This window comes from Cervus canadensis, chromosome 9 (assembly GCF_019320065.1).
Source record: "Cervus canadensis isolate Bull #8, Minnesota chromosome 9, ASM1932006v1, whole genome shotgun sequence".
NCBI lineage: Eukaryota > Metazoa > Chordata > Mammalia > Artiodactyla > Cervidae > Cervus > Cervus canadensis.
The window spans coordinates 25,186,841-25,331,019 of record NC_057394.1 but is presented as its reverse complement, the minus strand read 5'-3'; the positions used below and the strand labels follow the sequence as shown (position 1 = coordinate 25,331,019).

General features: G+C 37.1%; 1 pseudogene; it reads right to left on the bottom strand.

The window, feature by feature from the left end:
- Positions 1-53,604: 53,604 nt before the first annotated feature.
- On the bottom strand, positions 53,605-122,171 carry LOC122447248 (annotated as a pseudogene).
- Positions 122,172-144,179: the final 22,008 nt, after the last annotated feature.

The following is a 144,179-nucleotide window of genomic DNA, read 5'->3' as shown; positions in this document are numbered from 1 at the left end:
TTTTCTTCCAAGGGGCAAGCAACTTTTAATTTCATGGCCAAAGTCACCATCTGCAGTGATTTTGGAGCTCCAAAAAATAAAGTCTCTCACTGTTTCCACTGTTTCCCCGTCTATTTGCCATGAAGTGATGGGATCAGATGCCATGACCTTAGTTTTCTGAATGTTGAGCTTTAAGCCAACTTTTTCACTCTCCTTTTTCACTTTCATCAAGAGGTTCTTTAGTTCCTCTTTGTTTTCTGCCATAAGGGTGGTATCATCTGCATATCTGAGTTTATTGATATTTCTCCTGGCAATCTTGATTCCAGCTTGTGCTTCATCCAGCCCAGCATTTCACATGATGTACTTTGCATGTAAGTTAAATAAGCAGGGTGACAATATACAGCCTTGACATACTCCTTTCCATATTTGGAACCAATCCATTGTTCCATGTCTGGTTCTAATTGTTGCTTCTTTACCTGCATACAGATTTATCAGGAGGCAGGTAAGGTGGTCTGGAATTCCCATCTCTTTAAGGATTTTCCACAGTTTGTGGGATCCACACAGTCGAAGGCTTTGGCATAGTCAATAAAGCAGAAATAGAACTCTCTTGCTTTTTCAATGATCTAATGGATGTTGGCAATTTGATTTCTGGTCCGTCTGCCTTTTCTAAATCCAGCTTGAACACATGGAAATTCACGGTTCACATACTATTGGAGCCTGGCTTGGAGAATTTTGAGCATTACTTTACTGGTATGTGAGATGAGTGCATGTCTGCAGTAGTTTGAACATTCTTTGATGTTGCCTTTCTTTGGGCTAGGAATGAAAACTGACCTTTTTAAGTCCTGTGGCCACTACTGCATTTTCCAAATTTGCTGGCATATTGAGTGCAGCACTTTCACAGCATCATCTTTCAGGATTTGAAATAGTTCAACTGGAATTCCATCAGTTCCACTAGCTTTGTTCATAGCAATGCTTCCTAAGGCATATTTGACTTCTCATTCCAGGATGTCTGGCTCTAGGTAGTGATCACACCATTGTGGTCATCAGGGTTATTATGATCTATTTTGTATAGTTCTTCTGTGTATTCTTGCCAACTATTCCTAATATCTTCTGCTCTGTTAGCCCATTGTTAAGATATACCACAATCAACTTAATGTTAATTTATTATGCAATGAAAAACTTAATAATTTTTAATAATAATAGAATACATAAATCAAATCCCTATGATTATACAGTGGAACTGAGAAAAAATTCAAGGGATTAGATTTTTTTTTTTTTAAGGGATTAGATTTTATAGACAGAGTACTTGAAGAACTATAGAAGGAAGTCCATAACATTGTATAGGAGGCAGTGATAAAAACTATCCCCAAGAAAAAGAAATGCAAAAAGGCAACATGGTTGTCTGATGAGGGCTTACAAATAGCTGAGAAAGAAAGAGAACCAAAAGGGCTCCTCTGTCCATGGGATTTTCCAGGCAAGAATACTGGAGTGGGTGACTGCCAGACTTCTTGGCTTCAAGCCTCCTTCCTTTCCCTGTAAAACCAGCAATAGTGGGTCCAAGTTCTTCTCACATCACATATTGCTGACTCACTCTTCTGTCCTCCTCTTTCAGGGACTCGTTTGATTAGACTGAGCCCACCCAGGTAATGCAGCATCATAAGGCTAAGGACAACATCTTCTCCCTCAGTGTTCTTAATCTTAATCCCATGTATAAATCCTTCTACTACATTACATAGCATAAGTCTGGAGATCAGGGCATGGGCATCTTTGGAGGTGAGTGAGCAAGCATTATTCTGCCTACCACAAAAGCAGTAGGTAGGTTCCTTTTAAGAAAAAGGTGTATATCTATGTGTTTATATATACATATATATATATACACACACACACACACACACACTATATAGTCAGACAATAAGAGTCTGTGTACATGTGTGCATAGACTCTAATAGACTGAAAAGTACAAAAACTAAAATGGTCAGACTATATATATATATAATATATATGTGTATTTGTTAGTCACTGACTCTTTGCGATCCTATGGACTGTGGCCTGCCAGGATCCTATGTCCATGGGATCCTCCAGGCAGGAATACTGGAGTGGGTTGCCATTTCCTTCTTCAATTATATATATAGTCTGACTATATAGAATATATATATGCATGTGTGTGCATGTATATATATGCACATGACTATATGTTTCACAACCAAGTGTATATTTATAGGGCAAAATGCTCCTTTATATGAAAATAATTTAAAAGTATAACTCTTTTATTATTGTCAAACTTTTAATTTTGTATAAATATACACATACATTATTCTGTACCTATTCTAATTTTCCTGTTTGGACTCTTATCTATATATTGTGCCTGGGGAAGAAAAGTTAGTTTAGCAGAACATTTACAGGAGAGGTCTGTGATTCAGAAAAACAGAAATGATAGTTCTGAACAAGTGCCTTCAGTTCAGCAAACACTGTAGATGTCATGAAATGCTGAAGAGATGATTAGGAGAATGAAGAGCTTCCTATGTTATGCTTGAGCATTTGAGTTTTATTGTGAATATAGTAGAAAATCATGGAATCATTTTACAAAATAAAGCTGCAGCATATGTTCATTTTTTTTATAAATTACTGACAGCAGTCTGGATCGGAATTGCAGGGGAGGGTCAAAGCTGAAGGCATGGAGAACAGTTAGGAAGATAATGCAGTAAATGAGAGGGGAAATGTCACTGATCAGAGGCAGTGACAGTAATGACCTTGAAGAGGGTGGATTCTAATGACATCCAGGAAGTATAAGTAAGAGAACCTGACAACAAATTGAATGTGGGGAATAAGGTTAATGGGGGAGAAAGAATGATTTCAGGAATTCTAGCTTCGGAAGCTGGGGCCGGGAGATGAAAGTGTCAACTCATGTTCCTTTAAATGTATGCCTGAGGAACTGTAGCAAGCAAGCTTAGAAAGGCTGATTTATTCTGTGATATACTGGGCTTGGCTGCTCCACATTGAAACTTTAGTCAGAACTGAGAGTCTGGAAAGAATATAAAGATGTAGCTCAGTTCTTATAAAACCTTTACCTTTGCTGCTATTGCTAATACCATTCATCTATGAAGCCAAACTGACATAAATATAAATTTCTAATTGACACAGAAATGCAGTGCATTAAGAGTTTAACCACCTGAAGTTTAAAGGAAACTGAGGGCATACTATCAAGGCATGAGAAGATATTTGGTGTCTAGGAAGCCTCACACTGTAAGAAAGGTAAATGATAACACTTAGTTATATATGTCACTTACAGAAAGAAATATTTTTTTAAACTCCATCATTTCTAAAAGTACTTTAACAGAATAACTGCACTTTAGGGAAATTTCTCATAATATCCCTAAGAAGTAATTCAGATGTCATTTTTAACTTCTGTCACTGGGCTGGGTCGTGCTCATTCACTCAATCGTGTCTGACTCTTTGTGACAATGTGGACTGTCGCCCGCCAGGCTTCTCTCTCCATAGGATTCTCCAGGCAAGACTACTGGAGTGGGTTGCCATGCCCTCCTCCAGGGGACCTTCCCAACCCAGGGATTGAACCCAGGTCTCCTGCATTGCAGGTGGATTCTTTACCATCTATGCCACCAGGGAAGCCCCTAGTCCCTACTAAATTAACTAGGGTTCTTTGGAGGAACCTTGATTTCACCGCTTTAAGCAAGAAAAAGAAATAGGCTTGGTGTGAACTCTGTGTGAACATTTAGGATACTTTCAAGGTTTTTAGAGGTACTGAAGTCATTTAAAGGGGCTCTCTCTGGCCATGTTGCAATATTTAAAGAGAAGATGAAATATTAAAGTCATTATGGTAATTCGGATTAATCTGAATTTATAAAAATCCATGAGTCCAAAAGAAAAAAGTAGTATAGAATACAGAATAAAATATGTACTAATACAAAATTTTAAAAATGATAATTACACAAGTTGAAAATTTAAATTATTTTCATATATAGGGGTATTTTATACTATAAGTATGTACTTAGTTATGAAACATGGAGACATGCATATATGTACCCACACACATATACACATAAACTTTTAAAAAGTACAAACACTAAAGTAGTAAAAAAAAAAAGTCCTCAAAAAATGAAGACATGTCCCAAGAACAAGAAGGTTAGAAGTATACCCAAATATTGATGTTCATTAGAGGTCATAAAAAGGACTATATAAAAAAAGGCAGAGAGTCATTATTTCAAAAATATAAATTAGTCAAATGTTTAAAAAAATGGACTTGTAAGAATTTGCCTTACAAATTTTGAAGAAATATTGTTAAGCTATATATGTTTCCAATTGCACAGATAAATCATTTTATGTTATTATAATAGGGCCATTCATTGTTAGGTCCTATGACAGAACATATAATTAATACATCAGTTTTAGAAAAGGTACTGAATTTCAAAACCTAACATTTACACCAAAGACATAAACCTCATGATTTAAATAGTAAAACTTGGTTAGAAAAAAAAAGACTCAGGTTACTGTTGAATACTCTACTCTGAAACAATTTCTTTGGAATAAGCACCTATATCTTGAGTCCTACCCAAGAATTAATGATCCAGCAATCATAAATTTATAACTCTGGTATGGTATTCTTTTTATCATGTTTTGAAAGAGACCTATAGTAAATATAAAAATAATATACAGTGGTGTACTAGTGGTAAAGAATTCACCTTCCAGTGCAAGAGATGCAAGAGACACAAGTTCAATCCCTGGGTCTGGAAGATACCCTTCCTGGAGAAGGAAATGGCACCCACTCCATTATTTCTGCCTGGAAAATTCCATGGACAGAGGAGCCTGGCGGGCTAAGTCTATGGGGCCGCAAAGAATTGGACATGACTGAGCACACACACACATAAATAATGAAATCTTAAAAATATGAAAAAAATGGCAATTAAATGAAGTGATGAAGATTAAATGTAAACTAGTTTGTGTTACAGGCTCTTTGTAATTTTGAACATTCATCTCTGTTTCCTTATTTGGTGAGACTGTGCTCTGCTCAGAAGGTCTTCGTACACTGGCAGTTTTGGAAGGGCCTTTAGGTTTGTCCGTGTTCTAATGTCCAAAAAGTGATCTAGTCTCAATTACTCTATCACATCTAATGCCAGACTTCTCTCCAATACAATTGTGCAAAATTATCTCACAGTTTCAGTGCATAGTCTTATGTCCCCCGAGCAGGAGCATTTTTCTGTCTGGGTTATGTCCTAACTTAGCTTTATTACAAAAATTTTGCCATGGGTCTTGAGGAACTCTCATTCATACATGAAGTATGGTCCCAGATAAAGTCAATTCAGTTGTTTTACACAATGGAAATCTTGCTCTTTGTTCATTTACATCCCTTTTCTCTACCTTTGCACATTGGAAGACACTTCTCTAAGAATGTCCTCCATTTCTGCACATCTTATGAGCAGAGACACTTATTGCCTATGTTCTATACTATGTTTTCAAGGATGTTTGTATAGAACACAGATTTGGAAGACAAAGAATCTCCCTGCAGAGCATAACTGCCCATTACCACCCATTATAAAGGCTCCCTCCATTATAAAATATTTGGGTTTCCTAAGAAAAATGTTCCTTGCCTATAATTTAATCCACTGTGTGTGCAGATGTCACCTGTCTTTCTTTGTATCACTCTTTAGAAATAGGGGTTTATAGAAGAGATGCAATAAGAATCTGATACTCTGACTACTACTACTGAAGTGATTGATTCTTTTGTCTTTGTCCTAGGAAGGCCATGTCTTCTGACAGCATCCATGAAATGTAAGGGGCTAATTTTTACCGTGCATATAGGGTAAGATCTTAGAACCTCCACAATTCTTGACAGTTTTTGGCAATATGAATAGGATATTGATAGAAACAATTTTCTGGGAGATGAAAGATGAAACCTGGTGAGCCAATTAATAGAACCCAAGGGAAGTCCATGGGAATGAATACAGAAAACATTGCCCACGTTATATGGATATTCAGGCAATAACTAGTCCTTTACATAGCTGCCTGTTAATGAGGAGGAATTAGTAGGGTAGTCACAGGCCAAGTACCGGAAGATAGATTCAAAGGCAGCTGCCCAAATTTTATCCTGGCTTGGTGCTAACCAAGGCATCCAGGCAAGTAAATTTTGTCACAATTGTGACAGTCAGCTTTTAGGTCCTCCTAGGTGGGTGGAAGTTTCAGAGCTCTTTCAGATAAAAGTTACAGCGATATGTACCTATACTAAGCATGACAAGGTGAAATTTGTAACCACTATGTGCAAAACCAGGTGAATCATTAGAACTCTGGATAGTTCATTTAAGATGAAATGGTCATGCAATACTTGTTAAAGAAAAACTGCATCACTTAGAAAACTTTATGGCCCAGCTTCTATGTATATCAGGCTAATCACAGTTCCTTTGGAGCTCAGAAAATATCTCAGAGTTTTTGCAGTGGGCTCTGGTACTTGTCAGACTGTTATTTGGCCCTGCTAGGGAGATTTGCCTGGGATAGAAAAATTCATTTAAGAAACAACTATTAAGACACTGACTAGTGTTCATGGTAAGGGCTTGTTGTCTGATGAGACCAATTGTAATCAAGTCTACACCTCAAAAACTCCCACTGTTGGTGAGTGGATCCCTCTCCAAATCACATGGAAACAATCTACTAAAAAGATTGCATGTAAATAAAAGACTGTGTCATTCTGATGCAGAGTCTACCTCTGCATGTAAGGTTTATGACTCTTATCAGAAGCTGATCCATTTGTATTGAAGTGAGAGGGGCAGAATCAAATGAGACTTCACTTCACTTCACTTCACTTCACTTCACTTGGGCTTCTTTGGTGGCTCAGACCGTAAAGATTCAGCCTGCAATGTGGGAGACCTGGGTTAGATCCCTGAGTTGGGAAGATCTCCTGGAGGAGGGCATGGCAACCCACTCCAGTATTCTTGCCTGGAGAATCTCCACAGAAATAGGAGCCTGGCAGGCTACAGTACATGGGGTCTCAAAGAGTTGGACATGACTGAGTGACTAAGCACAGCATATGGTATTATTCTACTCATTTTTATACCTCTAAATATACAATAAGTTCCTTGAAGTCTGACGCTACCTTTGCAAAGCACCAACACACCAACTTCAAACTCAATGTAAATAATAAATGCTTGCTAAATGAATTAACAGATGAACGTATTCCACACCACTAATTCAATTACTTAAAAATGTATTATGATACGGTCAAGTGAAGAGAAACTGAAAATAAAAAACAGCTTAATACAGTCATTTTGGGTGAAGATAATGTAGTTTTTATTTTATACTACTATTGCTTTAATATTTTTATATGAAAAGTTACTTTTAGAAACATAGCTTTACCCTTTTATGAGCATATGAATAATGAACACTGCTTTTACACATCATTAGCAATTAGGTTTTCAGATAAGTTAGCTGTCATATTGAAAAGAGCACAGATATCAGATTATGGGATGCTAAGCAGATAAGAATAAATCTTGGGCACATCTTCACAAGACATTCAATGGGTTGTCCTGGAAACATAAGGAGCAACAGAGTGAAAGAGGAAGTAAGCAAGTCTAGCCAATAGGCATCTACCGAGTAGCACACAGAACTCTGCTCAATATTTTGCCACAACCAAAATGGGAAAAGAACTTGAAAAAGAATAAATAATGTATACGTATACCTGAATCACATTGCTCTACACCTGAAACTAAGGCAACATTGGTACTCAACTATACTCCATTATACAATTGTAGAGAGTTGTGTATAATTAAAGAGAGAAATCTGAAAAAAAGTTTTTAAAAATTAAAGTTATATAGAATGTGCTTTTAACAACTTAAAGTAATACATTATATATCACTAAAATACCAACAGAGTAGTAATAATATTGGGATAGATTTTTAAAAAAATAACATGGGTGTACCTATGATAAACTATAATAATCACTCTGAAAATGCAAAAGGCAATTTTTTCCTGTTTTATCATTTTACTTACTTTTCAGACTCATTCCTTTGTTATACTCTATTTTTCACATTGAAAAAGCATGCTTTTGTTCTCTTTATCTATGAGCCTGCCTCTTTTTTGTTATATTCATTATTTTTTTTGTATATTAAACCAGCAGTAGTTGCCAGTGGGGAGAGGGGAGGGGGCAGGGGCAACATAGGAATAGGGGAGTAAGAGGTATAAAATATTAGGTATAAAATAAACTACAAGGATATATTGCACAACACAGAATATATAGCCAATATTTTATAAAACTATAAATCGAATATAACCTTTACAGTTGTGAATCACTAAACTGTATACTTGTAACATACAATATTGTACAAAAACTATACCTCATTTTTTGTCTTTCCTCAATAATAACATAAATGTGAAGGCTTTTGTTTTGCTACACTGGGTTTCATAAAACAATGAACACAGTATATTGGAAGTTTTCACTAACATTATTTTACCTAATAACTCTTTTCTAAGAATTATAATTTAAAATTATGCCAAAGTAGAATAGGTAAAAAAGTACAAACCCAACCTGACTTTTTTGGCAATGACTCTAAAATCTGTCAATTTCAATGCTTATAAATTATAAAATGTCTCTTTCAAATTCTAGTTCCAACAGTATAAACTGAATAATCCTAGTGACTATCTACCAGAAGAGCAACTTCAAAGAGGAAGTTTCTCTGTTTCTGCTATGCTGCTATGCTAGTTGACTATATTGTTTACTAAATCAATCATTCTGAAAGCTAAATTCCTTCTATATTTAAATTTCATAATTTTCTCTTTTATTTATTAGTAAAAGAATATGCATTTATGCCCTCTCCACTGAGTGTCTAGAATTTTCACCTTTATCTTCCTCAAAATCTTCCACTTGTTCATTTTGTTAAAAGGAAATAGGGTTAATCAAAGGAGATTGCCTAACACTATACATATATACATATATACACATACATACACACACACACATATGCTTACACATATACTTTTCCCATTGATATCCACTTACTTTACCTTCAAAAAACAACAAAAAACACAGCAAGTGAATATAGTGTAAAATTTAGATATATTAATAATTGTATATTGATTCTACTTCAGTTTAGCTGTCATTCATTTATTCATTCAAAAAACACTTGTCAAACATTTCTCTTATGTCTGGCACTGAGTTAGTCGCTGCAGTGTGCCCGTGAGAACGACAGGTGTGACGGACATCTGGACAGTGGATATGGATGAGTGACAAGGGCCCATGGGAGGGTCAAAAAAGGCAGTTCATTGACCTAGGGATCTGAAAATTCTAAAAAAATTAAAAATTCTAAAAACGGGCCTCCCAGGTGGCTCAGATGGTAAAGAATCCACCTATAATGTGGGAAACGTGGGTTCAATCCCTAGGTTGGGAAGAAACCCTGGAGAAGGAAATGGCAACCCACTCCAGTATTCTTGCCTGGAGAATCCCCATGAACAGAAGAGCCTGGCAGGATACAGTCCATGGGGGTCACAAAGTCGGACATGACTGAGTGACTAAACACACAGCACAAATAGCTTATGAGTAGTTGTTGGATAGGCAAAATGGGGCAAGAGGAAGGAGACAAGTATTTAAACCACAGAGAACACGTTTGAAAGTAAAAGTGAGATGAAAAGTATAATCAAAGATCAGTGCTGTATTTCTGGTAAGGAAACACTGAGAAAATGGAAAATCTGGTTAGCTAAGATTATATAATAAATAGTGTATAGGCTTTGTTGAAGCATTTGGACATTCTTCCTAAATTTAATGTGAAGCCAGTTGAGGGGGGCTGATGACAACGTATGTTTTGGAAAACTAACCTATGCCGCTTTCAGGGAAATGACTGAGAACTGTCACTTACCCAAACGGGAGTTAACAATTGCCTGTTCTTGTATATATAACAAAAATAAGGATGGTTGGGAGAAGTAGAAGAGTTGAGCATATTTAAAGATGGAATCAATCGAATTTGGTGATTGATAATGATAGACAAATGAATGGCTATGCCTGATTTCTGACTTCTTGGCAATTAGATTTATGGTGCTGCCAATCACTGGGAAAGAAATCTTAGGTAAGGAGATAAGTTTGCTAAGTTACAGTACTCAAATTATAAGAAAAAGATAGTTTACTGGTATTTAAAATTTTCAAACTGAATTAAAAAATTTGGCAATAGTGTCAGTCTAAAATATGTAATTAACTTTTTCAGATTTCTTCATAGCACTTATACAAAGAGGAGAGAAAATCTCTAGAAGACATGATGTAAGTGGTGAGAATTCTGGTTAATTATACTTTAGGGACATAGACTGTCTAACTCGGCATTAAAACATGGATAATTTAAATTTCTGCACCTTGTATAGCCTATAAAAATATAAAGCCAAAAAAGTACATACCAGATCTCCATGAGTAAATATTTAAGTCATATATAATTTCTGTAGGATCTGATTCCTAAAATGTCAATTTTGTGTTGGCTCTAAGTACATAATTCTTGGACACACTTTGATCTATTAGTGTTATGAATGAACACAGAGAAAATAAAAATTAGTGGATTAACTGTCCTTGACCCTTTCCTAAGAGGAAATAAAATTTTGACACTGTTATGTTTTCTATCAGCATAATCTTAACAAATGACAGAATTTTTTTCCATTGGGATTAGCACGCTTATATTCTTTCTTAATGTTATGTCTGTATATAATAAATGTGTTTCTGTACCATAAATACGTTTGCTTGATGATAATTTTAAGAAAAAAATAGCTGCAGGGTCCTTTATTATAAACAAACAAAACAGGGAAAATCTTCCAGTAAATTCATTATAGCCAAACTCCATTATCTCAAGAGTACAAAATTAGAAATTAGCCCTGACAAGGATGAATATTTTTCCAAAGTATTCTAGCACAAAATGCATTGACACTATTTGCTCTGCTGCAAGGAGATTAAAAATTCAATACTCAGATTCTACTATTTACAGACAGGGCTTCTACAGATTAACATGTTAAAGAAAAAAAAGGGTGTTTAGTGACACACACCTGTGGCTTGATTCTCATACAGTCCAAAGGTATCTTACAAGTATTTGCTGGTCCTTCAGTTAAAATAGCTTATTACTTAATAACTATAAGAAAGAAATTTTGGATACTGTACATCATTCTTTTCAAGAAGGAGAGTATGGCACATTTTAAATATGGACGGACAAACTTCTAGCAAACAGTTATTTTAGAAGAATCATCTTTTAAAATTAAAATTCTTATCAAAATTAAAATTCTTCCTTTGCATATTTTTTCCACCAAGTCACATGGGAAAATTAACCCTTCAATTCTCATGTAACCAGTGAGGAGGATATACTCAGAACAACGTGCATATTTTTTAAAACTTTCTAAATTAAGTCACATTCAAATATTTCCATTTACATGTTTACAGCAGTGTTCAAGGTGACTGCCAGATAGAGCAGGTTCACAGATAAATTAGTCTCAAATTAACTGTATACAATAAACATTTGGAGCTGTTGATACTTTTCCTTTTACATTTTGCAAAATAAAGCAGTGCAGTTTAACTATCATGCTTACAATTCTTATCTTTTTAAGACAGTAGAAAACCAAGGCACTTTCAGACTGATACAAAATTTGAAATTTATATTGATCCATATGAAGTAACCTTTCTCCCTTTCTACTATCGATCTGTCTATCCATCCATCCATCCATTTACCTATCATAGGGCATTTTCTACAATGGTCCCACAGGTCTGGCCCCTCTACCTGCAGTCCACAACCCTGTATAATTTTGAGTGTGGGCAGCACCTGGTCACTAGGAGTCTGGCAAAAGCAGCTCTGGAAAGAACTGTTCTGACAGTTTTCAAAATGGAACTGAACCAAGGATCCCCAGCAAGAGGCATAAAAAACAGAACACTCTTCAGTCATCCCAACCACAAATTTTGCAGCAGCTTCAGATTAAAAAAAATAGTGACTTGAATAGGACCATAAGGATCTGTACCCCTATTCTCTCCTTACTTTTAAATCTCTAATTCTATTTTGCCTTAGGGAGTTATCTGATCTTCAGATTTTTCCTAATGTGCATCAACTGAATAAAAACTTCTACCTCTGTTTGAGTTACTTTTGTTTTCACTGATAGGATCTATATAACTAATTCTTTTTTTTTTTTTTTTCATTTATTTTTATTAGTTGGAGGCTAATTACTTTACAATATTGTAGTGGGTTTTGTCATACATTGACATGAATCAGCCATGGATTTACATGTGTTCCCCATCCCGATCCCCCCTCCCACCTCCCTCTCTACCCAATCCCTCTGGGTCTTCCCAGTGCACCAGGCCCGAGCATTGTCTCATGCATCCCCCCCCTGGGCTGGTGATCTGTTTCACCCTAGATAATATACATGTTTTGATGCTATTCTCTCGAAACATCCCACCCTCGCCTTCTCCCACAGAGTCCAAAAGTCTGTTCTGTACATCTGTGTCTCTTTTTCTGTTTTGCATATAGGGTTATCATTACCATCTTTCTAAATTCCATATATATGTGTTAGTATACTGTAATGGTCTTTATCTTTCTGGCTTACTTCACTCTGTATAATAGGCTCCAGTTTCATCCAACTCATTAGAACTGATTCAAATGAATTCTTTTTAATGGCTGAGTAATATTCCATGGTGTATATGTACCACAGCTTCCTTATCCATTCGTCTGCTGATGGGCATCTAGGTTGCTTCCCATGTCCTGGCTATTATAAACAGTGCCGCGATGAACATTGGGGTGCACATGTCTAATTCTTATATTGAACAGTATAAAATGTAGGTTTGTGTATGGACAGAAAACAAAATCTTAAGAGTAGCAGGAAGAGGGTTTACAACTGAGAAATTCCAGACTACTTTTTCCTAATGTTCCATGGTGTTTTCTCGGGTTATGTTTGGGTTTTGTATTGTTCATAGATCCTCAGTGAAGAAAGAATGGAAAGGCAATATTCCCAAGTCATTGAGAAATTCTAAGTAATTTCTTCCTATTACCTATGTTTCCCAGAGCTGTTAACATCATGACAAGTCACACTAAGTGTTTCTCTTAAGTAGGTGTCAGATAAGTGCCTTGGTTACCATTATGGAAATAAGGGCCTAGTTCATGATTTTGTCTACAGTTTAAGTTTTATGAAAGTAGGGAGTTTCTGTATGCTTAGTAAATATAACAGGAGTCAGCACACAAAAGATATTCAATACATGACTGTAGGATAATAAACACACAAACATATTACACACCCATATACACACTGCCATTTTTTACAGAACTCCGCATTATCACTAGATGGTGGTTTAGCATAAAACTGTAAGAACATAAATTCTAGATTTCTTTCTACAGAGGGTTAAAAATAAATGCATTATAGATAATGAGTCCTATTACTGGCTCATTAAGTAGAGGATTTCAGTTCAGTCGCTCACTCGTCTCCGACTCTTTGTGACCCCCATGAACCGCAGGACACCAGGCCTCCCTGTCCATCATCAGCTCCCGGAGTCTACCCAAACCCATGTCCATTGAGTCCGTGATGCCATCCAACCTTCTCATCCTCTGTCATCCCCTTCTCCTCCTGCCCTCAAATTTTCCCAGCATCAGGGTCTTTTCAAATGAGTCAGCTCTTCTCATCAGGTGACCAAAATATTGGAGTTTCAGCTTCAGCAACAGTCCTACCAATTAACAACCAGGACTGATCTCCTTTAGGATGGACTGGTTGGATCTCCTTGCAGTCCAAGGGACTCTCAAGAGTCTTCTCCAACACCACAGCTCAAAAGCATCAATTTTTCAGCACTCAACTTTCTTTAGAGTCAAACTCTCACATCCATACATGAATACTGGAAAAACCATAGCCTTGACTAGACCGATGTTTGTTGGCAAAGTAATGTCTCTGCTTTTTAACATGCTGTCTAGGTTGGCCATAACTTTCCACCCAAGGAGTAAGTGTATTTTCATTTCATGGCTGCAGTCACCATCTGCAGTGATTTTGGAGCCCAGAAAAATAAAGTCAGCCCTATTTCCACTGTTTCCCCATCTATTTCCCATGAAGTGATGGGACCAGATGCCATGATCTTAGTTTTCTGAATGTTGAGCTTTAAGCCAATTTTTTCACTCTCCTCTTTCACTTTCATCAAGAGGCTCTTTAGTTCTTCTTCACTTTCTGCCATAAGAGTGGTGTCATCTGCATATCTGAGGTCATTGATATTTCTCCTGGCAATGCTGATTCCAGCTTGTGCTTCCTCCAGCCCAGCATTTCTCATGATGTACTCTGCTATAAGTTAAATAAGCAGGGTGACAATATACAGCCTTGACGTACTCCTTTTTCCTATTTAGAACCAGTCTGTTGTTCCTTGTCCAGTTCTAACTATTGCTTCCTGACCTGCATACAGGTTTCTTAAGAGGCAGGTCAGGTGGTCTGGTATTCCCATCTCTTTCAGAATTTTCCACAGTTTATTGTAATCCACACAAAGGCTTTGGCATAGTCAATAAAGCAGAAATAGATGTGTTTTTTTTTTTTTTTTTCTGGAACTCTCTTGCTTTTTCGATGATCCAGTGGATGTTGGCAATTTGATCTCTGGTTCCTCTGTCTTTTCTAAAACCAGCTTGAACATCTGGAAGTTCACAGTTCATGTACTGCTGAAGCCTGGCATGGACAATTTTGAGCATTACTTTCCTAGCGCGTGAGATGAGTGCAATTGTGCGGTAGTGAGCATTCTTTGGCATTGCCTTTCTTTGGGACTGGAATGAAAACTGACCTTGATTTAATCAACTTGGAAAATAATCATAATTATTTTTTACACTGATTGAAGATTTAAGAAAAAATAATCTTACTTGGTTTCCAAGGAATAGATTTTCCCTTTACAATAAATTTTAGTTCTAAAGTCATTCCATATTAGAAAGTTCAAAAACATTTTCTTGTATTTATGAGGGATGACCGAAAATGAATTACCTCTTCTTCCAGTGAAGCAATGCTAAAGGAAATTTTATGCACACACATACACACACCAGCTCGAAGAAAAAGAGGAAAGAGAAGAGACATGTGGAGGACAGACATTAGGGGAAGATAAAGTAGATGAGTATATATAATATATAAACCACAGCAAGAAAAACAGAACAAAAAGCAGTATACAGAACCACAGCCATTCTTTCTTTGGTACACTAAGAATATCCAGTCTTGGCAATTCAAAGATAGGGTAGCAAGGGAAACAAAAGTTAGGTTGATTGTTTCAAGGAATGTTTATAGTTTTTAAAGGCAGTATCCTACTTTTATGTGACAAGTGAAAGTTTAGCCCAATGAAAACAAAGAAGAAATTCAAAATATCCTAAAAGGTGGGAAAAAGCCTAACTATAATAAAATTATGTTGAAAATCAAGGCTGCTTGTTACAAATATTTACTTGACATTAGAAAAACAATTGAGAAATACCTTTAAACTGTGGAAGGTAAAATCTTTTTCAACATGATTTTATTTTCAGTAAAACTATCAAATTAGGTTTGAAAGCAAAACTAAGAACTGACTGAAATTTTTTGAAATGACTGCTTGACTATATTCTCCTTGCATGCCCACAAAAAATATATTAATATATAATATCTACTGGACTTCCCAGGTGGCACAGTGGTAAAATATCTGCCTGCCAATTCAGGAGACACAGAGACATGGGTTCAATTCCTTGGTTCAGGAAGATGCCTTGGAGAAGGGAATGGCAATACATTCCAGCATTTCTTGCCTGGAAATCCCATGGACAGAGGAGCCTGGAAGGCCACAGTCCCTGGGGTTGGGTTGGAGGAACTGTCGCTGAAGTTCAAATACTTTGGCCACCTGATGTGAAGAGCTAACTCATTGGAAAAGACTCTGAGGCTGGGATAGACCGAATGCAAAAGGAGAAGGGTGTGGCAGAGGATAAGATGGTTAGATAGGATCACTGACTCAATGGACATGAATGTGAGTGAGCAAATTCCCAGAGACAGTGAAGGACAGGGGAGCCTGGTGTGCTGCAGTCCATGGAGTTGCAAAGAGTTGGACACAACTTAGCCACTGTTCAACAACAACAAAGCTATTAAAAATATATTTAATTCCATAATAATATAAAAGATTCCAACAGAATATCCAATGTTGATGCTTAATAAATCCTGGATTGTAATAAAAATGCTTAATACACATTAGTTCTCATAAGAATAATTTTATATTTCAGAAAACATGATTTTAATTTGCCCAAGGTCGAATTCATAAAACTGATATATTCAAATCTCTCACAAAATTCTTCCATAGTCCATATTCCTAAATAATTATTAAAAGATAATTAAATAGCTCTTCTAAATATAAGAGCCATTTAAAATATGGCTGCTATTTCTTAGAACTATATTGATATGAAGCTATGCAAAAAATAGGATAGCTGTTTTATTAGAAATATGAGCCCATCATTTTCCTCACTCGATTTGTCCTATACATTTACCCATCAAAATTTTTTCATTTGTACAAAAGCATGAACTCATTGGATAAGTTGGATGCATGTAAAGACTCTGGAGTCTTTCTTCATATGTAAATTATGTGGAAATTCTTCTAGCTATCACTTATATGGAACAATATGAACAGAAATTAAGAAAGATCAGACAGAAATTTTACTTCCTGAACTATTTCTGCAATATCAAGAGAATTCAGAGAAGCAGTGTTAACAGAACTCCACAAGTAAGTTCTGAGAAGGAGAAAAATTACTCCACTCAGCAGCTAAGAGCTCAACCCGCAGCAGGTTTGGTTTGGTCTGGTGTGATTTCATGCTGACAACCAGCAGCATCCATCAGGGCTGCACGTGGCAATGATTCCCTTGACACAGACAGTTTCTCTACACCTCCTCATTCCTGTGAAAGTGGAAAACCACTGAAATTTGGGACATCAGTTCAGTTCAGTTCAGTCACTCAGTCATGTCCGACTCTTTACGACCCCATGGAATGCAGCACGCTAGTCCTCCCTGTCCATCACCAACTCCCGGAGTTCCTCAAACTCATGTCCATTAGTCAGTGATGCCATCCTACCATCTCATCCTCTGTCATCTCCTTTTCCTCCTGCCTTCAACCTTTCCCAGCATCAGGGTCTTTTCAAATGAGTCAGCTCTTCTCATCAGGTGGCCAAAGTATTGGAGTTTCAGCTTCAACATCAGTCCTTCCAATGAAGATTCAGGACTGATCTCCTTTAGGATGGACCGGTTGGATCTCCTTGCAGCCCAAGGGACTCTCAAGAGTCTTCTCCAACACCACAGTTCAAAAGCATCAATTCTTCAGTGCTCAGCTTTCTTCACAGTCTAACTCTCACATCATACATGACCACTGGAAAAACCACAGCCTTGACTAGACAGACCTTTGTTGGCAAAGTAACATCTCGGCTTTTTAATATGCTGTCTAGGTTGGTCATAACTTTTCTCCCACAGAGTAAGTGTCTTTTAATTTCATGGCTGCAATCACCATCTGCAGTGATTTTGGAGCCCCAAAATTTGGGACATAATTGAATGTAAATATCAAATTGGATAAATAATCTATATTGGCATTTAATGCAATTCAAAAGTTTAACTAACTGAATATTAGTACATTTAATTTAAGTGAAAATAAATGGGACTCTATTTTTATTTTCTAAGTGTTCACATTTACCTTGCCTTTTGGTCATTATCGAAATACTGATTTTTGGCTTTTGACTTGTTTATTTCTGTCTGTCTGTCTATGCTCACACATGGAATGAACAGAGAAAAAAGTGAAATAAGATGGTAGAGAGGGAAAGGACACAAAGAGAAGGAAAACTTGTCATGAGGTGAGTTTAGATCTATGAAGTGAGTTGGGGACTAGAAACTAGCTATAAATAATGCTCAGATAATGAACATTTTTAAAGTGGTGTTAACAGAAATGTGCCAGGCACAGTTATGGGATGGCACATGTGCAGTCCTTATTTAGTGGAGGACCGGGGCCATATAGACAGACATATGCAGCTTTTTCTTATCTCTGTGGTTCTAGGGAACGGGTTGATGCCAGGGTGGAAGGGTAAAAGGAGAGACAAGACAGAAAACAATTTAATTTCTGCACTGAAATACATGTGGAGTGTGAGGGAAAAGAACAGTAAACACATGGCAATTTTACATTTATCTAAATATCTGTGCTTACTGAAAAGATGTGGGAGGCTGAGAAAGGGAAACAAACATTTATGATATTTAAATCAAATGGTTTATAACTGAGGAAAGCTCATAAGCTTTACATATTGTGTACTTCTTTTATATATTTTATTTGCATAAAATTGAGCTAATGCTACAGAAACTAAACTGAATATGTTTTAAATAAGAAATTTACTACCTTCTAAAAATAATCCTGATAGTTCATAATTTTCTTTTTCCAAGAGTGTGCGTGCCTACATGCTAAGTCACTTCAGTGATGCATTTTTTGTGACCCCATGGACCATAGCCCCACAGGCTCCTCTGTCCATGGGATTCTCCAGAAAGAATACTACAGTGGGTTGCCATACCCTCCTCTCCAGTAGTGTATTTTTCCTAATTAAATTTTTTTTCAGAAAATTTATAGCACATATGATATCTTAAGATCTATATACATGATCTCCTAGATCCTCTGAATACACATTCAAAGCCAAATGTTAAAAAGGTAACAGATATTATCACACAGCTGGATTAGGACTTTTTGGAAACCCACTAGTGTTTCCAAGTCTGAAATACTAGTAGGCTCAGTTGTATGATACAAAGCTAAAAAGAATACCTACCACAAGAAGAGTGTTTTGCAAACTGGAACTGCTAATGAAAGAATAGTTCACATAGGTATTATATTAATAATACCATTTCTTTTCAGCTTGAAATCCACCATGCGTTGCTCATATTCTTTGATACATAGGTTTGAGTTCCAACAACTAGGTCTCTCTCATCCCTTTGAGATAGTTAAATTGAATAACAGGCAGTTGTCTCAGTGGGTGTCTTCAAATGAGACCTTAATAACTCAGGACCTGCATTTTGACCATAAAAGTAGGATTCAGATTTATACACTACATGAAGCATGCCACTATGTTGAGATTTGTATAATACCAAATGAAATTTAACAGTGATCTTTTTTCCCCCTGTAGTGTCAGAATTACCAAAGGGGCATTGTGATACTGTATGAGCATTATCTTGAATACCTGCCTCAATCACTTGCACAGCATACTCAATATGCTTATAAATAAAAAATAGATGTTAGCTTTGCTCCATTTTATAATCATATACTAATCAAAAACAATTTATTTATTTGACTCTACTCTGTAGGAATTATAACCTAATGGGCAAATTCTCATAAAGCTAGAATATTTTTACTGAAGCAAAGGGTATTCATAAAACACCAGGTAATGAGGAAAATAAATTATGCTTTTCTGCTCCCCTAACAATGCTAGGATGCTAGGAATTCAGTAAAGTCACACAGATAAATTAGAGGGTCGGTAATAGAATTAAAGATGGAGGAAAGAGTTTTGCTTCTTCAAGAGCAAAACAAAACTAATTTAGAAGAAAGCAGATAATAATGCATTTATAAACATTTCAGTTCTTCTCGAGTGTTTGAAAATGACTCGCATAATTATCTTTAATAACATAAACTAAAAAACAAAACTAATAGAATGTGAATAAAACATGCCAAAGAATATAATACTGTACCAGATGCAAATAAGTAGCATACATTTGCTAGTCAAGTTGAGCTTGGGGTTTATATGTAAATAAAAAATCTCATATTTTAACTGAACAAATTAACATTTATTTTCATTTGAAATGAAATATAAACTATTCATGATATCTATTATAAAATAATAAACTATTTATTATTTCCTAATATGAGAATGTTATACAATTACCCAAATTTGGGGATGATAGATGGATGCCGGATATGGGTAGCGAAAAAAGAGGACCAAAGATCTCACTCTCTCTCTTATGGAAGTAAATAATTCTTGCATGTAAGTCTTAATGTGCCAATCATCAAGTAGTTATTACTAATAAATCCTTTCAATTGTTGTTTTTTGCATTATAAATCAAAACTACTGACTGACATATTTTTGAACCAGTGTGAGTAATTTTCCTTATTCCACATCACTTTGTTCTATTGTGGCCAAAGGGATATATCTGCAAGGTGAAGAGCCGATTATGAGACGCCATCTGTTACGTTACATAATATTCTTTTTGTTTGATGTGCTGTGTAAGGATCACACCCTCATAGCTGACCTCATCAGCATCATGATCTAGATAATGGATCTAGTTAGCACCAATAACTCATTCATATTCTATTGCTGAACACACTGCAGTCTCAACTCATATTTGATTAAATTTCCATTAATCATTATTAAAGATTCCTCTGTGCAAATGAAATGGCATTTAGTTCATTTAACATGTAATTGACTTCTAATTGAGCAGCAACTGTTTCATAGAATTGTTAAGTACTTTGAATGTAAAATAATACAGGTACCAATTTTGTCAGTAAAGTGTTACGTACCACTCATTCTGTTTGCTCATTATCTTCCATTTCTAGAGACTGGACCAATAGTCATTGGCTTATAATTATTAATATTCTCCTTGTCATTAAACTCATTCTTCATCCAGTTATGGGGTGTCAAGCATTGAGGAAAATAAATTACACCTTTGGATATCTTTTTAAAATCACATATTTTCAGTTCTGTATGGAGAGATGAATATCCTTATTTATTGTAAAATAAAAGTAGACACAGGCTTTTCTGTCAGGGAAAATTCTTTTTCTTAGAAGATGTTATCTCTGACTTGTGAGACTGTGAGACATGTCTTCAAACAGAAGAAGAAGACTTTTATTTAACTTGCTCAAAATCATAAATCAAATGTTTCCTGCTCAAGTTTTTACTATCCATTCCCAGTTTGAAAATGGAAATGCCCTTACAAACAAGGTTGGGTTTTTGTTTTCCTATTTTTGTTTTTACATTTATATTCTGTAGATTTAAGACTCAATTTCATTTTCCTTAATTTTGGTAATCAACTAACCCTCTTGGGAAACCTATATGCAGGTCAGGAAGCAACAGTTAGAACTGGACATGGAACAACAGACTGGTTCCAAATAGGAAAAGGAGTACGTCAAGGCTGTATATTGTCACCCTGCTTATTTAACTTATATGCAGGGTACATCATGAGAAACGCTGGGCTGGAAGAAGCACAAGCTGGAATCAAGATTGCTGGGAGGAATATCAATAACCTCAGATATGCAGATGATACCACCCTCATGGCAGAAAGTGAAGAGGAACTAAAAACCCTCTTGATGAAAGTGAAAGCGGAGAGTAAAAAAGTTGGCTTAAAGCTTAACATTCAGAAAACTAAGATCATGGCATCTGGTTCCATCACCTCATGGGAAATAGATGGGGAGACAGTGGAAACAGTGTCAGACTTTATTTTTTTGGGCTCCAAAATCACTGCAGATGGTGACTGCAGCCATGAAATTAAAAAATGCTAATTCCTTGGAAGGAAAGTTATGACCAACCTAGATAGCATATCAAAAAGCAGAGACATTACTTTGCCAACTAAGGTCCGTCTGGTCAAGGCTATGGTTTTTCCAGTGGTCATGTATCAATGTGAGAGTTGGACTGTGAAGAAAGCTGAGCACTGAAAAATTGATGCTTTTGAACTGTGGTGTTGGAGAAGACTCCTCAGAGTCCCTTGGACTGCAAGGAGATCCAACCAGTCCCTCCTAAAGGAGATCAGTCCTGGGTGTTCATTGGAAGGACTGATGCTGAAGCTGAAACTCCAGTACTTTGGCCACCTCATGAGAAGAGTTGACTCATTGGAAAAGACTCTGATGCTGGGAGGGATTGGGGGCAGGAGGAGAAGGGGACAACAGAGGATGAGATGGCTGGATGGCATCACCGACTCGATGGGCATGAGTTTGAGTAAACTCCGTGAGTTGGTGATGGACAGGGAGGCCTGGCGTGCTGCGATTCATGGGGTCGCAAGGAGTTGGACACGACTGAGTGAACTGAACTGAGCGACATTCACTTTCACTTTTCATGTTTAAACCAGTTTCAGTGCTCCCTATGTCAATCTCATTCCCTGACTGCTCACTATAAGAGCATAATAGCTTGTATATGGCCCTAACATTCTCTTCTTTTCTACTTCTCAGTTATTCTCAGATGTGTCTTGTACATTATATGACATTCCAGTTCACTGCCTACAGGTTGCAGAAGAGGTGGGTGAACCTGGAAAGAACTCTGTTGTCTTGCTGAATTGTGGAAATGAGGGTACAAGTTTCAGGAAGGCAAAGGTGACTAGAATTGTTGGGCAGAGTACCTGACAAGCGGAAGTTATCTAGGGAAAATAATGGCTCTCGGTGAGTCCCGAGGTGTGTCTAGGTGTGTCCTGCCCGTTAAGTTCTGTCTGCACACAGAGTTGCACACAGAAAACTGATCTGCATCTGTGTGAGCAGAGACCCCCCAAGACAAGGGAAAGACACACCATGAGGCACCAAAGACCAGCAATTCCTAGCGCTTTCACATGGCTGGGAATAGTTTTGCGTGTCCATTAGCTAGAGTGAAGAGACCTTGCACTTTACAAGACATTGAGAAGAGTTCTGGGAGAGTCGTCTCTTAGTGGTGGGGTGGACGAGTACCAAATAAGACAAGGATGTTCTGGATATGCTAAGCAAAAGGTTGGGGGAAAAAAAAAATCATGGCAAGACAAAGCAAAAGTAATCTGAAGTAACAGACTGAAGCATATTTCTGGGGATAAAGAGAGACATTGCAAAATAAAAAAGGGATAAATTCATTAAGAGGACATGTGTGTTAGTTGCTTAGTCGTGTCTGACTCTTTGCAACCCTATAGACTGTAGCCCACCAGGCCCCTCCGCCCATGGGATTCTCCAGGCAAGAACACTGGAGTGGGTTGCCATTTCCTTCTCCAAAAGGAACTACAGAAAGAAAGAAAGTGAAGTCACTCAGTCCTGTCTGACTCTCTGCGACCCCATGGACTGTAGCCTACCAGGCTCCTCCATCCATGGTATTCTCCAGGCAAGAGTACCGGAGTGGGGTGCCATTTCCTTCTCTATAAGAGGGCATAATAATTCTAAATTGCATGTATCTAATAACAGACCATTGGAGAAGGAAATGGCAACCCACTCCAGTGTTCTTGCCTGGAGAATCCCAGGGACGGCGGAGCCTGGTGGGCTACAGTCTATGGGGTCGCACAGAGTCGGACACGACTGAAGCGACTTAGCAGCAGCAGCAGCAATAACAGACCATAGACAAATATGAAGTAAATACTCATAGAAATAAAAGGAAAAGTGGACCCCATTTATTACAATTAACTTAACTGTAAATTATATTATGCATAATTTTTATTACCTCTTTTCCTCTCAATTTAAAATAAGCATTCTGAGTGCAGATATTTTGTTTGTTTTGTTCTCAATACATATTTATGAATAAAAGGAAATAGAATAGTATTCAATATTTTGAAGCAAAGTTTCCTCTCCAAATTTACCATTTCATTTTTGTTCTATTCTTAAAACCTTACTTAGAATTTTTCCATATTTTTCTCATTGTATATATTTATTATTATTCTAAACTATTTCCACATTTTCAAGAATACTTTCAAACTTCCTAAACTCTTTTCCCCAAGTATCTATCTCAGAATTATTTTGTTATTGAAGTACAGTTGATATACAGTAATGTTATATAAGCTACAATTATATAATATAATGATTCACAATTTTAAATATTCTACTCCATTTACAGTTATTATAAGATACTGGCTATATTTCCCATGCTGTGCAATATGTACTTGTAGCTTATTTTATATAGTGACTTGCTTTGGCTCAGATGGTAAAGTGTCTGCCTGCAATGTGGGAGACCCTGGTTTGATCCCTGGGTCGGGAAGATCCCCTGGAGAAGGAAATGGCAACCCACTCCAGCACTCTTGCCTGGAAAATTCCATGGACAGAGGAGCCTGGTAGGCTACAGTCCATGGGGTGGCAAAGAGTTATATATAATAGTTTATACCTCTCCATCCATACCTTTCTACTGTTGCTCCCTCTACCTCTGGTAGAGGGTAGTTTGCTCTCTATACATGTGAGTCTACTTCTTTTTTGCTATATTCACTAATTTGTTATATTTCTGGATTCCACACATAAGTGATATCATACAGCATTTGTCTTTCTCTGTCTGACTTACTTCACTTAGCATAATGCCCTCTAAGTTCATTTATGTTGTTGCAAATGGCAAAATTTCATTATTTTTTTATGGTTGATTAGTATTCTGTACCATCATCTTCTTTATCCTTTCATCTACTGATGGACACTCAGGTTGCTTCCATATCTTGGCAGTTGTAAATAACGCTGCTATGAATACTGGAGAGCATGTATCTTTATGAACTAGCATTCAGAACCTGGGTGTTTCGAGTGTCTGACACACAGAATGGGTTCCTTCTCACATGTTACAACTAACAGAAGAAAGTCAAGCTGAGGCTTCCTTTTGCCTAAATTATCAGTTCCACTTTTGCATCCACTTTCCATCTTCCAAAATGTATTATTATCTCTTATTTCTTGATTACCCTATTTTTGTGCATGTGATTGGTTTAGACCTTCAGGATCATACATTTAACACAGTATCTTAAAAAGGAAGAGTTAATGTATGTGGTGAGGCAGCTAACAGAATTAGGAACCTTGCAAATGTGAATATATTTTCTATGCGTCAACATTCATTTCACATTTGAAAGGAAAATACAGAGTATTTTGTTGGAAATCAACTTTGAGCAACAATTTCAAAATTTAACAAATGGGTCTCTCCTTTTCTTAACTTTTTCTGTTTTTAAGTAATTATATATTCAAAGGACACTGTAAAAATAGCACACCAGGCACCATGTACTCTTCCTCAACTGAAGGGGGTAAAAGCCCTGTCTTCCCAGGCAGAGGGAAGCAGAGGGGCGCTCATTAGTGCCGGGTGGTAGGGGTCCAGACACCTCTTGTGCCCCTGCTGGGAGGGGTGAGGGTGGAGCGGTGGAGGGCCGGGTTGCACTGCTGAGTGCTGGTGAAAGCTCTGGCTTTCCCTCAGTGTATTCTTACACCACCCCTCTCGGGAGTGGAAGATGGAAGTCTCTGCTTCACAAACAGCCTTTGTGAAAGTGTGTATAGGTGGACACAGGTCTTTCCCAAGGTTGGAGTAGGGAAATCATATCCAACAGCTTTCTGTTCTGCCTGGCTTCCCCTTTCCTGGTTGTCTGGTTGGAGAAAAAAGGGTTTTTCTTGGGGCTTTTATTTTTTGGTCTGATCTTGATGTTTTTAGGCTGTGGGCTTCCTCAGGACACAATCCAGGATAAAGAAGGCAAAAAGAAAACCCTGTGAACTCACTGCCTTGTCATTCCTCAGTTATAAAGTCTCTAGCTGGTCTGCCTTCTTCTTGTCAGCACAGTCTTAAGTGTATCTTTTTTTTCCTTCATAATTTTAGCAGTACTCAGCAGGAAGAATACTGAGGAGTTTGGCTATTCTGTCTTGTTGAGGACTTGAAGTAGTCTGTTTCTCTTTAAGTAGTTTTAGCACATGAAAATTAACTTTTAGAAATGATAGGTTATAAATATTTACTTAATAATAAAATTGTTCACCTTGCAAAATATTTCACTTTGGAATTACAGTAACACCACTCCTAAATAAATTTAATGTGTGATACACTTTCACTGAATGAAAAAATACACATGGCTTTTCAGAAATACATCATTCTGTAAAATGATGCATATTTGAATTGAAAAGTCTAAGGATGGCACTAGGATGATAGTTTTAGACATTACTTTCTTAATTTTCTTAAAGAGAAAAACCACAGGTCCCAAATGGCATCACTTGTGTTAAAGTTCATGATACTGTTAGGAAGTTAGGCAAGAGCAAGGGGTGGCCTAGCAAAAAGGATGTAAACTGATTTCTAAATCCCACCCCAGACATGGGCCCAGGTGAGCTCACAAATATGCTACAAAACTAACCACAGGGGCTCCTCCAATTTCTGCAAATGAACACTTGATGCAAAGCTGTGTCCTCAAGTAACCTTAGGCTGCTAGGAGTCCATTAAGGGTTTGTAAATACTCTATACATACATATATAGGATTATAACAGACTGAATTATGGGAAAGACATGCACACTAGAGTCTGTTGCTAGGTAACTTGTAACTGTCAGTTGGCCTGAGTATATACCCATTCGCATTCTCTTTCTTTATTAACAGCAGGTACAAGCCCTATTTTGCACAGTGCAGAACCAAGAGGAGGAGACAGGAAGTATAAAATGGGAAGCCAAGAGGAATCATGGCCACTCTTCTGGGGTTGGCCTGCTCCCATGTCTCGGGAGTGTACTATCTCCTATCTGTTTAGTAAAACATCTGTCTGAGCTGTGACTGTAAACAGTCCCTTGCCTTGAATTATTGGTGTGATGAGACAGGAGCTGTGAAATCCTGCCTGCCTAAGCTGCAGTCAGTCCATCACTCCAAATCTTTGTTAGCATGAGACAGGAACTGAGGGAGAGAACTAAACCAACCTGACGATGCCAAACTTAGATGTAACACCTAACCTGACTGTAATCCCAACCTTCACCAGAAATGCAGTTCTAGTCAACCCGTCCAAAATTGTCTAGTTAGCCACAGTGAGGTAATCTATCTCCATGCCTCAGAGGAAGATATCCTGTCCTAAAAATAATCTCTCTGGTTTTTTTGCTAATAGTTCCCGTGCCTGCTTCCTTCTTCCTATTAAAACCTTTCATTCTGTGCAACCCCTCTGAGTGCCCTTCTGGTTACTATATGGAAGCCTGTCTAATTCATGAATTGCAAAATTAGAATAAATTCATGAATAAAGCAAATTAAATGTTCAAATTTACTCAGTTGAAATCTGTTTTTTGACAAATTGGTGGCAACAGTAGGATCTGAAGCGAACTTTAAATGGCATCAGGAGATAACAAGGAATACAGGTGTGGAACCCTGGGAACATTTTTGAGTTCACTATTTTTCTTACCATTTCCAAGGGTCATTGTGAGTTCCTCTTGGTTAGGTTCCACTTTTTCTGTTAAAGCCCTTGATCTACTTGGCTTTCCTTTATGGCAGCAGATCAGGTTGAGCTGGCAGATGATTCTCCCCAGATTTCAGACAGCAACTCCACAGTCGAAAACCCCAGCCCTAAGCTCTGTCCCTGGATCCCCTGTTGGGACCTGCCGATAGTTTAGTCTGTGCTTCTCCACTGGTCTGGAGTCTTCCTCTGCCTTCTGTGGTGGTTCCGTCAGCGGCAACTGCAGCTCTTCATTTGTGTGGAATTGGACCACAGTCTCATTCTTTGGGGATTATTGGTTCAATGGTTCAACTGTTTCTCCCAGTCAAATCTGGACTGGGCCTGATTTAAGAACTGGACTGGGTCCTGGATAAGACTGAGTCCAATTTGAGCTGGACAGGGCCCAGTGGGAAGCTTCAGACTGATATTAAATAAAGGCTAGTTGCTAATGAGAATTTCAGAAGTCCCCAGAAATTGCTAAGTGTGCCCCTGAGAAATCCAAAGTCCTATCTAAAAGAAGAGAATCTTTATGTCTAAAGAGTTGAGTATGTCACTTTCTGGCGCACCTGCTAATGTTATGTTTAAGAACCTTGGTCCTGGAAGCTGCAGATATTGAGCAAAATTGCAAAGTTTTATCAACAGTCTTGAATTACAATGGCCATTATTGGGAATATTCCAAACAGATTTAAAAGAAAGAAAGAGCACATAAAAGGATTATGCAGAAACCTTCAGAGATTCTGAGATTTCAAAATAGCTTCATTGAAAAATTTATTACAAAAGAGTAATAAAAAATTAAAGAGATAAGAATGTGCCTAAAACAGAAGACTATAAGACTGACCTACAAGACTGAGGTGACTTCTACTGCTCCCTCCTATCCTCCTTTATCTGGCTAGTATTCATTTTAAAATTAGACCACCCAAGGCTACAGGCAACACTCTTCAGATATCTTTCACTCCTAAGTCAAAGGCCAACATATGGGTCATAGTTAAAGAATTTCTTAAACCTGAGGAGAATATTCAAGTTTATGTAAATGAATTACCTCTCGAGATAAGTGGGTTAAAAAGGTGGAAAATAAAATAGAGGCCACCAGTCTGACTGAACTCCTATCCTAACTGATATCCAAAGCCTGGCAGGAATTTTCTCAGATCTTCTCTCCTAAAATAAATATACCCAGAGGGAAAGAAACACTTAACAAATGGGTAGATGCGTGAGTTGGTCCTTTTTATCAATCCAAAAACCTCCTCTATTTTCTCAAAATACTTGTAGATATTAAGACCTTACAAACAGAGTTGTCCTGAGCATATGTACCATCCCTCAAAATTCCATCTTGGAGAAATCATGGATCCCTTAGTGAGGTAGGTGTTCCACCACCATCTTTTCTAGAACAAAAATCCATTGCTTGAAATGCAAATGCTTTTCATCAGGAGAAAAGGGAGGGACAGGCTATTTGGAAATCTGGCTAATTAAGAAATCTTACAAATCTTCTCCACATATATTAGTAATTTTAAGGTTTCTGTGTCTTGTCTGTACAACACACATATATGTTGAGGATGTGTTATATCTTTTTACTTTCAGATGGCATTACCTAAACTTAATCTGTAAATTGAGCTCTCTTAATTAAAGAGGGCTGAGGGCCAAGCACCTCTGAAGACTGGCTATTCTTAATCTCATCAGAAACAGAGAAGCTAATCCAAATGATTCTTTCAAGTTCATGGGATCTTTAATAAATAAATAAATCTTTAATAAATAAAAGGTAGTTTGCTTTCTGGTTTAATTAAAACAGACGTGTGTTTAGAGTGTGTGTGCTTAGTCGCTCAGTCATGTCTAACTCTTTGAGACACCAGGGACTCTGGCCCACCACGCTCCACTGTCCATGGGGATTTTCCAGGCAAGAATACTGGAGTGGGTTGTCATGCCCTCCTCCAGAGGATCTTCACAACCCAGAGATCGAAATGAGGTCTCCCCTGCATTGCAGGTGGACTCTTTATCAGCTGAGCTACCAGGGAAACCCCATTTTTAGAGTTATCAGCATTAACTGCAATACTTATATTCTGCCTAGTTTCTTACAATTTGTCAGCATAAAAAGTAACTGGATATGAAGAAGCTTTCTTAGGTAATCTAAACCTAATTGTTGGGAGCAAATAACTTAAATAGATGTAGCTGTTTTAAGAATTTATAAACTTTTTTAGTAACAATTATATTTTATGGTTTACACACTTAAAAATATCTTTCCAATTATTTTTGGTACCTTGAAACCTTAGTGTTTTGCTCAGTCAAGTTAAACAATGGAAATTTACAGAATAGCTACAGTACTTCAAAATAAGAATAAAAGTACTGAGACATCAATGAATGTAGGTTTATCTACTTTTGGTTTCTTATTATATAGAAAGTAAGATGTTCAATGTCATGCTAAGAAATTTTCCATGAGAAAACATGTTTCTAGAAGTTATAAGTGATTATAAACTTGTCAACCTAAAGAACATTAATGTAAGAGACAGTTTATGATTGTTTAGCTTCTAAAGAAATTACAGTTTCTAAGAGTTAAGGATTCTAATGTAACTAAAGCTACTAAAATCATGAAAGGAAACATTTTTGTATGCAAGAAAAGCAGAATGTGTTTTTGTCTAAGACAAGGTATGAGGAGTGAAGATGCATTTTGTTAAGGAAAATTAGAGTAATTTTATCTAACTTAGAACTTCAGGTGCTAAAGGACAAACTCAAAGTATACAAAAGGTTGAAAAGAAAAACGATTTTACCTTGTACAATCAAGCTGGCTAAAACTGAATTGTTATCATAAAGATTATTAAAATTAAGCTTTACTATCAAAAGTGCAGTTATGTAAAACAGGAACTTAATTTTCTTTCATATGCTAAATAGACAAATATCATTTCACATGGAGTTGTGATCCCATTTAGTCATGTCCAAATCTTTTGATATCTTTGACAATTTCCCCAAAATAAAATTCTAAATATAAAGTATTTTTGTTTTCAACTTGGAAGAAACTTTAGGATTTTTCCAGAGGGCCCCTGAAACATTCTAAAAGATTTGTTAAACTAATTAGACTTACTTGATACATTAACCTACATGGGAAGCATTGTCAAGTAAGAAGTAACATAAACTTTCCTTGGAGAAGACTCTTGAGAGTGCCATGGACTGCAAGGAGATCCAACCAGTCCATGCTAAAGGAAATCAGTCCTGGGTGTTCATTGGAAGGACTGATGTTGAAGCTGAAACTCCAATACGTTGGCCACCTGATGTGAAGAACTGACTCATCTGAAAAGACCCTGATGTTGCAAAAGATTGAAGGCAGGAGGAGAAGGGGATGACAGAGGATGAGATGGTTGGATGGCATCACCGACTCAATGTACATGAGTTTGGGTAGGATCCGTGAGTTGGTGATGGACAGGGAGGCCTGGTATGCTGTGATTCATGGGGCTGCAAAGAGTCGGACACGACTATGCGACTGAACTGAACTGAACCTTACGTCTCTATAGGTATGTGTCATAATATTCCAGAAACTTGTGTAAAATTCTTTGACATCTGATGTGTCTTGGCATAAAATTATGTCTGTCATCATAGCTGAAGCTGAAGAATTGATGCTTTCGAACTGTGGTGTTGGCAAAGATTCTTGAGAGTCCCTTGGACGGCAAAATCAAACCAGTCAATCCTAAAGGAAATCAATCCTGAATATTCATTGGAAGGATTGTTGCTGAAGCTTCAGTAATTTGGCCACCTGATATGAAGAGCTGACTCACTGGAAAATACCCTGATACTGGGAAAGATAGAATGCAGGAAGAGAAGGAGATGACGAGATGGTTGGATGGCATCACTGACTCAATGGACATGAGTTTGAACAAGCTCTGGGAGACTGTGAAGGACAGGGAAGCCTGGCGTGCTGCAATCCATGGGGTTGCAAAGAGTCGGACATGACTGAGCAACTGAAGAACAGCAGTAACTGAAGCTCCCTTTAAAAGGACTGAACCTGAGGATCAAGGAAGTGCCCTATCTGACTTTCATACAAAGGCAGTGATGACAGACTCTATAAAGATTGTGGCACATGTGGTGTGAAGTCCAATGAGTGAAGTCCATGTGCTTCTGCAAAAATGACCCCCTTACTGCCAGACTTTCGCCATTCTGATAACCCATGATGGCCTCTTGGTTCTTCTCAGCTACCTGTCAAATCCTGCTTATCTCTTTTTATATTCTTTCAGCCCCTTCAGTGCAAATTTTATTTTTGTTCTTTGGGGCCTAGACCTCCTTCCTCTGGACTCCTGACATCTGCAACTGGACTTTCTTCAACTGCCACTTAGTATGGTTTATTGGTAATATTGGTGATGGTTTAGTTGCTAAGTCATGTCTGACTCTTTCAAACCCATGGACAGCCCCCCACCAGGTTCCTGTGTCCAAGGGATTTCCCAAGCAAGAATACTGGAGTGGGTAGCCATTTCCTTTTCCTGGGGATCTTCTGATCCAGGGTTCGAACCCACGTTTCACGCATTCTAGGAACATTCTTTACTGATGAGCAACCAGGAAAAAAAAAAAAAAAGCAACGAGTCTGAATGAATTTTTTGGCCAACCCGATGTAGTCTTGCTGCTGTATGTTTCCCATAGGGATTGAAGCCTTCCTCTGTTCCCTGAGGCATTCTCCTTACTTCTTCTCTGATGTTCCAGCCTTAGTCAGCAAGTTGACTTGTAGCAAGTCATCCTAAATTTCAGAGCTTAGCTTCCCACCTTCCCCGCACCCCTTTTAGCAATGGTCTGGGACATACAGAAGTGGTGTGCTCTCTTTCTACACTCATACCAGACTGAAAGTAAGACAAGGAACAAAGGGTCTCATGTTTAGATACAGTAGGAAGTCCACTCGGTGCTGTCTGCCTGACTTTGCGGGCTATGTCAGAGTCTGTTTTTCCATCACCTCCCTCTATCTTCTCTACTTTAGTCTTTATCTCCCAGAGTCCTAAACCCTATACTCTTGAGATCTTGGTCGCTTTTCAGGCTCGTATACAGCTATTATTCTGCTTCATTTTGGAGAGCATCATCATTTTGGCTTCACCTCAGAAGACTGGCAGTAGTTTTTTTACTAGTCCCACTGTGTTACTGCAACTTCCAGATTCTTTAAAACACACACACACACACACACACACACACCCCATCCTCCTTATAATGTTGAGCACGTTGACAACAGAACTTGACTGAACCATGCTCATGGAGTTTGTTCTTTACTCCTGCCCAGATCAAACAGAAACACGGAAAGACGTTGAGGTAGAACGAAAATCTTGTTTTGCCATATGTGGTTTAAAATTTTTAAATTTACTTCTTAAATTTACTTCTATCAAAAATGGCCAAGAAGATTAGAAACAGGATCTGTAAAGTCAGCAGAAATTAAACGTGTGTACAGTATATCTACTAATTACTTTTGTATATGAAAACACATAAATACAAATATTTGACATAATACATATTTATATTAAATATAATTCAATCAAATAAAAATCAAGCAAAAGGGCTTCTCCTGAGAAATCAATGTCTTAAATAGAAAATATCCTTTATGAGTGACTTCTTTTATCAGGATCATAAGGAAGTTGTGAGGGATCACAGCATAATGTCCTCTTTGGTGGGAGGATTACTTTAGGCTGGTTCTTCTTAAGAAATACAAGACTTATGGAGGTCTTTCTTTTTGTTTGTTGTTGTTCAGTCACTAAGTCATGTCCAACTCTTTGTATGGACTGCAGCATGCCAGGCTTCACTGTCCTTCACTACCTCTTAGAGTTTGCTCAAACGTATGTCCATTGAGTTGGTGATGCCATCCAAGCATCCTCTGTCCCCTTTTCCTCCTTCCCTCAATCTTTCCCAGTGTCAGTGTCTTTTCCATAAGTCAGCTCTTAGTATCAGGTTGCCAAAATATTGGCACTTCAGCTTCAACATCAATTCTTCCAAATAATATTCAGGGTTGATTTCATTTAGGATTGACTGCTTTGATTTCCTGGTCTTTCTTTTTAACTTCCCCTTAGTTGCCTAAGAATTTAGATAAAGGGGCTGTCCTTGAAAATAGCTATTAACAGAGACATCTGCAAGTTATAAGATTTATATTTGTTGAAGGTGGGGTGGGGTGGGGGGCGTGGGGGACTCTGAAAAGCCTAAAGAGCAGAGTCTACTCTGTGTCTTGCTGTCTCCTTATGGCCCAGTAAATTCTTGTTTGCCAAACAATTGTTTCTGCAGCTCCTGGTGAATTGCCTTCTTCCCCTCTGAAGTCCTAAGCCACTACCCCGGCATCCTCTTTTGTCTTTATCAAGAGGCGTTATTTAACACAAGGGTATCAATTATTTTGGTGAGTTACTCAGTTTTCCTGGGTCCCTCCCACATATAAATGTTGTTAAACTTTTAGTTTAATTTTCTCTGGTTAATCTGTCATTATATTAATTTAACTCTTAAGCCAGCTAGAAGAACCTAGAAATGTAGAGGAAGATTTTTTTCCCTCTGACAAAGTCCATAATGAGGCCTACTGTTGTACTTTATACTGCACATTAAGGAAGATGTGGGGAGGGGAGCTGATAGGCAGTAGACACCTACAGATGGGAAAAGTATAGTTTTGTCACCCAGAGGAAGTGTAGCCATTTGCCTACTCTTATCCGTATTTCCTTGTTTTGTGTGTTATTTTTCAATTGACTAAGTGGACAAGGGTTGAAGACAGTTACGTAGATCCAGCAATCCATTATCTACTTCTTTCAGGTAAAACTGAATATATGAGTTCAAAGGTCTATATTTTACTACAGGAGATAGGTCAGTATTTTGGACTGTAAGACTAAGCATCACATTTGCTAAGCTTGCTTTACCTTTGGCCTAAAAATTTGCTCTTTCTTTCTGTATAATTTTCTTTGGGAGACATCCCATTTGGCACATAAATCCCAAACTGTAGTAATCCTTAGTAATCGGTATAAAATACAGAGCAAAACTCCAGGACTGATGGTAGTGATACTCAGCAAGAACAAATTCACAACGTGTATATATTTTCATTAAAGGGCATCCCAGGTGAAAGAAAAGTGAAAGTCTTGGTCACTCAGTGGTATCTGACTCTTTTGCCAGGCTCCTCTTTTCACGGAATTTTCTAGGCATGAATATTGGAGAGAGTTTCCATTCCCTTCTCCAAGAGATCTTCCCAACCCAGGGATCAAACCCAGGTCTCCTGCAAATGCAGAAGACCCAGGAGATGCAAGTTCGATCCCTGGGTTGGGACGATCTCCTGGAGTAGGAAAATGGCAACCCACTCCAGTATTCTTGCCTGGAGAATCCCATGGATAATAGTACTCAACAAGTACAAATTAAGAATGTGTATATTTAGTATCACAAATGCTAGTATTGAGGTTGATGTTCTAGATAGAAAAACTGATTGAAACCCAAGTTTCTAACTTGTTTCAGTGAATTACATTTCAGAGAATAGCTGGACACTTGAACTGGGGAGACACAAATTTCTCATGATTAAACTTTGCAGCTTAAACATAATCAAACTATAAGGGTAAGATATAGAGTGGATAGAAACCTATGTTTTATAATTTTATAAAATTTTAAAAAATATAAAATTTCAGGAAAGGAACAGGTATAATTCTTTGTATTATTTTTCCTACCTTTCATAAGTGTTGATTTGAGATATATTTTAAATAATCCTACTCCAAATTAAGAATAAAGCACTGTCACAAGAAAAAACAAATGTTACTCAATATTTATCAGTGTGTATGTGTAAGTGCAGGAAGTGAAAATTCTAAAAATCATTGCTCTTGACCTATGGTCTTCCAATTTTACTAGAGAAAAGAAAGAAGATAGGAGGCAGAAGAGAGAAGAGTGTTCAACGAAAGTGATGTAGAAGTGGAAGAAAACACAAGACAAAAATGCATAACAAGGAAGACATAGCATAGTGATGAGAAAGAAAAGCAAAGAAGCCAACTGATGGACACTGACAAGAGGATACTACAAAGGAAGGATAAATAAATGCAACAGGAAGGCAGACAAGAATAACACAGAAAGCATCAGAGGCAAATGAGACTGAAGAGTAGGACCAAAGGGAACAAGAATACAACTAAATGTTCTTGTATCTGTTGTAATTAATTCAGTGAAGTAGATAACATGTGCTTTTACTCTGATATCTTCAAGTCAGTAGTAACTAACTTGAAATTAAGATATGTAATTTTGAGATTTCTTTTCAAAACGTTAAATTGGTTGCACTGATTAATAAATGCCCACTAGGTAAAACAGTAATGATCAGAATTTAGAAAATAAATACTTGACAGAAACCTGCTGTAATAGCGATTGCTATCTTATATAACAAATACAAAACTCCTATTAGCTCCAATTTAAATCAAACTGACAGTTCTCACTAGGAATTTGCTATGAACACTATTTTTGTAAAATTATGTAAGAAATAAAGCTTCCATTACAAAATAGAAAACATACAAATGAAATAAAACATAGATGCTAGTTACCTTCGGCATTAGGGGTTTATAATCAGCCATAACATATGTATATTTATATACATATCTGTAATAATGCAATTTGTTCCAAGGGGCGCTCTCTTTCTCTCACTCTCTCACACACATGTCTTCTATCTGGATGATTTTCATCGCTCTTGACACTCTTTTTAAGTGTCGTTATGATCCTCATTTACTTTTCTCTGTGACTAATTGCTCCCCACTATTAGAATATAATGAGATCTAATAATAAAGACAAAAGACATCCACTGTTTTCTCTCTGCTATTCTCTACATCCCTTGCCAACATTCATCCGCAGCTCTTTTATACTAAGGGAGAAAAAAAAACAAACCTGATTAGAGACAGCCTCTGTCTCCTGACTGTAACAATATATATTCACCATCATCGCACCCTAAACAATATGAGATTGGAGCAGACACCGGCATTGCTTATTTGTACAGCCCACGCCTCCAGCACTGGGTATGAACTAGCTCCAGGTATGATCTTGCCCTGGGTGGATCTAAGCACATCTACTATACTTTCAGAAATTCTAAAATCTAAAATTGACTAGTGAGAATAAAACACATACAATCTGGTCATTACCTTTAGTAGATTGTTATTTCAGAATATGCTAAAGAGTGTGGAATGAGTGTTCATTAATATGTGGGATTGACAATGTCTGGAAATGTGCCTGGAAATCAAAATCTAACCTAATGCCATTATAGAAATGAGAATGAGGAAATAATTGCTACTGTGTTGATAAAAAGTAAATGTTGCTTATTATCACTTGTTAAATCTTCATCTGAAATATTTTATTACTGTACAATGACTGACATGGAAATAATTCTCATCACTGTGGGATAAAAAGACAATTAAATTACATGATTATGATTTGAATAAAGACAATGGACTAAGCCAGAAAGTATTCATAAATAAATAATTTGAGAAAAGCGTAATTTTTGGTTCCTGAAGATTTAATTGAGTTTCCTAAACAGCCAGTGTATTATTTTAGATTGGGAAGGAGGAAGAATCCAGGAGGGTTTCACCAAGTGGCAACCCATATGAGTATCCTATTTCACATAAATATGTACACCGTATGTGGGTTAACCATTGCCGTAGATTTAGAATGTAATGTTAAGAAGAATCATTAAAAGCATGCTTCTATGCTTAAAAATTAACCTTTCTCTGATATTTCGGCTCTACTACAACATGATAAAAATACTTCTCTGCATTTTCTCCCTATTGTGCTCCTCTGTTACCTGGGTTGTGTTAAATCGCTCAGTTGTGCCTGACTCTTTGCGACCCCATAGACTGTAGCCTGCCAGGCTCTTCTGTCCATGGGATTCCCCAGGCAAGAATACTGGAGTAGGCTGCCATTTCCTTCTCACCGCATCTTCTGACCCAGGGATGAAATCTGCGTCTCTTATGTCTCCTGCACTGGCAGGCAGTTTCCTTTCCACTAGCGCCACCTGGGAAGTCCTTCTGTCACCTACTGTTTTCAAATAAACTACTCTGTCTCCTGAGTATGCCACAACTTTCTACCACTTTTACCATGGAGTTCCAGAACCCTTAGACTCACTCATCAGTTTCCATGATATCTGGAAACTTCTTACTTCTCCAAACTCCTCAGCATTGCTTGAGTCATTTTCAAAAACTCCACTTGCTTAAAATCTTTATAGATTAAATCATACATTCCCAAAGGGGTGATATTTCCCCCCAAGGGTATAAAATCGCTCTGAGTAGACAAAATATTCTTAGCCATCACATTTGTTGTGAGTCGCTGAAGCTTAAATGTATGCATCCAAATTGTCATTCTTACTGTTTAATTTCATGGGGTGGGGAGGTTATTAAGAAAAAAGTTGTTAAAAATCTCCTTCTGGGGAGAGGAGTGTTAATAAAAAGAAGATTGAGGAAACACTGGACTAGACTATCCAAAATCCCCATGTATTTGTAAAGCTCTGCGTCAATATTCACGTTGATTTCTCTATCTGAAACAACTTTAATTGCCACTTGGTTAGCTCTCCTTAGGAAATCATTCCATTTTTCTAGATACAGCTCAAATGATAACAGCTTTCATGTGTACTCTCATTCATTTCACCTTTTCTAGGAAGAATTTTTTTTTCACTTATGTTCTTACAACATTTTACAGTTATCTTTGCATCACTATATATATAAATATTTATTTATATGTTGCTTTTCTCTCATGACAATATAAGTACATTAATCTTAGGGGTCGTATGTTTTCATTTTTGGAAATTCTAGCTCTAAAGATCACATCTGATACTTAGCATGAATTTAACAACTGATAATAGTACTGTTTTCCTACATCCAAATAGGACATTAGCTTAGTGTTTATACATATAAGTGATGAACAAATACATATATATTTAATTTAAAAACGCATGATAATTGGATAAAATACCTCTTTCTTCCATAATTTCTCCTTGTCAATCTGTAATTCACCTTTCAGCTGTTTCCAAAGTAAAGTGCTCAATTCAGTGTTTTTCACATTTTCTTTTACTGCATTTAGATGTCATACATACAACATCAAATATATACATAACTATTTTATCTTGTTTAATACAGCTTTGCATATCTTTCTCATGAGTTTTGATACACAGAATTTTTAAGCATTGTGTCACACCCACATCATTTACTCTCCCTCAACACAAAATGCATTGGAGGTTCATTATTTATGATATCACATTTAATGTGTTATATTACATAAAGATTAAAACAGACCAGCTTGTTATAAATGAATAAAAGCATGTAGAAACACTTACCTTTTGAAAATGGAATGATAGCTCTTTAAACAAGCATGTAGATACCACATTTGTGGAAAGGAGTTTTGCTTTTATAGAGAAGAGCTTATGAGAAGGCATGTATGTGAGTCAGAAAGAAGTAAACAGGTATACCAAGGATATTTTTTAGCACAGTAGACAATATGGGAGAAAAAATTATGAAAAGAGGGTAGTTTTAATAGAAAAATACGAACTGAAATTTGATGATTTTGATATGAGGAACAGGTAAATATATAGGTTTGCTTAACTCTAGATAAATTATAGCCCATTCTGCTCACCAAGTATGACAAAAAAGAGTATCAAACTTACATTTCCAGAACAGAGAGGTAAGCTGATTATGTGCTTTACAAACCATATTGGCATCCTAGTGCTCTATATAATGAGCGTAACTATGAGACTGTGTAGATGACAATACAAAGTCTTACAGGAAAGAAAAACATGTAACATACATGTATATACATCTGTATCTGTCTATGTATATCTCTATCAGTTGATCAATAAATATAAATTAACTGTGTATCTATAGTGTATATATTATACTTATTATATATTTACACAGTATATATTTATATGTATATATTTAATAATGAATATAAATCATTATGATAGTTATATATTTATTAAAATATGTCTTCTAAGAATAGAATAAATTTGACTTAAAGTAAATATTTCTTTATTTTCAAGTGTTAATGAAAACATGAAGTGAACATATTAGTAATGAAGGTCAGATTATAAATATAGTCTTTCTGTCAGCTAACTTATAAATGGAATTTTAAAGAAAAATCACATATATTAACTAGATCATTGAGGGTAGTCAAAGGGAAAGTTTAAGATACCAACAAAAAAGAAAAACTTTGCATATTTACTTAAATCACAAAGATAGACAAATGTAATTACAAAAGCCAATGGAGAAATTTAGTAACAGAACAAAATAATGCAAAAGATTAAAAGTAATTAAAATCCCAACTGAATGCTAGAGAAATGTAGGAACTTTATAAACACCTTCATATTGGCTTATTTTTCAGACTGGAAGAGATTATAAAACTACAAGGAACCAATATCTGTGAAGAAAACAAGAAATAATGAAAAGAAAAGATTGCAATTAAGATTTGTATCTGATCCCATGGTATTGAACATTTCTAGAGATGGTAGTGTAAATCCTTGTATATTTCAAAATGTTCTTCAATGTATGTGCTGTGCTATATAGCATAAGTATAAATAACCTTCACACTTCTTAAATAACAAAATTATAAAATATATCTTTATTTAGTTGAAAGAAATATAAATGCCCCTTCTAGGCTGAAATAAAAGAAGTCCACTGCACACATTAGCAGAATGGGATTCTAAGTAAATTGGGGTTAGAGATCAAATAAATATACTTAGAACAGTTAGTTCAATCAGCATTCTCAGTAGGTTGCAGACTTCCTTGTTGAATAAAAATTGGAAAGATCACCTCCAATCTTTTCATTTGTTAAGAACTTCACTTATCACATACACAAAATGTTCTCCTATCTTGGTAATTAACACATTTCTTGGTAGAAGCCCAGTAAGTAGAAACAGTTTCCTCCTCTACTGTGCAGTGGACTTAATCTCAACAGGACGCCCCTCTCTGCCCACCCTAATTAAGAAAACTGGCATATGAAACTTTCTGCAGATGGATTAACAGCAGGGGCTGCATAGATTTCCTTCATAGGCTTAATAGGTCTATCAGCAGTCCACGTCAATTTAAAACTTGGAGTTCTGTCTACACTCTAGAGGCTTTCTTGAACCCCATAGCTTCCTGCCCATGCTTCCTCTACAATGACTATTGAAATTCTTCTCAGGTTCTCCAGAATACTCTTCTACATGTCACTTTTATTCTGGCACCATTCTATCTTTATTTTCTTTTCCCTTGGCTCCCACACACTGGTGTTGATCTGGTCAAGAGATGCTTCTGCCATCTTAATAGTCATACTTCAGAAGTACAAGCCACTGGTTTGGGGAAGATAATGAGCAAAATGGAGTAACTTTTAGCTAAAAAAGTTCACTTGGTTAATTTTATTTTTTTAATCTTGGAGAGCAACTAGAATAACTAGAATGTGTCTCTCTCTGTGTTTTATATATATAGTTTTTTTTTTTTTTTTTTGCAAGTTTCATCTATAGAAGCAGTTATCCTGGCTTAGTTCTACCCAGTTTATGTTTGTCTCCTATGGACAAACAGCAAAACAAAAAACAAGTATCATCATTTCACCCCAGCTTCTCACATAGGATATCTCATCCACTTTCCTTTTTGTGAAACATGATTAGCACAGACCCACTCTAGGTCTCTTACCTCCTCCTAGTGCTGGTCAAAGATGGAGCTTGCTGTAGACTGAGTAGAACTGACAGGGGCGGCGTGCTTTGACCAAGCTCTCATCATCTCCGTGGCGCCTAGTCTTCACTTATAAACTCTGATATAAAGAGAGACAGAGAGAAACTGACATGTACAGGCTGATTTTTGTTATTCTTATCAGCAACATTTGGAAAATCTTGATAAGACTTCTGCATGTATGATGAGACATTTTAATTTTCAATCAAGTCAACACTGGGGAAATGCCTCATGTAAGAGTTTAGAATAATTAAAGAAATAAATGTTTTATCAGTCAGAATTACTTGCAGAAAGCATACCTATTTTATTTACTAAAGTAAAAGGTTTGTAATTAAGCTTGTTAATGTTCACAACCTCCAGGAGGACCAGAAAGCTGGGTTTGGAGTTTACACAGCCAAGAAAGATATCCAAACCATACAGGTGTAGATGGTACCATGGTGCATTGCTCAGATAACCCCTCCTCTGGCCAAGAGGCCAGCACTGTTGGATGCTGAAGGCTCAAAGATGAGTCTGTCTCAGGGCAACACCCTACTCCTTAGGGTGTACCTAAGATTGTACCCCACCTTAGGACTAACCTAACTCCAATGAATGATTTTTAAGGATATAAAACCTGCCCCATCCCTTCATCACCCTCATTCGGAAAAATCTTAGGGGTACCTAAGATTGTACCCCACCTTAGGACTAACCTAACTCCAATGACCAATTTTTAAGGATATAAAACCTGCCCCATCCCTTCACCACCCTCATTCGGAAAAACTCTAAATTGCTATTTTGGCTGTGGAGTGTCCTGTGGAACAGGCTGAGGGCTCTGATTCACCTTCGTGGCAGTTCTCTTTCTCTCCACTTTTCTGTATCCTTCACTCTTTTAAAACTATGGTACTTGAAAGCACTCAGTACTAATCTTTGACTGGATTATCTTGTATCATAATTTGTTTCTCAGGGAATTCTACCTAAGACATGGAAAGATTTCATCCCAACCTGACCTCACAGATAATGCCCAGGTCACAGACTGGCACCACTTCAGTCAGCAATGAATTCCAGAAATTGCCACTGGCATATAAGAAAGCCACAATCCTGAATACCAAATGTACTTGCATGTCACCTGCATCCTCAGATTGCTAACTTCCAAGTGAAAGTATTAAAATTTTAGAGATTGTTCAGTCAATTTCCTTGCATAGGCTTTATTAGCTGCCATGCCTCATGATGGGTCAGTATTTTTAATTACACTTCCTTTATGAAGAAAACGACTAGAGTACAAGTTCTTCTTCAAAGTATAGGCAAAGAACTTCATATCCCAACCTCCTTTGCTGCAAAATGCACAGAATTACAATCTCTGCAACACTGATTACCTATGTTCAAAGGGACCTTTCTTCTTTTTTTTTTTGACCTTTCTTCTAAGGGAAAAAATAGTGAAAGTTCTAAACTCCCAACATCTAAATTTTTTTTCTATCTCATTCATAAGTTGAAGTTTTCACATTTTCTATCTTGTGTTATATTACTAATAATTTTGATAAAATAATATCTAATCATTATGTGGAATTCTATATTCAGTGAATCCTAAATAAGGAAATCTCTACCAGTGTTTCATTCTTTAATGAAATTATTATAGAAGTGAAAGTCATACAGAAGCAAGGAAGGGAAAATGGCGTTGCTGGGGGCTCTGATTCAGTTTAACTTTTGAGTTTCATCTCCCTTGCTAAGGTGATGTAAATGTCAAATTTCTGCTAATTTTAGAGTTGAACAGATAGTCTTAATTTAGCCAATTTTACCAATACTTTAGCTTTTGTTTCATTTTTATTGTGGTTGAGTAACAATATCATATTCATTTCAGGTGTACAACACAGTAATTTGGTATTTTTACAGATTATACTCCATATAAAGTTACTATATTGGCTATATTCTGTTTTGTACATAATATTCTCATAGCTTCTTTATTTAACACCTAGTAGTTTGTACATCTTAGTTCCCTTCACCTATCTGTCCCTTTCCTTCCCCCTTTCCCCAATGGTTATCACTAGTTTGTTCTCTCCTTGAGCGTGCTTCCATCTTTGTTATGGTTGTTCATTTATTTTTTAGATTCCACATGTAAGTAAAACATACAGAATTTGTCTTTCTCTGTCTGATAATACCTTCCAGGTTCAACCAGATTATTGCAAATGGCAAAATTTCACTCTTTTTAGTGACTGAGTAATATCCACTGTATACATATCACATCTTCTTTGCCCATTATCTGTTGTTGGGTGCGGAGGTGGTTTCCATATATTTCCTATTTTTTTCCATTTATTTTTATTAGTTGGAGGCTAATTACTTTACAATATTGTAGTGGTTTTTGCCATACATTGACATGAATCAGTCATGGATTTACATGTGTTCCCCATCCTGATCCCCCCTCCCGCCTCCGGAAATATTTCTTATTCTAAATAATACTGCTATCAACACTGGGGTGCTTGCATCTTTTCAAATTCATACTTTTGTTTTCTTTGAATATGTACCCAGAAGTATGACTGCTCAATGATATGGTAGCTCTAACTTTAGGTTTTCTGAGGGACCTCCATACTGTTTTCATAGTGGCTACACCCATTTACATTCCCACTAAGACTGTGCTAGGTTCTATCTTCTCCACATCTTTACCAACCTGGTTATTTCTTGTCTTTTTGAGGACAGCTATTCTGACAGGTATGAGGTGATATCTCATGGTGGTTGCAATCTGCATTTCCTTGATGATTAGTGATGTCAAGCATATTTCCATGTGCCTGTGGGCCATCTGTGTGTCTTCTACAGAAAACCTTTTATTTTCTGAATAAAAAGTATTGTCAAAACCACACATATGTCTTACAGGCACTCCTCCCATGTATTAATTATTTTATGATTTAATATAAGATACACATTAAGACATTAGATTTGAGTGAAAGATTCTACATAAGCTGTTAACCAACTACAAGTAAGTAAAATAAAGATCCTTTTTTTTTTCATATAATGCAAATATTTCATTGCATGATGTCTGCGGATATTTCTGTTTCTAATATGCCACCATTCTGTGATTCCAGATAATGCTGTTGAAATTAATTATGATAAACTTCAGCTGGAGTACCGATGTAAGTAAGTCTTCAATTTGGCAGCCAACATTAGATATGGTTCTTTCAAGACAGTAGGAGAAACCAGCACTCTTTACAGGATAAATGTTGATGAATTTATTAAGTAACAAGACTGGCTGGAGGCAACGTTAGAAGACTGCAACATCTGTGTGTGGCTTGTCTCCAATTGTTCAGTTTTCTCTCATCAGCTCCAGCCATCTTGGTCAAAAGAATCTTTCTAGCTTTAGGCTTAATTGTGTTCATGTTTCTGAGTACATTCCGACTGTAGGGAACCATAATTTTATCCAAGAAACTCTTATGACTTTGCATCTTGTCCAAATGCCCAGACCTAAGATTTGTTATCCACTATGGGTTCCTGGATTCCAACATTGTTTCTTTATTGCCATAAACCAAAAGTGATAACTGTGCCCCAATTTTATCCTATAACTCAGTACCCCTTCTCTTCAAGTTATCTCATGTCTCAAAAATGGGCTTCTGTGTATATTCCCTTATTTCCCTTGCTCTTGCTTTCCCCACCACAAACAGATAATTAATGCTTTATTATTTTGTTCCCAAGTAATTATTCTCTATTGAGAAAAATTAGTGAGTACTTAAAATACAGTATACATAAAATCATCACTTTGGTAGCCCAAATGGCAAAGCATATGCCTGCAATATGCAGGATTTGATCTCTGGGTTGGGAAGAGCCCCTGGAGAAGGGCATGGAAACCCACTCCAGTATTCTTGCCTAGAGAATTTCATGGACAGAGGAACTTGGTGAGCTACAGTCCATGGGGTTGGAAAGAGTCATACATGACTGACTGACTAGCGCACACACACACAACTCTGCTATGATGTATGAATTTTGTTCTCATAGACAGAGGAAAAAAGTATCTTCAGAGAAGCCAAATAAGGCTATACTGCTTAATAATGTTGGGAGTTTGGATTTTAAATGTATATTTTATTCTGCAATTCACTCTTGAAACATCCAGTTGTGGGACAATTACTTACTCTTATCTTTCTCTTCCACTGAGATAATCTGCTTTGATTTTGACTGAGGTTACTAAGTGACTCTGATGGGTAACTACCATATATCTAGCTATTCAATCTGCTCCCTCACTAATTCTGCCACTTAAATTTTGGTGGGCTTCAGCATTCTTCCATCAAAACTCAGAGCAAAGTTCCTATTAATCAGTATTAAAAATAAGCTACCATTTAATCCCAATCTATTTCATTTCATTCATCAGCCCCTACACCAGTGTTGTTACCTAGAGTCTTCAGACAACATTAGAGTCACACGTTTTTGTCAGCCACTCCAAACCCATGTCATTTAACGTTTCCTTCTGCAAGATGAGGGGCTTCCCTGGTGGCTCAGCTGGTAAAGAATCCACCTGAAATGCGAGAGACCTGGGTTTGATCCCTGGGATGGGAAGATCCCCTGGAGAAGGGAACAGCTACCCACTCCAGTATTCTGGCCTGGAGATTCCATGAACTATTTAGTCTATGGGGTCGCAAAGAGTCGGACACGACGAGGCAACCTTCACTTCCCTTCAGCAAGATGATATACTTTCTCTTGCTAATCCTCGTCTCTCTTATCAGTAAAGAAATAAACAATTGCTTTACATTAACTTTTAGTGAGGGCTTCCCTGGTGGCCCAGTGGTAAAGAATCCACTTGCAATGCAAGAGACGCAGGTTCGATCCCTGAGTCAGGAAGATCCCTGGAGAGGAAATGGCAAGCCACCTCAGTATTCTTGCTGGGGAAGTCCCCTGGACAGAGAAGCCTGGCTATCTACAATCCATGGGGTCGCAAGAGTCAGACGTGACTGAGTAACTAAATACCACATCACAACTCTGAGTGAAATGTTCCTTCACAAAGGATTAAGTTGCATTTAAAGCAAATTTAAAGATTTTTAAAAATTGTACTCTGGAAATTTTAAAGCATATGAAGTAGTTAAAAAAATAGTATAGTAGCTCTAATCTACCAAGCAGCCAGCTTCAAAAGTTAATTCATTAGCACTATGGTTCTATCTTTACCTCCTTGGAGTATATGGAAGCAAGTGTCCAAAAATTATTTAATTCATCTACAAATAATTCAACACATATTTCTAAATTATTAGATTAAAAAATATAATGTCATTCATCACATCATCACATTAATAATAATGTCTTCACTCTGTGAAGTAAGCCAGAAAGATAAAGAACATTACAGCATACTAACACATATATATGGAATTTAGAAAGATGGTAACGATAACCCTATATGCAAAACAGAAAAAGAGACAAAGAAATACAAAACAGACTTTTGAACTCTGTGGGAGAAGGTGAGGGTGGGATATTTCAAAAGATCAGCATGTATACTATCTATGGTGAAACAGCTCACCAGCCCAGGTGGGATGCATGAGACAAGTGCTCGGGCCTGGTGCACTGGGAAGACCCAGAGGAATCGGGTGGAGAGGGGGGTGGGAGGGGGGATCGGGATGGGGAATACGTGTAAATCTATGGCTGATTCATATCAATGTATGACAAAACCCACTGAAATGTTGTGAAGTAATTAGCCTCCAACTAATAAAAAAAAAATAAATAATAATGTCTTAACACCATAATCCTCTAGTCAGTATTCACATTGCCCTATTCTTTGTTTCTTTCCTTTTTTAAGTTGGTTGGTTTACATGAGTACCCAAACAAGTCCACATAATGCATTATATTGACATGTTTCTGAATACTATTTTAATATACAGGCCTTCTGTATATTACACTGTCTTCTTTTATTTTTCTTGCAATAAAAAAATTTTTTTTCTGAAAAAACTAGGTAATTTTCCTGTACATGTCTCATATTCTGAATTTTGCATCCCTTGGTATCACTTAATCTTTCCTTTCATTTCCTGTGTTTCAAATAAACTGATATTTTTGGTTTGATCCAACTCAGATTTTGTATTTTGGACTACAAGTGTCATAGGTAGTATTCAGTATGTCCTGTCACAGAAATTTTGCATGCAGTCTTCTTTCTTTCTCTTTTTCTGTTAATATTAATCAGTCAGTTCAAGTGTAGTTATCTTAATCCTCTTGAGCCTCTTTCCTAATAACTGGGCAGTCATTGATAATAATTTTCTATGTCAATAACTTCATTAGCTATTGCAATATGATGATATTCCAATTCCCACATACTCTACCCTTTATTAACTGGAATGCTCAATGTAAAAATTAACTTCAATTAGCTACTTTTAGTTTGTTCAAAAATGTTTGAATGATTGCTTGAATGTTTCCCTTTATTTCTCAGCTTTCAGAACATTCTGGTTTCCTAGAATCCACCAAATGTGACTGAATTTCTCATTAGGTAACATTATCAATTAATTAACTTATATTTTATTATTAATTTCAATCATTTTATTTATTTGGTTCCACTTGCTTCACTGATCAAACTGTGTCATCCCATTAATAGAAGACTCTTTAAATTGAACCATGAATCATTTTGATATGCTCCTAGCTTTTGATAGATTCTTTGATTTGGGGGACGTTTAATGAAATTTTTACATTTCTTTGCACTATATCCTGACTTAGACATTTCTTGGAAGATTTTTGATTCATTTCAATGAGAAAGCACAGTCTGTTTGCCAAGGTGCACATTGCTACTGGGTTGGCCATTGTTTCTAGGCTGTGAGCTTGGAAATGTGTATGTATATAAAGGAAAAAATGTGTGTGTGTTATTACTACTGAAAATAATTTTCCATTGCTAAATCTAAACTAATAAAATGTCATAATCAACATAAATATTCTAGTGATTGAAATATTAATATGTGGGTGTGGGCTATTCTGTTTCATTTTGAACTAAGCACTTTCACACCAGCTTCTTACAAGTCAGTCTTTCGGATCTTAGCCCCTTCATTTGTAAAATGTAAAAGTTATATTTCTTTTTGTCTATATGACAGGATTATGATGACATATTTATAAAACTGTGGATGTGCCAAAAATAAAAATGCCGCAGTCAGCTTTCAATCATCCGTATGCAGCTTGCTCTTTGGTACAGCTTAGCTTTCACGATCATTGACAAGAAATGGCTAAATGATTTATTTTATTGGCAAAATTTTCTGAAAATGACCCAGAGATTAAAAAAAAAGAATAAACCACAGCTGTAAAACTAGTTAATAGCCAAGCAGTGTGGTTATAATAATCAGAGAGGACACTATCACTGACACGCTGTTTGCCCAAGTGTAAAGGTAATAATTAAGGTACCTAATGAATTCCATTGCAAAAGGCAGGATGCTCTTTTGTGCATCAGACTGCAGCATAAGACTCAGTACCTATAAAGATGGTTTTGAACAATGGGAACATCTGTAGAGGAGTGTTTGATGACATTTTTGAAGCATCTGTGATGAGACGGGTCACTCACCCAGACTTCAACTATCTCACCCTCACTGGGGTTCGGTGGAAGAACTTTGAAGCAACCCAATGAATAGCAGCTATTGACATTTTCTAAAAATAAGACGTGAGAAAGAAAAGTTTCAACAAACTTCTTCAATTCATTTCAACTCGATAAACATTTTTGAAGGCTCACTAATGTGCACTGTCTTTCCTGCTCTTTGCATCTTTCGTGTCTATTAAAGGGTCTCCGTGCTTCAGATCCCTGTCGGATCCATCCTTCATGCTGCTGACATAATAATCTTTTTCAAACATACCCCTGATAGGGTCACTTCCCCATCTCAAATCCCCAGGATAAAATCCAATACCTTTACAAGACACAAAATGTCATTAATGATTCATCTCCTCCATCTCCTCTTAAATCTCTTATCCCCATGCCCTTGACATGCAAAGCTATTTATATGTCTTCTGGTGTTATGCTCTTTTGAGTCTTTGGTACACTCCGTATGCTATATCCTCTTCCTGAAATGGTCATCCATCTTCACAGGACTATATACTAATTGGCCTTGAGATAACCACATGTTGTCTTTTACATAGAGTCTTACATGGTTTTTCAACTTTGCTTAAATATTTGAGCATTCTCTTCATTGGAATATGAGCAATTATAATGTAGGATGCTGGGTAATGTTTCTTTTTATAAAGAACCTTCTTCAGCAGTACCAGTAAAAAGTATTTTTCAGATGGTGATTAAATTATTTAACCAGTCCTACAATATATTAAAACAGTTGCTCTTCCATCAGAGAAGTCCTTGGTATCTCAAAGACTTATACAGAATCTCTATTTCATGGGGATTTGAGAGAGAAAGTTTCTTAGTAGAAAGCTCTATAACTGACTGAAAAGCAAACCATGAATGTGAAGCACGAAATACATTATACAGAGAAGTTTTATACTTGTCAGGAAGGAGATTGATTAGCTTTCCGAATCTTCAGAGTGGCAGTTCATTATTTTATTGGTTTCTAGCATAAAGGAGACACCCAAATTTAAATCCAAGTAACAAAAGGATTCCATAAGCAGATACAAGTTGCATTTGCATTGATAGACATCACTGCTTCACTGTCTCTGAAGGGTGCCAAGACATTGTCCAGGCTATCTTGCTGCTCATGTCACTGAAAAAGCAGAATACTTGGGGATTAGGTGACTTCAAATATTTGGATAGTGGGAGGAACTGAGACATGCCTCAGATTCTTAAGTCTTAACGCACTGCACATTTTAACATAATGAAAAAGATCACATTATAAAGGATATGTATCAATGTAAATCACTTACATTAGGCATTATTAGCTCCAAAGTTAAAAAAAATCATTATTGACTAGCTTTTAGTTTTAGATTCAAAAATTAATAAACATTACTGTTATACCTTTTTCTGTTTTACATATATATTTAAAATCCTCCTCTTATATGTTGTTTTTTTTTTCTCAAATTGATTTCTGTTGTAGACCTTTATATAAGCAGCTTTACAGACCTTTACAAGAGGTAGTATGTCTAACATACACATGAAAGAAATGCAGTCCGTAGGTTCGCAAAGAGTTGGACACAACTGAGCGACTAACACACACGTAAGAGTGCTGAATAAGAGTAATATGTTACAAAATCAATGACTGGAAAATAGAGCAACCAACTTTCTATATAAGAAGGCAGACATTATTTGAAGGGAAGTAAATGAAACATCAAGAAGCAAGAATATCAGAAGAAAAAAAAACTTGCAAAAGGTAAAAGTAAACAGAAACAAATGAGGCATTATAATGTCTAATACTGTAAATAAATATCAAGTAGAGGGTATAGAAATAAAGGTAATACTGATATAAGAAAATATTTTTATATCTGAAGGCACAGTAAAAAGGAATAATTCAGTGATATGTCAATGCTGACAGTTTCAAACAATATCAAATAACACTAAATGTTATCACTGTGTACAAGAAGTGGTTGTAGAATCTCTGAAGGATTTTAATAAATTTTAGATTAACACTTATCGCTTGAAAAGGAGAGATTTAAAGTCAGTTGCTGGAAGCAGACAAAACTGAAAAATCCTTCAAAAATACTTTTTACTATGCAGGCACAGGGGTTTTCTCTGGTGGATCAGACGGTAAAGAAGCTGCCTGCCAATGCAGGGGACAAGGGTTTGATCCCTAGGTCAGGAAGATCTCCTGTAGGAGGACATGGCAACCCACTCCAGTATTCTCGCCTGGGGAATTCCATGGACAGAGGAGGCTGGCAGGCTACAGTCGGACATAACAGAGCGCTGCATACACATGCAGGCACAGCTTGAGGAAAGAAGGCAGTGTGATAGGATAGGATAGGATAGTATATAGTATAGTATAGAATAGAATAGAATAGTATAGTAGAGTATAGTATAATATAATAAGTATTGTTGTTTAGTCACTAAGTCACGTCCGACTCCTTTGTGACCCCACAGACTGTAACGTGCCAGGCTCCTTTGTCCATGGAATTCTCCAGGCAAGAATACTGGAGTGAACAGTGCTGCAAGGAACGTTGGGGGAACATGTGTCTCTTTCATTTCTGGTTTCCTCGGTGTGTATGCCCAGCAGCGGGATTGCTGAGTCATATAGCAGTTCTATGTCCAGTTTTAGCAATCTCACTGCTGGTCAAACGCACTGAAGAAACCAGAATTGAAAGGGACACATGTACTCCAATGCTCATCGCAGCACTGTTTACAATAACTAGGACAAGGAAGCAGTCTAGATGTCCATCAACAGACGGATGGATAAGGAAGTTGTGGTACATATACACAATGGAATGTTACTCAGCTATAAAAAAAGAACACATTTGAGTCAGTTCTAATGAGGTGGATGAAACTGGAGCCTATTATACAGAGTGAAGTAATTCAGAAGGAGAAACATCAATACAGTATATTGACGTATATATATAGAATTTAGAAAGACAGTAATGATGATCCTATATGCAAGGCAACAAAAGAGACACAGGTGTAAAGAACAGACTTTTGGACTCCCTGGGAGAAGGCAAGGGTGGAATGATTTGAGGAAATAGCATTGAAACATGTATATTGCCATATGTAAAATAGATGACTAGTGCAAGTTTGATGCCTGAAGCAGAGTACTCGAAGCCAGTGCTCTGGGACAACCTACAGGGATGGGGTGAGGAGGAAGGTAATTTCAGGATGCAGGGACACACGTGCACCTGTGGCTGATTCATGTTGATGTATGGCAAAAACCATCACAATATTGTAAAGTAATTAGCCTCCAATTAAAATAAACAATTTTTTTTTTAAAAAAAAGAGAAAAGAATACTGGAGTAGCCATTCCGTTCTTCAGGGGATCTGCCCGACCCACAAATCAAACCATGTTTCCTGCATTGGCAGGCTGATTCTTTACCACTGAGATACCAAAGAAGACTAATACACTATGTGCTCATTCACTCAGTCGTGTCTGATTCTTTGTAACCCCATGCACTGAAGCCTGACAGGTTTCTCTGTCCATGGAATTTTCCAGCAAGAATGCTGGGGTGGGTTGCCATTTCCTACTCCAGGGGATCTTCATGACACGGGGACTGAACCCATGTCTCTTGCACCTCCTGCATTGTCAGGTGGATTCTTTCCCATTGCGCCATCTGGGAAGCCCATGATATAATATATAATAAACATAATGTAGTGAAAGTGATTGTTCAAATTTATACAGTACATACTTGGTGATATAGATAATTTAATATGACACAAGGAAAAAGCAAACAAATAACATGCCCTGAGGATGTCTGTAAATGTTAGTGCTCTCTTTTTTTAAATTAGTTAACATGTATATATTTATGGTTTTTTTTCTCTGTATATATGCTACATTTACCTTTTAATTCTATCATGAAAATGGCCTGTAAAATTAATATATTGGATATTGTTTCCCACTTAGGATATTACTCTTATGACTCTCCTGTTCCTTGACCCTACAAAATAGTAAACTTAAAATCAATGTATTCCATCATAGAATTTTCCCCATCTGGAAGCACCCATACAAAGTCTTAAAGTACCAATTCTCCTCCCAAGATTTCAGTGACTGCTGGTTTGTTACAGAGGCTGCTAATTTATCTTTGCTTTCTTCCACTGATGTTTAATAATATCACTTATGGGAAGCAATTTCTTCTAATAATAAAATGTTTTACTCACTGTACTCCACTACTGGGGAATATTAAAAATCTTATTCACTTGAACTAATAATTTCTCTTTCTTTAATATATGTTGGAAAATTAATGGGAACTAGATTTTTAAATTTAGAGTCAATGTCATATATCTCAGAATAAATTTCCCCAAATTCAATGCGTATTATATTGAGAATTTCAGGTATACTTTAGTTTTCTAAATTTCTCTTCACAATATTAGCTTCACTTTTAAGACAGGTTTATAGGCTTAGCAGACATACATATCCGAATCTTCAAATGTTTAAGGTAAACTATGCAGTCTATATAAAAATAAGCTTGCATTAGACTTTTTTAAAGCAACACAAAGTGCTAAATTTTTTTTCCATATAGACACAAAAGTTACTCTATTTTTTGAGAGCAGGATCCAGTATTAGTTGTATAATTAAATTATTTTTATTTTTTCTTATACTTACTTATCTTTATTTAAATTAATGAATAAATTACATATAATACATCTACCAAGTCCCTTATAAGAAATTAGATCTTTTTGGAGAGAGATGTTTATCACTTTCACTGGAACTGGAATACAAATTGACTTGTCTGCAAGGTGGTAAACACCTACAGTTTTTCCAAAATATGAATATAATAGAGATTTATAAACAAGATGCACTTATAATACATATTATAAATGAGATGCAATTATAAATGCATTTTAGTATAAATAAGATAAACTAATACAAAATCTGAACAAACTCATGAAGGATAGCTAAGAAAAATTTTCCACTTTTTTTTAAATTGGATTTAAGGGGATGACAGAGGATGAGATAGTTGGATGGCATCACTGACTCAATGGACATGACTTTGAGCAAGCTCTGGGGATGGTGATAGATGGGGAAGCCTGGTATGCTGCAGTCCATGGGGTCGCAAAGAGTTGGACACAGCTGAGCAACTGAACAACAACACTTTCTTATTTTATCAAGAGATTGTTTCAGAAGCATATTGAAATCTCACTGGATATGCAAACACCTCTCAGATATACTGCAAACTCTGGCATCTGCTCTATCAGGACAGGGGTTTAGGACAGATTCATTCACTGCCATTATCACCAGCCACAGAAGCATACCTAGCACCTTATGGGGACTCAATGCGTATTTGTAGAATGAATTTAAATGTCAATAAGTAGATACTGATTCATAAGAAAATTAAGTGCTACATAGAATTCAATTTTTAAAATTGCATTTTCCTGTGATAAGAACATGTGATGACTGCCCTCAAAGACATTACCTTACACTATGGAATAAGCTCTAAAATCTTAAAATCCACAAGCGTGCATACACATGACCCTGATTTCACTAATAGTTAGCAACAGTCAGTTGAAAGGTCTAATCAAAAGATGAAGTGACACGCATCCAGGCCATGGAATATAAACAATTACAGTTCAGATGTCCTCCACATCCAAGGCCGCATTTAACAGAACCTTAAAGCAAGGCCACAACGCTCTTAGTTTGAGTCTCCACTCTGCAGGGTACTTATTTCAATAGAGATGATCTATCTAGCTTGACAAGTTATTCTAGTTTCCTCTCACAATTATTTAATCACCATTTTAACGACTGTACTTAAGTCTGTTACCAAAATGAAGTTCTCATAATTTGTTACCTTGTGAAACTCTATCTACCACATAAAAAGCAATAAATCTGAAAAACAAATCTGTCAAACTTAAAACTATGGGTCAACATGTATTTACTGAGATCAGTGAGATATACTTAGGTTCTGCTATATGAAAGTTTAAACTCTAATTTGAAAAACAGTTACAATAATAAGATGTACCATTGTGTGTTGGACTACCTTTCAACTGCCACACATATGTCCTACTTGGGGAGAAACTCTTTTTTTTGAGTCTTAGTGGGAGGCAAGGAGGTTAGATCTCTCTCCTCAGCCCCTTGCTGGCGACAGTGGCTTGAGCTCTTGGCAGGGATTCCCTGGGTACTTCCATCCAGAACTTTGACACTGAACACCTCCTAAGAACTCACAGAGTGCTTGAAGAGTCAGGCACTGACCCCTGCACAAGCACCATTAACGCAGAGCAGAGAACTGTTCATTGCCAAAGTGGTGACACAGGAACTGTGACCTGAATGCAGAGCAGATTCCAAAAAAGTCTTTGGTGGAATGAATGGTTAAACAAATATTCTTCCCTTGGTTTGGGCATGTTCTGATGGACTTCTGCCTGCTAAGTCTGAACTTGTCTTAAAAAAAAAGTCCATTCTTCTGGTGTCAAAGATCACAGGTGATTTTCTCAAACTGATAACAATTATTTTTGTTTCCCTTTGTCAGACTTTATTTTTTGGGGCTCCAAAATCCCTGCAGATGGTGACTGCAGCCATGAAATTAAAAGACGCTTACTCCTTGGAAGGAAAGTTATGACCAATCTAGACAGCATATTAAAAAGCAGAGACATTACTTTGCCAACAAAGGTCCGTCTGGTCAAGGCTATGGTTTTTCCAGTAGTCATGTATGGATGTGAGAGTTGGACTGTGAAGAAAGCTGAGTGCCGAAGAATTGGTGTTTTTGAATTGTGGTGTTGGAGAAGACTCTTGAGAGTCCCTTGGACTGCAAGGAGATCCAACCAGTCCATCCTAAAGGAAATCAGTCCTTGGTGTTCATTGGAAGGACTGATGCTGAAGCTGAAACTCCAGTACTTTGGCCACCTCATGTGAAGAGCTGACTCATTGGAAAAGACCCTGATGCTGGGAGGGATTGGGGGCAGGAGGAGAAGGGGACGGCAGAGGATGAGATGCCTGGATGGCATCACCGACTCGATGGGCATGGGTTTGAGTGAACTCCAGGGGTTGGTGATGGACAGGGAGGCCTGGTGTGCTGCAATTCGTGGGGTCACAAAGATTCGGACACGACAGAGCGACTGAACTGACTGACTGACTAATGCATTTCAAAGCATTATTCACTTTCTTAAAGACTTCTTACAGAGTGTCATTTTGCTTTTTTGACATCACTCACTACCGAGACAGAGCCAACATCATGTGGACCTTCACTTCAGCAACATTCGCTCTCTCCTCCGTATATTTAGGATTCCTATTTTTATTCTTAACATTTATTTTGTAGGAGACACTTGTTTTTCCTGGATAAGCCTTAATAGTGCTTAATGGATTTTATTACTAATTTCAAAGAACCAACTTTTGGCTTTGCTAATCCTTTTCATGTGCCTGTTTTCCATTTGATTCATTTATTTTCCTTATAATCACTAGAGTTTTTGTGTTTTTCTAAGCTCATTAGAGCTGAAGTGCTTTTCTAAAGTATGCACTTAAAGCTACACATTTTCCTTCATATTAAAAACTTGTTGCATCTCTCAAGTTTTGATAGTTACTGTTTTATTATCTTCTGGTGCTAAGAAGTTTGTATATTTTCATTATACAGGGCTATCCAATATATATTGTACTAAGATGGTAGTATATAATCAGTACAGCCCAATATGTTAGTCACTAGCCATATGCGATTATTGAACACTTGAATGAATGTGTCCAGTGCAACTGAGAAATTGAATTCTCACTGTATTTTATTTATGTAATTCAAAAGGTAACACCCACCTCATTGGACAGCTTGGCCTTAAGAGAGATATTGGCATTAGATGGCAGAGGATGGTTATATAACAAAAGTTTTAAAACACACATTCTTTCATAAGGGTTACAGGTTTATAGGCTGATGTAAATAATTAAGTATAGAGGCAAATCTTGATGATCCAAAAGAGGGCAAGTCACACAAGTGATGTCCTAAGAACCAACTGTGAATGAGTATATAATAGACAATGGGAAGATTGTGCATCAGATACACTTCTAACATACTTTTCAATCTTTATAAAGATCCTAAATTTTCACCCAAAGTAGTGGAGATGAAGTGAAATGTGCAGTACACATGCAGATGTGATGATGGAAGTATTCAGTCTCTTCTATACCCAACCTCCCTTTATTATTGAATAACCCTTGTATTACAGAAGTTGTACAATATTTCCAGTTGAAATGCCATAGCCACCCTTGTAATAGCTTCGGCCAGTGAGAATAAGTGTGATTCACTCTCTGTGATCAATGAAATAAGCAATTTCTCCCTGACCCCTTTTCTGTCTTCTTCTCTACAATGAGGAAGAAACTCCATCAGGAATCTCCTATAGGCATACCTTGGAGATAATGTGGCTTTGGTCCCAGACCACCACAATAAAGCATACATCACAATAAAGTGAGTCACACAAAAATTTTCCCCAGTCCATACAAAAGTTATGTTTATACTATTCTGTAGTGTACTAGTGTACAATACTATTCAAACGTATAATAATAGCATTATGTCTAAAAAACAAAGTGCATACCTTAATGGAAAAAATTATTTTTTTTTTTTATTTTTAGCTAAAATAATGCTAACCATCAACTGAGCCTTCACTGAGTTGTATCTCTTTGTTGGTGGAGGGTACTCTCTTGATATTGATGAGTGCTGACTGAGCATAGTGGAAGATACTGATTCAATTTCTTAAAATAAGGCAACAATGAATTTTGCCACACTGATTGATTAATTTCTTTTATGAGCAATTTCTCTGCAATATGCAATGCTGCTGTTTGATAGCATTTTAGCCACAGTAGAACCTTCAACATTGGAAATTCTATTCAAACTCATTGATGCTTTGTCAACTAAGTCCAAGCAATATTTTAAATTGCTGGTTGTCATTTCAATGATCTTCACAGCATCTTCACCTGGGTAGATTCCATCTCAAGAAACTGCTTTCTTTGCTCATTTATAAGAAGAAACTCCTCATTCGTGAAAGTTTTACCATGAGACTGGAGCATTTCAGTCACATTTTTAGGCTCCACTTCTAATTCTAGTTTTCGCAATTTTCACCACATCTGCAATTACTTCCTCCACTGAAATCTTGGGCTCCACAAAATAATCCATGAAAGCTGGAATCAGCTTCTTCCGAACTCCTGTTAAGGTTGATATTTTGACCTCTTCCCATGAATCACGAATGTTCTTCATGGCATCTAGAATGTTGAATCCTTTCCAGAAAATTTTCAATTTACTTTTTCCCAGATCCACCAGAGAAATCATTATCTGTGGCAGTTATAGCCTTAGGAAATGTATTTCTTAGAAAAGATGACTTGAAATTTGAAATTACTCCTTGATTCATGGGTTGCATAACAGATGTTGTGTTAGCAGGCATGAAAACAATATTAATCTTATACATCTCAATCAGACTCTTGGGTGACCAGGTGCATTGTTGATGAGCAGTAATGTTTTGAAAGGAATATTTTTCTGAGCAATGGATATCAACAGTGGTGTTAATGGGTATCAACAGTGGCATTAATGGGTATCAAGAGTGGCCTTAAAATATTCAGTAAGCCATGTTCTGGACAGATGTGCTATTTGTTATCCAGGCTTCATTGCTCCATTTACAGACCATAGACAGAGTACACTTAGCATAATTCTTAAAGACCCTGGGATTTTGGGAATGGTAAATAAGCTTTGGCTTCAACTTACAAGTCACCAGCTGCACTAGTCCCTAACAGGAGAGTAAGCCTGTCTTTTCAAATTTTGAAGCTATCATTGACTCCTCCTCTTTAGCTATGAAACTTCTAGATGGCATCTTCTTCCAATGCCAGGCTGCTTTGTCTTCATTGTAAATCTGTACTTCTGTGATATGGAGATAGCATTTTCCCTCAAATCTCATGAGCCAACCTCTGCTAGCTCATTCAAACTCTTCTTCTGCAGCTTTCTCCCCTCTCCCAGCCTTTACAGAACTGGATAGAGTTACTTTGTTCTGGATTAGGCTTTGGCTTAAGGGAATGTTGTGGATGGTTGGATCTTCTATCCAACCACTAAAAGTCTGAATCAGTTACAAGGCTCTATAATATCCAACAATTCATGTGTTCACTGGAATAGCACCTTTAATTTCCTTCAAGAACTTTGCCTTTTCATTCACAGTTGGGCTGTTTGGTGCAAGTCAGTTTTTGTCCTGTCCTGGCTTCTGACATGCCTTCCTAGCTAAGCTTAATCATTTCTAACTTTTGATTTAATATGTTCCCTTCACTTGAACAGTTACAGGTCATTAGAGGGTTAGTAATTGGTCTAAGTTCAACATTGTTGTTTCTCAGGACATAGTAAGGTCCTAGGAGAGGGAAAGAGACCAGGGACCAGCCATTCAGTGGAGCAGTCAGAACACACATAATATTTACTAAATTCACCATCTTAGGATCAGTTTGTGGCACCCCAAAATAATTAAAATAGTGGTGTCAAATGTCACTGATCACAGATCACTGTAACAAATATACTAATGATGAAAAATTTTGAAATACTGCAAGAATAACCAAAATGTCACAAAGAGGTAGGAAATGAGGACATGCTTTGGAAAAAAGGCTCTACTAGACTTTCTAGAGTCAGAGTTGCCACAAATCTTCAATTTGTGAAAAAAATGTAGCATCTGTGAAGTGCAATAAAGTGAAGTACTGTAAAAGGAGGTCTGCCTGTATCTCTGATGTACTGAAAATGGAAGATGCTCATTGCGTGCATGATCAGTTGTGTCCAGCTCTTTGAGATCCCATGGAAGGTAGCCCGCTAGACTTCCCTGTCCTTGGAATTTTCCAGGTAAGCGTACTGGAGTGGGTTGCCATTTCCTACTACAAAGACACTCATTACCAGTCTCTAATAAGTATAAAGCCACCACAAGAAGACATGCGCTGTCTTACTCCATATATATTTTACCTAAAGGAAAAATAAGTCTCTAACTTGCTTACACCTTTTAAAAATATTTACTAAACATGTTTCTTGAAATAGATATAATTTGGAAGTGTTGGTTGTAATACAACCTAAAATGTGGCCGAACAAAAGTGATGAGGAGATATTGCATGAGTTTCATATGGTTCAAAATAGAGTTGGTATTAAAATAATACTAATACACATTTGACCTAATGAGGTAGATGAACCTAGAGCCTATTAAACAGAGTGCAGTAGGTGAGAAAGAGAAAGCCAAATGTATATTAAGGCATACATATGGAATCTAGTAAGATGGTACTGATGGACCTATTTTCAGGGCAGCAGTGGAGACACAGACATAGAGAACAGACTTGTGGACACAGTGGGGAAGGAGAGGATGGGGTGGATTGAGAGAATAGTACAGAAACATATACATTACCATATGTAAAACAGATAGTAAATGGGATATGCTGTGTGCCACAGGGAGCTCACCTTGTTTCTCCGTGACAACCTAGTGGGGTAGGATAGGATATGGTGGGGGGTGGGAGGGAGGTTCAAGAGGGAGGCGATACATGTATACTTGTGACTGATTCATGTTGTACGGCAGAAGCCAACACAGTATTGTAAAGCAATTATCCTCCAACTAAAAAAAAAAAAAAAGGAAAAATAAATAGACATTTGGTCAAACCATTACTTGATGTATTTTTGAGAACAGACTACACACTTACCGAGATGGTAAAACCAAAGAAAATGGTAGGGAATGTTTAGGATATTCCATGCGATGACTCCTTCTTGCTGTTTTTAGCAAAGTTCATGAAGAAAAATATGAATTAAGGACAAAGTTATCATAGCTGTAAGCAAGAATCAAAGGAAATGCCATTACGACAGTGGGGGTGCTCTCTGCCCGTGCAGACATCACCGAGAGGGCCATAATTCAGAGCCCTGCACAAGGGGAAAAGCCAAGTGTCGCTACTCTGCAGCCCAAATGGAAATTCTTAAAGCAGTTATTGCAGGCAGGTAATCTTAGCAGGAGTGTCACTGCTGTATCTACCAGACTTCCTTTGCTTTATTTTTTGTTTTATTAATATTGTTAGCTTTATTCTTACATATTACTCTTTAAAAATTTATTTAGTTATTTTAATTGGAATTCTCCAATTACTTTCCAATATTGTGAAGCTTTTTGCCATATATTAGTATGAATCGGCCATAGGTATATGTCCCCTCTGTCCTCAATGCCCCCCACTTTTCCACCAGACTTTTTAAAAACATCTTCCACTGATAATCCCTGACATGTATTGACATTAGTGCACTGATGATGACCATATTAAAAATGTCATCTTCTTAATTATACTTTTCTTTGGTTGCATGGTAACTACCAATTTCAGGCTTGGGAAGACAAATGGAACACAGTAGGTAAAACACAAGAATCTTCTAGTGCTTGAAAATTACAACCAGACAATTTCTTGGTTATAATGAGTCATCCAAGGAACTTCGCAGAAGTAAAGAAATAGGCAACTTCACAGGGACTTAAAAGTGTTAACTACATTAACAACAGAAACCTGGGTAGCCATACATACACTCACACATGTGACTATACAGCTCTTTGAAAAATCCTACATACCACCCACCCCCAGCTATACTAGTCTGTGTTCTGTGGAACCTCTTTTTCCTCAGTGCTCACCTCAGAATGAGTCACAGACATGATGAAGAAACACTTGAATTATGGAGAGACACAGGGAAGGAGGAGAACCAGAAAGTGGAGGCCTCATTTTACTGCCAGGATAAGTAGTGTCAGGGAGTGCTCAGGAGTACGCTTTGATAACTGTTCTGAGCCAGTGCCTGGGGCATGTTTTCTCTTCTTTTCTGTTTGGGAAGAGTGTGTGTGTGTGTGTGTGTCTGTCTGGGTGTACACGTATGGGAGCGAGAGATTTGACTCTACATTCTCCACTATGGTACATTGGGCATGATGGGGCCCAGTGTATTGTGCTGCATATTATATATTCCTTCTCCTCAGAAAAAAAAAATCCAGAATGCCAATTTACTTTTCTCACTGGTGGAATGTAGTTATCATCTGAGAACTTCTACTTTAGTGTAACAATGAATAAACTCTTCAGCTGAGAGTGAGCAGGATATTGAAGGGATGGGGGGTTTGAAAAGAGGGAAGATGTGAAACAGAATTTTGGGATAATGAGAGAACAGACTAATTCATATGTCCCTATTATTTTTATTTAATATTAATTATTAAATACTACATGCATGTAGTAGAAATATCAGGCAGCACTAAAAACCATCTAAGTCATGAATTTAAAATGAAACTAGATATTAAATTTGTGTGTTTTATACCTGCCACCATTTCTAGAGTAAACAGAGAGCTGGATTAACCTCTTATGGCTTTGCCAGGGAGAAAGAGGCAAAATTAGCACTTACTACTAATTGTCCACATTCTATATGAACCAACTTCAAACATTATAAGAGGGGATAATCGTTGGATAGTCACTGCTACTGCTGAAGAACAAAGCTACCATGCAGCTCTCTTAAAAGCTTGCTTTGCCTCATGATCTGGCCTTTCCAAGTCCAAATTACTTTGCTTAGAGTAATAAAGTAACAATGAATATTGGTTTATGTATTTACTCCCAAAAGGAAAGTACATATGGAAGGTTCTTGTGGCATAATCACAATCTAGCTATTCAAGCATATATTATGTCCTATAAAATGCAGAAGTAGCAACTATACTTATTGATTGAAACTGGTATTTAAGCTATCTTTACTAGAGCAATAAGAACTAGTTTTATTGAAATTTAATTTAGAAATAATAAAAGCTTTCAGTGAAAGCTTTGCCTTGTTTGGTAGGGAGCTTTTACCTTATACATTCAAAATTACGTAAGTTCTAACTTGCATTTTGCTCATCAATTCTCATATCAAAATTAGCTTCATATTGTTGAAATTAAAAGAATATGTTTAAGTTCTCCTATAAGGAAAAAAATAAAAAGTTTTCTTTAGTTCAGAGTAAAGCAGAATTGTACTTTTTAAGAAAGACATATTAGCCCATTCTGATTACAGCATTTAACTAGATTGAAGATATTTTTAAAAAATAACAAAAAAATTTATGTATTTTTATTGAACGAGTAAGTGAATGTTACTATATAGCAATCTTGATTACTATAGTTCATAAGTTGCTGAAACATAAACAGGAAAACAGACCAATGAAACTGTACCAGGAAAAAGAAGTAACATACTGCATATACATTTTGGTCATATATATTTTTAATCATGTGACCAACATTCAAAATTTATTAATAAAAGTATAGCGAATATTTTTATTTTTTAAAGGTATAATAAAAGAATGCTGCTCAGACGTTCAGACATGTTTGACTCTTTGAAACCCCATGAACTGTAGACCACCAGGTTCCTCTGTTCATGGGATTCTCTCAGCAAGAATAATACAGTGAGGTGCCATTTCCTCCCCCAGGGGATCTTTGCAACCCAGGAATAAAACCTGCATCTCTTACTACTTCTATATTGACAGGCAGATTCTTTACCACCAGCGCCACCTTTCTAACATAAACAGGAGTTCTGAAAATAATCCTCAAAAATCAGGTTTTGAAAAATATCCTAAAATTATTGATCACCTTTTAAAATAGCTCTCCAAAGGAGAATCTACATTTTTATGTACTTAATTGAGAATGTTTTCTGAATAGATGACTGAAAATAATAAAAAAAAAGATCAAAATGTGATTTAATTTTACTGACACTAGCTAATAAGCTAATAAGGCTATAAGAATATCTGACTCTCTGCAGATTATATGAATGAAGTATTATCTATAAATAGTAGGATATTTTTGGTTAAAAACTCCTTTAAGTGAGCAACAGGGAATTAAATTAATATCTGAGATGGTATTCATTAGCAATAATTATTTTAACTATCATTGTTCCTTATTACTTAAAATTTAAGATGACTGAAAATTAATGAGATCATCAATTTAAATATGTTCCAGATTTTGATAGGATTTGACTTATTAGATAAATATTACGCATGAAAGTATACATCACAAGCATAGTAAGGCTAAGTCAAATGCTTACATATTATTTTAGTGAAGAGGAGAGAGAAAAGCAAACTTAGTAATAGCTCAGTTAGGCTTATGTTAACTGAATGAATCTTAGATATCTGTAGAATAGAAGATAATCCTTAGAATTCAGAGTTTTGTAAATTAGAAAATAAACTGAGGCTCAAGTTTAAAGTTGGCAACATTTTATTTTGTCATTAAAATAAGCTATTATATACACAAAAGGCAACATGTTAAAATACAGGACACTTCTGAAAACATGTACCTTTACTTTATAAAACTTCTCTTCTGTTTGCTTTTCTCTCTATACTGTGGTTATGTAAAATCATACAGTCAGGTGCTGGTCAAAGATTAGCACCGAGATCCACTGGTAAAGTGAATAGAATTTAGGACTGAGTCAGAAGACCAAATTTTAGTTAAGCCTCTACTGATATCCATGTTAGTGCAGTTACATAAAGCCATCATTTCCTTTTCTTTTTTGTTAGAGAAAAACAAGCAAAAAAATCAGAAAAAAATTTTCCTTACTCAAAAATAGGTGTGAAATAAAACGTCCTTGTGAAAGCATATTTTGAATAGTATAGTAGAAAATATTACTTATTAATTTTCCCTAAATAGTATTTATAAAGGATGATCGCTAAACTAGAAGAAACTCTCTAGGGTTAAAGTATCATAGGGTGCTACATTTGACTTGGAGTATAAATAGCACTGTTATTAGAAATGACATTGTTTTAAATTAATGTTAATAACATGGATTCTGAATCTGGAAAACAGTTTTCTCAACAGGTTTACATAGGTTCTGTAAAGCTCCTAAAATTGGGCAAAAACTATAAATCTTCTGTGCATGTGGATACACTTTTTAGAAGTATTAAGGGCCACATATTTATAAATAATATTTTTAAGAGCAGAAACTAAAACAAATAACTTAGATGTTCAGAATACACATTCTTTTCAAGCTCATATGGAATGTTCTCCAGGATAGATCACAGACTAGGCCACAAAACACATCTCAAAATATACAAGCAACTGAGAAGGAAAAGGCAACCCACTCCAGTACTCTTGCCTGGAAAATCCCATGGACGGAGGAGCCTGGTAGGCTACAGTCCATTGGGTCGCAAAGAGTCAGACATGACTGAGTGACTTCACTTTCACTTTCATGCAGCTCAACTCCAGAAAAATAAATGACCCAATCAAAAGAATTAAACAGACATTTCTCCAAAGAAGACATACAGATGGCTAACAAACACATTAAAAGATGCTCAACATCACTCATTATCAGAGAAATGCAAATTAAAATCACAATGAGGCACCATCTCAAGCCGGTCAGAATGGCTGCTATCAAAAAAGTCTGCAAACAATAAGTGCTGGAGAGGGTGTGGAGAAAAGGGAACCCTCTTACACCGTTGGTGGGAATGCAAACTAGTACAGCCACTATGGAGAACAGTGTGGAGATTCCTTAAAAAACTGGAAATAGAACCGCCATATGACCCAGCAATCCCACTGCTGGGCATACACACCAAGGAAACCAGAATTGAAAGACACATGTATACCCCAATGATTATTGCAGCACTGTTTACAATAGCTACGACATGGAAGCAACTCAGATGTCCATCAGCAGATGAATGGATAAGAAAGTTGTGGTACATATACATAATGGAATATTACTCAGCTATTATAAAGAATGAATTTGAATCAGTTCTAATGAGGTGGATGAAACTGGAGCCTATTATACAGAGTGAAGTAAGTCAGAAAGAAAAACACCAATACAGTATATTAACACATACATATGGAATTTAGAAAGATGGTAATGATGACCCTATATGCGAGACAACAAATGAGACACAGATGTAAAGAACAGACTTTTGGACTCTGTGGGAGAAGGCGAGGGTGGGATGATATGGGAGAATAGCATTGAAGCATCTCAGGGCTGGTACACTGGGATGACCCAGAGGGATGGAATGGGGAGGGAGGTTCAGGATGGGGAACACATGTACACCCATGGCTGATTCATGTCAATATGTGGCAAACACCACTACAATACTGTAATAGCCTCCAATTAAAATAAATAAATTAATTAAAAAATAAAATTTATAAGGTCTTGGAATTAAAAAAAATATTTAAGAGGATAAAAGAAAATATATCAAGCATTTTTTTTTCTGACAACAGAAATAAGAAACCAGAAATCAACTGCAGGAAGAAAAATGGGAAAAGCACAAACACATGGAGACTAAACAACATGCTACCCCCAAACAAATGGGACAATTAAAAAAATCAAAAAAGAAATCATAAAATACCTTGAGACAAATAAAATTGGAAATATAGCACTTCAAAATCTATGGGATGCAGCAAAAGCAGTTCTTAAGAGGCAAGTTCTCAGGCCTTCCTCAAGAAACAAGAAAAATCTCAATAAGCAACCTGATCTACCACATCATAAAGGAATCAGAAAAATAACAAACAATGCCCAAAGTCAGCAGAAGGAAGGATTATATTAATGATCAAAGAAAAAATAAATAAAATAGAGGTCAAAGAACAGTAGAAAAGATCAGTGAAAAAATAACTGTTTTTTTGAAAAGATAAACAAGATTAACAAACCTTTATGCATACCAAGAAGAAAAGAGAGGAAACAAATAAACAAAATAAATAATTAAAGAGGAGAAATAAAATCCAATACCAGAGATACAAAAAGTCACAGAGTAATTCTACTGAACTTATAAGAGCTAATATCTATTTTTCTCAAACTATTCCAAAAAAAATTGACGAAGATATAACACTGCCAAATCTATTCTATGAGGAAATCATTACTCTGATACCAAAACCAGACAAAGACACAACAAAAAGAAAATTACAGGCCAAAATACTAATGATATAGATGCAAAAATTCTGAACAAATATTAACAAACCAAATTCAACAATATATAAAAGTATCATATACCATGATCAAGTGGGATTCATTCAAGAGATGGTTCACTGTTTACAAATCAACAAATGTGATACGTCACATTTTGAAAGGAAATATAAGATTTTATTTATTTAATTTTTTCATTTATTTTTATTAGTTGAAGGCTAATTACTTTACAATATTCTAGTGGTTTTTGCCATACATTGACATGAATCAGCCATGGATTTACATGTGTTCCCCATCCCGATCCCCCCTCCCGACCCCCTCCCCACCCCATCTCTCTGGGTCTTCCCAATGCACCAGTCCTGAGCACTTATCTCATGCATCCAACCTGGGCTGGTGATCTGTTTCACCCTTGATAGTATACTTGTTTCAATGCTCTTCTCTCAGAACATCCCACCCTCGCCTTCTCCCACAGAGTCCAAAAGTCTGTTCTGAACATCTGTGTCTCTTTTTCTGTTTTGCATATAGGGTTATTGTTACCATCTTTTTAAATTTCATATATATGCGTCAGTATACTGTATTGGTCTTTACCTTTCTGGCTTACTTCACTCTGTATAATGGGCTCCAGTTTCATCCATCTCATTAGAACTGATTCAAATAAATTCTTTTTAATGGCTGAGTAATACTCCATTGTGTATCACATATCTCAACAAATATCTCAACAAATCACATATCTCAACAAATAACATACATCTTGACACAAGCTGCGTATTTCTCAAATTTCTCCACAGCACAAAACAAAAATAAATAGATGAGATTATGTAATTATGGGGGACATAAATTCATCTCTGTCAATACAAGAGAGAGGAAAAAAGTTTAGCAGCATAATAAGGCATATTTTAAAGATATACGTTAGACTTGGAACCCTCATATCAGAAAACAAAATATCCTTTCAAATACTCATGAACCATTTAAAATTATTAAAATTTTAGCTTACAATAAACTCAGTAATTGTAAATACATAACTGTGGAACTAATAAAGATAACATTCTGATTACAAAATACTCTAACTGCCAGAAATACACAAAAACATTTACAGGGCAAATCTACCAAGCCTTCAAAATCAGAAATTCCAGTGTTATGTAAATTGTTAGCAAAGAAGAGAAAAAGAAAAAAAGATCAAAAAAAATTTTTTTTATTTGGGTCAATTTGAGACAGATACCACAACTTCCAAAGTGTAGGACAGAATTCTAGAGAGCTAGCTTACTATGCCAATTAATAATTCTAAAAACCAATATTAATAAACAAAATCTAGCAGACTATTAAAGAACATATATCATGAACAAGCTGAATTTACTTAATATACAGTTGAGCTATATACACTAAAATAATTATCTAAGAAATAACTATTACTTAAAATTATGACATTTATAACTTCATTTGTATTAGTAAAATGTAGTTAAGTGCAGTGAGGTATCATTTATCAGCTGTAAGATTTACAAAAATCCAAGAGTTTGTACACATTCAGCTAGAAAAGCCAGAGCAGAATCCACTTAGTTCATTACAGATGGAAGGGCAAATTCACAAACCCTTAGAAACAATCTCAGGGATAATCTAACTCCATTTATCAACATGACTAACTCATCCACCCTTAGACCTGCCTGCCATAAACACTTTGGGGGGATTTCCCTCTAGGTGTTTAGGCAGACGTAGGAAATGATGGATCTACAAAGCTAGTTATGTTAATACTGCTTGTAATGGCAATAACTGAAAACAAATATCAGCTGTTTAGACTTAGTACATAATACTATGGCATGCCAATACAAACAAGTATTAGTCATACAAGAAACAATAAAATACAAAAAAAGAACAAATACCATTAAATAATATATTGCCTATATGTTGAAGTGAAAAATACAAAGTGGAAAAGTAATGTAACGGTATGCTATATTTATTGGAGAAAGAAATGGCAACCCACTCCAGTATTCTTGCTTAGGAAATCCCACGGACAAAGTCTGAGCCCCGTGTACTACTGTCCATGGGGTTGCGAAGAGTTGGACATGACTTGGCAAATAAGCACATGCTGTAATTGTGGAAGGAGTGAATAAGGGCACAAAATCATATTTTGTAATGAAATACTAGAATGATACACAGATTTTGTAACAAAATTGGTTACACAGGAAGGACCAAAATGGGTAGAGAATAAGTTAGAGAGGAAAACGGATGAGATCAAGTCTTTTCAACACACAAATTTGTGTATTCTAATATTTGGAATAATGATTGTACACTCTATAAACTGAAATTAAAATTCAATGGTTCATTAAAAATGTTTAACTTGACTGTATTCCTGATTTGGTTCCTTGCTGATATAATTTTACTCGATTCTTATTGATTTGAACATATTTGAAACTATATTTATCTATCATCTAAGAATTGTTAATGTATCTCCAATATTAGCTTTCTTATGCACTTTACAATTTCATAAGAAAAGTAGCTTTAAAAGTATACATGGGAATGCATTTACTTACATATACTGTGTGTGTGTGTGTGTGTGTGTGTGTGTGTGTGTGAGAGAGAGAGAGAGAGAGACACAAGGAGAAGATTTGAGCCTTTTCCAGGTAAGCAGCCATCTATCCTGCTGGGGGACATGCTCTGGGTAAGGGTGTGTATGGACATATACATGCAATATTTTCAGACTTTATCTACTTCAAAACTGCAGACAGAACGGCATGTTAATGAATATGAGGGGAAGTGTGCTCTGTACATAAGGATTGTTTCTAGGTAGGTTTAGACCAAGCTATCCACTAAAGGGCTTCTCTCTCTAGTAATTAACTCAGGGCTGTACATGGCTATGCACACATTAGCTGTTGGCTCCATGTACACTGGTCAACAGCCTCACCTGGTCAGCAGGCAAACTAGCAGAGGTATGAGAGAAGAGGAAGTTTCATGTAAGTGGTTGTTAGACAGATGGTGGATTCATTTTAATTGCGTGAGAAGTAACATTTTTTGAGTAGAGATATAGGTCCCCCTGTAACCTGTGCTGGACAAATCTTTGCAGATGCCACTACTCTTTTTCCTTTCATTTTATAACTGGAGGATAATTGCATTACAGTATTGTATTGGTCTTTGCCACACATCAACATGAATCAGCCATAGGTGTATTAATACGTACATGACCTCTCTCTTTAACACCCCTCCCATCTCACTCCACCCCTCTAGGCTGCCATAGAGCACCTGATTTGAGCTCCCTATGTCATACACCAAATTTCCACTAGCTATCTATTTTACATAGTAATGTATATGTTCTGATGCTACGCTCTCAATTCGTCCCACCATTGCCTTCCTCAGCATGACTTCACATTCCAGGATATCTGGCTCTAGGTGAGTGAGTGTTCACACCATCAAGATTATCTGAGTTGTGAAAATCTTTTTTGTACAGTTCTTCTGTGTATTCTTCCACCTCTTCTTAATATCTTCTGCTTCTGTTAGGTCCATGCCATTTCTGTCCTTTATTGAGCCCATCTTTACATGAAACGTTCCCTTGGTATCTCATCCTGGAATGTGAAGCCGAATGGGCCTTTGGAAGCATCACTACGAACAAAGCGAGTGGGGGTGATGGAATTCCAGTTGAGCTATTTCAAATCCTAAAAGATGATGCTGTCAAAGTGCTGCACTCAATATGCCAGCAAATTTGGAAAACTCAGCAGTGGCCACAGGACTGGAAAAGGTCAGTTTTCATTCCAATCCCAAAGAAAGGCAACGCCAAAGAATGCTCAAACTACCGCACAATTGCACTAATCTCACACACTAGAAAAGTAATGCTCAAAATTCTTCAAGCCAGGCTTCAACAATATGTGAACTTCGAGATGTTCAAGCTGGTTTTGGAAAAGGCAGAAGAACCATAGATAAAATTGCCAAATCTGATGGATCATTGAAAAAGCAAGAGAGTTCCAGAAAAACATCTGTTTCTGCTTTATAGATTATGCCAAAGCCTTTGACTGTGTGGATCACAATAAACTGTGGAAAATTCTGAAAGAGATGGGAAGACCAGACCACCTGACCGGCCTCTTGAGGAACCTGTATGCAGGTCAGGAAGCAACAGCTAGAATTGGACATGGAACAACAGACTGGTTCCAAATAGGAAAAGGAGTATGTCAAGGCTGTATATTGTCACCCCGCTTATTTAACTTACATGCAGAGTACACCATGAGAAATGCTGGGCTGAATGAAGCACAAGCTGGAATCAAGATTGCTGGGAGAAATAATAACCTCAGCTATGCAGATGACACCACCCTTATGGCAGAAAGTGAAGAACTAAAGAGCCTCTTGATGAAAATGAAAGAGGAGAGTGAAAAAGTTGGCTTAAAGCTCAACATTCAGAAAACTAAGATCATGGCATCTGGTCCCATCACTTAATGGCAAATAGATGGGGAAACAGTGGAAACAGTAACAGACTGTATTTTTGGGGGGGCTCCAAAATCACTGCAGATGGTGACTGCAGCCATGATATTAAAAGACATGTACTCCTTGTAAGGAAAGTTATGACCAACCTAGACAACATATAAAAAAACACAGACATTACTTTGCCAACAAAGGTCTGTCTAGTCAAGGCTATGGTTTTTCAAGTAGTCATGTATGGATGTGAGAGTTGGGACTATAAAAAGCTGACCACTGAAGAATTGATGCTTTAGAACTGTGGTGTTGGAGAAGACTCTTGAGAGTCCCTTGGACTGCCAGGAGAGCCAACCAGTCCATCCTAAAGGAAGTCAGTGCTGAATATTCATTGGAAGGACTAATGTTGAAGCTAAAACTCCAATACTTTGGCCACCTGATGTGAGGAAATGACTCAATGGAAAAGACCCTGATGCTGGGAAAGATTTAATGCAGGAGGAGAAGGGGACAACAGAGGATGAGATGGCTGGATTGCATCTCCAACTCAATGGACATGAGTTTTGTTAAACTCCAGGATTTGGTGATGGATAGGGAGTCCTGGCGTGCTGCAGTCCATGGGCATCACAAAAAGTCAGACATGAATGAGCAACTGAACTGAACTGAACTCCTTCCTCCACTGTATCCACAAGTCTGTTCTCTATGTGACCATCTCCACTATGCCCTCCATTTAGGTTCATAAGTATAACACCTTTCTAGATTACATATATATGTGCTAATATACAATATTTGGTTTTCTTTCTGACTTATTGCACTCTGCATAACAGGCTCTAGATTCACCCACTTCATTAGGACAGACTCAAATGTGTTCTTTTTATGACTGACTAATATTCCATTGTATATACGTACCACAACTTCTTTATCCATTCATCCATCCGTGGACATCTAAGTTGCTTTCATGTGATAGCTATTGTAAAGTGTGATGCAGCGAATATTGGGGTACATACATCTTTTTCAATTATGGTTTTCTCAGGGTATATGCCCAGTAGTGGGATTTGTTCATAGTTCTTTCCTAGTTTTTTAAGGAATTGCCATAGTGTTCTCCATAGGGGCTGTATCAATTTACATTCCCACCAATAGTGCAAGAGGATTCCCTTTTTTCCACACTCTCTCCACCATTTGTTTATAGATTTTTTGATGATGGCCATTCTGACTTGTGTGAGGTGATAACCTCATTGTAGTTTTGATTTACATTTCTCTAATAATGAGTGATGTTGAGCATATTTTCATGTGCTTATTGGCCATCTGTATGTCTTGAGAAATATTTGTTTGGGTCTTCTGCACATTTTTTGATTGGGCTGTATGTTTTCCTGAGGTTGAGCTGTATGAGCTGCTTATATATTCTGGAGATGAATCCTTTTTTGGTTGTTTAATTTGCAATTATTTTCTCTCATTCAGAGGGTTGTCTTCTAATCCTGTTTATTTCCTTTGCTATGCAAAAGTTTTTAAATTTAATTAAGTCCCATTTCCATTTCTCTAAGGCCACTACTCCACTTCTAAATGCTGCTACATTTTCATGATACTTGATCATCAATGTGTCAAGTTCTATCTGGACTATTTGCTGCTTATAAGACACTCAGCAATTCTTAGCATACCTCCATTCAGTACAAGTTCACCTCAGTCCTGATGATGCCATCTGAAGAGTCTTTTTTAAAAAGTTGTATTTAGTTTATTTAAACTAGGACTATATATATATATACACACATATACATATGTATATAAAATAAATAATATACATACACATATACATATGTATATAAAATAAATAATATACATGATAAAATATAATTTAAATTATATAATATTTACCCAATTATATAAAATTTTAAAATGATGCATCATATATTACATTAGATGTGCCACCCAATAAGAATCAGAATAATTAATTGAATCTCACATCATATTGGTTTAGTAGGTTAAGAATAATTTCCTTTTATTGGTAAGGGCATACATTTTTTCTGCTAGCATGCAATAAAACTGTTCCTTCGAGTCAGGTATATTACTAAGTATTACTGTAAAACATCAGTTTAGATTGGCTTGGTAAGCAATGAACTGATAGTAAGATCAAGCTCACTGAATTACAACTGTTTCTCAGATGATATTAAATTATTTATGAATGAACAATTCCTTGAAATTTAGGTCACTCATGAAAACATTTATATTTACTTAAATGTCTGGAAAAGTAAAACTTTAATTCTTCAAATTTTCTGCACATACACTGAAACTTTTGAGAAAGGATTCACACAGTATTAATAGCTATATAGAGAATATTTTTAAAAAGTCAAATGTAGATAAACAGACAGAAATTAGAATTGACTACCATCAATCTTCTGAAAAAGAATTATATTATAGTTTTAGAAATATACAAAAATACACATAGAGGAATAATATCAATTGTTATTCTATGAATGTTTCATATATCTATACAACAAAAGTATATTCAAATCTTCTATCCAACTATTTTTCTTCAAGGTAAAAAGCATCTTATGTCTTCCTACACATAGAAATAAGAGTATACAATATGTGTCAGTTTGTTTTCTAAAAAAAATGAAACATTGAGTTCAACAAATATGAGAATTAGAATAAAACCCGAACACTAGAAAAAAGCCCAGGTTATACAAGCCTAGGTTTAGAATGTAAAAAAATCTAAATATTTCACAAAGACAATGTATACTGAGAATCAAGTTTTAAAAATAATATGTTTAACAGCTAATGATATGGAAATGATGGTGTAATTATTGAAAATGTAAGGATTGGAGAAGATCAGTTAGCAGAAGGGCTAAGAATGCCAATTTTATTGACTGTTAAGAGAAATGATGTCAGCAATATAAAATTTATATATGTACTAAAAAGACTGTTACTTAAGATGTGTTTTTCATATTATTTTGCTTAATTTTTATAAATTAACGAATTGAAATTGCTCTAGAAATTCAAGGAAATCTCACTAAAATACCAACAGCAGTGTGCATGAATGTGTTTGTGTAAATCGACAAGGTAATTCTAAGTTTTCGTGAAAATGAAAATAGCCAATATGTATTTTATTTAGTCATAAATAAAATATAAATTTATGTGTATATATATACATAATTTACTAACATTTCACATGTTTATTATCAAGTACTAAAATATTTATGTCCTTGTAAAGATTTCAAACTTTTAAGTTGATGATATTTATATGAAATTTGTATTTAGAGTTAATACTATAATGGGTTAAGAATTATGGAATTTTTGAAGGCAATAAGTGCATTTTCCATGTAGGACAAATGTGAATTTTGGGAGACAGAGAGCAAACTGTATTGGGTTAAATAATCTCTCTCCAAAATTCACATCCATACTGAATCTCAGAATGTGACCTTATCTGGAAATAAAAGCTTTACAGATGTGATTGCAACCAAGCAGAATACTATGGGCCTTCGTGGAATAGACTCTCCTCACTACCATGTACTCTACCTTCCACTTGTACAAAAGGTGATCTCTAGGCCTCCTCTGAGTCACAAAACCTTGGTTCAACAATTAATTATTCAAAGAATTTGAACATTTAGTAACAACAAAAAAACAGTGTGGCCTGGAGAAGTGGTAACAATTTGACCAGTAAATATGCCATATGACAGTCAGAGCATCATTGGTTCCACCTTGAAAGTACACAAATAACAGTATCTGATGAACACTACTGAGTTGTTTTACAGATACTGAAACCCACACCAAATGGAAGAAGTAAACCACAAGATGATCACGGACATCCCCTACCCTTCACCTTGCATTTACAAATGCTTTGCTGATATCCATCAGAGTCTGGGTTTTCTTGAGCATGAGCTGTCTGGTCTCCTTATTTGGAGTTTACAATAAACATTATTGTACTTTGATTCACCACAACCCTATGTCAGTAGATTGGCTTTTACTAAAGCACATGAGCAAGTCTGGTTTACTAAAGTGTGGGCCCAACTTTGGTTTGGTAACTTAATTAGGTCAGATGAAGTCATATTCGATTGGAGAAGGACCAAAATCTGATGGCTGATATCCTTATAACATGGTCACATGAATACAAACACTAAGAGAAAAAAATATGACCAGGAAAACAGACATATAAATTGAAGTGATGCAGTTACAAGCTAAGGAAAGCCAAAGATTGCTGGCCATCACTAGAAGTTAAGAAGAAGCAAAAAAGAAATCCTCCATAGAGCCTTCAAAGAGAGCATGGACCTACTGAGAGTTTGATTTTCAATGTCTAGCTTCCAGAAATGTGAGAAAATAAATTTCTTTTAAGCCACTCAGTTTGTGGTACTTAAAGAAGCCCCAGGACAGTGATACACTGGGCTTAATGTTTGCAAGATGTTTCGATATTTCAAGAGCCAAAGACGGGACTCAGCTTTACTATGTTTCCAAGGAAACACACTTGGAAAGAGGGAAAGGGTAGTACTCTCTGCCTTAATGAATGGAAAAAATAATTTTTCAAGTACTCCTAAAGTTCAGTTCAGTAGCTCAGTTGTGTCCGACTCTTTGGGACCCCATGAAATGCAGCACGCCAGGCCTCCCTGTCCATCACCAACTCCCAGAGTTTACCCAAACTCTTGTCCATTGAGTTGGTGATGCCAAGCAACCATCTCATTCTCTGTTATCCCCTTCTCCTCCTGCCCGCAATCTTTCCCAGCATCAGGGTCTTTTCAAATGAGTCAGCTCTTCACATGAGGTGGCCAAAGTTTCAGCTTCAACATCAGTCCTTCCAATGAACACCCAGGACTTATCTCATTTAGGATGGGCTGGTTGGATCTCCTTGCAGTCCAAGGGACTCTCGAGTCTTCAACACCACAGTTCAAAAGCATCAATTCTTCAGGGCTCAGCATTCTTTACAGTCCAAATCTCATATCCATACATGACTATGGGACGAATCATAACCTTGACTAGATGGACCTTTGTTGGCAAAGTAATGTCTCTGCTTTTTTTTTTTTTTTGATTTGTTCACATTTTATTTTAGGGATCTCAGTACAATAATCACTCTACTGTAACATCACGTAGTTGTACCTTGTCTCTTAATATATTTATTTTTCTGCAGTAGGCTCCTCCTCTTAGAAATGTAAAACAAAGTGAGGAAAGCATAAGGAAAAAATGGGAAGGTAAGATCCCATTAATCTAAGATGCCTTAGATTAATTGCAATTGCATAGGTTTTTTTTTTTTTATTATTTTTTTATTAGTTGGAGGCTAATTACTTCACAACATTTCAGTGGGTTTTGTCATACATTGATATGAATCAGCCATAGATTTACACGTATTCCCCATCCCGATCCCCCCTCCCACCTCCCTCTCCACCCGATTCCTCTGGGTCTTCCCAGTGCACCAGGCCCGAGCACTTGTCTCATGCATCCCACCTGGGCTGGTGATCTGTTTCACCATAGATAGTATACATGCTGTTCTTTTGAAACATCCCACCCTCACCTTCTCCCACAGAGTTCAAAAGTCTGTTCTGTATTTCTGTGTCTCTTTTTCTGTTTTGCATATAGGGTTATCGTTACCATCTTTCTAAATTCCATATATATGTGTTAGTATGCTGTAATGTTCTTTATCTTTCTGGCTTACTTCACTCTGTATAATGGGCTCCAGTTTCATCCATCTCATTAGAACTGATTCAAATGAATTCTTTTTAACGGCTGAGTAATATTCCATGGTGTATATGTACCACAGCTTCCTTATCCATTCATCTGCTGATGGGCATCTAGGTTGCTTCCATGTCCTGGCTATTATAAACAGTGCTGCGATGAACATTGGGGTGCACGTGTCTCTTTCAGATCTGGTTTCCTCAGTGTGTATGCCCAGAAGTGGGACTGCAAAGAAGACTTACAGATGGCTAACAAACACATGTAAAGATGCTCAACATCACTCATTATTAGAGAAATGCAAATCAAAACCACAATGAGGTACCATTACACGCCAGTCAGGATGGCTGCTATCCAAAAGTCTACAAGCAATAAATGCTGGAGAGGGTGTGGAGAAAAGGGAACCCTCTTACACTGTTGGTAGGAATGCAAACTAGTACAGCCACTATGGAGAACAGTGTGGAGATTTCTTAAAAAACTGGAAATAGAACTGTCTCTGCTTTTTAATATGCTATCTAGGTTGGTCATAACTTTCCATCCAATGAGCAAGCGTCTTTTAATATCATGGCTGCAGTCACCATCTGTAGTGATTTTTGAGCTCCAAAATATAAAGTCAGCCACTGTTTCCCCATCTATTTGCCATTAAGTGATGGGACCGGATGCCATGATCTTAGTTTTCTGAGTGTTGAGCTTTAAGCCAACTTTTTCTACTCTCCTCTTTCACTTTCACCAAGAGGCTCTTTAGCTCTTCTTCACTTTCTGCCATAAGGGTGGTACCATCTGCATAGCTGAGGTTTTTGATATTTCTCCCAGCAATCTTGATTCCAGCTTGTGCTTCATCCAGCCCAGCATTTCTCATGATGTACTCTGCATGTAAGTTAAATAAGCAGGGTGACAATATACAGCCTTGACGTACTCCTTTTCCTATTTGGAACCAGTCTGTTGTTCCATGTCCAGTTCTAACTATTGCTTCCTGACCTGCATACAGGTTTCTCAAGAGGCAGGTCAGGTGGTCTGGTATTTCCATCTCATTCAGACTTTTCCACAGTTTATTGTGATCCACACAGTCAAAGGCTTTGGCATAATCAATAAAGCAGAAATAGATGTTTTTCTGGAACTCTCTTGCTTTCAATGATCCAACGGATGTTGGCAATTTGATCTCTGGTTCCTCTCCCTTTTCTAAATCCAGCTTGCACATCTGGAAGTTCACGGTTCATGTATTGCTAAAGCCTGGCTTGGAGAATTTTGAGAATTACTTTGCTAGAGTTTGAGATTAGTGCAATTGTGCAGTAGTTTGAGCATTATTTAGCATTGCCTTTCTTTGGGATTGGAATGAAAATTGACCTTGTCCAGTCCTGTGGCCACTGCTGAGTTTTCCAAATTTGCTGGCATACTGAGTGCAGCACTTTCACAGCATCATCTTTCAGGATTTGAAATAGCTCAACTGGAATTCCATCACCCCCACTAGCTTTGTTCGTAGTGGTGCTTTCTAAGGCCCACTTGACTTCACATTCCAGGATGTCTGGTTCTAGGTGAGTGAGTTTTAAAATATTTGAAGATTGCAAATTGTTTTGGTTATATGCATTATATATGTTTTTATGTATTTTGCAGGAAATTTAATAAAATTTTTAAAAAATATTTATATACAAAGTGCTTGAAAAATGATAAAAATTAAATGTTAATAGAAGAAACATTTTATGCAGAATTTTATATATTTCTCTACTTATGTAAATGCAAATGCTGCTCACAGTAATCACTTTACATGATGAATATCAGACAATCAAACAATCAGAACTAAGAGATTACGGAGTACTTACAGGGCTCCCCAATGGTGCCAGTGGTTAAGAACCCAGCTGCCAATGCAGGGTTGGGAAGATGCCATGGAGGAGGGCATGGCAACCACTCCAGTATTCTTGCCTGGAGAATCCCATGAACAGAGGAACCTGACAGGCTATAGTCTATGGGGTCATAAAGAAATATTGTAAAACAGATAACTTGATGCGTAGCTTAACAAAAAAAAAATTCAATTCACTGATTATATTTAGTGAATATCGCTAACCCCTTAGAACCATTAGTTTGGTATTAGTCAATAGGTTTTCTCAATTGATAATTTATTTTCCACTGTGAGTCTTGAGATAACATAAATTTTTGATAGCTAATATATTAATTGAATTTATTAGGCATCTATTGGTCTTCACAGATGGCACAGTGGTAAAGAATCCGCCTGCCAATTCATGAGACACAAGAGACAAGTGTTTGATTCCTGGGTCAGGAATATCCCCTGGAGGAGGAAATGTCAACTGACTCCAGCATTCTTGTTTGGAAGATTCCATGGATAGAGGAGCCTGGCAGGCTATAGTCTCTGGGGTTGCAAAGAGTGGGACACGACTGAGTGACTGAGCACACACACTCACACAAGTAGGCACCTCCTGAGTGATATGCATGGTACCTAATGTTTGATTCTTACAAACATATAAAAAGCAAGATATTATCTCCATTTTGCTGATGAGACACTGAACCTTAGTGTAGTTACCAATGATTTCAAGTTCACCAAATGGGTAAAAGTAAATGGAAGATCTAAGTTTCTCCAAATTCATTTTTTTTTCCAATATATTATGCAGTACTACACTCATGTAGAATCTTGAATTCCTGCCCCAGCCCTTCTGCTCTATGATTATATTAAGTAGGGCTAGCAAATCAAAAGCACTGAACTTTACTTTTTATTAATGAAGCTGAGGTGGGTTTTATTGGCTCTATGTTGTCAACAACACAATTAGAGTTGAGCTATGCACTTTTCTTCCTTCTACAAGCCAAACGGAGAAAGAAAAAAGAATAAATTTAAGGAAGACATTTTACAAAGATTTTGTGATCCCAAATCACATATTTTATGTCTTCACTCCTACAAATACTTCCATTGCCATGGAAACCCATATAACCACAGGGACATCAAGAAAGATTTAGACTGAAATCAAGTCAAGGTACTTGTCTTTTCCTTTGATATCTGGAGATTAACACTTTACCAATACATCTGTCTTTGTGATTTGAAGATCACAAATTACCAAATGTTACACATCCCTAAGGAAGATCACATCAAAGGATGATATTAAATAACAAGATTTCTTAAACAATTATTTGGAGCATCTAGAAAAAAGGAAACCATAGGAATGCTATTATGTAAATTTATGGTGACTTAAAGCCATCTAATGTCTTTAGGCATTAAAGGGAAAGGTTCTAATCTAAATGGAATGTGTCTCCTTATCATATCCAAATTGATTTTACCTTCTAATCTACAATATCCTTCATTAGGTAAGTAAGTGTTAGCCGCCCAGTCGTGCCTGATTCTGCCACTCCATGGACTGGAGCCCACCAGGCTTTTCTGTCCATGAGATTTTCCAGGCAAGAATAATGGAGTGGGTTACCATTTCCTTCTCCAGAGGATCTTCCTGACCCAGGGATCAAACCCAGCCTTCCTGAACTGCAGGCAGATTCTTTACTGACTGAGCTACAAGGGAAGCCCCAATCCTTCATTATCCCTGTTCTAAATAAATATTTATTTTTTCACCTTTCTGAATTTTCATCATTTACATTAAAAAAAATAAAGTGACTGACCAAATCATGAAAGAAATTGAAAGAAGCAGCTTCTATAAGTTTGCAAAAGATCAGGTTCACTCAGTCTCAGATTAGTACAATTATCTAGTAAACTGGCTCTCAAGTTTACTTTGAACAGAGATTATTAACCTGTGTGATTAATTTGATAATAGGAGATCCATTTAGTTACTTCAGTTAATCTGGATTTCATTCCTCTTCCCAGGAAGGCAGGCCAAATGATGGTCTATTATGGGAGCCAAATATTATCAGTTTTCACTACCTAGCCTTATTGTATATTAACAAATAGAATGACATAATTAAAAGTAAGAGATTGAATTTATTTTTGAAATATAATTAAGGACAAAAATTATGTCCAACCCAGAAATTCTTTCCACATAGGTAGTAAAGAAAGACAAACTTTTATTATTGAACAAACTGTTGGGAGGGGAAATTTCCCCCTCTACTGATTTTGGGTTCTTGTGGATAGACTGAAAACAAAATTTATGCAAGACAGATTAACAGAAGAAAAGAAAAAAAAATGTCTAATTTCTGTGCACAAAGGTATAAAAATGAGACCTAAGCAGTGACCAAAGCAGGAAGGTTTTAAACTTTTAGACAAAGAAACAATAAATTTGGAAGCAACTGACAGGGTGAAAAAATTTAGGCTTTAGGGCTTAATTAGCAAGGAATCTAAATAGAGGTTGGGCTTGAGATAGTAAGTGAAAGAAGCAGCCAGGTTTGTTAATATAGGTTTCCAGGTCCTGAATTCCTTATTTTCTGGCAATAAAGGTGTCCTTCTACCTCCAGATGCAGGGAGGGCACCTTCCCTCCCTGGAAGGGAGGGGCAGAGTAGGGTCAGGGTGTGTCTTACATGGACTGCTTCTCAAGTAATTTCAATTCAAAGTAATCAAATGGGCCATTATGACATATTTTGGGGTTGTCCTCCTGAGGCTCCACAAAGTATTAAAATCAGAATGTGATGAGCATCATAGACAATTCACCAAGAGATAGGAAAGACAGAAAGAAAGCTCACTCTTTGTAGATTCTAGCAGATACATCCCATTACACACATATTCTCAAGATAATAACTTGTCCTCGTCAGATATATGGACACCACAACTGCTCACACATAGTACATTCCAACTTCACCTGTTTGGGGCGACCATCTGTATTAGCTAAGCAGCTTCATCCAGAGGAAAAGCACATTTCTCAGATCTTGAAGACAGGAGGTATTTTTGTAACTTGGAGCATGGAGCCAGCCAACAAAAACAGAAGTGTAAAATGGGGTGATATCTCCCCCGATTTTCACATTTCAGTAAAGTGGTTCTCTTATTATTAAGAAATAAAAAAAAAAACAAAAACAAGTTTGAGTCCTAAAGTTAGTAAAAGGCTGCAAAATAAAATTCATATTTTATGGCAAGACAAAAATTTAAACATAAAAAATGTATCTGCCTTTAGTGTCCTCACTCCCCTCTACTATGCATTGTACCTGTATTATGCCTGGACCAGATCTTTCCACTGGCAGAAATAACTGCTCAGCCATGAAGAGCAACATTCTCTTAGCACCAACAAGACAATTCCTTAAAAGATATGATTACCCAACAGGAAAGTGTGGTGTTGTGATGGAGACATTTTGAGGTTGGGACTAACATATACACACTACTTTATATAAAATAAATAACCATCAAGCATCTACTATACAGCACAGGGAATTATACTCAATATTTTCTAATAACCTATAGGTGAAAAGAATCTGAAAAGGGATAAATATTAATATATATATTAATACATATACCATATATATATAATTTATATATAAAACTGAATCACTCTGCTGGATACCTGGAACTAACACAGTATTGTAAATCAACTATACTTCAGATGAGATCAGGTGTGTTCAGGGTGGTATGGCTCTAGACTCAACTATACTTCGATAAAAAATAAAATAATAAAAAATAAAGCAAGAAAAATAACAGCTATTTTTGATACATTCAAACTTTATTATAAAATAGACTTTGTACAAGATGATTGTGCCTAACTGTAGACTAATATAAATGTCCTGGGCATGTGTAAAGTAGGTGAGGCTAAGCCACAATGTTCAGTAAGTAAGGGGTGTTAAACACATTTTTGACATGCTATTTTCAACTTATGATGTGTTTATTGGAATGCAATTTCATCATAAGTCAACGAAGATCTGTAATTAAAAATCAATAAATTATTTAAAAAGATAACATTCCTTCTTTATCCTGTAAGGTGTTATGATGACCCACTACTTTGTACTTACAGATCTGGACTTTGCAAATTTTGTCATATAATGGTCAGCCCTCTTTCTCAAAAGCCTATATAACTGTGCTTTGACCTCTAATCAGAGGAACAGTTCCCAGAGCTTTCTATGACGCTGTTCCCAGGTTATAATCCTCAATTTGGCTTGAATAAAATTTTCCATTTTTTATTAAATCAACTAATTATTTTTCATTAACAGGTCTATCTAGTTTTCAAAAGTACACACCTACACCCACATATATTTCAAAGTGAGAACAACTTACAATTTCAAGTTTTCTAAGGCAAATGAGAAAAAGGAGGGAGGGAACTCTTTCGACATAGATAGTTAAGTCTCCTATTTTTAATGTATTCTGACCATTAATGATTTTGTCATTTCTAAGAAATCTAATATTTTGTATCTCTGCTATAGTTTTCCTTTATATATATAAAGAAAAAAGTCAGAAATCAGATTTAATTAATTTTATAGAAAAGATACTCTATTTTTCAAAAAGCTATCAGGTCAATCAAAATCTATTAAAATATAATCACTTTTAAACTTGAGTTTATTATCACATAATAACAGGATAATGTAAACAGATCCTTACAGTTCTTTTACTAAAACCTTCTTGCCAAATATCATTAGAAAGCTCTCCTTTGATGTGCATCTGCCCAACATAATTAAAATATAAATAGTATAATTTGTAGAGATTCATTTGCTAATACATCAGTAAACACTGATGATAGTTTTGATCTGACAGAGCAGAAATCTGAATTTCCCATTGAACTGTAACCTAGAAGGAGCAGTCTCTTTGGGTTTTTCCCCTAACCAAACCTGCAGTAATAAAGCTTGCTACGTTGTTATCACCAGAATTACATAAGCTAAGCTAGTATCTAATGAGGCCTTACCATGTAACAGATTCCTTCTAGGTCAGAGACAGACAGCTGTAACAAAAGAAGTCTCCTTCTTCATGAAGCTCACTTTACTGTAAGATAGACGATATAAACATCTGCATACATCATAAGTTTATGTGGTGATAAACAGCATTAAGGAAAACATCAGAGAAATAAGATCGGTATTACTAGCAAAGGGATGCTAATTTAGGTAATGGAGCCAGGAAATTCTTACTGAGAAGACAGCATATAGCCGAGAAGCAAATGAAGTCAGAGAACCAGCCACAGGAATACATGATTGGAGATATGAAAAGGAAGTGCAGAGGTTTTAAAACAGGGGTGTACTTGACATGTCAATGCAATGCATTTAGGAAAGGGTAAGAGATGACAGTGGAGAATTAACTGAAGGCCAGATTATATAGATTTCTGTATAATTTTATTAAAATTTTAATCTTATTCTAAATGTGATGAGAAGTCACTGGAGGATTTTGAATTTGGCGTTTACATGTTATAACTAATATTTCAAAAGGATGACATGGGTTATTTTATGAAAATTAAACTGAAGTTGGGCAGGGAAACTAATGGAGACTATCATCACATCCATCAAGAAACTGGTGAAGGTGAAACTAGGAACCATGGTGAAATTGGTGGGTATAGGAAATTCTTTTGTGTTTTAAGGCCAAACATATTTTTCCATGAATGAAATAGGAACATGAAAGAGAAATGAAATTTAATGAAGACTGTGAATTTTGGCCTGAACAAACAAATGCATTTTAGAGTCAGAGTCATTTATTGAGTTAAGGATGTAGCACAAGTAACAGGTTTGGGGTAAAAATCTACAGCTGAACTTTTATCAGGTTAATAGGAAATATCTGCCAAATTGGTCAATTAATTTAGAATTATTATAATTTTAATCTAGATAATTTCATATGATTTAGACACTTAATTCTCCTAAAGTATTATGAAAGGCTACTTTATCCCATTTCTTTAATCTTCAAAATGACTAAAAAAGGGATGGATCATATCTGTCTACTTAGGACAGACCATATCTCCTAATACTAGAATGCTTTTTACAACATATAATACCTACTTTCTTCGTTGGAGAAACACCAAGTATGATAAATAAGAGAGAAACTGAGGACAATATCCATTGCTGACATATACAATTGCTGGATTAGAAGTTTTCAATTTTATTTTTATTCAGGACATGTTCCAAAACACCTAAGGCAAGACAACAGTCTAATTAATTCTTTTATCTTAATTTCACAGCTTTGGTTATTCAAGCTTTATTGCTAAGATTTTACGATTGCTAAGTGGCTCAGTTAGCATGATCTTACATAATTTTAAATGTCAAATGAATAATGATTATCTTACATTTATTCAAAATGTAATTTATGTATGAGAAACTGATTCTCCCTAGGTGATAGGATTAACTGGTTTACTCGAACTCTAGCACATATCTGGTGTCAAAAGACACTTTTCTTTTGTTAGGTTATGATATAATGTGTCTGAAAAGTATCTCGAAATTGTATGCGTGTGATTATAGACAGAGAGGAAGAAGTGGAAGAGCAGGAGAAGGAAGTAGAAGAGGAGAAAGAAAAGGATGAGAGATGAATTTCAAAAACTTTATGAAGATCATACATTTGAGATTATTTTTAATCTGAAAAATGCACCTTCTAATTTGTCCATATATAAAATAATCTATGGGGCTTCTCTGGTGGCTCAGTGGTAAAGAATCCTCCTGCAACACAGGCCCCCTTGGTTTGACCCCTGCGTTGGGAAGATCCCCTGGAGAAGGGCACGGCAGCCCACGGCAGGATTCTCGCCTGGAGAGAATCCCATGGACAGAGGAGCCTGGGGCTGCAGCCCACGGGGCCGTGGAGAGCGGGACTCAACTGAGCGACTAACCATCGCAAGCACAAGGTAATCAGGAGACAAACGTCAGATCTGCAGCTAAGAGCTTCACTCACGCTTTGGGCAAGGGCAAGTATTAATACCATTTCAAATTTATCTAAAAACAAAGAAAACACTAATTTCAGAACAGGAACATAGAGCTACACTGGAGAATTTTCTGTGTGTACTTATTCATTATTAACTTTGAAAATTAGTGTAAGCATCCTTCAAGAATGTTTAATCAAGGATATAACCTGCTATATAGGAGTCAGTCAATTTAGTTCAAAGCATTTCAGGTTAAAAACATACTTTTAACACCCAAAGTATATAAGTGAACATATAATCCCATGTAGAATATAACTGCAGAGAAACTGGGCCAATGTGCTGCAGAGCTACTGAGCCTGTGCTCTAGACCCTGGGAGCCACAGCTGCTGAGCCCACGTTCTGCAGCCCATGTTCTGAAGTCCATGCACTAGAGCCTGTGCTCTGCAACTAGGGAAGTCACTGCAACTAGAGGCCCCTGCAGTGCAACTAGAGAGCAGGCCCTGCTCACCACAACTGGAGAAGAGCCCAGGCAGCAGTGAAGACTCACACAGCAAAAAATAAGTAAATAAAATTATTTTTTTAAAGATTTAGAATGTTAAATGTGTGTTAGTTGCTCAATCATGCCTGACTCTTTGCAATCCCATGGACCGCAGCCCACCAGGCTCCTCTGTCCATGAGATTTTCCAGGCAAGGATTCTGGAGTGGGTTACCATTCCCTTCTCCAGGGGATCTTCCCAACCCAGGGATCGAACCCAGGTCTCCTGCACTGCAGGCAGATTCTTTACCAACGGAGCTACAACGGAAGCCCCCTATACATCTGAATAAATACAGAAAAGTAACTTCCATACAATGCTTGATAAAAAATGTTAAATTATGGTTATAAACAACTTTGGATTGAAAGATAAACTTATTAAAATTGATACCAAATTTAGATATAGTTATTGAAATAAATTAAGAAGTGTTTTCATTTTAGACTTATTTAGAATTTGTATTATGTATTAATTAATCATAGGCACAATTGACTTCTTTATTGATTATATAAAGTGGTTTCACACAGTATCACATATAAAGATAAAAAAAAATTGGTGTTCTCAATAAATGAGACAAAACTTCACCATCCATCTTCAAGTTTTGTTAATTGGGAACAATTTTTGAATATTTTGGAATTTCCTTATTTCCATGTATTCCCTTATTTCCATTTTCATGTTGGTTTCCACACTACAGGGGCTTCCCTAGTGGCTCAGAGTGTAAAGAATTCACCTGCCTTGCAGGAGACCTGGGTTTAATCCCCTGGTCAGGAAGATCCCGTGGAGAAGAGAATGGCTACCCACTCCAGTATTCTTGCCTGGAGAACCTCCATGGACAGAGGAGCCTGGAGGGCTACAGTCCATGGGATTGCAAAGAGCCAGACATGACTGAGAAATCTCATTTTCACATATAGGTGTATAGCGAATGTATGATCAGAAAAAAAAATCCAAAGTTTATACAGACAAGCACCTACATTTTTAAGCACGAAGTGGAACATAAAATTTAAATTTCACATTGTTGAAGGAAAATTGGTTTAATTACAGGCTTCTATTTCTTATTTACAAAGCTCTTGAGGAAACATTTGTAACAATAATGCTATTAATAATTCCTAAAAGAATGATATGTTATTGCATCAAAGCCTACATTTAAAAAATACGTAGTTTGTACAAATACACAGAAACTAAACTTTTTCCCACTTGAGAATTTCTTTAGTTACTGAAACACATTATCACCAGATAAGATGGCAGACTTTTCGGATGGTGCTATGAGCCAAATATTTGCGCCCCTTGCTAAATTCATATGCGGAAGTCCCAACACACAATGTGAAAATACCTGGACATAAAGCCTTTGGGAGGTAATTAGTCAGGAAGGCAGAGCCCTGGTCTGATAGGATTAATGCTTTTATAAGAAGAGACATCAGATAACTCTCTCCACCTTTCTCTCTTTCTCCGTCTCCCTCTCTCTCTGTCAGGTGAGGACACAGTGAGAGGGTGGCCAGGTGCAAAAGAGGAAGAGAGTTCATGTCAGAAACTCTCCATGTGGGCACTCTATCTCAGAATACCAACCTCCAAAACTGTGAGAAAATAATCATCTGTTGTTTAAGCCGTGCAGTCCCTGGTGTTTGCTTACGGCAGTTTAAGCTAAGACATGCTACCATCATCACACTCTGGTTTCACCAGTTATGCCTTTGTCTCAGAAACTTTAGCAAAGGGCAAGTCTCTGCCTTTTATTCTAAATTTCCAAATGGAAATGGGAAGAAATGAAGAATAAGATGTGCGGATTTGCTATCTGTCTTTCTTCTTTCTTCTATATCCTCAGTAAACATGATTTTATTTTTTTATACTGAATGATTAAACATTTTTTCATTATGTTGTTTCAAATTTTAAAATACTTACATATAATTGATTTATTATGCCCAGATATTATCATAAAACTGTCAATTTATTAGGTTTCAACAACGTGCCAAGAGCCAATAATGGAAAATATAAAAGATACAGAACAAATACCATGTAATCTTCATATATATCCTAAGAAAAAGGCATAGTCGGCCTTGTTTTCTGATGATAAAAATTAAACCTTAGCAAAGTTAAGCAAAGTTTTCAATGTCATGTGTCTAATTAGTGGTAATGCTGAGATTTATAGTTTATTTTATTAGATTCTAAGTTTGCTGAAATTATTAAGAATGTAAGGATTCTTTCCTAGGGGATGCCAGGGAGCCCATATATGTTATATTCAGCTTCTTCAGAAACAAAGCTCTGCCTGTTCTTTCCCCAAAGTGACAAATGGGCCTGTTCATGGACATTCCTTGCCCTCTCTGCTTCTTTTCTCCTTGCATAAAAGTTGGAAATCCATTTTTTCACCTTAGGTTTCAATCTAAACAGTTTAAGATTTTCAACACGATCATCACATTTCCATTTAGCTTTTATTGCTATAAACCATCTTTATCTCAGCTTTTGACATGTCATTTCTATTTCTACAACTTAAAACACTTCTGATGCAAGTGTAATAGAAAGAATAACCTAACTGGTTATGTTCATGAATTTTATTTTCTCTTTATTCCTTGTGTTCTCAATTTTCTAGATATGATTATGTTTCATTACATTTATTTTGCCATTTTCAATGTCTAATAAATACAGAATTAAATAAAATTTAATAATATATGTACATATAAATGATATTCCATAAGAAATATGATCTGACCAATTCACTGGCATATATTTGAATTCCTCATTGTCATTGTTTGTTACATTTAAATTCAGAAATAAAAGTTCCAGATACTTGAACTGATCATGAAGGTGAGCCTAAGAACTTCACAGAGCATATGGACATAAGTTGTGATCCATACACTGAGCAGCTGAGGAACTGTCACAACACAAACCAGGCAGGAAAATGATTAGCTCTCTGCAGAAGGTAAATAAGAATCACTGGATGCTTATGGAAAACAGGAAGAAAAAGAATAAAAGTAGAATGCTGAAAATCTTCAAAGTAAGACCACCAGTCCTTTTCATGAGATTGTATTATTATTTACATAAATACACTGCCTCTCACTAGGGAATGATTCTTTTGCAGCTATCAACAACAGTTTACTCATGTTACTTAATTGGGTCTAAGAAATGTAAAGGAAAATGAGATGTCTTACTTTTTATTAGTAGATTTTAAATCACTGCTGTATAAAGACTGATCCATGGGTCCTGGAGTGAAGGTGGTAATGGAGAAGAAATGGAGTTGATCCTTAAAAAAAAAACAAATACGTGAGATCAAGATAAAATCTGTATAAGTCACTCAAATCTTGGGACCATTTTTAACTGCAGCATAAACTAGGTTTCTATGATTGAGAAATGTTCTTACAGTTGATTCCCATATTTCTAGCAGTATGGTTTATGATTTCCAGGAAGAAGGTTATAACACATTATACTCAGGAAACTGATGGGTTGAGGGAAAAAAAAAAAAAAGACCTAGAGATTCTGCTGGCAAGTGGATGAACCTTAGTGATGAACCTGATACTCCCAGAAGGAAATTCTAATCTTTCAGTAGGAAAAACATTAACTGAGATCTCAAATAATGCACATATTTAGTTTTCCAACAATATGATCACACAAATATGTACACACAAACCTGAACACGACCCTAATAAGTGTAATTCAACTAGAAACATTAGCTCTTTAGTGCCCTACTCTCAAATAGGGACAGGCAAGCAAAAGCAAAAATGGCTTACAAAAATTTTCTTTAATAGAAACACAGATTCAAAAACAAAAACAAAAACAACTCTCAGAAATGAATTTGGTAGAAATTTAGACTAATTTTCAAGCAAAAATTAAAAAACTTAGTATCTCCAGAAAAAAAAATAAAGGATCTATGAATCTTGAATGGAATACTATAAACAGGAAATATGCAAATAGTAAGATAGAACTCTTGAAAATTATGATAGAAATTTTAAAAAATAAATAAAGTTACTAGAACACAGAGTTGGTGAAATAAAGAAAAGTAAAAATTAGAAGAGCTGGTTTAAATAAATTAGAAAATCATCCTAGATATCCAACACCTGAATAGCAGGAGTTCCTGAAAGAAAACACAGTAAAACAAAAAGAAGAAAGTGTCAAGGAAGTAGCATAAAACTAAGAATTATAAGAGTTAAAGGATTTCAGCTTCCACATAGAAAAGGCTGATAGAATAGACAGCACAAACACTCTACAAAGTGAATCCAAAAAAGAAATCTATTTCTGGATTTTCCGTGAACTAGACATACTGAAGGATTCTTGCTATAAAGCACCAAAAGTGCTACAGAAGGCAAAATATTAAAATGATTAAAAGAGACCGAAAGAAAATAAGGACAATCATTTCTGAAGTAAACAAAAATCGTGATCTTGAATATCAGGAAGTGAGAACTGAAGACACTGCTAGTCTCTAGTATCTACATACATTATTTTATCTTAGAGTTTTGGTTCATGAATAGATAACGGAAGAATATTCTTGAACATACAAAACAGTAAGATGCCTCATTGTAGATCATATTGTATAAAGTCAGGACTTAGGAAAAGTTACATGGGGAAGGTGAAACAGCAAAAAAAAAAAAAAAAATAGAAGTGGTACTCCTTGATGGTTCAGTGGGTAAAGAATCTGCCCGCAAGTCAGGAGACACACGATGCTCAGGTCCAATGCCTGGGTTGGGAAGATATCTCAGTGAAGGAAACGGCAATCCACTCCAGTATTCTTGCCTGAAAAATTTCATGGACCGTGACGTCTGGCTTACAGTCCGATGGGTCGCAAAAAGTTGCACACAACTGAGTGACTAAGAGTAAAAGCACTCAACTGAAAATACCGTTTCAAGTTTGGTTGCAGGCTGTCCATGTCTGAGAACCAGTGTTGATAGAAGTTAAGACCCTACAAGATGGTTTAGCAGACAGACACAGTTGGACACAACTGAGCAGAGGTCCTACAGAGATCAGGAAAAAAGGGGTCTTATTCTTTTTGATGATTACATTTCAAAGGAATGGCTCCCAAGTCCTTGAAAGAGTCCCTATGTATGCTTTGCTATGCGAAGTTGCTTCAGTCCTGTCTGACTCTTTGCAGCCCTATGGAATGTAGCCCGCCAGGCTCCTCTGTCCATGGGGCTTCTTCAGGCAAGAATACTGGATTGGGTTGCCATTTCCTTCTCCAGGGGATCTTCCTGACCCAGGGATCGAACCCGTGTCTCTCATGTCTCCTGCATTGGCAGGAGGATTTGTTTCCACTTCTGCCACCTGGGAAGCCCTTGAGAAAGAGTCCCAGGTTGTTGTAAGAGACACATATGCATGTCAAAGGCATCAGGAATGGAGTTACAATTGCAAGTTTTCTAAAGAAAATACTCTAAGAAAAAGGAAGAATGGGTCCATCAGGTTCTGTCTAGAATAAACAGTAAATAGTTTTAGCAGTCTCGAACTTTCCTAGGTGGAACTAAAGGAAAGTTTGGTTATCCTGTGGACATTTCTATAGACTGGTAGAGGCCATGCTAGAGTTGGGGCAAGTCTCTTAGTGGAGATGACTGATACCATCATTGGTGTTGAGAGATCTGAACTTCTCCTATGATTTCCATTTCCTGAGCTTTAACTTCCCAGGTCAAGATAAAGGTTAAGAACCAAATAATAACACTCTAGTTCCCAGTCGGCGCTAGTGGTAAAGAACCCGCCTGCCAATGCCAGACACTTAAGAGATGCAAGTTCAAATCCCTGGGTGGGGGAAGATTCCCTGGAGGAGTGCATGGAGACCCACTCCAATATTCTTGCCTGCAGAATCCCATGGACAGAGGACACTGGTGGGTTACAGTCCATGGGGTCACAAAGAGTTGGACCCAACTGAAGCGACTTAGTATGCACAGTTTTAGCTTTAAGGAATTCTTCTTATCTTATAGTTGTGAAATAAGTTTTCTGAATGACAAACTCAGTTTTTAATTTTTTGGGTGGTTGATAAAAATAAAAATTGAGTTCATAATGTTTACAGGTCTCATATCAAATATACGGATAGCAGGTTTAGGAAAGAAAATAAGCCAATGAACTCAAAAGGAGGTGTCTATTTCAGTATCTGTAAGTATGTGAAACCAAGTCCTCCTAAGTTCTCTCACCTTATTTATGATTAATCTCTCTATTCAAAACTTTATGCCCTTTCTTGTCTTTTTCTTGTTCCCTCAGAACTGATGTCTATCAGAGAAAATGGGGGATTAAAACCAAGTAGGACCCTGAGGGGCCTTTCTGGGTACAAAAATCCCTCTGTGTGTTCTGGTTCTTGATAGAAAAAAGCCTTTAGTCTTCTAGGCCTTGGCTCCAAGTTCCAAACAGCAGACTCAAGCAGCTATTGATTAGACTCAACCATTAGTTTTTCCTGAAGTGATATGGATAACAATCTGGTGTATATCTCTGAGTTGTGCTGCAGACATTAAGAGCTCCCATCCATTGGAGCATGGTGACTATACACTGACCACAAGCACTAGACCTGGACTGGTTGGAACCAGAAGGTTGATGACTGAGATTCCTGAAACATCACCCTGTTATTTCACCACCAACCAATCAGAAGAAGGCCCACAAGTGATCAGGCACCCTATAAACCTTCCCCAACGCTGCCTTTTAAAGCCCTTGCCAAGAGGGAGTTCAGGTCTTCTGAGCATGAGCTGTCTTTCCCCCTTGCTTGGCACCTAAAAATAAACTTCAACTTTGCTGCAAACACCTGCACTCAAAGTTTGGCTTTCTGCTCTGTAAGCACACAATCTCTTGCTCTGGAACATATGTCAAGCCTTCAAATTGTATTAAGATTCCTTTTTCAATGGGAGCAGCCTTCCCTCCACATTCTGAGGAGGTGTGATAGAGCTCACGGATGGGTCATTTAATACATCTGCAGCCATACACTTATTTCTTATAAACTTGCAGTCCACTCCCCAACTCCCATTGTGGCTCTGGTATTGACCATAGGACTTGGTTTGGGAAATCAGACATTAGAAAAGACACAAGCAGAATGATGAAAAAGTCCTTGCGCACTTTTACTTCTTCTGCATGCCCCTCTGCATTTATCATGAAAATGTGTCTAAACTAGTTTTCTTAAAGAACAGGGACCAAGTGAGGCAGAACTGAAGGACCCAATGTGAAGCTGTGATTTATAATAAGAAATATATATTTGGTATTTGTCCCATTTCTGACACAGAGCTTCTACAACCCTTGTGATTTCCTAAGTGGTGAGAACCATACAAGTGTCTTTTGTTATAAATAAAGTGACTTCTGGTAGGGGGTGGCTGCCTGGAGAGCCAACCATGTGATTATAGGGACAGAGCTTTCAGTCCTACCCACTGACCTCTGGGGAGGGGAAAGGGTGGGAGGTTGAATCAACTGCCAGAGGTCAATGATTTGATCAATCATACCTGCATAATGAAGCCTCCGTTAAAAACAAAACCAAACAAAAGGCCTAGGTTCAGAAAGTTTTCAGGTTGGTGGATACATAGAAATTACAGGAGAGTGGAGCACCCGGAAAGGGCATGGGTGCTCTGCACCCTCTCCCCATGCCTTACTCTGTGCATCTCTTCCAACTGGATGTGCCTGAGTTACATCCTTCTATGATAAACTGGCACTCTAGTATGCAAAAGAGAAGGCAATGGAACCCCACTCCAGTGCTCTTGCCTGGAGAATCCCAGGGACGGGGGAGCCTGGTGGGCTGCCGTCTGTGGGGTCGCAGAGTCGACACGACTGAAGCGACTTAGTAGCAGCAGCAGCAGTATGCAAAAATGGTTCTGAGTTCTCTGAGCTGCTCCAGCAAATTAACTGAACCCAAGATAGGGGTTTTTGGAATCTCTGTTCTACAACTGATCAGTCAGAAGCATGGGAGATAACTTGGAATTACTAGAGGAGTCTGAAGTGGTAGGGGTGGAAGGCAGCAGTCTTATAGAACTGGGCCCTTAACCTGTGGGATCAGATGCTATTTCCAGATGGATAGTGTCAGAATTGGAGCCTCCCAGGTAGTGCTAGTGGTAAAGAATCTGCCTGCCAATGCAGGAGATGAAGGAGACTTGGGTTCAATCTGTAGGTCAGGAAGATCCCCTGGAGGAGGGCATGGCAACCCACTCCAGCAAGAGCCTGGAGAATCCCCATGGACAGAGGTGCCTTGTGGGTATAGTTCATAGGGTCACAAAGAGTCAGACATGACTGAAGTGACTGAGTATGCAGGCAGAGGTGTCAGAACTGAGTTATTTGGTGGTGTGGGGGTAAAGCCCCCGCCGCTGGATTTGGACTGCCATTTATTACCATCCTAAGCAGCCGTCTCTCAGCATAGTCTCTCAGCCATCTCGCATCTCTCAGCCATCTCTCATCTTGCCAGCTTACTGAAACATAGGAACAAGCCCAGATCAGGCCAGCGCTAGTGTACAGAAGTGCTCCTTGCAGTCCTACTGAAAAAGCAGCTGGGATGCGTGTGAAAAGCACATTGATGTACATTTTTGGATGTAAGCCTGGCAGCAATCTCTCTTCTTCCTGAAGTAAGCAAGAGACTTAGCTTAAATGATGTCAGGTTAAAGGACATGGCCAAGATGACACATTTAGTTTGCTTCATATACATTTGAGTTCTAAAAATAAAAAAAAAAAAAAGTCTGCTATTTCTCCCTTTCCTCTTATCTGTTTCTTACTTTCCTTTTCTTTCTTTTTTTCTCCCTTCCAATGAATAATTAATAACTTGGCCTCCATAGTATTCAACAAAAATCCCTCCACAATTAAACCTTAAAATCATGGTTGGAATCAACTCTACAATATATTTTACACAAAATGTCCCATGGTATTATGCTTAAACTTAAAAATAATTAGTGAATGCCCTTAAGTTAAATTATGAAAAGAGAAAAATAATATTGTCACAAGTGTATGTAAACACTTAAAATCCATTATTAATGCATTTAAAAACAACCAATCACTTTTGGGAGATAATAAAACAGAGAGTAAATATATTTAGAGGGCAGTTTCATTTAATTAAATTGATACTGAATACATTACATTACAGCCATTACATTGCTAAGCGTGTTAAAAAACATTTTGCATTTTACCATGCAAAATAACAGTGTATTTGAATAAGCAAGAATATTAGAAAGACTTTATTTAGGTCTTCCCATTTTGTTTTACATTTTGGGCAACTGAACCTACTTGGTATACTGAGAAAGAGGTGATTATCTATTTTTTCTTATAATATATTTATTTTATTTCTTCCTACATTCAAAGATTATATTTAATGAATAAAAGGCAGAAATAAGTGAGAGCTTATTTCTTGTATTATTTTAAAAATACAAATTATTAAAATCCATAAATACTAGTTATTTTCTAGGATTTACAGAGGATTTTTAAAGGTTAATTTACACATACACAGACATATAATACACTTAGAATATACATATGTAATATACTACTATGTGGGAAAGAGAGTGCTATTAAACATCACATTCAGCTCTAAATTAACAAAGTATTCTTGTAACGAAAATTCTGTCCTAAAATTCATTTTATAAATACCACTACCTTAAAAAATCCTTTTGAGATAAACAATCACTCCTCTCTCAATCAGCCCCTCCTCTCCAGGTGCCATACACATGCTATACAGATTAAGTTTCAAATGACTGTTATTCAAAATTAGAATGAAAATGGAGAGATCATAACAGACAACACTGAAATACAAAGGATCATAAGAGACTACTACCAGCAGTTCTATGCCAATAAAATGGACAACTTGGATGAAATGGACAAATTCTTAGAAAAGTATTACCTTCCAAAACTGAACCAGGAAGAAATAGAAGATCTTAACAGACCCATCACAAGCAAGGAAATCGAAACTGTAATCAAAAATCTTCCAGCAAACAAAAGCCCAGGACCAGATGGCTTCACAGCTGAATTCTACCAAAAATTTAGAGACGAGCTAACACCTATCTTACTCAAACTCTTCCAGAAAATTGCAGATGAAGGTAAGCTTCCAAACTCATTCTATGAGGCCACCATCACCCTAATTCCAAAACCAGACAAAGATGCCACAAAAAAAGAAAACTACAGGCCAATATCACTGATGAACATAGATGCAAAAATCCTTAACAAAATTCTAGCAAACAGAATCCAACAACATATTAAAAAAATCATACACCACGACCAAGTGGGCTTTATCCCAGGAATGCAAGGATTCTTCAATATCCGCAAATCAATCAATGTAATACACCACATTAACAAATTGAAAGATAAAAACCATATGATTATCTCAATAGATGCAGACAAACCCTTTGACAAAATTCAACACCCATTCATGATTAAAACTCTCCAGAAAGCAGGAATAGAAGGAACATACCTCAACATAATAAAAGCTATATATGACAAACCCACAGCAAGCATCACCCTCAATGGTGAAAAATTGAAAGCATTTCCCCTGAAATCAGGAACAAGACAAGGGTGCCCACTCTCACCACTACTATTCAACATAGTGTTGGAAGTTTTGGCCACAGCAATTCAGAGCAGAAAAAGAAGTAAAAGGAATCCAGATAGGAAAAGAAGAAGTGAAACTCTCACTGTTTGCAGATGACATGATCCTCTACATAGAAAACCCTAAAGACTCTTCCAGAAAATTACTAGAGCTAATCAATGAATATAGTAAAGTTGCAGGATATAAAATTAACACACAGAAATCCCTTGCATTCCTATATACTAACAATGAAAAAACAGAAAGAGAAATTAAGGAAACAATACCATTCACCATTGCAACAAAAAGAATAAAATACTTAGGAGTATATCTACCTAAAGAAACAAAAGACCTATACATAGAAAACTATAAAACACTGATGAAAGAAATCAAAGAGGACACAAACAGATGGAGAAACATACCATGCTCATGGATTGGAAGAATCAATATTGTCAAAATGGCTATTCTACCCAAAGCAATCTATAGATTCAATGCAATCCCTATCAAGCTACCAACGGTATTTTTCACAGAACTAGAACAAATAATTTCACAATTTGTATGGAAATACAAAAAACCTCGAATAGCCAAAGTAATCTTGAGAAAGAAGAATGGAACTGGAGGAATCAACCTGCCTGACTTCAGACTCTACTACAAAGCCACAGTCATCAAGACAGTATGGTACTGGCACAAAGACAGAAATATAGATCAATGGAACAGAATAGAAAGCCCAGAGATAAATCCACGAACCTATGGACACCTTATCTTTGACAAAGGAGGCAAGGATATACAATGGAAAAAAGACAACCTCTTTAACAAGTGGTGCTGGGAAAACTGGTCAACCACTTGTAAAAGAATGAAACTAGAACACTTTCTAACACCATACACAAAAAATAAACTCAAAATGGATTAAAGATCTAAATGTAAGACCAGAAACTATAAAACTCCTAGAGGAGAACATAGGCAAAACACTCTCCGACATAAATCACAGCAGGATCCTCTATGACCCACCTCCCAGAATATTGGAAATAAAAGCAAAACTAAACAAATGGGACCTAATGAAACTTAAAAGCTTTTGCACTACAAAGGAAACTATAAGTAAGGGAAAAGACAGCCCTCAGATTGGAGAAAATAATAGCAAATGAAGAAACAGACAAAGGATTAATCTCAAAAATATACAAGCAACTCCTGCAGCTCAATTCCAGAAAAATAAATGACCCAATCAAAAAATGGGCCAAAGAACTAAACAGACATTTCTCCAAAGAAGACATACAGATGGCTAACAAACACATGAAAAGATGCTCAACATCACTCATTATCAGAGAAATGCAAATCAAAACCACAATCAGGTACCATTACACGCCAGTCAGGATGGCTGCTATCCAAAAGTCTACAAGCAATAAATGCTGGAGAGGGTGTGGAGAAAAGGGAACCCTCTTACACTGTTGGTGGGAATGCAAACTAGTACAGCCACTATGGAGAACAGTGTGGAGATTTCTTAAAAAACTGGAAATAGAACTGCCATATGACCCAGCAATCCCACTTCTGGGCATACACACTGAGGAAACCAGATCTGAAAGAGACACGTGCACCCCAATGTTCATCGCAGCACTGTTTATAATAGCCAGGACATGGAAGCAACCTAGATGCCCATCAGCAGACGAATGGATAAGGAAGCTGTGGTACATATACACCATGGAATATTACTCAGCCATTAAAAAGAATTCATTTGAATCAGTTCTAATGAGATGGATGAAACTGGAGCCCATTATACAGAGTGAAGTAAGCCAGAAAGATAAAGAACATTACAGCATACTAACACATATATATGGAATTTAGAAAGATGGTAATGACAACCCTATATGCAAAACAGAAAAAGAGACACAGAAATACAGAACAGACTTTTGAACTCTGTGGGAGAAGGTGAGGGTGGGATGTTGCGAAAGAACAGCATGTATATTATCTAATGGTGAAACAGTCACCAGCCCCAGGTGGATGCATGAGACAAGTGCTCGGGCCTAGTGCACTGGGAAGACCCAGAGGAATCGGGTGGGGAGGGAGGTGGGAGGGGGGATCGGGATGGGGAATACGTGTAAATCTATTGCTGATTCATGTCAATGTATGACAAAACCCACTGAAAAAAATAAATAAGTAAATAAGTAAATAAATAAAAAAATAAATGTCTGTTAGTACTTGTTTCCGATTTACACTTAAATCAAAAAATTTGAGTAAAGATATGCTCTACAGGTTGCTTCCATGTCCTGGCTATTGTAAACAGTGCTGCGATGAACATTGGGGTGCACGTGTCTCTTTCAGATCTGGTTTCCTCAGTGTGTATGCCCAGAAGTGGGATTGCTGGATCATATGGCAGTTCTATTTCCAGTTTTTTAAGGAATCTCCACACTGTTCTCCATAGTGGCTATACTAGTTTGTATTCCCACCAACAGTGTAAGAGGGTTCCCTTTTCTTCCACACCCTCTCCAGCATTTGAAAAAAGGAAGCTGTGGTACATATACACCATGGAATATTACTCAGCCATTAAAAAGAATTCATTTGAACCAGTCCTAATGAGATGGATGAAACTGGAGCCCCTTATACAGAGTGAAGTAAGCCAGAAAGATAAAGAACATTACAGCATACTAACACATATATATGGAATTTAGAAAGATGGTAACGATAACCCTATATGCAAAAACAGAAAAAGAGACACAGAAATACAGAACAGACTTTGAACTATGTGGGAGAATGTGAGGTGGATATTTCAAAAGAACAACATGTATATTATCTACAGTGAACAGATCACCAGCTCAGGTGGATGCATGAGACAAGTGCTCGGGCCTGGTGCACTGGGAAGACCCAGAGGAATCGGGTGGAGAGGGAGGTGGGAGGGGGGATAGGGATGGGGAATACGTGTAAATCTATGGCTGATTCATATCAATGTATGACAAAACCCACTGAAATGTTGTGAAGTAATTAGCCTCCAAGTAATAAAAAAATTAAAAAAAAAAGATATGCTCTACAGCAATGCATAAATCACTATTTCTTAAGATTTTTCTCTGAATGTACAAAATCTGGATATATACCTCCCATGAAATGTTGTTCTGAAAAGAAGTAATTTAGTAACTACACCCCACTAGCCTAAGAACATATGAGGCTTCCTAAAACACTTTTACTTCTGCTAGTTAAAAGAAAATATATAATAACTGTAATACAACCGGAACTGTGCTGGGCCCTGGAAGTGTAGAGATGAAATACACAAAACATTCTCCCTATAGGATGTCACAGCCTCGGGAGGAAAGCAGATAGGCACTCACAATTATAATGGACAAAAATACATATTATATTTGAAAAACTCAACATGCTGTATAGGAACTCTTCCCACCAAGAGAGATCTTACTAAAGCAATTAGTCACTTGGAATTGAGAGAGAGAGAGAAGGCAAGGCAACACAGAAGTTGGCTTCATTCACCACGATGTGAACTAAATGTAGGTCCAGACTTTAAATGTGAATTTTGAGAAGGAAAATGACCTAGAACTTTGTCAAGGATTGTTACTTTATATTATTTTTTATGTGATTAGGTTTACTCATCCACAGAGAGCGCAAAGAACTATAAAGGGTGGAGAAGTAGAATTCTATTTTCAGTATCTTTAACTAGCTATTCTGTGTAAGCCAAATAGAGATATAATGCAAATAATAATAAAACAATTTATAAAATTTATGTAGAAATAATACCATATGGTGGTGTAGTGATATGCACAACTGTTTCGTAGACTCATCCAGCTGGAAGAGGGAGAACAATCATTGAATTTAACCACTTCATGCATTACAGATTACTTGAGAAATTAATAATTTCCCCAAGGTCAAGCAATGAGTCTTCTTGGTTTTTAGTTCAATTTGTTCACTTTCTGACTCTAATGGGAGCTCAGAGGTAAAAGAGAAGTAATTCCATCTCATCTGGAGATTAAAAAAAAAAGGAAGCAAATATTTTTCAGAAGTCTTATTTGGCCTGTAATTTTACTGTCTTCTCCATTATGCTTCAGAGAATCTGACATAGAAGCTTTGAAAGCAGTGAGTTCTGAACACAAAAATAGAATGTCTATGGTTTTATTCATATTTAGGAGCAGCAGTTTGAAGGAAGTGAAGCTGCAGCTGTACTTTTCCACGTTACTTAGCAACTGGTATGAGTCAAGAGAAATCACTGAAACTCACAGGCACTGGTGGGAGCACGACAAATGCCATTAAAAAAAAAAAATCCTATGGGGTGGATCTACCTGTCGACTTTCAACATGCTATTAAGCAATAAACTAAGGGTCATTCCTTTCATTAATGATGCAAATTCAATTTTAAAGGCTGGCAGTGACTGCATAGGGAGGCTCCCACAGGCACAGTGCCTGTCAGATAGATTCTCTGGTCAGATTTATTGAACTGAATTATTAGGCAAATATTTCTGGCCTGAAACACTAATTCACTTTACAGAAGATAAGTCTGCACGTTTGCATTGACATGTTTTGGGGAAAACTTATTAATAGTGTGTTTATGGTTTGCCAAAATGAAAAATAGGAAATGTTTTTAGATATTTAAAGTGTCTTAAAAAATCACCATATCTGAATATGCACAACTGAAATATAAAGGACTTTTGGGTAAGAAGAAATAAAGGCTAAAAAATGAGATATAAAAAATTCAAGAAGGTACAAGAGGAATCATAATGTATGACTTAGTTGATATTTAGAAAAGTATTTTGCTTTTGAAAGTAAGAACACTTTCTGAAAACACAGAGGAAGAAATTATTTCCAAATAGAACACTATAATATTTAACATTTGAGAGCATCACAGATTACATGAAAAAAAATGCATGCTATAAAATAATTTTTAAAATCCTAGAAAGAATATGTTTCAGCAAATTTTGTAGGGACCCAAATTATACTAGTTTATATTGTCACACAGAGAGAGTTTATCTGAAAGCATAAATTATAAAAAGTTAAAAGATGTTATTTCAGTGATTGTGATCTACAAATATTTTATACCAATACAACTTGTCAACAACTTAAACTAAGCTTTTTCTTTCTCCAAATGCAAAGCAGATTGGCCATTCCAAAATCAATCTCTGAGCTATCCACAACCCTCTTTCATCACTGCCTTCACTTCACCACATAACAAGTGTTGGCCCCATCTTTCGTTATCTGAACTACAAAAATAGTCTTCTAGGGATAGCACTACTCCTTCCCCTAATGTCCTTCAAAAATCTCCAGAAAGAGTCAGAGTGAGTTTATAAGCCAGGCCTCCCTGTCCATCACCAACTCCCGGAGTCTACTCAAACCCACGCCCATCGAGTCGGTGATGCCATCCAGTCATCTCATCCTCTGTCATCCCCTTCTCCTCCTGCCCCCAATCCCTCCCAGCATCAGGTCTTTTCCAATGAGTCAATTCTTTGCATGAGGTGGTCAAAGTACTGGAGTTTCAGCTTCAGCATTAGTCCTTCCAATGAACACCCAAGACTGATCTCCTTTAGGATGAACTGGTTGGATCTCCTTGCAATCCAAAGGACTCTCAAGAGTCTTCTTCAACACCACAGTTCAAAAGCATCAATTTTTCGGTGCTCAGCTTTCTTCACAGTCCAACTCTCACATCCATACATGACCACTGGAAAAACCATAGCCTTGACCAGACAGACCTTTGTTGGCAAAGTAATGTCTCTGCTTTTTAATATGCTATCTAGGTTGGTCATAACTTTCCTTCCAAGGAGTATGCGTCTTTTAATTTCATGGCTGCAGTCACCATCTGCAGTGATTTTGGAGCCCCCAAAAATAAAGTCTGACACTGTTTCCACTGTCTCCCCATCTACTTCCCATGAGGTGATGGGACCAGATGCCATGATCTTAGTTTTCTGAATATTAAGCTTTAAGCCAACTTTTTCACTCTCATCTTTCACTTTCATCAAGGGCTTTTTAGTTCCTCTTCACCATGGGGTCGCAGAGTCGGATACGACTGAGCGACTGAACTGAGTTGATGTTTATAAGATATAGCATATACATATTTGGGCAGGTCCACTGGAGAAGAAAATGGCAACCCACTCCAGTATTCTTGCCTGGAAAATCCCATGGACAGAGGAGCCTTGCAGGCTATAGACCACAGGCTCGCAAACAGTTGGACATGACTAACTGACTTAGGACACACACATATACATATTATTAGATCAATCACTTCCTTTCGATTGTTTCAAATGTCCCGTACAGCTCTCTAACTTCATCTCACAAACCACTTACTAAGCTTAGCTATTCAGCCTTTTAATCAGTTTTTATTCTAGAATCTCTCAGGTTGGCTGTAGGTTTAAAATTACCTTTCACTATTATTTTTAATTCCTTCCAACATGTGCATTCAGATTTTCCCTACAAACAGCCTCACTTTACCTCAGGGACTATTTTATTTGCTGTTCTCTCTGACTGGTATATTTCTACCCTATATCCCTGAAGATAGGGTCTCAACTCAAATATTGACTCTTTAGAGATTTCTCCATCCCTGCAAATGCTAAACAGGTTCTTCTCCTAAATAGCTACTGTATAATATGTTGTTGTTTAGTCACTCAGTCCTGTCTGACTCTTTGCAACCCCATGGACTTTAGCCACCAAGCTACTCTATTCATGGAATTCTCCAGGCAAGATCATTGGAGTAGATTACCATTTCCTTTTCCAGGGGATCTTCCTGACGGAAGGATGGAACCCATGTCTCCTACATTGGCAGGTGGATTCTTTATCACTGAGCCACCAGGGAAGCCCATTGTATTCTATACCACCTTTTAACTTATATTTGAACATACTGATGTCATACTAAATTATTTAGTTTTACTTGTTTATTGTCCCTATGCCCCTATCAATTTGCAAGGCTCTTGAGAATAGAGTTTTCTTAGGAATGGTTCACTGTTATCAAGAATCTATGAGTTACACATTTTGCATCAATAAATATTAGATGAATACATGACTAGTGATTAATACACTCATTGGTAGAGTGAAAATAGACAATAAAGCATAGGACATGATGTTAAATGAAAGAAGTAGACAAAAAAGAATATAAGAACATTTAAATGCTGGCTTTCAAACTGTAGGCACAGAATAGATGTTCTCATGTACAAAGGAAGCTTTAGGGCGAGGTCCTGACGACTCAGGCTCTTCTCTCCATTGGGGCAGATGTAGAAACCTTCTGTTGAGATGACAGCATCACAACATGTTGGTGACTGTCGTCAGCTTATATTCACTAAGTGGCCACAGGAGAAAGAAATGAGTTTTGCTTTGTTAAGAAGTTAAATATGTGTTCTGAATTCATAAATCTGTGGACAGACTTTGCAGAGTCAACCCATCCATCTAAATTATACACAAAATGTTGAGTGTATATGTATTTCTCTGAGAAGCGTGCTCATAGTTTTGTCAGAACTTCAAAGGGATCCTTCATCTCTTTGTTATCATCAGAGCCTCTTGCAAACTCACAAAATAAGCAAACCAAACAAAGGTTAGAACAAAGACAAGACACCTTTGTTTATATATACGTAGAAGAATTTCACCCCAAGTTAGAATGTGTGACATGAAATTAAATTAAATTCCAAGTTGCATGACTAATCTTCAAAATCCTCCTAGGGTACATATTTGGTATATTTTATCTTCAGATATGCAGTTGCTACACGCTATAGGCACAGAGTAAAGAGGAACTAAAGAACCTCTTGATGAGGGTGAAAGAGGAGAGCTAAAAAGCTGGCTTGAAACTCAACAACAACAAAAAATTAAGATCATGGTATCTGGTCCCATCACTTCATTACAAATAGATGGGGGAAAAGTGGAAATAGTGACAGATTTAATTTTCTTAGGTTCCCAAATTACTGGGGATGGTGATGGCAGCCATGAAATTAAAAGATGCTTGCTCCTTGGAGCAAAGTTTTTCCAGCAGTCATGTACAGATAAGAGAGTTGGACCATAAAGAAGGCTGAGCACCAGAGAATTGATGCTTTTGAACTGTGTTGCTGGAGAAGACCCTTTAGAGTCCCTGGACTGCAAGAAGATCAAATGAGTCAATCCTAAATGAAATTAACCCTGAGTATTCATTGGAAGGATTGATGCTGAAGCTGAAATTCCAATACTCTGGTCACCTGATGTGAAGAGCAGACTCACTGGAAAAGACCCTGATTCTAGGAAAGATGAAGACAAAACAAGGGCGCGGCAGAGGATGAGATGGTTAGATAGCATCACCAACTCAATGGATATGATTTTGAGCAAACTCAAGAGATAGTGGAGGACAGAGAGCCTGGCATGTTGCAGTTCATGGGGTCACAAAGATTCGGACATGGCTTAGCTACTGAAGAACAACAATATATTTTATCTGTTTTAGAGAACATCTTCTGCATTTAGTCATTTGCATTTAACATTATGAAGTACTGAGGTTCTGGAACTAATTCAACTCTTTACAAAGAATTTAATAATACTACTCTAATGAAAAAAATCACAGAGGACTGGAAACCTCATGTACCCAGTATATTCATTTATTTAGAATACTAGAGATAATAGAGGTTGTGACTAAGAGCACAGTTTCCTAAACAGATCATGGATTTGAATCCTGCTTAACATATAATTAGGGCCTTGAATGAATTACTTTACAGCTTTGTGCTGCAGTTTCCTCATCTGTTGAATTAGCAACACAACACTGCTTGTTTATAATTATTGTGAGAATTTAGTATGGAGAAGCTGGAGGTGTTGCATATATCAAGTATGAGAGTTCTCATTTTGCATGGTTCTGATATGCAAATAACATCAAAACCCCAAAACACAGTTCATATTTCAGTTTCTGTGCTGTATTAAGTATTTGCTTAAGTACAATAATACTTAAGTATTTACATTAAGTATTAATGTATTTGCATTAAGTACAATCTTCACCACTTACTCTTTAGTACACAAATCACTATAGAAACAACAGATGTACCTCATGATCAGTGACCATCCACACTGCTTCTTTCAAAGCCTGTGGTGACTGGTCCCTGCATATCTGTTATTCAGTTCACACACAGGAAGCAAAACATCTAGTTCGGTCTCTTCTACTGGCTGAGAGAAACCATGTGCCATTATAAAAATGGATAATTGCCTCCAACTAATAAAAATAAATGGAAAAAAATGGATAATTGAAAGAGGAAACTGGACAACAAAGAGGAAACCAGCAAATAAATGAAAAGGAATAAACACACTGAAATTAGAATTGTAATGTAAATGAAGTTTCAGGAAATACTTATTAATATATATGAGTAAAATGTTTGTGAAAAAAAAAGAAAAGGATGAAGATATCCCAGAGGAAGTAGGGCTGGCAAAAACCACCACATTAAAGAAATTCTCAGTGACATTTCAGAACATTGAAAGCAAAAAGTATGCAATGTTGGAAACTGATCCCAACTTAGAAAGGAAAATAACAATTTGCCAAGGCACAGAAAAGATGCTTACTCTGGGTTACATATTAAACAATGTGAAGTAAAGCTGCTCCTGATAAGTTTTTCATAAAGAACTAAAATATTGATTCTCAACTTTTCAATGTTTTATATCACAGTCTACTAAATAAATGTTAATTTTACTAATTCTACTTTCCTATAAATATACAACTTATAGTAAGAGAGTTTTAAGTGTTTTCACAAAAATTAAATTTAAAGGTCATAGAACAACTGTAATATTTCCCATGGAAGATTATTTCTTTGAATGATTTCAGCTTATATGGTAATTTTTACAGTGTGGCACTACCATGCAAAGAGCTGCATTACTAAATAAAAACTAGCTATAATCAATATAATTATATAATCAATATAATTTTATGTATTTTATCATTATTATCTGCCTTAGCCATTTTTAAGCTTTTTTTTTTCTTACTGTTGGATTTCATCTTGCTTGTGCAGACTTGCAAAAGTACTTTGTTAATTAAAGTACCTACCCTTTTTCTGTTAAAATAATTAAAAAATATTCTCAGATGTTAGCTCATTCTTGAGCTTGAGCATGGCATTTTTTTATGTAGAAATTTAGAAATTTTAATTAATGAAATTGTTTAGCCTTTCCTTTTTGGCTTCTGTACTAGGTATACAAGTTAGATGTTGATTGAGAAATTAACCTCTACATTTCTTATTTTATTATCTATAGAGATTAATATTTACCTCCCGTAGTTATTATGAGAATTAAGTGTGTATAAATGTGTTAGCCTTATAACATGCTATCTCATAGGAAGAATTATATATCAAAGTTATTTCTATTATTAGTAAGTATAAGTGAATCTATTAGACATTGAATTAGAGCTAAAAATGCCTTAAAAGGCGCACAGACTCCTGGAAGACAAAAGAGTGATGGAGCTTTAAGAGTGGTAAGGGTTAGAACTGAGATAAAAAGCACATGGGACTAATGGAGCATCCATGATCATGAGCCAATCCATATGGCTGGCACCAGAAGAGTGATTCCAGAGAACGTGATAATCACACTTAAATGAAGTTAAAAAAAAAAAACTTTTTAAAATTGTGACAATAGAATGTGCAAAGAGAAAATGTGTAAACAAAGAATGCCAAAATTTGGAAAGTACATGTTGTTGAGGATGACAAAGTAAAGTATCTGAGTGTTGGAATTAATGCTCCAAACGCTCCAGTAAAGAAATAAGAGGCTGCATCATACAGTGTCAGGTAAATCATTATAGGGACAACTGAAAGATATTGAACAGAGGATGATCATAAACATATTTCAATTTAGAAAAATCAACCTGAATATGAAAAGAAGATTGACTCAAGTAAAAACAAGACACAGCAAAAGTAGGATGTCAGAAGCCGTTGCAGGAATGATCAACGTTAAAGATGATGGGAATCTGAATGAAGGCAGTAGTCATGGCTATGTGGACTGGGAGGAACTGGGCAGATAATACGAAAGTAAACTTACAGACTTGACTGAACTCAAAGGTGAATTCCTAAGAGGAAAAATCTGATTATGGAATTTAGTAGCATCCAATGTTATTAAAATATGATTCTTTTTTTTTTAAAGACACTACTTTAAAAAGTAGGTTTAGCAGTATCTCTTTTATTTCAACTATAAGCCACATATTTAAACACAGATAAAGACATTTTCCTATGAAGATAACCCTGAGGAATTTTTTTTTAGAAAAAGTGATGAATTGCATAACAGCACTTTATCTCAAAAGGTTTAAGTTTCTATAACAAAGAAATTCTCAGCTCTTAAGAGCACAGTGTGACATTCTGGGGACATCTGATTCATTTGCATCTCAACACCCTTTTCATGAGGACCCCCAGAAGAAAGTAGTGTCTGACTTTAGTACGAGGTATAGTGCAGTTCTCCTTAGCAATTGTTTTGTTTCTATCTCATGGATGTTGTAAATTTTACAACTTAGAAGCTTTTTAATTTGTAAGTCAGATCTATTTTTGTGGTTTATCTGTGGTAAACTTGTGGGTTATTATGACATTTTCCCCCTTTTTTTCAAATCCACTCTGTTCCTACATCCTTTTTTTTTTTTTTCTTCTGAAATGACACTCTTACCTTTTCATTTTATGCATCCTTGTAAGATAGCTAAAATCATTTTGGGAACAATATGTGACATGCATTACAGATAAAAATCATTCCCATGGCTTGATTCTTTCTGCATTGAGAAAGGTGTTTTCTATTCATTAAAGGTTGAAGAGTCCTTTCTATCCCTTCTGTACATTCTGTCAAATCCTCTCATGCAGGATCACCTTCCAAGATTTGATGCTTTGGACATAAACTTTACAGAAAAGTCCCTGAGGTACACAGTTACTACCTCTATGAGGCTGAAAGCTTTATCCAGTTCCTTCCAAGAAGTATGTTTGAGAAAACGATGGATACTTTTTGATAAATGTGAAGGAGAACAGCCACTGGAGGTGCTTACCTACTATAGAGACCTACACTCTTCCTCTCTATGTAGTCAGACTCTGGGCTCACCCCTCTCAGTTAATAAGGCTGAGGTATAAGTGTGTTTTAGAGCAAAAGTCTCATTGATACCACTGTTTTACATTTCCTGGGTATTGCTAAATGTTCCTCTCAAAACTACTAAGAATTTCAAATTCACCATGGTATGGAGTGGTGATTTAATTAAAAAAGCATTTCTGCTTTGATAACTTAGCTGTCTTTAAAAATCACATTCTTATTTCTGTTGTTTGGCTGCATAGGAGCTAAAAGAGAACGTATTTGAAAATGTTTGAAATATAATTGACGGTGACAGAGAAAATCATATAGCTTTGAACTAGAGTGGAAAAATGACAAATCTATTACGTGGGATTTTTTTCTCACTCTCCATCTGTAGGTATTTGGTCCTAATATGGATATAATTCACATAAAGACAGCATTGTGATACAACTATTAGGGCTTAAAAGTCTGCTACTAGAAAGTGAAACATTTATTGCGCATGGCATGAGAGTGCAAGAGACTCTCGTAAGAAAACGGACATTTTCTTCCAATGTACTACTGTCTTTAGGGTAGAAGATGCTCCATTCATATTTTACCTTCTCAGGGTTAAAAAACAAAAAAGCTTGGAAATAAAATAAGTTGGCAACAAATTCTATTCTGCTCTTAGTACTAGAGCTTGCTAAACTTATTCTCTTAGTTAAGAATTAAGACCAGTGAAATAAATTATTTCCATTTTTGGCATATTACCTTCTTTACATCAAAGTGCAATTTCTTACATTTTTCTTACAAAAGATGAAATGAATGATACATGATGATATATTAATTGGTGTGACATTTAAATGAGCTCCTCTATCACAGGAAAAATAAAGAAAGTAAAAAAATAATCTCTAAAAATGGGTTCTGATAGAAGGTTATATGGGAAACTAAATGGTCTCTCTTCACCGGAAGCATGAGTTTTCAAGGGATTTGTGTTATTTTTCTTATTTATTAGTATCTAGAGAAAGTAATGGATCTTGTAGCCACAGCTTCTTTATGTTTGTTAAGCTCTGATTTTTTTCTAAAATAATGTTAAGCAAAGTAAATTAAAATAATATGATTAAAGGCTTTTGAGATATATGTGAGAATTCTAGAACATGATGGCTGAAATTGGTTCCATTCTCTTCTGATTCCAATCCTATGGGACTTCCCTTTTATTACACAAAAAACTAACAATCTTTGGGCAGTTCAGTGCAGCTGAGGCATGGATAAAACTGGTGAAGAATAACTTTATAAAGGCACTAGATGGGTTGGAAAACAAATCACCCAACTAAAAAAAAAAAAGGCTGCTGAGTTTAGTCTTTCCTGCTTCAACACTGAGAGAATACAGGGATTTTGGAGAGCAGTGAAGTTTTCTCTGGGGCCTGTGAAGACAGCTAACCGCCTGCCCTTAAATGGAAGGAGCTAGAGCCAACTCCATTGTCTTTGTAGTTGCAGGGTTATCAGGTAGGGGGACTCTCTGCAACAGATCCAAGTTTCCAGGAGCCACCCCCCCAAATAATAGCCCACCAAAGGCACCCCAGTACCAAAGAGAGGGTAATCAGGCAGAGTAATCAGAACATACACTCCTTGAAACCAAAGTATTTAAAGAGAGCAGGACTGAATAAAAGGAGGCGGGGGGTGGGAGGTGGGGAAGACAGGAAAAGAAAATGAGGAGATCAGTGAGCAGCACAAAAATCCAAAACTCACCAAAACAGAAAACAAAAAAACACACCGCCACATCCTAGCCATCAGTTCAGTTCAGTCGCTTAGTCATGTCTGACTCTTTGCGACCCCATGAACCACAGCAAGCCAGGCCTCCCTGTCCATCACCAACTCCTGGAGTCCACCCAAACCCATGTCCATAGAGTCAGTGATGCCATCGAACCATCTCATCCTCTGTCGTCCCCTTCTCCTCCTGCCCTCAATCTTTCCCAGAATCAGGGTCTTTTCAAATGAGTCAGCTCTTTGCATCAGGTGGCCAAAGTATTGGAGTTTCAGCTTCAACATCAGTCCTTCCAATGAACACCCAGGACTGATCTCCTTTAGGATGGACTGGCTGTAACTCCTTGCAGTCCAAAGGACTCTCAAGAGTCTTCTTCAACACCACAGTTCAAAAGCATCAATTTTTCGGCACTCAGCTTTCTTCACAGTCCAACTCTCACATCCATACATGACCACTGGAAAAACCATAGCCTTGACTAGACAGACCTTTGCTGACAAAGTAATGTCTCTGCTTTTTAATATGCTGTCTAAGTTGGTCATAACTTTTCTTACAAGGAGTAAGCGTCTTTTAATTTCATGGCTGCAGTCACCATCTGCAGTGATTTTGGAGCCCAGAAAAATAAAGTCAGCCACTGTTTCCCCAATACTAAATAATAATAAGAGTGCTGCCCCCCCCCAATAAAAGCTACTCGGGAGCTTAAAAACCTAATTTTATCTCAAATTTAACTTTGAGAATTAAAGGAGACTTGGTCTCTATTGAGATCCAATTATGAGATCTAGAAGAAGAATCAGCAAATTTTTTCTGTCAAGGGTCAGGTAATAAATATTTTGGCTGTGTGATAGCTTGCAAATAGGATAAGGTTTCAGGGCTTGATAGTAAGTACAAACCCAGAGACAGTTTTTCAAAAATACTTAATGAGAGAACATTCAGAGTAGCAGAAAGTGAGTAAAGATGAAATAAGTAAATTAAAAAAATAAGTAAATTGACAACAAGTAAATTACTGACTAGATTAGATACATCCATACTATGCTCAGATAGTAGATGTTGCAATATACACTTTACCCAAAAGAAAAGGGGGTAGCTTTTTTCATATAAGAGGAAGGCTCAGAAAGGAAGGAGAGGTCAGACATGAAAAGAAAAAAAAAAGATATATCAAAACCCATGTATAAGAAAACCTCACCTAAACATGAATTTGTAGTTATAACATTACTGCATAATTTGTATCCAGTGTGTTATGTTTACCCTTGCTCTGCTCAAAATATCATTATTTACACAAATGAGTCACACAAGGAGTGATGCTCTTGAATTCTAAGAAGATTGGAAGATGGATGTTGGAGCAAGAAAGGCCTCAGGAATCGCATGAGTCAGTCACCTCATGATACACTTGAGGAGATTATCATGCAATAGACTACACAGAATGTGAGCACATCTGCAATATATTAACAGGTAGTGAAAAATAATTTTATTTAGGGTTTCTAAAAAACATTTAAAAGAAACCAGTCCCAGCATCATTATGCCAGTTCTATTTGTACCGACATGCCAGGTTACTCAGGTCTGTCTTTTCCCTGGATCAGTGGGTAGAATTTCACAATCAAAATCAAAACAACAGGAAACAGCTCTAAAGGACACGCACTTCGAAGACCTTGAAATCTTCTCTGGTTCTGAGGTAACACACTAGCTGTTGTATCTGCTGACGGTTTCTAAGGGTTCTCTTTGGGGTCCAAGTCAAGTATTTGACTTACTTTTTCTACTCTAGCAATTGTGGTTCAGTTTCTCTTCTACGTGAAAAAAACAAACAAAAAATACTACCCAGCATTCAGTAGGATGAGTTTGTTAATGTTTTTAATTTTAAAAATATCTAAAAAAGATTTTCACTGTTGTAGGAATAGCATGCATGTCAACTGGAACAGGTTCCAGTCTCTGATGATTTTTATAGAATGCTGGTGCCTTACATTGTCGTCTCTCTTCAAACACAGTGTTAATGGTCATGAATTCAACACAAGTACAGAAAATAAAGTAACTCGGGATGTGACTTTGAAAAATGAGGGCATGTGTGTTTGCGTGTGTGTGTATGTGTACACTTTCACCATGTTGATTTGTACATTTTATCTGCTTTGTCTTTTATTATTTTTTTTATCAGAAATACAAGACTTATTCAAAATGATCTCTGACCACACATTTAATAGAAATCAGGCTGTGCTACTACTGCTGCTATTCCAGCCTCTAGAAAGAAAAAAAAAAAAAATAACAGCCTGGTGAAATCAGTTTTGCTGGAATTTTGATAGCTGGGGAAGCTGTATCAATTGACATTACAAGTGTGATGGGGACGAAGGTGGTTTAAAGTAATAACTACAGGATAAAAGGGGTCTGGGGGAAATACAAATATACTAATGCTCTTGATACTTTTCAGAAATATTTTCTCAGTATTTCTTTGGTTTAAGATCTTTGACGTTTCCCCCAGTTTTCAAAGCTTATTTCACCCCAGGCATTCAGAATGGCAAATGTTAAATTTTTTTCTTTCATAAATATGCATTTGTATTCTGAAATTTCAGTCTTTTGAAGACACACTATTAAATATTCTGACGTGTTTAGGGAAAGTTCTTTTCATTGCTTCTCTGTTAATCTAATTAATATGATTAGCACTTTAGAACAGAATAATAAGTCTTCCTTGATAAGCAGGAAAAAAGGCACAAACAGCAAGTGATGACTTCACCAATCTGACTGAATTTTACTTAAAACTGTACCTCTAGCTAGCCCTTTACATTTGAGAAACTGTTAAAATATTTCTGCTACACAACTTTTTCATCACAAAATGAGGATAATAATATAACTGAAAGCACAGTGCTACCGTAAAGATAGGATAAGACATGTAAAGATCTTGAAAATGTCCTTTCATGAAGTAAGTGCTCAATAAATGCTGTTATTGTTATTACATGGTAAAAAATGTCTCTTTCTTAGAACTTCCAGGGCAAGCAGTAAAATATGAAAAACACTCTTGCTGTCATTTAATTTCACTATTCCAAATATTTATAACTAACATTCAGTTCCTATGGATCTTTATTCCAGTTGGCCAGAAACGGGCTTTAATATTTCCAGAATAAAGCCAGAGATATAATCAAGGAGAGTCAGATGAAGAGGCGAGGGCCAAGAGAGGGTTAAGGTGTGCAATTAACATTTACAAAGTGTAGCCAGTACTTGCTTAAGTTATTAAGCTGGGTGAGACTTCTCAGAATCACCCAGCTTGTGTGTTTCAAACAGTTTAGACTTTCTGCTGCCATCACTTTTGGTTAAAGTGTGAGGTGACCAGAGAATTAGTCTTATTCTACCACTGCAGCAGGAGTATTTCCTGGAGATGAGAATTCATTCCCTGTTACACAGGTGGTTGATAGCATTGTGTCCTCGGCCAGCACAAAGCCATGTTAAGCATATCAAGCGGACATATTCTTTACATACTGTAATGAACTGGACATTGTCACCCCAGTATAACTGAAGCCCTAATACTTTAGAATATGACTATATTTGGAGATAGAACCTTAGAAAGAGAATTAAGGTTAAATGGGCTCATAATGGTGGGGCCCTGATCCATTATGACAGCTGTCTTAATAAGGAAAGGAGACCAGGGGCAGGCACACACAGAGGCGAGGAGAGACCACGTGAGGACAGGATGAGAAGCAAGCCGGGGAGAGGGCTCAGGGGAGACCCAGCCTGCCTCCAGAACTGAAGAGAATAAATTCTCGTTGTTTAAGCCACCCAGTTTATGCTATTACTGGTGACAGGCCTATAAAACTAACACAGGTATTAAATACAAAGGGAAAAGACTCTAGGGCATGGGCGCAGTACCATTGTGCAATAGTTCCTGGTGTGATACTGTGGTAACAACACAATTGCACAATAACACAATTGCATATGATAGGAAGGTATATGGGCAAATCTACAAATACCAGGACTCTTTTACATTCTATGTAATTTCTCTCTAATTAATAGAAAAGGACTATCTTACGGACTTTGCCTAAACAACTTCTTCCCATCCTGAGTCTCTAGGAAAGAGTACAGGTAAAAAATGCCCTCATCTCCCAGTACTAAGCTATATATACATGAGCTTGGGGCTGTAGGCAAGTGAGATTCAAGGACTGCTTTTGCTGTCTCCAGGCTTCTCTATAAGGGTGGTAATATCTGGACTGAGTTGAGACCAAATGCTGCTATTTAGTTCTAGACAAACAAGGTTAATACCACAAGAGGGCTTGTATTTCAGCTACCTTGGTCAGACCTGAAGATTCTAGGAGACCAAAGTGATACTTACTATTACTATTACATCCACAAAATTCTCTAGGAAGTGTAGGCTCTTCTCATACTTCCTGTGTATGAGTAGCTGCTTTTCGAAAAATCTTGAGACCCAATGCCATCAGGTCATTTAGTGGCTGACATGTCAGTTCCTGTTCATATTAAACCTAATAATGAAAGCCTTTTGAACTTCACATGGTATGGATCCCCTTCTCTGAGTTTTCCTCTTGATGTATCTTCTTTTCAATTCTGGTTAAAGGGCCTGCAAGAATGAACATTGACATTCTAGGAATCAGTGAACTAAGATGGACTGGAATGGGAGAATTTAACTCAGATGACCATTATATCTACTCCTGTGGGCAGGAATCCCCCTAGAAGAAATGGAGTAGCCATCATAGTCAACAAAAGAGTCCAAAATGCAGTACTTGGATGCAATCTCAAAAATGACAGAATGATGTCTGTTCATTTCCAAGGCAAACCATTCAATAATATGGTAATCCAAGTCTATGCCCCAACCAGTAACGCTGAAGAAACTGAAGTTAAACAGTTCTATGAAGACCTACAAGATCTTTTAGAAGTAACACCCCAAAAAGATGTCTTTTTCATTACAGGGGACTGGAATGCAAAAGTAGGAAGTCAAGAAACATCTGGAGTAACAGGCAAATTTGGCTTTGGAGTACAGAATGAAGCAGGGCAAAGGCTAATAGAGCTTTGCCAAGAGAATGCACTGGTCATAGCAGACACCCTCTTCCAACAACACAAGAGAAGATTCTACACATGGACATCACCAGATGGCCAACAATGAAATCAGATTGATTATATTCTTTGCAGCCAAAGATGGAGAAGCTCTATACAGTCAGCAAAAACAAGACTGGGAGCTGACTGTGGCTCAGATCATGAATCTTTATTGCCAAAGTCGGACTTAAATTGAAGACAGTGGGGAAAACCACTAGACCATTCAGGTATGACCTAAATCAAAAACCTTATGATTATACAGTGGAAGTGAGAAATAGATTTAAGGGACTAGAACTGATAGACAGACTGCCTGATGAACTATGGAAGGAGGTTATTGACATTGCACAGGAGACAGGAATAAAGACCATCCCCAAGAAAAAGAAATGCAAAAAAGCAAAATGGCTGTCTGAGGAGGCTTCATAAATAGCTGTGCGAAGAAGAGAAGTAAAAAGCAAAGGAGAAAAGGAAAGATATATCAATTTGAATGCAGAGTTCCAAAGAATAGCCAGTAGAGATAAGAAATCCTTCCTCAGCGATCAATGCAAAGAAATAGAGGAAAACAATAGAATGGGAAAGACTAGAGATGTCTTCAAGAAAATTAGAGATACCAAGGGAACTTTTCATGCAAAGATGGGTTCAATAAAGGACAGAAATGGTATGGATCTGAGAGAAGGAGAAGATATTAAGAATAGGTGGCAGAAATACACAGAAGAACTGTACCAAAAAAAATCTTCACAACCCAGATAGTCATGATGGTATAATCACTCACCTAGAGCCAGACATCCTGGAATGTGAAATCAAGTGGGCCTTAGGAAACATCACTACGAACAAAGCTAGTGGAGTGGATGGAATTCCAGATGAGCTATTTCAAATCCTAAAAGATGATGCTATGAAAGTGCTGCACTCAACATGCCAGCAAATTTGGAAAACTCAGCAGTGGCCACAGGAATGGAAAAGGTCAGTTTTCATTCCAGTCCCTAAGAAAGGCAATTCCAAAGAATGCTCAAACTACTGCACAATTACACTCATCTCACACGCTAGCAAAGTAATGCTCACAATTCTCCAAGCCAGGCTCTGGCAATACATGAACTGTGAACTTCCAGATGTTCAAGCTGGTTTTAGAAAAGGCAGAGGAACCAGAGATCAAATTGCCAACACCCCTTGGGTCACTGAAAAAGCAAGAGAGTTCAAGAAAAATATCTATTTCTGCTACATTGACTATGTCAAAGCCTTTGACCATGTGGATCACAATAAACTGTGGAAAAGTCTGAAAGAGATGGAAATACCAGACCACCTGACCTGCCTCTTGAGAAACCTATATGCAGGGCAGGAAGCAACAGTGAGAACTGGATATGGAACAGCAGACTGGTTCCAAATAGGAAAAGGAGTACGTCAAGGCTGCATATTGTCACTCTGATTATTTAACTTATATGCAGGGTACATCACGAGAAACGCTGGGCTGGAAGAAGCAAAAGCTGGAATCAAGATTGCCAGGAGAAATATCAAAAGCCTCAGATATGCAGATGACACCACCCTCATAGCAGAAAGTGAAGAACTAAAGAGCCTCTTGATGGAAGTGAAAGAGGAGAGTGAAAAAGTTGGCTTAAAGCTTAACATTCAGAAAACTAAGATCATGGCATCTGGTCCCATCACTTCATGGCAAATAGATGGGGAAACAGTGGAAACAGTGGGTGACTTTATTTTTTGGGGCTCCAAAATCACTGCAGATGGTGACTGCAGCCATGAAATTAAAAGATGCTTACTCCTTGGAAGGAAAGTTGTGACCATCCTAGACAGCATATTAAAAATCATAGACATTACTTTGCCAACAAAGTCCATCTAGTCAAGGCTATGGTTTTTCCACTAGTCATGTATGGATGTGAGAGTTGGACTGTAGAGAAAGCTGAGCACAGAAGAATTGATGCTTTTGAACTGTGGTGTCGGAGAAGACTCTTGAGAGTCCCTTGGACTGCAGGAGATCCAATCAGTCCATCCTAAAGGAGATCAGTCCCGGGTGTTCATTCGAAGGACTGATGTTGAAGCTGCAACTCCAGTACTTTGGCCACCTGATGCGAACAGCTGACTGATTTGAAAAGACCCTGATTCTGGGGAAGACTGAGGGCAGGAGGAGAAGGGGATGACAGAGGATGAGATGGTTGGATGCCATTGCCAACTCAATGGACATGAGTTTGGGTGGATTCCGGGAGTTGGTGATGGACAGGGAGGCCTGGTGTGCTGCGGTTCATGGGTTCGCAAAGAGCCAGAAACGACTGACCGACTGAACTGAACTGAAGAGCTTGGAGATTTTGAATAATAGATGTGTAGGAATGGGACACACAGTACCAAGATGGGTTGGAATTTTAGTGCTTGGATTCCAGGAACTTCAGACATCTGTACTATCTCAAGTTCTACCAAGTCATTACTTAGTGGGATATAGATTACATCATGCATACCAAATGTTGCAACCATATTCTCTCAAGGAAGAATCTTGCAGTATCTTGCTCACTCTTGCCTTTAATATTGTTATTAAATCCATCTACCTCAGCATCACTTGCTGTGGAACAGGCTTCTACAGCTTACCCCGAATCAGCTTCCTGTTCTTCCTAGGCACGAAAAGACTGAGAATTCTAGGTAGTCCTCAATTCTCAAAACAACATTAAGAAGGTATCAGTTTTATCTCCATTTTACACATGAAGAGACTGAGGTATCAACATAAGAACTTATTGACTTGTTTCTGGTCACCAGTTGGTAGGTGGAGCTGACATTCAAACATAAGCAGTATAGTTTCCAAGCCCACATCCTTTGGCACCCATCTACTGTCTGTTGATCTTTCTGTAAAAATTAATTTATCAGATTTTTTTCAGTCTCCACAGACTTGTTTATGATTTTATTCCTGCTAATATTATGTTGGTTAAAAACACTGTAGAGGAATGGTACAGGATAGGCAGATTGTGAATGGTAAGGAATCTGTCCTAACCAGAGAGGATTTTAGCTTTTAATGTAGGATATCATTAGGATATCATTGGAAACTCCACCTCCTTAAATATTGCTATTGAACCTATCAAACACTCAAGTAAGAAACTAATCAGATATCTGATTTAAAGGGAAGTAATAACTTTAAGTATATATCTGACAAAATGACCATTTAATTGATGAACATCTTTCTTAACTCACCTTGGATCATTTCTTTACACTTAAGGACCTTGTAAAATGCACTAAGGAACGGAGTACAAGTTCAGTTAAGCAATGGGCTATTAGAGATGATCTGAGCCTGGCATCTCCTGCTTAATATTCTACTATCACTGCCTGTCAGATTTTACCTTTGAATTCCTGAATTTATGAACAGATCTTTTTCTGCACCATTTCTATTTTCAGCTCAGATTCCATGCTTATTGAATCATGAGGAATGTTTAAAGGAGATATTTATGTCTAGCTAATCTGACATCTGACTCTTCCAGGAGTTCTTACTTGTTTCAAAACCTCCTAACCAGTTTCCCTGATTCTATTCTTGATTTCCTCTATCCATTCTCCTAACAGTATCCAAAGTAATTAAAAAATGACACATAAGCACATAAGTAAATAAATTAGATCATGTCATTTTCCACTTAAATCCCTTTCATGGCTTTCTTTCACATTTAAAATAAAATTTTAACTCCTCGTCACAGTTTCCAAAGCTCTGCTTTGTCTGGTTAAGGCTACCTCACAGGAATTCAAGACACACTAGAAAGCTACATTAATCAAGATACTGTCGTATTGGCAAAAGAATGGACAGATAGATGGAACAGAAAACGGAGCCTATAAATAGACCTGCGGAAATATTTCCAACTGATCTTTGACCAGGAAGCAAATGCAATTCAAGGAAGAAAGGATAGTGTTTTCAATAGATGATGCTGCATATATGTATACATGCAAAACCATAAATGTAAACACAGGCATTACACCTTATGCCAAAAAAGTAGATTAGAGACATAAATGCAAAACACAAAAAAAGAAACAAACAAACTTCTAGAAGCTACAGGAAAAAACAAAAATGCCCTTAGATTTAGATACAACATCAGAAGTACTATGAAAAAACAAAAAAAAACTTGAACCTCATTGAAATAAAAAACTTTTGCTCTATGAAAGACACTTTGAAGAGAATGAAAAGCCAAGTCACACACTGGGAGAAAATATCTGAAAAAACACATCTGATAAAAGGACTGGTGAACTACATGAAGGACCCAAAACCTAGCAGGAAGAATATAAACAACTCAATAAATTAAGAAAAATACCAAAGCAAGCATCTTGCCGAAGAAGATATATGGATGATGACGAAGCAAATGAAAATATATTAAACCTTTAAAATCATTAAAGAACAGCAAGTTAAAACAGTAATGAGACACCACTACACACCTGTTATTAATAGTATATCTAAAATACAAAACTGATAAAATGCTGGTGAACACATGGAACAGTGGGAACTCTCATTTTTGCTGGTGAAAATGCAAGACAGTGTTCATTTTGCAGGACAGTCTTGTAGTTTCTTAGAAAGTTAAACAGAACCTTAGCATGTAGTCCAGCAATTGTATTTTTACCTAAAGCAGCTGAAAATTTACATGTATACAAAAAGCTGAACCAAATGTTTATAGCAGCAGTATTCATAACTGTCATAACTTCAAAGCAGCCAAGATATCTTTCAGTAGGTAAACAGATAAACTGTGATCCATATATGCAATGGAATGTTATTCAGTGTTGAGAAGACAGGGAGAAATCTCAAATGCATAGTGTTAAGCAAAAGAAGTCAATCTGAAAATCCTACACACTATTATTCAAATGTATGACATTCTGTTTAAGTCAATGGTTGCTAGGGCTCGGATGGAGAAAGGAAGGGATGAATACTGGGTATCTGAGGGATTTTTAGGTTAGTGAAACTATTCTATATTGTAATGGTGGACATATGACTTTATGCATTTGCCAAGACTCATGGATCTATTCAACAGTAAGTGTGAATACTCAATACAAACTATGGGCTTTAGTTAATAATAATGTATCAATATTAGTACGTCAACTATAACAAATATAATACATAAATGTAAGATATTAATAATGGGGTGGCTATAACATAATCTGTGAGGGGAAGAGGAAGTATACATAACTGTTTTCTACTCAGTCTTCCCATAAAACTAAAATTGCTCTAAAAATTCAAGTCTATTAATTAGAAATATATGTATGGCTGATTCATTTTGTTGTAAGGTAGGAACTAATTCAACATTCTAAAGCAACCATGCTCCAACAAAATTAATTTAAAAAAAGGTAAAATATATCTATATGATATATAGCTAAATAATAATGTACCTGATAACTGCCGTTGGAGGTCAGAGAAAGAGTATATGAAGGTAACCTTACAGTTACCATAAAGTAACAGAGGTTATGTTACTTTAACTGAATATATGAAATATCTGTCCAGTGATAAAAAAAAAAGTGAGATTTGGATAACATCTTCAAGTTGCTTAGAATGGAGAGTGGTAAAAGAGAGAAAAGAGAACATTCCATATGAGGAAAGCAAATACAGCAGAAGCTAGTGGAAAAGTCTTTGAACAGTTATATAAGCTAGCAAAATGACCACTGAGGTCACTGACTGCTACTGTGGTCTGAAGGTTTGTGTCCCCCCCAAATTTGTATGTTGAAATCTGGTCTGATGTGATGGTATTAGGAAGTGTGGCCTTTGGGCTCTGTACTCATGAATGGAATTAGTGCTCTCATATGGGGCCTGCCACATAGCTTTCTAGCCCTTTTCACCATGTGAAGTTACAAGCAGAAGTCTGCAACCTGGAAAACGGCCTTCACCTAACCAGGCATCTCAGACTTCCAGCCTCCAAGAATATGAGAAATAAATTTGTCCTTTATAGGCCACTCGGTGTGGGGTTTTGTTATAGCAGCCTGAATGGAATAAAACACCTGCCTTTTCAAAACACAACATTAGTGTTTGTCAAGATTTGTTTTCAGAAAGGACATGAGCTTTTTGTCTCCAAAGTACTTGAAGATAGGCTGATGTATTCATTCAGTTAAACACCAAGGGACAGACTACAGCCAACCGGTCTAATGGGTGACTGAAACTGGTCCTGAGCTGTATCCTATCTCTGGAAACTACAGTCAACCGTGTCACTACAAAGGAACCATATGACTACCAGCAGAAGGAATGAGTACCTTAAAATAAAAGACTGACAAATTTTTAAGCATGACAGCAGGTATTTCTGTTCCCTCTCCCACAACCTCTCAGGCACTAAATCATGACTCCCAGGGGCACAGTCTCCTAAGTTGTATTCTCTGAAACAACCACACCTAGGAACTCTTTCCAGTCAGCCCCCACTTAGACCCCATGGTAATTTATAAACAAGTCACATAAACATTCTCCTTATTAAGAAAAGACGTGATAATACATACGTCAACAAAATGACCGCAAAATTCTCAAGCTTAAAAGTCAGAAAGTTTCTGGCAACTGGATTACTGGTCTTTCCAAACTCATTATTGGTCTCCTTGCTCTGCAGTGGATCTAGCCTGGATTCCCTGCCTTCAATTTCCCTGCCCTCCAAATCCACACCCCTTGCCCCAATTTCTCTTAGGAGACCACACAGATTTCCTTAGCAGCCAGCCCTCAGACTTTTAACATTGTTCTCCTGGGCCAGACACTGATTTGTTCGTTCTTTACAGGGAGGAATGTGTGAAAAAACAAACAAACAAACAAAAACTAGGTGCGTTTATTACCATGACATCATTTAAGCACTCATCCTCCAGACCCAGTGACTAAATAGAGATTAGTTTCTGTAATTCTCATAAAACAAAAAAAACTTCGTTAAAGTATTACCTTCGCATCCCAGAGGTCGAAAGAAGCACAGAAGGGTTAAATCATTTAACTGGTCCTGATTAGCAAGGAAAGTTTCTACCCAGGCCGTGTGAGCTGACCGCACTTTTACCCCTTTGGGCGGATGGTGACGGCCATCCAGGGGAGGAAGGCCCGCAGGGTGGGATGCCTGCGGAGACGCTGGCGCCTGGATGCCTGGAGAAGAGCATTGAGACCAGGAACGCTGGAGGGTGGGGCCGCACCAGTCCCCAGGGCCCGCGGCGGGCAGGTGCCTGGCTGCGCGCCAGACAATGACCCCACGTGTCCCACATGCGCTTGCTGGGGCCTCCATGTGCCGCCAGCCCCTCGTGCGCCCTAACCTCACGTGCGCCCCAGCCACGCATGCGCCCCAGCCCCACGTGCGCCTGTGTGGGCCCCACGTGCCACTCAGCTCCAGCTCCACGTGCGCCTGTCCCGGCCTCCACGTTTGAACTGCCGGCGGGGGCGGGGCCTTGTCCGAGCCCCACCCGGGGATCCGGTTAATTGACGGCAAAGATGGAGCACTAGCCTCGCAGTGTTGAGAAGCTGGCGTTGGGCCGCCACAGCCCTGACCGCTCTGCAGGAGCTGGGGCCCCTCTGAACCTCTCGGTTTTTCCCAGGACCCCGTGACCCAGTGCAGAGGCCTGCGGGTAGGTGCCCCTCGGAGACTTGGTGGGGATGGGGAAGTGGGAAGGGGCTCCTGCGCGGGACAGGCGGGCAGCGGAGTGCGGGGCGTGCCCGCAGTGATGGCGCAGTGAACAGCCGGTTCTGAGACTTCTGGAATCCGGCACAGCAGAGGCCACTTGGTCGGTGTTCACACAGTGTAGGCGGATGGAGTTCCTTTCTGGCTGGTGGGTTGCTCTCAGCACAGCTTATGTTACTTTAACTGATCTTCATGGTGCCTCTGTGAGCAGTGTGCTGGGCACGAGAATAAGTTTGTGCATCATTTCTTGTGCCAAGTACGCGGATTTCTGAAATTTATAGAGCTCTTTACCCCCGTCTCAGCCTTTAACCTTGGCTTCCTCCCCAGCGTGACTAAAGACTCATCGTCGTTCTTACCCACCTTGCTCTCCGGGCTGATAAGATTCTGATGTCAGGTTTTTCTTCCCACACTCTTCCCGGGAGAGACCGAAGTTCTCTTCCCAGTAACTTGGCATTAAATGTTACTTGCATTTCCTCTGATAAGCGATATTTCAATGTACGGTAGAAGCTTTTGACTTTTAATACTAGCAGGATAGTCGGAGAGAAGTTGGTAGATTTCATCAACCAACTAAATATTATCTTTGGAGACGTTTTCCCAGTCAGGAGTTTGGTTTCTTCAAATGTGCAAATTAGTGAATTGAGTCAGATGAACTGTTCTAAAAATCTTAGTTCTGGCACATCTATAACTCAGTAAATGGGTGTGATTCATGTGACTGTTAGGATGTCCAGATAACAGTTGACTCTTTTTTTCTTTTAGGTTAATTATGACTCTTCCTCTTTCTGAAGCTACAGTTTGGGGTAATCTCGGAACTGGGTTCTCCATCTGACAGAAGGCTTTAATTTGCAAAATACCTATCAGTAAAACTGTCTTTTTCAAGGCAACTATGGTAGTGGCTTAGGTCAGGTAGATGCATACAGTCTTGCATTTGAGTTACTAATTCTTTAAATCTTCAAAATGCCAATAATAAATGGAAAGAAAACCACTTTTCATCTGGACTGATCTAAGAAAGATCTTAATACTGGCATTACTCTTCTCACATTTGAAAGATTCATATCAGTACTTGATGGCAGAATTCTTAATTTTACCTTGTTTTGCATTGTGAAGTAAGTTTAATTCAATATTTAAGAATTTTCAACTTCTTCAAAGGATAATTGCAAACAGTTGAGAAATCTTCAGGTTTACTGAGTGAAGAAAATTGCCAGACTTCACTTATGGCGAACATGGAACCTGTTTTCTCTTTAACAGCAGAAGTACTAAATCTGGGTTATGGGCATTTGTGAATAGGATCCTAGATGCTTTTCCTAAGGGAGTATTTGTTCAGAAGTCAAATTGATGGCTCTGCAAGGGAGGAGTAGAAGTGGGAATTAGTGGATTTGAACCCAAAGAAAAAACGACTCTCCCCTTCACACCAGGTAGAGTGGGCAGGGAGGGCTCACTGTAATTTCTCACTTGTTCTGCTTGCTACAGTTGGCCTTGCTACCTGCTGGTATTTGTTAGCCCGCTTCTATATTTGCCTGCTTGTCACAGTCCTAGTGACACAGTAATGAAAGCCAATGTTTCTGGGTTCCTTACTGTGTTAGTTTCCCAGGGCTGCTATAATAAGGTGCCATAAACTTGGAGTCTTAACAACAGATTTGTTGTCTCCCAGTGTTGGCAGCTAGGAACCCGCAATGGAGGAGTCAGCGGGCCTCAGCTCCCCTGCAGGCTCTAGGGGAGAATCTCTCCTTCTTCTCGCCTTCTGGTTGTTTTCAGCAGTCCTTGGTGTTGGTTCCCTTGAAGATGTCATGGCAGTCTTTGCCTCTGTCATTTTGTTGCCTTCTCCCTGTCTGTCTTTTCTCTTATAAGGACATCAGTACCGGTGGGTTAGGGATGAGTGTAACGACTTAATTGATTACTTCTGCAAAGATCATATTTACAGATAACATCACATTCACAGTCACCTAGGTTAGGACTTCACCTTATTTTAGGCAGACATGATTCAAGTCAAAACTCTTCCTGCTCCTTTTCTGTGTGCTGTGTCAAGGGGCTTTGCACTTTTAATTCTCTTGTTTGTAATTCTTCTGTACCCCTAAAGGGGCCGTAAAAACCAGGGACATGGTTTATGTAAAAAAACAAAAAGAGCCCTGTACAGTGCAGGGAACTCAACTCAGGTGTTGTGTGGTGACCTGGGGGTGGGATGGGGGAGGGGTAGGAGGGACTGTCAAGAGGGTGGGGGTACATGTATACATATAGTTAATTCGCTTTGTTGTACAACATTGTAGAACAATTATACCTCAGTTTTTTTTAACGTTTTAAAAAAAAGGTCTTCATTAACCTTCAGCCAGTGTTTCAGAGACGCTTGATACTTTTTTTTAAATGTCCACAGATACAACCAAAAAATGTTATGTTGTTTTGTTATTCTTTTGCATTGTAACTGAATTCTTCTGTAGCCTGGAATCACTTTTTTGGAGAGCTCAAAGTAACTCCATATGCTCTCATTAAGCTGTTTGATTTAAACAGGGGCCAGTAGTTTGGTTTATTAGCACTTAATTGTTTTTGTTAGTAGAGATTTACTTTACTTATTTTAACCATCTGCAGCCTTTACCTGTTTTCAGCCTTTACTCTTCAGCATGAAATCTAATACCACCTAGAAGGAAAAGTAAACTTTGAATTAGCAGAAACAGTCTTCAATAAATGTGCTGTAATTTGAATCAGTGATAAGAAGGTTTTTCCATTCAGGGCAGCCGGTTCTAACACCCATATTACTTTTTACTTTTGTTTTCATGAGTTTCTGCTTACTATCCAATCAATGTAGTTCTTTTGTCTTGACAGTTCTGTAATGTTGAAAGAATGAAGTCACTCAGTCGTGTCTGACTCTTTGTGACCCCATGGACTGTAGCCCACCAGGCTCCTTGGTCCATGGGATTTTCCAGGCATAAATACTGGAGTGGTTGCCATTTCCTTCTCTAGGGGATCTTCCCAACCCAGGGATCGAACCCAGGTCTCCTGCATTGTAGGCAGATGTTTTACTGTCTGAGCTACCAGGGAAGCCTGGTGTAATGTTAAAACTTGGAAAAATTCTTAGAACTTTTACGTCCTAAATGTTTTAGGACCATGCAGATGAGTTCCGAGGAAGGAAGATGCATAGAAATACTCTTAATAAATTAATGTTAGAATAGATTTAGACTTATAAAAGTCATGAAGTTAGTACATTCTGTTTCTTTATATCTCACACCCAGATTTTTACTCATGTTTTATATTAGTATGATGTGTGTGACAAGTAATGAACAATATTGAAATATGATTGTTAACTTAAAGTCCATAACTTATTTAGATTTCCTTAGATTTTACCTAATGTCCATTTTCTGTTCCAGGATCCCATCCATTATACAGCATTACATTTAGTTGTCATGTTTCTTTACGTTTCTCTATGCTGGCACATTCCCATGTTTTTTAATTCTACCTCCGTTGATTTCTGGTCACTTTTCTGGCCACTTTGCATATACCATCACATTTGCTCCTCAGAATAACTGAGAGAAGTAGAATTAGTTGTGTATTGAAACAGAGCAGTTAGGCAGTTTGTCCAAGGTTGCATTATTAGAAAATGGTGAGTCCGCAGTTTGAGTCCCAGGCTCCTGGAGCTCCAAAATCCATGCTCTTCTTCTGTGCGTTTTAGCAGTTACTACTGTGTCTGCTCTATTAGCACAGGTTTCCATACCTGAACGTAATTTGGTAATTTAAGTCAACCTGAGTTTTCTTAGCTTTAGCACTCTTGGCATTGTCTTTGTGGAGGGGGCTGTTCCCTGCATTGTGAGATGTTTAAAAGCGTCCCTTCTCTTCTCTCTTTGCACTAGATGCAGGTAACATAGCTGCCTTCTCACGCTCCTCCAGACACATAGTGTGACAACCAAAAATGTCTCCACATGTTGCTCTTTTTCCCATGGTGGTGTTCAGTCATGTACTGAGAATCAGTGGGTTAACACTTTCCTTAAAAATGCTCTAAGTCGATGGCGATGACCTGTAACACGTATTGAATAAACCAGGGCACTCTGAGGCAATTTGAGCTTCTAAAAACTGTGTCCGTTTTAAAGAAATAATGCATGGCTCACACTTAGTGTTGTGGGAAAACGTGGGCTGTATGATTTTGTTGTAGTTTAGTCTGAAGTCTGAGAATGAAAATCAAATGGTTACATTTTCAGCTAGAGTTTGTTTAGTTACTCTGTATGTTTGCCATACATTGGGGTCCATTTTTATAATGTGTGTATTGTTCTACATTTAAGGATTTTAATATAATCTCACAATTTGATATGGTATGGATTTTTTTTTTTGCCCTTAAGTAGTTTTCACAGCAGGACCATAATCAGTGCTGACTGTGTGGATCATGGTTGATGCTGATTATCCCCTTGTAACTTTTGAGTAAATATAATTTATTATAGCTTGGCATGTCTGCTTTATGACTGGATTTTTTTTAAGGAATTATAATTATTTAGCCTGCATTCTTAGCAAAGATGATTCTCATTAGTATCACAAATGTTTTCACTTTTTAATAAAAGGATTAAACTTCTGAAACAATGTTCAACTTTCTTTGTGAGAAAGTGAAGGTGTTATGAAAGTGTTAGTTGCTCAGTGGTGTCTGACTCTTTGCAACCCAAGGACTGTAGCCCTCCAGGCCTCTCTGTCCACAGAATTCTCCAGGCAGGAATACCAGAGTGGATAGCCCCATTCCTTTCTCCAGAGGATCTTCCTGACCCAGGGATGGAACCTGGGTGTCCTGAATTGCAGACAGATTCTTTATAATCTGAGCCACAAGGGAAGGCCTAAACTTTTTTGGTTGATCTCAAATACATAAGAAGAGTAAATCCCTCCCCGACAGCTATTTTTTTAAGCAAATAGGAGATTGTTTGAAAATGTTAACTACCTTGGATTTGTTTAGTGCCTAAGAGCACGTGAGCATGCTAGTTTAAAACAACTTCTGAGCCTTCTTGTTCAACCTTCTAAAAGCTTGTATCTGACAGGGTCAGATTTGTTCCTATGCTTGATTTCATAGTTCTAGGTCTGTCCTGGTCTGTTTGGCATTCAGTGTTCATATATACATGGAGGATGGTAAATTTTTTATCTCTAAACTCCTAGGATTACACATATCCAAAACAGAACTCAAATAGTGTTCAACCCTTGAATAGGATAAGTGAAGAATCCAGCCTACAAAGATTAAATCTCTTATTCAGAGTTATTTAAACGGGTCGCTAGACTCCTTGATTTCTTTCATCATGGTGCTTTTAGAAAATCTGTGACCAGATATGAAGAAGGAAGCATCAAGATATATGATGATGGTGAACTTTAAAGACTTGTCCAAGTCATATTCAGGGCTTCCCTTATAGCTCAGTTGATAAGAATCTGCCTGCAATGTGGGAGACCTAGCTTCAATCCCTGGATTGGGAAGATCCCTTGGAGGAGGGCATGGCAACCCACTCTGGTATTCTTGCCTGGAGAGGAGGTTGGTGGGCTACCCTACGTGGTTGCAAAGATTGAGCGACTAAGCACACATATCATAGGCAGATGAGACTTGACAAGCTGAAGCTTAAATTCTGGTTGTTAGACTTGACAAAATGTTCACTGTATTCTTCTCTAGTCTCTTGAATCCTGTTTAAAAATAAAAATAGCCCATCCTACTGGGCTAATGATCTGCTATACCAATATTCATTTCAACTCTGATTTTAACTTAGATGAAAAATATGTAGTTTTCATTTGGCATGCAGTGAATATCATTTGGCAAAGTCAGCATTAAAAACAGGTCCACCTGATGTAGGTTTTGGGATGTTTACTTGTCAAGACCAGTGCCTGTAGTGTGTTAAATTACTTGTCTGAACCTGATGTAGTTTGTGTCTGTGGGTGATTAATGCTTGAGGGGAAGGTGATAATGCTAGAGATGCTGTGCTGTATCATGCCTGGAGAATCAGGAAACAGTGTGTGGTTCACAGGTGCATATTATCCTCTTCTAACCTGCTCAGTCTTTTATATGGTCTTATTCAATCTGCAGAAAATCTTCGATTTCCCATGTTCAAGCAGCAGGCTAATATGGGCAAACTCACTCTTTATCTTTTAATTACCCTAGGAAGATTATCCTTTTCAATGTCAGTGATGCTTATATTTCCTGTCTCTTCACAACTTTTATCCTCTTCAGTTGTCTTATTGATCTCAAATTAATAAATGACTCAGCCCTACATTTTAGAATTTGTAGGCTAACCTACTTACAGCCCAACTATTTGGATTTATGTTTTATCTTGAATCCCTAGTCCAGAAGTCTGTTTGGGATTTAAAATACAGTCTGATTTGTGCAAGTTTGACTCTTGACTGAATTACTTGCCTGTATTACCTCTTAAATTTCTGTACTGTGTGTAGCATTTATCATAGAAATTTATTATACCCTACTTTATTTTAGGAAAAATGACTGATAAATGTATTACCGTAATTTGGCTAAAGATCTACAAGTCGTCTTTTTTTTTTCCCTCTCATCTAATGTCTGTGGCGGACTTCCCTGGTGGCTCAGACAGTAAAGTGTCTGTCTACAACGCGTGAGACCTGGGTTCGATCCTTGGGTCAGGAAGATCCCCTGGAGAAGGCAATGGCACCCCACTCCAGTACTCTTGCCTGGAAAATCCCATGGACAGAGGAGCCTGGTAGGCTGCAGTTCATGGGGTCGTGAAGAGTCGGACATGACTGAGCGACTTCACTTTCACTTTCAATGTCTGTGGCTCTCCTAAAGCTATCTCACTTAATCTCAGTCTCTAATGAAATATTAACACTAAAATTATTTGGTAACTGATTTTTAATGTTTAAGTGTTTTGAAAAGGTATAAATTTACTGGCAGTGTAACTGAGGTGTTACGGACTGAATGTTGGTGACCCTACAAAATTCATATGTTGAAGTCCTAATCTCTATGTAGCTGTATTCAGAGATGGGATCTCAAAAAAATAACTACAGTTTAATAAGGTCATAGGGTAGAACCTTGACTCACTGAATTAGTGTTCTTAGGGAAAGAGACACTGGAGAGCTCTCTCTGCTCACCAGCATGAATGCACTCTCCCCCAACCCCTGGAAATAGAAAGGCCATGTGGAGGCATATTGAGAAGGCAGACTTCTTTAAGCCAAGAAGAGAGTTTTCACCAAGAACCAAACTGGTCAGAACCTGGATCCAGCACTTGTAGCCTCCAGAACTAGAACACATTTCTTTTATCTCAGCCACCCAATCTTTAGTTGTTTTTGTTGTTAGGAGAGCCTGACCAGAACAATACATGAAGGCAAGTTGGCTGAACTTGTCTTTGATTTCCTCAAGGTAAGATTTAGTTACTGTTTCACAGGACTTAATTAGGATGAAAAGAGAAGGAAGAGACTTATCACATTGAAGTACTCAAATATTAATAATAAAGCTTTTGAAAAAAAAATAGAGTAGATATGGCATTCATTTGGCTTTCCTCATAGCTCAGTTGGTGAAGAATCTACCTGCAATGTGGAAGACCTGGGTTCAATCCCTGGGTTGGGAAGATCCCCTGGAGAAGAAAAGGCTACCCACTACAGTATTCTGGCCTGGAGAATTCCATGGACTGTGTAGACCATGGGATCACAAGGAGTCGGACACAACTGAGCAGGTTTCTCTTTCATGGCATTCATTTAAATGTCCTTTATAATCTCTAGTATTTTAGAAAGTTAAGTGTTTCTAGCACTCATTTTGTTTGGACATCGTGGATGAAGGTAGTACTGCTGCTCCTGGGTTCTAGACAACAGGCGGGACCTGGGCTTATTGTGAGATTCCATCAAAAGCCTGCTTCTGGCTCTTTCCAGTAGAGAGTAAATCTTATTACCAGTGGTAAATCTAGTTCCAGCTTGATTTATCTAGTTAATTCTCCATAATTCAGTTCTTGAAACTGCTTGCATGCTTTCTGGAAGAGTGGCAACATTTACTTTCCTTGTTAATACTTGCTTATGAAGCCTCTCTAAGTGTTTTGAAAATTAAAAACAATCTTGCTGACTGTTTTAAACTAAGAACATATTAATGAGTGAGCTGCAAATCACCCTTTTTTGCTATTGGGAATATACAAATATAGTAATGGCTTTATTTGTATGTACATTAGAAACTTTTCATGATATGTTTTTAAAATTGCTAGTAACTATGTAACAATTCGGAGAAGGCAATGGCACCCCACTCCAGTACTCTTGCCTGGAAAATCCCATGGACGGAGGAGCCTGGTAGGCTGCAGTCCATGGGGTTGCGAAGAGTCAGACATGACTGAGTGACTTCACTTTCACTTTTCACTTTTATGCATTGGAGAAGGAAATGGCAACCCACTCCAGTGTTCTAGCCTGGAGAATCCCAGGGATGGGGTCGCACAGAGGCGGACACGACGGAAGTGACTTAGCAATAGCAGCAGCATGTAACAGTTATGCTGTGAGTGAACAAGGTGTAGTGGTTCACTGCACTCCTTATATTACAACACAAAAGATGAATTCCTAATGATTCACTTAAAACTTATGACTAGTACGTTAAATGGAGTTTTAATATCCTTCAGGAACTTATGCTTTCATTTTACACATTTATTTTATCTGAAAAGGTAAGGAGGCAATTCTTAGCAGTTTCTCTAGTAGTTTTAATTCCCCTTAATTCCTTACTATTTTATTGGTGCATATTGTTTTCCTTTTAAGAATATTTAAGGCCAATAATAGTTCCTCAAATTTTATGTCAAAATATGCCCCCCCCCCAAAAAATAAGGGATATGCTCGACACAAATGGCAGCCCAAAAATTAGCAGCACTGACTTCAGAGGCTTGCTAAAAAGTGTAACATAAAGAGCAAGACTGTTCATGACTGACTCAGTTGAATTGACTTACTAAAAACCATGAAGTCCATCTTGGTTCTCCTTTATGGTTTTTTGTTGTTGTTTAGTCTACCAAGTTGTGTCTGACTCTTCACGACCCTGTGGACTGTGGCCTCCCAGACTTCTCTGTTCCTCACCATCTCCTGGAGTTTGCCCAAGTTCATGTCCAGTGAATCAGCATTGTCATTCAACCATCTCATTCTCTGTCACCCTCTTCTCCTTCTGCCTTCAATCTTTTCCAGCATCAGGGTCTTTTTCGGTGAGTCACCTGTTCGCGTCAGGTAGCCAAAGTATTGAAGCTTCAGCATCAGTCCTTCCAAAGAGTATTCAGGGTTGATTTCCTTTAACATTGACTGGTTTGATCTCCTTGCTTTCCAAGGGACTCTTAAGAGTTTTCTCCAGCACCACAGTTCGAAAACATCAATTCCTCAGTGCTCTGCCTTCTTTATTGTCCAGATCTCTTAGAGTTTTACTAAATATTGATTTATACAGTGGAGAATGTGATAGGAAAACATTGGTGCTTTGTTTTATTTTTTTATTTGACTAAAATTTTCATTTCTGGGCCCACCTTATCTTTGCAATAGGTCTTAAGTTCCTATTAAGAAATGAAATGATTTATTTTCAGTTTAAAAAGTACTTAAAAGCCAGTATAATTTGTTGTTTTACTTGCTCAGTCATATCCAACTCTTTTGCAACCCCATGGATTGTAGCTCACCAGGCTCCTCTGTCCATGGGATTATCCAGGCAAGGATACTGTAGTGGGTTGCCATTTCCTTCTCCAGGGGATTTTCTCAACCCAGGGATTGAACCTGCATCTCCTACGCTGGCAGGCAGATTCTTTACCACTGAGTCACCAGGAAAGACCCGAAGCCTATGTAATAGGATGCTTAAAATATTAATATTTGTCCATTCCTGAAAATATTTTTAAATATATATCTAAAATACATAGATAGAGCTGGTTATATAGATCAGTGGTCCCCAACCTTTTTGGCACCAGAAACTGGTTTCCTGGAAGACAGTTTTTCCACAGACCAGGGCAGATGTGTGTGATACCAGCAGCAGTAAATACAGATGAAGCTTTGCTTGCTTAACCGGGTCCTGACTGGGGGTTGGGGAACCCTGATGCATCCCATGAGGACCAGTCTCACTACCACCTTGTATAAAATTTGTAACTTTTGTTTAACCTGAGTCTGTTTTCTTTTTCTCAAATAGAGAAGATACTTACCTCCTAGAGTTGCTGTGAATATGAGAATTTTTGAAAGGAGTGAATATAACGGATACCTGCTCTAAATCCTCCGTGAACTCTCCCAACACTAACCACAAACCCCAGCTCCACTCCCTGTAATCTCACGCATCTTCTCTCCCTTGCTTGCGCCACCCAGGCCTAGCTGACCCCACTCCTGGTCTTGCGGAGCACACGCCCACTTGCCTCTGCTCTCTCTGCCCTTTCCCTAGACTTGTTCCCTGCTGTATCCTGGTGCATAGAACGTCATTTGCTTTGTAGCAGGTAGTGTATTTTTAAAATAAATTTATATTAAATCTTTTGAAAAGGCAAGCTATCTGCATTTGAAGATAGTAGATTCATAAAAATATCATAGCAAGACAATTAGAATAAGAGAACAAATATATTCTCCTTCCAGATTAGTATATAAGATTATTTTGGAAGATATTGGCAAGATTCTTTCCTACCTTTTATGAAACACTGGCTGACTTTGTTATTTTCTAAACAGTAAATTAGGCCAGGCTGTCTATTGTCACCCTGTTTATTTAACTTATATTTAACTTTATTTAACAAATGCCAGACTTGATGAAGCACAAGCTGGAATCAAGATTGCCAGGAGAAATATCAATAACCTCAGATATGCAGATGATACCACCCTTATGGCAGAAAGTGAAGACGAACTAAAAAGCCTCTTGATGAAAGTAAAAAAGGAGAGTGAAAAAGCTGGATTAAAACTCAACATTCAGAAAACTAAGATCCAGTCATCTGGCCCCATCACTTCATGGCAAATCGATGGGGAAACAATGGAAACAGTGACAGACTTTATTTTTTGGGGGGCTCCAAAATCACTGCAGGTGGTGACTGTAGCCATGAAATTAACAGACACTTGCTCCTTGGAAGAAAAGCTATGACCAACCTAGACAGCACGTTAAAAAGCAGAGACATTACCTTACCAACAAAGGTTTATCTAGTCAAAACTATCTATGGTTTTTCCAGTAGTCATGTATGGATGTGAGAGTTAGACTGTAAAGAAAACTGAGTGCCGAAGAATTGTTGCCTTGAAGTGTGGTGTAGAAGACTCTCGATAATCCCATGGGCTGCAAGGAGATCAAACCAGTCAATCCTAAAGGAAATTGGTCCTGAATATTCATTGGAAGGACTGATGCTGAAGCTGAAACTCCAACACTTTGGCTGCCTAATGCATTGGAAAAGACTGTGATACTGGGAAAGATTGAAGGCGGGAGGAGAAGGGGATGACAGAGGATGAGATGATTGGATGGCATCACCGATACAATGAACATGATTTTGAGTAGGCTTCCGGAGTTGGTGATGGACAGGGAAGCCTGATGTGCTGCAGTCCATGGGGTCGCAGAGAGTCAGACATGACTGAGTGACTGAACTGAACTGAAACAGTAGATTAGGCCAAAATCTGAATTCATGGGAAATATTTTATAATTACAGTTATCTTCTGTTAACTTTTCTAGTTATATCCTGTGGCTCTTTTTTATTCATATATTTAACAAAGAGTTAACAATCCTTGCTTTAGGTTACATTTACAGTTTACAAATAGTTGATATTAAAGACTATATACGAGGAGCAAGGTAAAGAGAGATGGTAAAGACGGTAAAGGTGGGAGCCAGAATGCAATGTACTTCATGCAACATACTGAGGGGGTTTGGACTTGATCCTACAAGTGCTGAGGCCGCAGAAAGATTTTAAACATGAAATTTTCTTCAAAACGTCATCCCAGCGACTTCATGGAAAGACTATTGGGGAAAGTCAGTCTCCTGCATCACTGCAGTCTATAGAAGATGAGGGTTGACCTAATCAACATTATCAGACTATAATTGGAAGATTATTCCATAGTAACTTAAATCATGTTTTTAGAATGAAATGTAGCAAATTTTATAATTACCTAAATATTACTATACAGAGTCAAAATTTGTGCTGTAAGTTACCTTAAAAATCATCTAACCACATCTCATGCATTTGCTAAAGCTGATGGCCAGAGACATGCAGTGACCTAGTCAAGATAACACCTCTGGATCATGGCAGACTTACTGTTCTATGACAGTGGATTTGTATTCACCAGATAAAGTGACAGTTTAGGAAGTTAACCATTTATTTCTTGAAACCTAGCATTTTCTTCTGAAGCTAGCCAGATGGCATTTTACTAGAAATTGTGTTTAATATATAATTATCTTGGAACTTGTTTCCTTCTATTCTTTTGTAGCCAAAATGAGATGATAGATCTTACAGACAGCTTTGAAATAAGCAACATTTTGTTGCAAAAATGATGATCTACAACTTGAATCTGGACTGTAGCTATGGTTGTGACCTGAGCAAGTAAATTAGTTTGATTCTCCATTCTGAATTTTAAAGAGGAGATTTTGATTTTGATGTCTTTTTCAGAAATTGAATAGCTTTTGTTTATAGCTTAAAAAAAAACCTAACTGAACTTATCATTGATACTTAACTCAGTTACACATTAAAAAGCTTTACACAAATAAGTGTGTAGATATTTTAGTTGGTTGCAGACATGAAAAGCTAGTAGATTAGATACTGTGTTTTATTTTTTCTTTGCTTTTGTTTTGTTTTTTTTTTTTTAATAACTATTCAGTAGGGAAGGTGAGTACCTTTCTGTAGCAGTTGACTTCTTGGAACACCTCTTCTACCAGAGTTGGACACGAGCAGACATTTACAGAAGCAACCAGATAGAACTAACTTAGTGAGAGAACTCCTGTTTGATGCCTTAGCAAATATTAAAGTATTAGGCAACCTCTGTCGGATCACTTGACTGAAGTTCATAGTGCAATTTGAGAGCTCTTAGGTAAGCTAATACTGGATAATAGAGCTTGTCTTTTGGGGAAACAAGAAAATGTTTCAACATTAATAAAAAAATTGGATTACTTTTTTATATCATCAAATATGCAGTGTTCAAATTCTAATCTCAAATGGTGGTTTTTTTTGTTTTTTTTTAAATGAAGATTCAAATACAGTCCATAAATTACAATTGGTAAATTTGCTCCTTGAGTCTTTCTCAGGATCTATAGATCTTTACTCTCCTCTTCTTTTTTTTTTTTTTTTTTTGTAGTTTATGAAACCCATTGGTTGTCCTTGAGTTTACTACGGTGTAGACTTTACTGATTGAAAGCCCCTTTATCAAATGTTCCTCTGTGTCCTATAACTGTTGTAAATTGGTCATTAAAGGCCAAAGTCTTTAACAACTTTTTAACCACATCAACAGTTATTTTGGAACTACTGCATTGTCAAAATGCATTTAGTAAATGCACTTGTACAATTTACCAAATATTACAATTGCAGTAGATTTTTACTTCTTTATTATTGTAAAGATGAACTATTTGAAATCAAAACTATGCTTGATCTTTTTTAAACTTTGACTTTAATGAGGTGTGAAAACTTAAGTGATGTATCAGTATGCTAATATGTCATAATCTTTCGCTATGATCTGATAACTTACAGTGACTGGTCTTTAAATGGAATGTTGAGGGTTTGCATTTACAATATAACCTGCACTCCTAATGAAGGAAGAAATAACTTGTTATAAAAAGTTAGAAGGACTTGTGCAACTTCTTGCATACTGTAGATAAGAGAATACAGTTCTTAACAACGAGGTGAAGGATTGTTCATAATTTGACAATAGGGAAGTCTTTCAGAAATTAGCTGCTGAAACTCTTGTGAAAGAGCTGGCAGAGCATTTATGTACTATTGACTTGAAACCTCTGTTTTGCACATAATTAAATATCATGATTACTTCACAAAAAAATAACCTATGCCTTTCATGGGAAGGCAGAACTAACTGCTTAGTTATATTCATGATCCTGGAAGCAACATTCTCATAAACATGATGAGTTCATGGAACACATTCTGGGAAAGCTAGTTTTACTAGTTAAAGTTGGTCATGTTTACTGTAAGAATTGCTAAAGTTTAGGACTGGACGTCCAGTGATATCCTAAATGCCTTGTACTGCCTCCCCTGTTTTCACTAGATCTGTCAGTCATGTTGCTGTCTGCATCCTTCTGGATTGTCTTCTAGGGGAACCTCCCCTGCTCATCCAGGTGGCAACTAGGTGACTTGTGAGTGCTTCCACTGCCCTAGCTGAGTAGCTGGCGCTGAGCACCTGCGCCAAGAGTAGCCTACCGGTAGGCTAGTGAGACTGACCTAGCACAGAATCGACTTGGCCAATCAAAATATATATGGCAATAGCAACTGAGTCACCAGAGAAAGCAGTATGTAGCATAGAGAGGAGTGGAGGAGGCTTCAGCAAGAATCAGCTGTGATGAGGGAGACCCTGTGTGGTCTGGGGTGGCGACAGTAGACGCTGAGTTTTAAGGAAGCTGCCAGCTCTGCCTTCCAAGCCCTATGTGGTATTTTTTGTTGTTCACTTTTTTTTTCCCCTTGAGGCAACTTGAGTCTACAATCCTGGTGGCCATAGATCAAACGGAAGCGTGTCAGTGTTTTACGGTCCACCAAGTGCAGATAAACCATTCCAAACCAAAAGGAGTATTGTCACAATGTTCTCTCGACAGATGAAAGCTTTACACTGATCCCTCAGGGAAGGTAGGGGACTTTCACAGGAAGTAGAGAGTGGGGGTTAAAACTCAGATGTGGTTCTAGCCTAGATCACATTGGAATCACGTTCCTTGGCATCAGATCCAGAGATCTCACATGGTAGTGTTAGAACCTAGTCCCTGAGTTCGGTCACTCAGTCACATCCATCTCCTTGTGACCCCATGGACTGCAGTATGCTAAGCTTCCCTGTCCATCGCCAACCCCCAGAGTTTGCTTGAACTCATGTCCGTTGAGTCAGTGATGCCATCCAACCAACTCATCCTCTGTGGTCCCCTTTTCCTCCTGCCTTCAATCTTCCCAGCATCAGGGTCTTTTCAGATGAGTCAGCTCTTCTCATCAGATGGCCAAGGTCTCTATCGGAGCTTCAGCTTCAGCATCAGTTCTTCCAATGAATATTCAGGACTATTTCCTTTAGGATTGATTGGTTTGATCTCCTTGTAGTACAAAGGACTCGCAAGAGTCTTCTCCAACACCACAGTTCAAAAGCATCAATTCTTTGGTACTCAGATTTCTTTATGGTCCAACTTGCACATCCATACATGACTACTTCAGAAACCATAGGTTTGACTAGATGGACCTTGTTGGCAATGTAATGTCTCTGCTTTTAAATATGCTATCTAGGTTTGTCATAGCTTTTCTTCCAAGGGGCAAGGGACTTTTAATTTCATGACTACAGTCACAATCTGCAGTGATTTTGAAGCCCAAGAAAATAAAATCTCACTGTTTTCATCGTTTTACCATCTATTTGTCATGAACTGATGGGGCCCCCAGGAGGCTCCAAAATGTTGGGTTGAGTACTGCTGATCTAGAGATATTATGGTGCTTAAGTTTGGACACAAAGTGACAACTTGTGAATCTTAATTCTAGCTAGTTAATATCTTAAGGGTTCTTTTCTCCTAAAGTGGATCACCATCTGGTAACTTATTTTTTATTTTTTAAAATATATAAATACTTGATCTAAAAAAAAATATATATATATAAATACTTGATCTAATGCACTAATTAGTAAATGGTTTGAAGGTACTGAATTGCACTCAGCCTTCAGTGTTTTAAGGATCAGTGCCTAGATGTGATCTATGTAGAAGTAATGTTTGACACTATCTTTTATTCTCGTTAATTTTTAAGAAGTTTTCTAGACTGAGTGTTAGGGACATTATGTAATGTGAACTTTATGTTATTAATGCATTTTATAAGTAAACAGTTTAGAATTTTAATACTTCAAGCACAATAACCACCACATAATTTTACTATGAAATTGTTTTTATGTATGTATCAATGTTTGTATGTGTTCCTGGGAAATGGTTGAATGGGAGGGAGAAAGAAGTAGATGACCCATGTTGCTTGATGACACGTGTATATCCATGTATACCTGGCTTTTGTTCCCTGGTAGGTACTGAACATCAAATATCTTAAAATGTTTATAACTACCTAGTAATTAAATAGAGCACATGCTTGTATTTTTATTAGTATTGAAATTATTGCCAATTTTCATCATCAACTTTTAGATACTTGTTATAAATTGTGAACCTATACTTCCCATAAATTTCTGGAACTAGTACTTAAACTACGGACATTTAAGGCTCTTGATGTATGTATTCTCTTGTGTTTATTAACAGTTATTTTGAAGAGTCTAATAGAATATATATTTGAACATGTAAAAGGATAGTACATATAGCTCAGAGTAGACTATTCATTGTGTCTGTTTATTAAATAACCAGAAAAAAATTCTCACTTAAGCATCAATACATTCAACCAGAGACTTTATAGAAGTAGTAGTTGATAGACAATGCTTTGATTTCCCAGTTTATTTTTAGATCTAACCAAAGGATACTAGAAGTCTCTAGTAGTTTGTCATTCTTGTATATTTCTCCTTCAGAATGTTTTCATCAGTTCTTTAAATAGATTTTGAATATTTTTCAACAAAATTTTTATTACCTAATTTCTATTGGCATTAAATTGACTATTTATTACAGTTCTTTTGCATTAGAAAAGATATTGCTGCTTGTAATTTTACAAATACACTATTGCCTGTCTTAAACCACAGATTCCTTTATGTTCTATGTATGTAAAATATTATTCACAGATAATTTGCCTTTTCACCCTAGTATCTTTTTGTATAATTATTTTTAATGCTTTGATATTCTTTCTCTGTATCACTATGTTAAATCAGAAAAATAACAGAATGCATCCTATTATCCTTGAAGCTAAGTATTACGCTTCTGGTCTTTGACCTGATTTTTAAAGGTGAATATTTGTGAATATGTATATACTTTCAACTATCTGTGTGAGTATAATACTTTTCATATTGAACATGAAAACAAAGTTTTTTGAAGTGATGCCAACCAGGTTTGAGATTCTAAATGGTTCTAAAACTCAATTTTTCACAAAATTACCTTGGTCTCACTTTTTAAATCATAGTGTCAGTTGATCATTTGGTCATACTGATAAGACAAATTTTTGCCAAAATAGTCCTTTTCCTTTGAGATTTTAAATCTGCACTCTGGAAGCTCTCCTTATGAATATTTGCCAGATTGCTATTTTAGTCCTTGACATTGATCACCTGTATATACTGGAATTAAAAACCCCTCAAAGTACATAAAACACTGATTTTTCATCAGTAAAAGCACCAAGTCAGGCAATAATTCTTAGCTTATGCTAGTTTATGTGGCATGTAGATAAAAACTAAGTAGTTGTCTTGTGTTGAATTCATTGGTTTGAATTACAGATATATATTAACACATTGGTTTGTAGAAATTGGGAATCCATAGCAGACTTGCCATTATACCAGTGTTGTAGTCTATTGAGCTTTTCATTTCTGGGAGTCATTTTTGTCCTTAATGTGTATCACAGAAAAGCCAGTGTTATTGCACACATGATTTTTACTTTTACATGGCTTAAGTCATGTGGTGGGGAGGCTAGATTCTTCTAAAATTAGCTACAACCTAATGAAATCAGTAATTGTAAAAGTGTACATAACTTTATGTATCTACCAAGAAAAACCTGCACAATTACGTATAGAGTATAACTTTTTAAATTAAAATAATTCGACTGGAACATTACTTTTGTGGTTATTTGATACTCTTTGGTAAAAATATCAATAACATATAACTCTTTTCCACTAGTAGCTCAATTTTCTGTTGTTGTTTTTGTTGTATAGTACTATAAATACCTTCCTGTAGAGTTTCTGCAGCTGAGTTAAGAGATAAAATATTTGCATTTGAAGGTCTGTAATAAGTCAGTTTAATTCAACTGTTTCACTTATGGAGAAAATCTTAAACTTGTCTTCTGAAATTTCTTCATTCAAAATCTTTATTTTAGTCTTGCTGTATGTTCCCCTTATGCTGCTCCTCTTGTATCAAAATCATGGTACTTGGTCTCTAACTTGTCAAAGAAATTAGAGTTATTTTTGTAAATTAGAGCTCAGCAATGTTCTGGCTGTAGTGTTGTCATTTATCCCGTTTTACAAGTGTACCTGACATTTTATATAAACAATCTTATATATGCTTTAAAATATATAGATATGTATATCCAGCATCTAATGTTTGCCTTTACTGTTAAATATTATATAGAAATACTTTTGTTAGTAATATATATCTGTGTATACAGTTTCTTAAGAGTCATTGAATAGCAACCTACCTTTGGAGAAGGCTTTTAAGTCAGTTTTTTCATTTGATTAAGTATTTAATAGTATTAACATGGCTTCTAAATTCTAGTAGCTGAATTTGTCACTGTTTTAGCTCATCACTTCCAATATTTCGGAGCATGACTGAATTCCACTTTAAGTTAGTTAATTCCTTTGTTTCTGTTCCTTTTTAAAAAATGTCTTTAATATGAAACATTACATTTTCCTTATTCTTGTTAGCACTCTTTCAGATGCTACAATGAGAGCATTTATGCTTTGACTTTTCTGATAGAATGAATTTTAGGGGGAAAAAAGAAATCAGCAAAAGTGATTCTTAACACTTTTGGGAAACTGGTGATGTCATATGGTCAAAGTGATTGAAGAAAGTCTTGCAAAGACTACAAAATTTTCCTTAGCATTCATTATAACTTGCTGTTTTCCCAGAAGGATAACATATCTAAGACAGGATTTTATTAGTAAGATAATGAAAAGCACATTAAAAAGTGATATTTATAATATGCATAATCATAACTGTCCTGGAAATGTAAGTAGCCAGGCATGAATTCAGAAATTCAAATATTAAAACTATAGCTGCCAGGCTTCTCTGCCCATGGAACTCTGCAGGCAAGAATATGCAAGTGGATTGCCATTCCCTTCTCCAGGGGATCTTCCTGACCCAGGAATTGAACCTATGTTTCCTACTTTACAGGTGGATTCTTTACCCAGTTAAAAAAAAAAAACAAACAAAAAAAAGAAAGCCCAGTTAAATTACAGGGAGAATATTTTCCAAAATAGTTATCTCATTTCAAAGGCAGGGATTTGGATTGAAATGGCAGTAAACTGAAAACTGCTTGATATACCTAGATGTAGTATAATTTGTACAAGAATGTTGTTTCTCATTTTTTTCCTGTGAATTTCTCTCTAAAAGGTTGAATGATTTAGGGTGTGTTTGATTTAGAAGGATTTTATTAGATTCTATAATATTTGTCTACCATTCTGTGTATGCTAAATTTAAAATCAATCTACAGTGTTTTAATATACCTTCTGTTCATTACTATAATAACACCTGTAACAGGTTATCAAGTGGAGGCACTGTTTGTTATCAGAAGAAAAGAACACTAGATATCAACAGATTAATTGAAAATTTCAGGATACTAAGAACAAGAATATGTATGGTGAAAGGTATTACTGTATTTCTAAACTGGATGCCTCTCAAAGCATAATTCAACCAAGAGAGATTAACACATGTCTCTTTTAGGGTAGCTTATAGGACAGCATATAGTAAAATAACATATTTGAATATGTGTGTGTGTGTGTGTGTATATATATATATAGTAACTTATCCACTGCTAGAAATGGATTCTTCTGAACTTCCTTAATGTTTAAGGAAACTAGTCTTTTCATTCATTAATAATGTAAATCGGTGTGGAATTAGAATTTTCAGGTCATCTCATTTGCACTCAGATAGGTGTATCTAATTTTTTGCATCATCTAACAGATTAGCACCACTCACCTGAATGTTCACTCAGTGAGAATGTTAAGCAGTCTTCTACAAATTGGAGTACTTCAGAAGTGCTTTACAGATTTTCTCTGTGCTAACTGGGCACTTGAGGAGCATTTTTAGTGTTTCTCAAATTCCCTTGACTATGTGTCAGTCAGACTTGGAAAATCGTTTTCTAAGTCACTTTTTTTCTATCTGATGTTCCTTTTAAAAATGCTGTCTTAATCCATAAATATAATAATCAATGTATATGGAAGATGGTTCTTAAAATTTTGGTTTTTGCCTCCTAAATCTTTAAAACCAAGACTTAAAAACATAATCTTATAAAATTCTTATTTTTTCCTTTGTTTCTTACTGTGTTAGTTACATTTCATGTTATATATTCTTAAATGATTCATTAAAGGTGAAGCACAACAGTGTTCATTAGCTTTATTAAATAACTAAAATATCTAAAATTCTATTGAATACTCTATATTCAGTAGTTTAAACTCTTACTTGTGGTTAACTTCAAAACAGTACTTTTAGTTATCCTCCATTCCAATCTCTAAAACATAGATGGAAAACATGACTTAGAAATTAAATGACTGATCCAAATTCTTTAGCTAAAATTTGAACCAGATATCTGGTTTACCAGCTTGTGAATACTTTATTGGTTCATGATTTGCATTCATAACCTCTCTGAGAATCCATAACAACAGTTAATATAAAAGTTAAACTACAGAAGTACATACCTACACACTCAAACATTTGTACCCACACTTTTCTTGTTTTCCTATTATTTAAAGTGAAAACGGTCCTTTCAAAAAGTTCATGATGAAGCATAGATAACTGTGAATTTAAAAAAAAAGATGTTTAATAGTGGCACAGAGGAATATGATATTATGAGCTCAGGTTGCAGAAGGGAAGTTACTTATTATCTAAGCACAATCAACTACCTAAGCAAAGAAGAGCCAAGTTCACTGTGGGGCATTTCTGGGTGTCTTGAATGTGGGTGTCCAGTTTTTATGGACTGTAGCTGTAAAGGAAGAATAAATCCTTATCTATAACTTAGTATGGATGCAGCAATTGCAGTGGTCTTTATATGGTCTCCCTTAGTGACTCAGTTGGTGAAAAGTCTGCCTTCAATGCAGAAGATTCAGGTTCGATCCCTGGGTTGGGAAAATCTCCTGGAGGAGGAAGTGCCAACCCACACCAGTACTTTTGCCTAGAGAATCCCATGGACAAAGTAGCCTGGCAGGCTACAATCCTTGGGGTCTCAAGAGTCAGACACAACTTAGCAACTAAACCACCAAGAAAATATTAACTGCAAGTTCTTAGTCTAAGCCTTCACAAAAGTATTTGGAACGTAGCCCAGAATAGATCAAGATTATCATGATCACAGAAGATTAGTAAGGCTATGAGAAGAAATGTTAGCCTAAATAAAGAAAGATTAGCTCCTTAGCTAAGGTTTGATTTTTTTCACCAGTTCCTTAGTGAGGACATCCAGCTGCCTTACTACCTAGGATTCCTTGTTCCAAAAGCCAGAAAATTACTCTGGCTAACTTGGGGGAAAATGATATTTTTTGGTAATATATTAGCTACCCTCAGATTCTATGGGAAGCCTTAAAAACCAAATATGGGAAAAGAAAGCCAAGGCAGCAAGAAATAACTCGAGTCATGTCAGTATACCTCTGGTGATTAAAGCTGATGTTGGGTCTTCCCATTACAAGAAACTTAATCTGCATGTAGGAAATTCAGGGAAATCAGTGAATGATCAACTTAGAAGGAGGTGATCATGTGTGGGTGTGAGAGTTGGACTGTAAAGAAAGCTGAGTGCAGAAGAATTGATGCTTTTGAGCTGTGGTGTTGGAGAAGACTCTTGAGAGTCCCTTGGGGCTGCAAGGAGATGCAGCCAGTCCATCCTAAAGGAGGTCAGTCCCGGGTGTTTATTGGAAAGACAAATGTTGAAGCTGAAACTCCAATACTTTGGCCACCTGATGTGAAGAGCTGATTGATTTGAAAAGACCCTGATGCTGGGAAAGATTGAGGGCAGGAGGAGAAGGGGACGACAGAGGATGGGATGGTTGGATGGCATCACCGACTCAATGGACATAGTTTGGGTAAACTCCAGGCATTGGTGATGGACAGGGAGGCCTGGTGTGCTGCGGTTCATGGGGTCACAAAGAGTTGGACACGACTGAGCAACTGAACTGAAAGCTTTTCCACTGTTCTTGTTCATTGCAAGCATCAGTGGCTGACTCCCTTGCTATAGCAAACTCTGATTAAATATCTTTTGCTTGTTCTCATTTAGATGGTCTTCATTTGTTTTTTATAGCATCTTTGTTTTTTTTTTTTTTCTCTTTTGGCCAAATTTGTAAGATCATCCAGATTCAAGGGGAAAGAGGTTCTACCTCTTGATGGGAGGAGCTACATTTTAGAGAAAAGACATGGATACATGGAGGGTATATTTTTGCAGTGAATCTACCATGCCTACCTCTGTGTATAATATATCTTTCAAATAATACTGAACTTCTGATGTTCTGTTTTAATCTACCAGTCAAAGGAAGACAAAGTAAATAGCTACTTGTAATTTTAATATTTTAAGAATTTCACTTTAAAGACTCAGAAAATTTTATAATGACCCCCTCTTTTTCCTGAGTAGGTCTCTTATGTTGACTGATTTTGAATGATTCTTTG